Source organism: Mytilus galloprovincialis, chromosome 2 (assembly GCF_965363235.1).
Source record: "Mytilus galloprovincialis chromosome 2, xbMytGall1.hap1.1, whole genome shotgun sequence".
NCBI classification, from domain to species: domain Eukaryota; kingdom Metazoa; phylum Mollusca; class Bivalvia; order Mytilida; family Mytilidae; genus Mytilus; species Mytilus galloprovincialis.
In genome coordinates, this window is record NC_134839.1 from 97,402,887 (window position 1) to 97,547,065 (window position 144,179).

Below are 144,179 nucleotides of genomic sequence, written 5' to 3' on the forward strand. Positions count from 1 at the left end.
TTGTTATAATCTATGGTAGAATGTCTTTTTTTTTTTCATGTAAACAGTTATCTGTTTATTTGAATCTAAAGCTATAACAATGCTAAATGCAGAAATTTCTGATTAGGTAACTTGCGAGTGTCATACAATTGAAAGGTTTAGCTAGCTATAAAACCAGGTTTAATCCACCATTTTTTACTTACGAAATTTACTGTACCAAGTCAGGAATATGACAGTTGTTATCGTTTGAGCGTTTGATTTTGCCATTTGTTTATAGACTTTCCGTTTTGATATTCCTCGGTGTTTAGTATTTTTTTGTGATTTTACTTTTAAGTACTAACAATGTGATATCAATCACAAAGTATCATTCATAATATTACTGCTTTCGAATTTACTGCAATGCAAAAATCACGACAAACTAGTATATGCTGATTACCTTTGTCTTCGACATTTATTCTGTCTTAAGTGAGTTTACTACATTGTAAGGTTTCAACTCCCTCAGACAATGTTCACCTTAGATGGATTGTGCTATGATTCTTATCTCCTTTTTTGTCATATAGCTCTTCAATTTCTTCGGTTCTTATACATCCTTGGCTTTTAAATATAAGCCTATAAGTGTCAAAGCATACCAAGGAAAGAGTTTCGAACCCATGAAGTTTATGAAGTGTAGTTTTAATTTTTTACGATACTCGGTCGATGACACAGCTGTAGACTATCGTCCCCAGGGTATCATCAGCTCAGTAGTAAATACTTGTTTTCAATTTGTTTTTCTGAAGTGTAATAAATTAAGTCTAAGTTAAACCAGAGACGTATACTACCATCATACGCGTTTTTGTGTGCTAATTTGTCTCCATTGACAATTATGACTTTTTAATCTGTATATTACAGTACCGCACAATCTTATCAAAGAGAAACGTATGTTTTTGTTAATGATTCTCTTGATATATCTATTGAAGTTGTTACAATTTCTATATTTTTTGTCAGTAATAAAATTTGAAATATACACACTTATTTGAAATGCAAAGAAATGATTGAAAGAATTATATTTGTTTGTTTTAGAAATTAAAGCATGCCACATTTGATTAGTTTTCCGATGGTTATTTCAAATATGTGCCTTCTTATTTGTTGTCTCATTGGCACTCATACCACACCTTCTTATTCAGATTTAATATCAAGTCAGAGCCTGTAATCCGTCAATCGTAATTTTTTGCTGTCTGCTATAAAAATTGTTTTGTTTTTGTACAAATCAAGTAATCACTTTCCCTATTTTAAGTGTTTTTTTCAGTTTTGTCATCTATAGGTTCTTTATAGCTTATTTTACGATAAGGGGGTTTCTCATTAATGATGACCACATTGCAACATATCCATGTTTCTAGTACATATTGTAAATAGTTGAACTCTAGTAACATTTATCGTAACGAATCTTACTTTTGTGTCATCTCTCTAATTTTTTATCTGACTTACTAGATATCTCCTGGTATATATTGGTTTATGGTAAACAATGCAGGTTTAGTTTCAACTGATGGACGAATGTTATAACTTTGATTAATTAATAAATGGTTGAAACACTATGCTTGAGAACGTGTATTAATCATTTGTACATTTGTATGGAATGACAAAATACCATGGAGTCTTTGGAGTTTTGACATTTGAACAAGTATTTTAAATACCATTTACACATGCATGTAGATTCAGTAAGTAGTAATAAATACTTTTATTATTTAAAAAATAAATACATTCAACTATACAAATGTAGTTGTATATGATTAACGTAACAGTATGCTTGTATGGACTCCTTTTTTGTTGTTTTGTTAAGTTGAAAACAATTGCTCTTAACAATCTATGCAATTTGAATATTTCTGTGGCAGTGGTTATTGAAGTAGTAATTGATATTGCAATTCATTACAGTTAAATCCATTCAAGTTGTTATCATTTTAAATTCAGCATGTAAAACATTGGGTTTATATGAGTTAAGCACTATCGACAGCAGGAACTATGCACAGGTACTACTATCAAACTTCGTTAGGATCGCATAAATATATTTTTACCTGAAAATAAAAAAAATATGATTTTACCAAACATGATAAGTATGCATAAAAAAGAAGATGTGATATGATTGACAACGAGACAACTCTTCACAAGAACCCAAATGACACACAATTAACAGCTATAGGTCACCGTACGGCCTTCAACAATGAGCAAAGCCCCCAATAGGTTTATATTTATCTACATAAAGTGATACAATCTGTGTGTTTTTTTGCGACCTTGATGCTAAATTTACATTATAAGGTATTTTACTAAATGTTCTACAAATTCTTAACACGTAATAAAAAGAGACTTGTGTATTGGTAAAAAACGAAATCGAAAATCTTTACACGAATCAGTGGATGACATTTTAGTAGGTATTACCCACTCATGCAGATCATTCGATGCTTAATACTTGAAAAGACAGTAGTTTAAGTTTAAATCAACAATTCAAATAAAAAAAAAATACTTTGATTGTTAATCAATAATTTAAAAATCAATGACAATAGAAAATTTAGTATAAAAATAAATATTCAGATCTAAAAAGGGGTTAAAATAAGTTCGTAAAGCACGGGATAACAAGATGTTCTATCACTCAACAACGTTTTATTTATATAACTTGTATAGATTCATTTAAAAGGGATATATGCTAATCTGGTATGTTTCGTGTTACACTGACAGCAGTTTGTAGTTTTCATGATTTACTGTATTCAATTAATTACATCATTTGTTTCATAACTTTTTTTTTTAACTTGATTTCAATTTGAAATATGAATAATTATAATTATTGCGAGATATGTCTTAATGTGTACACTGATTTGGAAAGTACTGCTTTGGTCATGATTTTAATGAATACGTTGTTCTGGCAATTTTTAAATATAAAAAAAAAATCAAATATGAGGGAATTTTTTTAGTGATTAATACTTTTATAGTATTTTCAAAGGTTTGGGTGGTTAATGTCATCTATTACGCTATATGTTTAGAAATTGTGAGTGAAAATTTATTTTTATTTTTATTTAATTTCCAACATACCTCATCAATATAGCCAACAAAACCGTCATTCATGTTACAATTGCCAACCATCACTGGCTCAACACTTGGTTTTATTCTTCCTATAAAATATCAATAAAGAATATGTTACCTTAAATAAATGCATTTTCTTTGATGTATAGGTTACCAAATGTATGAAGTGTACAATTTAAAGTGTCTATTCGTCACAATTGGGAGTTGAACAGGAAAATGCATTATTACAATGCCAGCATTCATCATTTCGAGAGCTAAATTCGTCTACCCGGTAATCAATGAAATTGCATTGCTATTATAATGCGTGTTTCATCATAACCAAGCATTACACAGAAATTGAACTAACAAAATGCGATCAACATAATCTACTGATTATCCAGAGAGATGCACTATTATAACAATTACATCAGAATGCAGCGATAATCTAGGGAAAAACATGTTTTTATACGTTCGTTTATCAAACGTGAGCATTGTAAGAGACTAAGTGTTTGCAAAAGATTAAAATTATTCATAATACTTAGGATTTTCTTATCCCAGGAATAGATTACCTTAGCCGTATTTGGTAATACTCTTTGGAATTTTGGGTCCCCAATGCTCTTCAACTTTAAACTTGTTTGGATTTTTAACTATTTTGATCTGAGCGTTACTGCTGAGTCTTATGACGATGAAACGCGCGTCTTGCGTAGTAAATTATAAGCCTGGTACCTTTGATACCTATTTGGTATCAATTGAATCAAATTATAAACTTGAATTTTAAAAACTTTGTATTTACATTCCAACATTAAGAAAATTCACCATTTAGTTTTTATAATTAAGAAAAGCAGTATTTTCATTGACATACCCTTTAAATCTTTAACGTCGTTCACCTGTGTCGATGAGCCGTCAGCCTGGAATGTTTGTACGGTAGCATTTAACTGTTGGTTAATGAACTTCATCTCTACCACTGTCCAACGCCCTGGCTGAAATTATAAACAAAAAACTGTTGATATATCGATGTTTAACAAGAAAAGTAAAGACAGTGAAACCTGTTTTAAGAGACCACTTAAGGGAGAACAAACAAGTTGTCTCCTAATACAGGTTCAAACTATATGACATGTACTACATAGGGATCTTCAATTCGTGGTCTTATAATACAGTGTTTTGCTTAATGCAGGTGGCATCTTAATCAGGTTTGACTGTACATCGATTCATGTGTCACTTTTATTTCATAAATTGAATATAATGACTTTAATGTGCAGAACTGTTTTGTTATGAAGCCTTATTTAAGATCAAGAAAGGATTAAAAACTTTTTACGTGTATTTATGACTCAAAAACACATTTGATAAAAATGTGAAATAGAAAAAATAAGGATAAATCTGTCAATACAAACTGGTTTAAAAAAATGAATGTATATATAAGGAGTTATGAACACTGATATATACAGGTTTAAACTTCCTCTGTCTTGTGGAGTTCCTATCATACGTCAAATTGAAAATGGAAATGGGGAATGTGTCTAATGTACAACCAAATGGTACACACATACTACTGTATTACAAAGAGAAATAAAGGCAACAGTAGTATACCGCTGTTCAAAACTCATAATTCTATGAACAAAAATCGGGATAACAAACTAAAACTGAGGGAAACGCATTAAATATAAGAGGAGAACAACGACACAACATTAAAATGTAACACACACAGCAACGGACTAAGCATTAGACAAAATCCGATGAAAATAACAAATATAACATCTACGTATATATATTACCGTGTATGGCAATGAAATTGAAGCAGTTCCACCAGACTTGTCCATGTTTCCTTGTTTTGTCGAAATAAAGAAAATAATTTGATTTTTTGTCTTTGAAAGAAGAATTGCAAACGATGGTGATAGTTCGTTGCTGGATACTGTCTTACAGTTAGAGATCAGTACTTGTGAATCAAATCCTTCTTTGCCATTGTGATAAAATCTCATTCGAACAACCAAGTGTCTCTCGATGTTCTGATTAGACTTGAAGTATGGAACAGAGATCGCTGCTCTTCCGTTGAATCGACCACCTGATCGTTCTGTCAATGTAACGTTGCTTGGTTCGATATAACTGCGACCGCTGATGACTCTTTTACCGTTAAATGATACGTCTGTAGTCGGCACACATCCTGTTAGAATATACAATTGTTATGAGTTAAAATGTAATGTTCATTGCTCTGATATTTTGAAATATTATTAGTTAGCACTAGGTCATTTTTATATAGAATATTAACATACTGGTGTCTATACTCTTCTCTTAAACTTTCATTCTTAGAGAAATGCAAACAACAATCAATTTATGTGGATCAAAATAGGACACAGAAAAGAGACTACAAGTATATTGGTGAAAGTGATAAGTAATAAAACAACTAACTGTGTCAAAGATGTTGATAAAGACCTTTGACGATTTTTGTCATGTAGGTCAATACCCTAACTCATCAACTTATTGTTTTGTTTAATTTTAAGATCTGGTCTTTTTAACATAGTCACCAAGAGATGTAAAATTAGATGTAAAGGTTAGACAATAAAACTGTGTATACATTATATGTGTATAGTTAGTATGACATTATTTGAATACATCATCTATATATTCATTAATGTAAGTCAAAATAGCTTCTCTTGTGATCGATGTTCATTACACAAAAACAAAATGAAAAAAAAACTGTTGGTGTTTCTTATGGCTTCCATACTTACTGATTCTTTTGAAAACAGCTCGAATACATGTGCATTGATCCTCATCAAAGCGTGTTCCAGTCGCACAATTCATTACTGTTCCGTAATATTTCAGGACATATAGTGATTCATCTTTTGGGTGACTTTCAAAGGGACAGCCTAAAATAAAAATGATTTTGTTACATTATTATTCACGTATAGTTTATTACGATTTACAGAAGATATATTGCGATCACTTTCTTTTGGTGGATTGAAAAGACTCTAGAAAGAAAAAATTGGACACACAGCTGCTACAGATTTATCAACCGTAAATAGTTACAACTTCAATATAAGAAAGGAACAAATAAGTCGTTTTAAAAGTATAGTTGATACAATTAGCATTGCAGTTACAAAAAAAATCTTTATTTCATATCTCCACTTAACAATAATTGACTTACTGTTTTTCTTCTTCTTTTCTGGCATATCACCTCTCAATTTGTATGGACATTCAGCGTCATCTATCTTACAGGAATCGCTTGCTTGGCAGACGCCATTTTCATAAGCCTCATTAGCAGGACAACATTCTGCATCTGACCGACCATTAACACAGGTCCAGTAACTTCTGCAGTTCAAACCTGACGGGTAACTCTTGAGTGTTCTATCTCTACATGGATCTAAAAATACAAAACAAAACAACTCAGAGAGATGATTTCGAAGCAGCTGCTTGTTTACTTCAGGTTTAATACCAGATCCCACAAAACAACTGCCGAAGTCTTTCTTTAAATTATGATTGGTGGCATAACAAAACGTACTATTATAGAATGATAAAGAAGAGACAGACTATCACAGAACACAAACTATCAAGACATTTGCATAAAAAACATTTTTTGTACTTTATATACAACTAAACCAGATGTAACTTACCATTTGGACATACTACGTTTGATGCAGTATCACATGTATTTTTCATTCTAGACCAAAAGGTTCCAAAAGCACAATTCATTTCTAGAGCCTCCATGCCAGCACCCTCAGCACTAGCCGTACAACGAATGTATTTCCTACAGTCACCAGGATGTTCAAAATAACAGTCGGTGCTATAACAGTTTTGAATTTCACATATCCCTATTATAAAACAACGAAATATGATAAGAATGGAAAATTATATTTCTGTGACAAATGCTAGATAAAAAAATGCTTTGAAGCACTGATATATTCTACAAACAAGATATTTATGTTTAATTCATTTCAAGATAAGTTAGCTTTAAATAAAGAAAATATAATTATTTTGACAGGAAACGTTTTGTGTATAAAAAGGATCACATACTGTGTAGTTCAGTGGTTGTAATATATTATTTGGGTTTAAAAAAGGGTAAAAAAATGTAGTTAGTTCAGTTGTTGTTGTTGTGTGCTGTTTGACATAATTGCTTTTCATTTTTATGTTTATGTTTTACGTTTACCTTCTTCTAATTGTTTCTCATTTGTTATCATTGGCCTTTTATGGCTTTCATCATAGTACTCGTTTTGTGCATTTTGTATTGATTATATCCTTGTATTTTGATCTTAAATGGATTGTTATACATTGTAAATCATGCAGCATCTCTTTTTTAAATGCATTTTGATATATTAAGATACGTACTTTGATCGGCAAAAAGTTGTCTGAAATATCTAATTGGTTTCTCAGTTGTTGGTACATCAAACTCCATTCCGATTTGTTCATCTCTTCTTAAAGCACCATTAAAATCAATGTCTGACGAAAAAGCTCCATCTTTTCTTAATGCATTTCTTGTATCTGTGTTTGACGTTCTTACCGCTTGTGGGTTTAATTGTACGGAACCACTAGCTTGGGATATCTCGGAAACTACTGTTCTAGTACTGCTTGTTTGTCCTTTAGAGTTCTTTGCAGTATTGCTTTGTGTTCCAGTAATTGACTGTCTTGAGACCTCTTGATTTACTCTATTTTGTTGTCTGTTACTTCTTGTTGTAGTATCGATTACTTTTTTCTGTTTTTTATTCCTTTTTCTTGGTACACGTCGGTTCGAACTACGTGAATTAGATGACGCTGTGTCACTTGCTTTAACGGCGTTCACATCTGTACGTCTGTTTTCTTTTGAAACTGTTGTCCCTGCACTTTGGACATTGTTTGTCTGGCTTGTGCTGGTTCCAGAACTGATTGCGGCGTTTTCAGTTTTTAAATTTTCAGCACCCACAACTGGTTCCTTGTCTAATCCTTGCACATTAGTATCTTTTCTTGTCGAAATATGTCTTGTCGTCGAAGACTTACTTGTCTTGATTGCAGTTTTGTCTGATTTAGTACTTGATTTCATATTACCAAACGGGTCTACGCCTGGGGTTGCAAAAGGATCATTTTTCACATTAAGATTAACTGAAAGGAAGAATTTATACATATATTTATCTTATGAAATCTAAAAAATCATATCATCAGCCATAAAGAAATAATAATAATGAAATGAAATAATAATTTAACAATTACAAAAAATTGGGAAAAAAACATTTTTTGCAAAACTACTAACGAGAAGGCATTAAAATTTTCTCATAATTAATTGTAATCAATAAAATATTGAATCTGAATCTGTGACGCACTGAATTTAAGAAAACAAAGTCATACAATACCAATAAATAAATAAGAAAAATAAACCAAAAAAGGTGAATTTACTAAGAACATTGCATCAAAGAATCTGACAATTTTACAGATTACTTTCAGTTGATTTGATTATTCATTCAAATTAAACAAAAAACAAAACAAAACAAAACAAAACAAAACAAAACAAAACAGATATATCAACCCTTTTATTTCCATGAAAATCGAAACTGTTTTATCGATCAGTGCATGGTTCTGTTCTCATACAAACTTACCTCCAACGTTCTGAACATCTTGTGCGTAAATATATGTGTGGACAAATATGGATAATACAACAATTTTATGGATTTCTGTAAACATCTGAAATGGAAAAAAATGTATACAAGTTTCAAGCAATCTGTATTGATTTTGTTTTTATTTTTCAAAATTCCCCAAACAGGTCAAACATTGATATTTTACTGTTACAAATATATTGATATTGAGTAGCGACAAAGACTAGCTGTTCAAAATGAATTGAGACGAACGCTGTGTATAGGGATGGGATCCGGTCCAATTATCAGTTTCTTCTTGACAGTTCTTATACGCTGTTTTTTTTTTCTTTTATATAATGTATGTTATAAGTGAAACAATGCAAATAAAAGAGTATCTCATATTTTCATTAAATCTTGAATTTGGGCATTTAACTTTAAATTGCCAGGATGTTTCATTCGTTCTTTCGTTTTGTTTTATAATAGTTTCAGTTGATTTTATTTCTTTATCATTTCAATTCTTTTACCAAGTCTTGATAAACCAAGAAAAAAACAACGCAAATTCTGTAAATTTGTAATAGATAGATGATTACAGTCTTTATATAATTAGGTCAGTGATCACCATTTATTATCTGCAATACCTTTGTCTATGTGATGAATTATAATGAGCGATGCATTTTCATGTTACAAACGTTTTTTTCTGAGATCAATGGACCAGCTATATGTATGTATGTCTGTCCAATATGACACATCTAATTATCTTTATACACCAGATACACTTTTTGACCTTATATTTAAATGAACACCAGGATAAATGAGCAAACATGTCATATGATAATCATCTTGTCATGAATACCATCGTAAAGTCATTCAAAAATTGTCACAATAATACTATGTACGTTAACATACATGCATATTTTTATAGAATTATAAATTTATTCATAATTATGCATTATTTACCTCATGTCCTTTGTTTAAAAAGTAAAAAATGGTATTTTCTGGTCATCATAAATTGAAGTCGTGCGGCAAAAAGAATTTATAAAATTAAAATTAACTCATAAAACTGACAGGACAAGGTTGTCAGCTATCCCCTGTTAACTAGATCATGTTGTTTATCGGAATAAGATTGATTTTGTTTATCAACATGTAAACATGTAAATATAAGAATGTTTAAAAATATATTATTGTTTTAAACTAGTTTCAAACCATCATTTTCTACACAAGGAATTGCCTGTTCCAATTCAGAAATATGACAGTTGATGTTTTTGAGCTTTTGATTTTGCCAATTTTTTTTAGGAACTTTTCGTTTTTGAGTTTTCCTTGAAGTTCAGTACTTTTGTTATTTTACTTTTTACAAAGAATATATGTCTATATCAAGAAAGAACTGTTCAGAATTAGCGTAAATGTACACATTTTTTTTCATACACAACTGACTAGATATAAATATTACACATAAATATAGATATACAAGTTATCAATGTTATTTTCAATCCTCAAGTTATTGTTTAATGACTTCCTATTATAACAAAATATAGACTTACCTTGTTCTTGTTAAAATAAATAAGACTGGGACTGTAAGTGATAAATTATATAAATAAAATACAACAATTAACTGGATTGATTACCTTTGTTTCGCAGTTTGTGCATGAGTCCCTATATTTATATATTAGTACACGGAAGACGTAGCCTCGAGCAAAAGTAATTCATTTGTTGTTTGCATCGTGCACGTAAGAGTTTTTTGCATATGTAGGAGAATAACATTTAAAAACACACCCAAAATACGTTTGAATATTTAATGGTAAACCAAAATTTGTTGTTTAACAATTAAAATGACCAATGACAATCAATTGATAAGTTGTTTGAAATATGTCACCTGTTTGTTCCAGTTGTGTATATGTTAATTCACTAATAAGTTTGTATTATGACTCCTATTAAATGGGTGTAATGCGTATAATACTTCAACAAATTAAAAAAAATCAATAACATGCATATCTTAGAAAGACAGTATTGTGATGAAGCAGTTTATGATAATTATGAAATGATAAACAACATGTAACATGTTCGTCCGGAAATAAACATGTTCCAATGAATGTTTACACTGCGTGGGCTTTTATTAGTTCGTTGATGAAACCCAAAATGATAAAGATTTGTATGAAAACTAGAGATTCATTATTAAATTGGTTTATTATAAAGCGTCTTACATCTGTCCGTTAGGAAAAGAGTATAGGTTATGTGTAACCAATTTCTTCTACAGTTTCAAACCTAGAGACCGCTGAAATCAGTTTTTAAAATGTCTGCATATATATCAAAGCAAAGTGTGTTTACTCATTTGGAGACATTGTTATTTTCAGCAGCATTTTAGACCCTTCCAGCGCCTTCAACTGTATAGAATATGTGTGTAAACATTGAAAATGGAAATGGAAATATCAAATGTTTATGTGTTGAAACTTTGCATTGAGCTTTAATTAGCTTTGAGTAACTGCAAAAACTCTTTCAAAAGCATTTTTAAATTGTCTTTAGACGTTATGTTAGTTATCATTATGCATAGAACCGTTCTTGTTAGTCAAGCACTGTCCAATTCATTTTTACAGTTTGTTATAATATTTAATTCAGTGCTACACAAATTGCATGGGGAGGATTGTCATCTCACAAACAAATTAAACCTCGAAAATGCGTTAACATATGTGCCAATGAAAGTCAGACACGTAGTTCAGACGTTATTGGTAATCTGTTATAATTGTTTTTTGTTTAATATATCCTTAATATTAATAGCTTAAATCAGGCTGTTAGTTTTCTTCGTGGAATTGATTCACTTGTTAGTCTCATTTGCTTTTATAGCTTTCTATACGGTGGGGTTAACGATAAACTCATCATAGATACCAGGATTGAGACGCGCGTTTCGTCTACAAAAGACTTATCAGTGACGCTCGAATCCAAAAAAGTTAAAAAGGCCAAACAAAGTACGAAGTTGAAGAGCAGTGAGGACCAAAATTCCTAAAAGTTTTCCAAATACAACTAAGGTGAAGGTGACCTGTATATTTGATAACGTCCTTGTCTTTTGGTGTTATTCTTGATATATGTCGGAATAATACCACATCTCTTTTTTAGATTTATGTTTACAGTAATATTTTCAAGGGTTCCAATAGGTTAAGTGCGAACCTTTTCGATCGGCGAATGTCGTTTTCTATTGCACTTTGACAGGTAAAATAAATCTTATTTGGAACCTGGTTTTGATATAATATAAATCAAACTATAATAGCCTTTACGGCTAACAATAGCATTTAGGCGTAAAGTGCAATTCATTGTCTTTTAACTTTAATTCCTTAAAAATATAAATTTTGCAAGTGATATCAATTTGTCAGACGACTTCTTTTGGGGGGTATTTTCCATAACTAACGATTTTAGCGATATTGTTAAACATTGTCATAAAGCGGCGGGGCGGGTACATGCCATTTAACCAGGTTCAACCTACCGTTTTTTCTTGTATCAAATCAGGAATCAAGTCAGGAATCAAGTCAAGAATGTGGCAGTTATCAAATAGTTCGTTTCTATGTGTGTTGGCGTTTAATTTTGTTGCACTTCGGTATTCCCGTTGTTCCTTTGTTTTCCTCTCATAGTTGATGTGTTTCCTTGGTTTGAGTTTGTTTTGTAACCCGGATTTGTTTTCTCTCAATTGATTTGTGACTTTTGAATACCGGTTTACTACTGTTGCTTTATTTGATCAACTTTAGCATGGTATTTTTTCTTATGTTGAAAAATATTCTATAAAAAGGAAGGAAAATACCGATAACAGAAAAAAATATCAGCCGAACAAGACTTACAAAAAATGCACAATATACTTAACGACTGAAACCATCAATTGACTACACTACTGGTCGACTATCAGTCCCTGGTGGTATCATAAAATGAGTAGTCAATACTCCGTTTTTTGGAAATGATTAAGAAACTAAGGTTTTAAATCCCTCAGGCAAAGTATACCGTAGATGTATTTGGCTATTATTTTATGGTCCTTTCTGGTCATACAGCTCGTCAACTGTTTCGGTTCTTATACACCCTTGGCTTTCACGTGTACGGCTTTGAGCGTTCCCGATGAAGGTAAATAAATAAGAGAAGTTCGGTAGCGTCCCATTATAAAGTGTTATTTGTATTTTTTTTAGCATTGGGTATATGCCGCTGCTTGTGGATTATCCGTCCCCGAGTGTATCATTCAATTAGTTATAGTCCAGCGGATATCAGAATAATTGATCACTTTATGGTAAAAGCATGAAACTTGGCATAGTGAAAGATTAAAGGGTATAGACAAAATTCAGATATGGAGCAACGAAAAAAAAATCCAATATTATCGCCAAATTCAAGATGGCCGACATAAGTATAACATCATTCACTTGATGAAGTCTTCCAATTCTAATGAGTTCCGAAGATGTCAGAAACTTAAGGAAATACAATTGAGATATGATATTTATTATTTTGTTAAACCTTATGGTACAGAAATCATCAAAATGGCGTCCAAATTCAAAATGGCGCGTCAAAATGTCTAAGTTTTACCGTATTCGAATGTATACACCATCATTATGTGATAGAAAGTTACCAAAGCAGTGAAACTGATCATTTGATATTGACAAAGGCTTACAATGTATCATTTATACCTGGGTACAAAGATAATATTTTCAAAATGGCGGCAAAATTCAAAATGGCGCCGTTTAACATGTAAAAAATTGAAGTTTGTTTTTGAATATGGTATAAAATGATTAAAAAATAATGGATCCAAATGCAGGGAAATCAAAATAAACCACAGTCTCAATCGATTTCTCTTTCACAGTCCGGTGAGCATTTGCATAATGCTGTGCATTTTAATGCTGGTTTCAAGCATTTACATGCTCCTCGACATCCTTTCTTACATCCACAGTGGATGAGCTCTTGGAATGACATTGAAGCTTCAGCAAGCACAGACCAGAATGGTACCCAAGTACCATCAAGTTTTTGCCAACCAAATAAATCTGGTGATGGCATACCTGGATTTGCAACTAAACAATTTCCCAAAATAACACCACCTTGGTAAACTGCACGTTTCGTATGTTGAAGAAGTGCATCTCTTGTTGGAGGAATATTGTCAATTGTTCTTGTCTTCTGTGTGAATAACTGTTTTCTTAACTCATTCACCGTATTAGCTGTACTGGACCGATCAACATACCTTTCTATTACTTTAAACACTTTTAAAATTTCCACTTCATTTGGGTTCTCAATAATTTGCAAAATTTGCTTCTGACAACTCCTCATATACGGACCATGTGTCCCAAGCTGATGTCTTACCTTTCCCAGAAAAAGCTGAGACTGTGTCACAACCGGTAAAGGCATGGAACAGTGGAAAGACTTTCGATTTCAATGGTCCTAGAGCAAGGCACAATCCATGAACTGAAATATATCGGAAGTTCTTTCCAGTGCCAAAACCTATCCACAGCTGTTCAATTTGCAGTCTGTTGAAACAAGAGACAGACAAGACAACAACATCTGTGTCAACTGTTCTGATCAGTATTCTGCTGTGGCCTTTCTGGAAAGCATCTAAGGCATGCAACAACATTCTAGTATCAGCTTCCTCGTGTGAACATGGGCTTAACAATTCATAGCTGTGTTCTGCAGTATTTCCAAGGGCGTTGATCTTGTCAGTTACTACGATCTCATTGTCGATACCAGCACTGGTTATTTTATCAGCGAGAAAATGAAACAACTCAATTTTATTTTCGTCTAGGCGCAAAAATTCCTGCCAATTTCCTGGTACATTTGTTTCATCTTGAACTCGTCTTCAAATACCTTTCCCACGTTTTCCTCGAGTAGATGCTTTTGTCAATGTATGTGTCAAATACAATGTCAATTCTTTGTTCATCTTTTCCAATATTCTGAATATACGGTATAAACACTTTTGAAGCGTATTCATTAAATGATTTGATATTGACAGGCTTAAGCATATTAACAATTGCAGATCCATCAAGAATAACAGAAGACACTACAGGTTGAACATCTGTTGGAGGGGTTAACCTCTCCAGACATTTTGAAAGAAGGTCAGCTTTTGTTCCTAGACGTATAGTACCATTTTGACTAAGCGATGGAGGGAAAGCATGATTTTCATGTCTGAAGAAATCGTCAAGGTTTCCATATCTTGATTGACAAGCAATATACAATCTTGAAAATAAAGAACAATTACTCTTCAAAGCCATTAGCTTGTGATCTGTCGTAGACGTTTTCTTTGCAGGAGGTGGTGTTTGAAAAGTGGTAACTTATTCCTGTTGATGGTATCAAAGACAGACGTTGTTCGATCAACAAGGCGTTCTTTCATATACTTTTCAAACTGTTCTTGTCCCAATGATTATATTATGTTAACAGTTTTAACAACTGATATGTCAACAATGTTCTACGAATCTAATACTAGCAAATCCTTACTTGTCTCTAAAAACGGATTTCCAAGATCATCAATTACATCATACAAAGACACAATGTCATTTCGGAAAGATTCTTGAAAGGATAATGTTTGTTCATGATGAAGTTTATTAGATGCGTTAGTGTTCACAAACATTCAGTGACATTTTCAAATTCATTTACCAACCTAGCCATTTCAGGCCCTGCAACCATCCATCTACGACATGGATTTTCTATCAACCCAACAGCACCACCATCTGCTTTAACACAAGCATTATTTTGTTCGTGGGCTTGATCAATAGCCATACAGGAAAATTTCTTCTCGGTCTTGTTGACAACAAAGTTGCCGTCAAGGAATGCTCTGTGGGTTTCTGAGTTCGTTTTTGGCAACTGAACCATATCACGCAGATGAATTGGCAGCCATCGTGAATAGTTAGTGTGATCCAAGGCAAAAAAACCAAGGAATGATCTTTGAGAGAGCTTCAATATATAATAAAAAGTTAGCCTCACGTATAGACCTTATAAATATTAATACTGTCAATTCAAATCGGAGAGTTGTATACCAAAATTTAAAATGAGGAGATTCTTTAGATCGTTCCAAACACCAGTCTTCAAATTCTAAGGTAACCTCATCAACCCTCAAAACATCTTTGTATTGACAGTAAGAATTTGACAATAGACGGTAAAGTGTGCACGCTGTAACTTGGTGTGCTCTACGTGTTTTTGTAACATGAGAAGCCTTTAGGAATGAATCAGCTGTACCTGGTGATGTAACCTGTGCATTTACTAACACACTAGTCCATCCACTATCTTCAAGCCAACTACCAAGTGCTTTGAACGCAGCCATTTCTATGTGTAGGCCACCGAACATCATAACAAAGTGATCCTCACCATATATCTGAGGCCAGTTCCACTGTATTAGTTTTGCTACAGTGAAAAGGGGTTGGTCAAAAGCAACAACTGGAGTGTGGCCTGGATTTAGCTTTCGTACAGCGCTACGAATAATGTTCAATGAGTGTCGTATCATTGCAACAGATTTTACTTGCTCATGAAACAGAGCTAAAATGGCAGACACTGCTGGTAATTTATTCCCATCTGGCAGGACTGCAGCATGATAGGCGGACCATGAAATATTTGTACCCACTGTAGCCCTAACACTTGAATTTTCTGCAACATGTTTCAGCCATTTGAATTCCCCTTTTAATGCAGCTGGGAATGAGGACATATCAATTGAAAGTTCTCCTTCAACTAATGGGATATCTGGTTTGTACAGCTGGGGGAAGATTTGAATAACTTTCTGGTAAAAGAGAAACTCTCTTTGACTGACATTTCAACATAGTTTCAGATTGGTCAAATGCTTGAACAACGCCTCGAGCATCCTCTGAAATATGCTGAAATAAAGATATACCTGTACCATGGAATGAATCTTTTGACGATATACTGCTTGGATTGTGATCAATGTTGTCTACAGCAGATGAAGTGAATACATTTTGCAATAGATTAGTAGGGCAAACAATACCTTCTTGAACATAACGACGACAAGCATCATTGGCCATTGAAGTAGACATTTCTAACACTCGATCGTAGGAGACAGACAGTCCAAGTTTGAAGAAAGTATCTACTAGATCACGTTTTCTAGTCTTACAGTGGATCCTGACTCCCAAATAAGCACAAACTGGAGGTTCATGATCTTTCATGTGACGGTTGGATTGTTTCTTTGTACAACTATACATCAGAAGCTGTGCTATTGTTAATGTCGACTGAGAATAGGAACGGTCCTTAATGTTGGGCCCAAACTGAATCATACTGATTAAAGAAAGCAAGGACTGGGGTACAGAAGCTTCCTGACATCCCTTTTTGGGAAGGTTCCTTTGAATTCTGAATTTGATGCGAAAATATCTTTACGAACAAACGTAGCTGCTTTTGATATGTTGACAAACTCATTATCAAAGTCTTCTAAGCAGACTCTCTTCAATGCAGGACCAATGTCATCTTAAAAAAACAAAAAGAATGTTTTCACGGCCTTGTTTGTAAGCATCTAAGTCTGGGAAGTTAGATACAATTCTGTCTTTAAGTCGTGAACTATTAACTCTAGATGAAACATCTGCACCTAGACATGTTATTCTTTCTGTATAAAGTTTACATAGATCTGACAATTTGTAAACACTTATGATCTCATCGCATGACCTTGTTTCATTTATATAAGAGATTAGTTCTGAAAATGCAATGCCATGGATTTGCCTTTCTTTCTTAGATTCGACATGATCATTTTTCATTTCAATTCGAGATGCACGATTATATAGGGAAACTAAACATTTAGAGTGGTACTTTGCCTCCTGTGCAATTAGATCACCAGCACTTAACTTTGCAAGCAACAATGTGTCATTTAATTTTACTGCACACTCTCTCACACGTGTATCTTGTCCAAATGTTGAGGACTCGTGAAGGGCTTCTTGGCCATTTTCATTACAGAAAAAGCACACAGACGGGTTACTGATGGACTGAACGGAAAAGCTATGTCTAGTTTTTTTTTTTTTTGATGTGGTGGCTTCATCTATACTCTCACGTGATGTTCGTTTTTCTGCTCTATTTAACTTTGTCCTGTTCAGTTTTAAGTTGCAAGATTTGTGCCAACATGCCTTGTGGTCAATGAAAGACTGTGCTATTCCAGATCCCTCATCTAAGTTTTCAATGCACACATTAATGCCTTCAGGCATCAATCGCAATGCATGAACCTTCTTAATATTGTCAGCTAAAGATTGATAACCAGCCCCAACATTGAGACGTTTAGAATCAAATGGGCATATCAGTTTTTCATCTATAATTTCTTGTCATAGGATGCAATTTGCCCAACCAATATTATTTGATTTAGTTGGTTTGTCATATTCAACACTTGATACCCTGAATGTCTTTTCAGTAGCCATGTTGTAAAAACTATGATCGTAAATTTGTTTATATATTCCTTGTGGATAACTTCTGTATGTCAGACGCGTGTTTCGTCTTCAAATGACGTATCAGTGACGCTTGAATCGCAAAAGTCAAAAAGACAAACAAATTGTATGTAATTCAAGATGATGACATGAAATCTTGAAATTTTTGCAAAACACAACTATTTGTTGATTGTTAATGGCTTTCTAGATATACACGATATAATGTTTGAAAATAAGACTTTGGGCGGCCATTTTGAATTTGTCGGCCATTATCGAATTGTTTGTAATTGTTCCATATTAAGAAAAGATAAATTAGCATCATATTTAGCAATATACAAAGTTTTGTGCTTTTATTTTCAAATGTTCAATTGAACCAATTTTTGTTACTCTACCTAATGACTGTTGGCCGCCATTTTGAATTTGTCGGCCATTTTTAGATTATTTTTGGTTGTTCCATATTCGTTAAAGATTAATAAGCATCATTACTAGCAATATGCAAAGTGGTGTGCTATTATTTTCAATTGATAAATTGTACCTTATTTTTGGCCATTTTGAAATTGGCGGCCATTATAGAATTATTTTTTTTTATTTTTCCATATTCAGAAAAGATATATTACCATCATAACCAGTAATATGCGAAGTTTTGTGCTTTAATTTTCTTATGATAAATAATACTATATTTTTGGACTCAGCTTCATGACTGTTGGCAGCCATTTTGAAATTGACGGCCATTGTGGATTTTTTTTTTGATGGCTCCATATCCAAAAATGTTTATAAGCATCATAACTAACACTGTGCAAAGTTTCATGCTTTTACCATTAAGTGATCAATTGTCCCAAAATATTGGACTTAGCTGCTGGACTATTAGTTCTCTTCAATACTGGCACCATGGAAATAAAGTTGTCCATGTATAAACTTTTAATAAAAAGTATTAAGAAACGAAGGTTTCAACTCCATCAGGCAATGTTGGCGTTAAATATAAGATAGATTCGGCTATTATTGTTCGGTGTTTGTTATTTTTCCGACTTTTTCGAGAGGAACTGCGAAACCGTCCGGGTTTTTAATTAAAAGCAAATGGTTCGGATTTTTAAAATTTTTGATAATAAAAAAGGTATTCTTGACTTTAAAAAAAGGTATTTCTAGTTTATTATAGGATTAAACACATTTTTTCTAGAGGTTATTGAAGTGTAAACCGGGGCGATTAACCCTTTCGGCGCCAAAACGACATTTTTGTCGTTTACCGCTAGCACGCCAAAACGACATTTTTGTCGGTTTTCAGTAGAACATACGAAGCATTAAAAACGTATATAAAAAACTTCATTTGACTGCCGAAACCATATTAGGTTTAAAGAAAAATAATTGACTTTGTTCTGTTATTCAAGAATAAACATAAAAGTCTCAAATTATTTATTGAATTTTGGGGTTGAAAACTATTTTTGTCTGAGATAATGTGCAACTTTTTACACAAGCTATACACTGTAAAAATAGTGCTTAGAATTTAAACATGTTGCAAGACTTATGTGATTAGGAAAGTGTTTAATTTCTAAGCATTAAAAACTAAACATGTTTTGGCTCTCAGCACTTCGCACTAAACATGTTTTGGCTCTCAGCACTTTGCAATAAACATGTTGTTGTGCTAAACATGTTTAGCTACATCGTCAAGTATATGAAGCTAAACGTGTTTAAATTCTAAGCACTTTCAATATTTAGACACTTTCCTAAACACGTTTAGAATTACAACACATTTAGGCAGAAGACGGCATGCATACCACGTGCTAATTTTTGAGCGGGAAGAAGAAACAAAGAACCCGAAGTCAAAGGCCACGCTGTTTACTTCTGACCATAACTGACCGTAACTTAACTGTTTCAGAAAGGTAAGGAGTTATAATTATACTGATTTTTATTTTGTACTGCCAATTTTAAATGATTATTGACAGTTATAAGTATTATGTACAAGTACACTACCGTATAGTCAATGCAGGAGAAGAAAAAGGGGGAACCATCCCACGAAACAAGTGCTTGTAAGAGATTTTAGTGTTCAAACTATCTTGTGTAAAGATAAGAGTTGTTTAATGTTCTATCATGCAAGCTAGCACTTATTATTATTATTATTATATATATATATTATATATATATATATATATATATATGTTCTTGGACAGGAGTTCGTGAGGACAATTTTCATTTGGTACTCCTCGGCAGATTATAATGGAACATGAAGGGAAGCGGAATCTGCCGAGTGCATCATTCGCAAAACCAGTGTCATATCGAGTTCATTGTTTTAGTAAACACTTCCTAAATGCACAATCAACATTTGCTCAAAATAAATAAAAAGATGCTTGTTTTTCTTCAATAGTTATAAGCCGTTGTGCTTTCTTATATTTTTATTGATATGTATTGTTTTATTCTAGATGAGAGAAGTGCAGAGGAAATCATTTGTCTTGACATGCTAAAAGAGGAGATAATGCACAGAAGCAACTATATTGCTAGGTAAGAATCCGAAGTGAATTTGATTTTCAAAATGTCAATATATATTTGATGAAATGAATGATATTAAGCATGAAAAGAAGTTTTATATTAAAAATATCAATTTACTCATCAGTACATTTATGCTTTTATACCACGGTTCTAATGTTGTTATCTTGATTTTAAATCATGCATTTACTATTTGGTGTTGTAGTTCGTATACTTATATTTTTAGATTAATTCTACTTAGTTGCTTATCAATATTTTTCTATTTTTATAGGCCAGTGACCAGCAGTTGGGTACTAAGAAAGGAGAAGCTCTTATTGACTTGTAAAATGAAAACAGGACATTTTCAAATTGTTTTGATTGTCAATATTATGTATATGTACGTTGCTATGAATTTATGATTTTATGAGTTTATATTTGATTGTGTTCAATGATTAACTGGAAATAAACAATTACATAAATTCCTTTGTTTCATATCTTGTAATTTTGTTTTTAATCCTAGAATTAGTATAATAATAATTTCATTTCAAAAGTTCTAGACTGTTTAATGAATATTTTAAATGAAGAAAAAATGCAATAGTCGAATGTTGACAATTGAATTAAAGAAAATACTCATTCAGATTGAAAAGGTATTAGTCACAATCAATTTGAATTGGAAATTCAAGTTTCTTAGTTTGATGCGTTTGGCTCCTTTTGTGATGGTATGAACACATGTAGTATTGAAAGCTATCATACGTTTTACAGTCTAGTCTTCCGGAATATTAGTTTATTTGGGGTCTAATGAAGTAACGGCTTATCGCACTAAAACGATAAACATGTTTCTTCACGACCCTTTATGGTCTAAACATGTTTACATTCAAAACACTTCACAGCTAAACGTGTTTCCTGACAAAACACTTCAGAACTTAACATGTTTCCAGATACAACACTTTACAACTAAACATGTTTACAGTCTAAGCACATTTTAGCAAAACATGTTTCTAGTCTAAACACTTTACATCTAAACATGTTTACAGTCTAAGCACTTTATAGCTTGACACGTTTAGGCTGTTAGCACATTAAATATTAAACATGTTTAGATTTAAAACATGTCAAAAATCGGTTTCACAAATGTGTTTAGGAAAGTGTTTAGGCTCTAAACACAATTTTTAGAGTGTACTCCAATTATAAAATGCCTTTATTTATTAAATAAACTGAATGAAATTAGCTCACATGGTTGACTGTAAAAAAAAAAAAGTTGTTTTTATTTTTAAATTGTAACGTTTATCTGAATGACGTCATCAAAACTGATGCTGTGTGTGACGTTTATGCGTATAAAAGTGGCAGGTACTTGATATTACTGGAAACGTTTTGCAGTAAAACCATTGAGTTTTTACCGATTTTTACAATGTGAAGTGTTACAGATCGAAAGTCATTCGATAATTTGTTTAATAGTTTGTCAATATCATGGCAAAAAAATAATACTGACCAAAAGACAAGTTAAAGGTACACAGGCAGAAAAGAATACTAAAGACTGAGCAACATCAACCCAACCAAAAACTGGGGGAGGTCATATATACATAACTATTGTATAAGGCAGTACGACGACCCGTAGTTTATAGCCTTGTCCAGATGACTTTGGTGGCTATAAGTGACTCATTTGTTTCCATACGTACAGCTATCATGACTTATTATAACGAACTCTTTCAAAAATAATAGTGGTGCCAAAAGAAAATTCTGAATTGTTCATTTTAACAACCATTATTGTTAAAAAAACAGCTAAAGAATAAAACAATATATAAACACGGACGGCAGTGCATAATTCTCTATATATAAATTACCTACAAGCTAGTACTAGTACTGACAATTCAAACCCAACACACGCAATTGATATACGAACTTGTTTATATACAGAAGTTAGCATGCAGATCAATCCATCTGATCCATTAAAATTATTACATTATTGTCGTAATTTTGAATCGTTTTTTTTTTTTTCGTTACTAAGAAAGACTAAACAAGACTGCAATCTAGCTACTTCGTATGACTAAATATGAAAAAGATTAAGATATAATCAAATAGAGCTAAGGAAAAAGATGAAAATATAATAACATATAATGAGGCATCTCTTGTAATTCCAGTGTTTTTAAATGTTTCCGTTTGGTTTAAAAATCAAATTTTCAACTTGAAAATAAAGGGTCGTCTAAATTTGCGTATTATTCACACAAGTCCAATCTTCTATCTAACTATGGATAGGATATGAATGACTACATTTTAACCCGGGACCATTTATCTGTGTCAGTCAACAGCGATGTTTTCCACTCATGTCTGAGAGTTGTTTTATTGTCCCAGTCCAGTCGTTGTTTTCGATAGTATTTGAGTTGGTTTTGTTTTTATGGTCTAAGCGGTTGTGTTCGTTAATATCAGACTTCTAAATTTTAATTTAGGAAGTGATTGGTATAACAAATATGTGTAGCCTCCAATAATTTATTCGCAGTCAATTTATACTTTTGCTTTTAGAGTTTGAAATATCGTATAATGCATATTTCCGACTATCTTTTTTTTAGACTGTAAGTTGACCTGTATATATCTTTGTAAATTTGTTTGTGTACTGCAGTTAAAGTCTCATTTTCACTGAGTCTGGCATGCATGGATCTCTTTTTAAAATTTAGAGAAGGGCTTTTAATGTAAGTCGACCAGTTTGTGATTATATTTGTGCATTTATTAAAATCAAATTCATTACTTGAAGAATTAATCTCAGTAAAAAGGAAAGTACGTTGTCCGTTATTATGATTGGAGTAAACTATTGGTACCAACATTTACCTCTTTTATTTCAAACTTCAAACTAACTGTGTACATGTACTAGCAATTAGACACTATACATCTAATGTAGGAATCAATGAAGGAAAATAGTTCAAGCATTTAGGGCTATATCGATTTTAACGAAATTCCTAAATAAACCCTTGCCAAAAGAATGTGTATTTACGATTAGATAGTTTCTCCTCATTTTCTGCCGAAATCACACCCATGAAAAAGGGGTTCATATCAGATTTTCGATGTCAATGATCGCAACAAAAAACATAAAATTATTTGAGCGACAGGCCCCATTTAATGACAAAACTGAGGTTAGGTCAGACATGTATTTAGCACAGCAAAGTATTTCTTAAAACTGTACCTTTAATTGTACACTTTTTAGAAATAGTATCTGGAAAAAAAATCGGCTTACTCTATAAAAAGGCCAAGACAGTTTGAACCACAGGTATTAATACATTAAATTTAGACACCAAGTGCTTCATAAATAAATATTTAGTGAAATTATGAAAATTTGCATGCCGTTGACATGTAAAACATTAATTGACTTGAATTATAGAATACCAAAAAATATCAAAATGAAAGATAAGTCACACAATTGTAATGTTAAAGCAAACTATTTCAGATTATACATCAGAAAAAAGATAAGTTAGTGTTGTGTATTCGTGAAATATTTGCCGCTGAACTATTTATTACTCAATAAGTTGAGACTTATATGATGGTTGAATTATAACAATGCTATATACTGGTATCCCTAATTTTGTGGTGAGATGCAAAGATCTGCAAAGTGTTCAGTCGAACTCTTCATCGATGGTGCTTAAGAAAAAAACAGACCTGCGCCAAGTATGAAGAAACTGAGAACACTGCTCGTTTTTTTTAATCATTCGATGATATGAAATCTTACATTTGATGATGCTTTATAGAGGGCGTAAAGAGAGGGGGTAGGCTTTTATCATAGAGTATAAACATACAATTGATTTTGGTATTTGTAGAACACTGTATACACTTAAGTATCGCATGAAAAAGTTTCACGAAAGTTGTGAGGGGAAAATGCATCAGCTTGAATAGTTCTTATGGTGCGAGTTACACCATGTTCCTCTAACTACACGAAAGAAGGCGAAATAAAATTGCCATTTAACGATGAACGAACAATTAAAACTTTCTTGCACATTTATCTTTTTACCGATTTCACAAATTACGATGAATAACGACAACCTTTTTCACGGCTTTACGTGGAAAAAAATGTCAAAACATGTTGCACGAAAATAACCCTTTACATGTACCACCCTCTTTATATCAAAATACAGAAATTGAGCTATAGTTTCATCAATATATCTTCATTGATAATGATATTCATCATGCTATAAGAATCTTCATTTATTTCCATATTGTCGGGTGTTTCAAATAGTATTCTAGAAAAGAATAAAAAAAAACAACTTCGAATTCTAGCCTGAAAATTAAAAAACAATCACTGGAAATACGCATTCGCTACGTGAACTCAAGTTAATTCAAAGGTGGCCGGAGATATGGGAAATTTCCCCGAATACATGAGATGTCCAATTAATCGATTACGGAGGATAGCGTGCATGTGCTTGTACGGTAATGTGTTGACGTTACGTTACGTATCATTTTAGTAACGTCATTGAAATATGTACAGTAGGACAACCGGAAGCGCCTGAGTAAGGATTTCGGCGCTCACAATCGGAACAACTCGGCCTTTCTGGTTGCACGAAGAAATAACGTAGCGAGAATGGCCGAGTAGTTACGATTGCGGCGCTCAGTGATACGGTTCACTAGACGACGTTGTCAACACGTAATGGCGGCCATTACTTGACGTCGGATTTGGCATTCCTTGTTGAAAGTTGCATTTATGACATTCTTGGATGCTTAAACTTTGTGCCACACAACATAAAAGATAAAGCTTTATTCCAGATATTGCAGGTAATTATTTTCAAAGAAGTTGCATCCCAAGAAATGATTTAAACGACAAAAATAAAGTGTAAAATAATATGAAACATGAATATTGAAATCCAAGTTTTCATCATTTCCTTTTCATGTAATGAATTTACTATTTATCACTTTTATTATTTTATTACATTCGGATTTCGGTCTGGGGTATCCGCCCTTGTCTCCGGAAATATTATACCCACTGTCAACATCCGTTTTCAAACTGGACAGACAAAATTAAAAAAAGTGTTCTTCACGATCTCCCTGGAAATAATTCACGCTATCACTTTGTGAACATTGTAAACATGAAACGGCAAATACGGACCAAAACGAATCAAATTTGAAAGCGTGGATGATAATGTTTCATGCCGACTGTAAGTTCTCTAAAAAAGGGGGTGGGGTGGGTGTTTCCAGTTTTTGGAGAAAAAAATAATTTGTTTTTGATTCTGAGAAAAAAAATTTGTTTGTTTCACCCTCAGCTGCCACTATATGTAATGCTAAAATTGAAAGAAAAAAATTGTTTTCGACTTGTCGCGAAAAAAATAGATTGTTTTTCGCCGCAGTCGAAAAAAAAAATTTGTCCAGAAAAAAAAACAATAGCCCCCCCCAGAAAATCAAATGGTTGCTGCCTAAGACATATTCACTTTAACTCTTGGCTACTTTATACCTGGTCTTATATAAATAAATTCCCATTTTATCTGGGAACAATTAATTTTATCTTCATTATAAACTAACTATCTAACTAATTTTATTCAGGATAAAATCCAGTACAAAAGGATCATCGCTGAAACACATGAACACATATACAAAACAAAACAACAATAAAACATAACATCCAACACTTTTGACACTTATAACAACATGAACAAGCAAGAGACAAAACTCATGATATGTTTATGTGTTAAGAATCAGAATGTATTGTGTATTGTTGTCATTATTGCCTGTCAGGGGCCCTTAATTGGAAAATACGGTCTCACTAATTAGCGACAACAAGAATTTTAGCGACAACAAGCGTCAACAAGCGACAAGAAGCGACAACAAGAATTATTTTAGCGACAACAAGAATTATTTTAGCGACAACAAGCGACAAGAAACTATTTAGCGACAAGAAAACATTTTTTTTTAATTAAAATTAATTATTGCAATAAATGTTAAAAGAATATGCAAAAGAAAATAATTTTAGGTGACAAGAAAGTTAAAATTGATAGAAAAAAATGAAACATTATTTACATAATATTTTATAATCTATTATGAATAACAGCCAGTATTACGTTTAATTATTGTATTATGAGATTACTTTTCCTTGTGTTTTAGAACATATTATTTATCTTATAATTTGTTTTTTAAAACTCTTTTCGTGCAATATATATTAAGCTCGCAAAATGAATTATTTGTGCATCATTGCCCATTATTGCCTTTAACTTTTATGTATTGAGCAAAATGCTTGAGGCATAATTATTTTTAATACTTAGTAAAAACATGTATTTTCTTGGTAATTCATATGGCAAATTTGTATTAATGTGCTGATAATAACAATGCAAAGTTTAATTTTGCTTTGAATAATTTAGTATATAATTTATTTAGTAATTGTATGTACATTTGCTTTATATTTACAGGAAGGAGAAAGATGTTCACTATGAATCAAAAATTCAATACATAGGACTTTTATATATCAACAAAAAACACTTGCACATGTACATGTGTATGTGTGATATATATACATACAACAAGAAAACAGTAATCAAATGGAATGTCAACGACCAGTGTCCAGTAATGTTGAAAGCAAAATGATTTTGATAGAAAACAATAGGACTAGAATATATTAAGGGTAAGTAATCCAAAAGTGTCTGTTTAGGGTAAAAACAGTCAGTTATTTACAGTGTGCTATGATTTCAATCCCACAAATATGAAACAAAAACATAATATACATGGTATGCAGACTGTTTTCATAAGGGAATAGACTGAAAATATCTACATTTAACAGTCAGACATAATTATATACTAAATTATTCTTTTTTATATATATTGCCAATGGAATAAATTGAGGATGGAAATTATAAATAATGAGATATAGGTAAAAGAATCATACACAGACTTTAAGGCCGAATGGTATTCTTTTAATAGTTTAAAGATTTTATTCTGTTATCTATGCTGTATAAATGTCAAGATAGTTACATTTGGATTTAAAACCTAATTTCAAGAATGAAGGGTACCATAATTTAATTTAATTTATGATAAAAAAAACAATATAAGGGAATTAACTCTTACATGATGTGCATCATATCCATGCAAATGAAGCGTTTTAATAAATCTGACCATTTTTATATGACCGCAAAAATTGAAAATTTTTTGGTCATATATTGGTATCACGTTGGCATCGTCGTCGTCGTCTGAATACTTTTAGTTTTCGCACTCTAACTTTAGTAAAAGTGAATAGAAATCTATGAAATTTTAACACAAGGTTTATAACCACAAAAGGAAGGTTGGGATTGATTTTGGAAGTTTTGGTCCCAACATTTTAGGAATTAGGGGCCAAAATGGGCCCAAATAAGCATTTTCTTGGTTTTCGCACTATAACTTAAGTTTAAGTAAATATAAATCTATGAAATTTTGATACAAGGTTTACGACCACAAAAGAAAGGTTGGGATTGATTTTGAGAGTTTTGGTTTCAACAGTTTAGGAATTAAGGGCCAAAAAAGGGCCCAAATAAGCATTATTCTTGGTTTTCACACAATAACTTTAGTATTAGTAAATAGAAATCAATGAAATTTAAACACAAGGTTTATGACCTCAAAAGGAAGGTTGGGATTGATTTTGGGAGTTGAGGTCCGAGCAGTTTAGGAATAAGGGGCCAAAAAGGGGCCCAAATAAGCATTTTTCTTGGTTTTCGCACCATAACTTTAGTATACATGTAAGTCAATAGAAATCTATGAAATTTAAACACAAGGTTTATTACAATAAAAGGAAGGTTGGGAGTGATTTTGGAAGTTTTGGTCCAAACAGTTTAGGAATAAGGGGCCCAAAGGGTCCAAAATTAAACTTTGTTTGATTTCATCAAAAATTGAATAATTGGGGTTCTTCAATATGCCGAATCTAACTGTGTATACACATGTAGATTCTTAAATTTTGGTCCTGTTTTCAAATTGGTCTACATTAAGGTCCAAAGGGTCCAAAATTAAACTTAGTTTATGATGTATTTAAATGAGTAGTTATTGTTGCAAACTCCATTAGAAATTTGAATTGAGATCAGTTTTGGAATAAGGGAAAGGGGGATGTGAAAAAAATTGGGGGGGGGGGGGGTGTAAATTTGTTTCATTTCAGATTTCATAAATAAAAAGAAAATTTCTTCAAACATTTTTTTGAGAGGATTAATATTAACAGCATAGTGAATTGCTCAAAGGAAAAAAAAGTATTTTAAGTTCATTAGACCACATTCATTCTGTGTCAGAAACCTATGCTGTGTCAACTATTTAATCACAATCCAAATTTAGAGCTGAATCCAGCTTGAATGTTGTGTCCATACTTGCCCCAACCGTTCAGGGTTCAACCACTGCGGGCGTATAAAGCTGCGCCCTGCGGAGCATCTGTTTTTTTTAGATAAGAGAATGACTTGAGCAGACTGTATTGAGGTCATAGATGGCAATAACAATGAAATACAATATATTATAATTATCATTGATTCTTCATTACTTTTTGATTGAATTAACAAACTTAATTTAATAACAAAAAATTTCATTTTCAGTAGACAACACATCCTGTCAGAGGAATAATTTTACTGGAGGATAAAAATTTTGATACCTGGAATCAGCGATTTATATGAAATTTGTTATGAGAGATATATTCATGTACAGAATGGTATCCGAGGTGGTTCAAGTGATTATAAGCGGCCATTTTTGTTGAACTAATGCAGGATTTAATAAATGAAAGACTATGGACTCCAAAGTTTAGTAACAAGAGGATTTTTTAAATATGTGAGACTCATCAACATTAAAAAGTGCAGAAGTGAAATGTCACCATATTTATTAAAAAAAATCAGATTATTGACTCAGTTGTTTTCATGAATATTTTGTTTTAAGCAATTTCACTGTTATATACTTAATAAGATTCCACGTTTATTTTATACTTCTGACAACCGAATATTATATCTTCCCTCTGGCCTCAAGTGTTTCCCTTTTATTTTGCATGAGTGTAATTTAAAAAAGCTCGCTTTTAGTTTTGGGCAAATTCAAGTTTTGCCATTCCAGAATTATTCAACTTTTTTCCTGGTAAATTAGACATGTACCCACATGTTGTATTTTGCTTTGGTACTTTTTCAAGAAATTGTGGATCAAGGCTGAATTTTATCAAAAAGCTCATTTTTGGATATTTATCACATATCACATACTTGAATAATCTTTAAAATTGAGAATATAGATGGGCAATGTGTCAAAGAGATAACAACCCAACCAAAGAGCAGAAAACGAGCAGAACCAGTAGTATGCTTATATTGATTTACTTCACTTTTGCCTTGTTGTTGAGATTGAGTGAAAGAATTTTTGTTTTGTTTATTCCTATCAATTAGGGGGGTGGGGACCAGTATTCAACACTGCATAACTAAATGTATATCCCATCACCAAATATGAAGCAGCCAACCATACAAAATAGGCCCCCATCACTAAAGGGAGAAAAGAGATGCACAACATACAAAATATTCCATAAGGCTAGCTACATTGTATCATTTGAAATTATATTTCATTTATTTTTTTTGCATGTGGAATTGTTTTTTGTAAGTAGTTATTTATTCAATTCAAGGTAATAAATACAGTTACCTTTCAGTAATATGAAAATTAGAAAGTTGGGGTATGATCAATGCCAATAAGACAACTCTCCGCCAGATATCAAATGTCTAAAAAGATTAATTTGAACAAAAAGCAGTTAGTGAGCCACATGTATAAAAGACCCTGTTACATGACACAAGACAGGCTGAAAAGGAATATTTTGCATCTGTATGCAAAAGTGAAAATATGTTTAGAAATAAATGCATGTGTAGCAATGGATGCAAATGAATAGTCAATCCAGACAAAATCTCCAACGTTTTGGCGTTAGTGTTTTATGCACAAAATTGTCAACCAAATTTTACATACTTCATTCAAATAATTTACATTAAAGAGGACAACAAAATAAAAAAAAAAGAACAGGGCGAATGGGTATATATATACATAGGCGGATCCAGGGGGCCCCCACTTTCGTGGGAAAAATTTGGTTGATTATATAGGGAATCATTGAAGCATGACTGGAGCCCCCCCCCCCCCCCCCCCCTTTTAGGAAAAGTTCTGGATCCGCCACTGAAGTACTATTGTGAACGGACCAGGATTTCTTTTGAATTCCCACCACCTACTTTGAATAGAATTGGCCATCCCTCCTATGCATAGACATATTGATAGTCAGTATGTCAATGCCCCAAGAAACTGCAAAATGAATTTTTAATAAGTTTTAAAGTCATGATGAGTTTGAACCTCCACTGTAACCAGAGATTGAGAACCCTGAGCCCTAAAATTGACACATGCCTTTGACAAAATAAAAAGAGCATGCCCCTGCCAACGCCCCCTTTTAAAAATAAGAAACCAAACAAAACACACAACGATAATTATATTAACAAAAGGAATATCAACAGCTTTTCTATGACCGAATCAGATTAAATGTTCATTAAAAACTCAGCGGCAGGTAGCAATATTCACGGAATGAATCTTGTTTTTTATAAGTTACTTTGTAAACTTTTAGTTAAAGTACGATCATGATTTCAACAAATCAGTCGGGGTCCCATGATGTGTAAGCCTAACACTCTAGGGTACCAAGTATGGTATAACGTTGGTATGGATTCAACATATTGCATGCCTTCCTTGGCATTAAGATTAACAAAATTGCTACAAAGAAGAAAAGAATCCAACTTTTAATGACATTTTACGTTGGCATTTTCGGCGCCGGAAATTGACAACGTTTATCTATATACTGACACAACTTCGGTTGAGGTCGATTCCGGCAATTCTGCTTAAAAAATCACATCCAGTAAAATTTATTGATGTCTTAACATATATTTGATATGTTTCAACTATTTTTAGTGGATAATTTTTTCGAGAGATGAATTACTATCGTGCTCTTCAGAAACAAGGTAAAGGGAGGAACAGGGCCCCCATAGTGGGGACATACAAAGTAAAGGTGACCATTCTCCATTTCTACTCGATAGAAGTGCCTAATTTTTTCAAAACACATACATTTTGTACCAAAGATTAGCATATGAAAGTTTAAAAAAAATTGAGTCGGAGATTTTTTAGAAACACCTCATAATTTTAGCATATCAATAGACGTAATGGAAAAATAGCCAAAAATGGCGCCTTCTTCAATTTCGAAAAAAATCTATAATTTTACAATTCAGTGACACAAACTGCTATATTTAAAGTGGTTTTATACCTAATGATTCACCTTTTCATGATATTTGAATAAATATTTACTTTAAAAACAGAAACTCTTCCAATTTTCAAATCTACCGACCACGCAAGGAAAAACCTATAAAAGATTGAGACCCCTACTTTAAAATGGGAACAAATTTTTGCCCTGGCTTGGACACCTCTGTTCTTTACGAATTTCGATGCCAAAAACTCGCGAGAATAGGTTGTAAAAATGTTTAGCATATCGAAGGATAGGTATTTTTTTGTTCCCATTTTTGATATAGCCATTTAATCCTATAGTGCAGAAAATCAAAATCCGAAATTCTATGTTCAGATGTAAAAAAATAAGATTTCCTTATGTTTCAATGATCAAAAATGAAAATAATATGTAAACTCATATATTTTTCTCCTGTAGATATGCTTAAAATCGACAGTATTTATCGTCCGCACTTTGCCGCAAACGAATTTAAAAAAAATACAAAAGCGCGCCATTTTTCAGTTGACGTCGGCCGACGCAAAATAGTCCATTTTTCGGCGTAGGACTACTGAGCGCCGCCGAATCACATTTTGGCCGAAAAGGCACATCCGGTTGTCCTACTGGTATGGCAACGTAATCGTGTGAAAAAACAACGTCTCGGCGTTGAAAGGGTTAACTCACAAACTGAATAAAAGTCCGAAGGACTTTTATGTTAAGTTTGTGAGTAAGAGACCCGGTTTACACATCAATAACCTCTAGAAAAAATGTGTTTAATCCTTATAATTCTTCAGCCAAACATACGCGATTATTAATTTACATTATTTATTTGATGGTTGCTATATTTGCCATCAAAAGCACAATGGCATGTCGTAACTAAGGAGTACGCCGCCATCTTAACTTTCTAAAAACCATAAATGTCCGATAAATGCATCAGAATCTAAAATGAAATATAGCACCTACCTCAAAAACTTCATTTGAATTAAATATTATCAGAATTAGAAGCGTACATGTAACGAAATAATCTTTCCCTTGAAAATTTCTAACCGTATGACGTCGTGTTATGCCAAGACGTAAATTCGGCAAATCCTTCATGAAATTTCGCGGAATTTTATTTAAATTTTATTTTTATACATTTTCGAAGCTTTAGTGCATTTATTTTATTTCTTTTTTTTTTTTTTTGGTTATATATGCATTAGAATAGAAACAACTTTTATGCAATTGTTTTATAACCGCAATTTGCTGAAAATCCCAGTATCCCTGCAAGAATGTGTATCGCGCATGAATAGATTACGAAAGTAGTTTCGGAAACATGGTTTATCGAAGTGTAAACCAAGAGAAAAATTCGAATTGACCAATCCAATTCAAGTATTTATAGATATGCAAATGATATAAGAATTATATATACGTAATTTAGTGAATGAAAGTGTCAAATAAATCACCGAAACATATTACTACGTTGATCAAAATGAACCTTTTTCAATTAAATGTCAATTTTCTGTTCTGAAAACTTTCTACCACAACATTCCAGTATTAAATTAGAAATTATTGGATCCTTTATAAAACAAAAAAAAAGTCTTTAGAACATAATGCATGGGACTCATAATCTTTTCAACTTCATTTTATGGTATTTTTGTTGTCGCAGTTAATATTTATGTTTCGTGGTGAACCTTGCAGTTTTTATACAGTAAGAATTATGGTATACTGTTGTCCGTCCGTCGTCAGCATGTCGGAAATTATCTCAAAAACGCTGTAACCAATTTACATGAATTTTAGATTTTATGTTTCAGAGTAATGGGATCGTATTAAACAAACTAAAGGCTCTAAAGAGCCTGTGTCGCTCACCTTCGTCTATGTTAAACAAATGACACTCTTCTACATTAAAGACAAGAATAGAATTCATGACAAAATTCTCTGTTTTGGTGATGGTGAATTGTTTGTAGATCTTACTTTAATAAACATTCTTGCTGTTTACAGTTATCTCTTTCTATAGTGAACTTGGTCCATAAGTTTCAGAGGAAAATTGTTGGTAGCCCTTTGGAAATGCCGTATCGTCTGATCATGCTGGATAACCATATCAAATTAACGCAGATTTTCGTATCACTTTTTCGTATCACACTCCGTGCAGTGTGATATGAGAAATGTTTATTCATGTAAGAAGTAATTAGTAAGCCACAACCATAAGAGAATGAACTTTATATTTTAAAAACAAGACAGGCGTATCATACGCCCATGGTGTTGCTATTTATTAAAAAACGGGAAAGAAACTTCTGGAGAGCAGAGAAGAATCAGAAAATGCATTCATGTTTTTGTTAGATGTATTTATCTTTGTATCCATCCGATGAGTTCTTCAACTGATTTTTATAGTTCGTACTTATTTTGTACTATTAAACCAGTGTCCCAGGTTATGGGGAGGGTTTGGATCCCGCTAACATGTCTTACCCCGCCACATGCTGTATGTATGTGTCTGTCCCAAGTTCAGTGGTTGTCGTTTGTTGATGTGTTACACATTTGTTTTTCGTTTATTTTTTGTACATAAATTCGCCGTTAGTTTCTCGTTTGAATTGTTTTACATTTTCCATTTCGGGGCCTTTGATAGCTGACTATGTGGTATGGACTTTTCTCATTGTTGAAGGCTGTACTGTGACCTATAGTTGTTAATTTTTGTGTCATTTGGTCTTTTGTGGAGAGTTGTTTCATTGGCAATAATACCAAATCTTCTTTTCGTATGTAATAAAAAATATTCTGCTACAAGAGGTCTGCGCCCTGTCCCCTGAAAAAAACTCTTTTTTTAACAACAACAAAAAACCATTCACATAATTTATCCGACCAGTTTTTTTTTTATTCCCAATAAAATCTGAATTAAATTTATATTATATTGTTAACAATACAATGAATAATTCATCAGCCTAATTCACTATGTGTACGTACGTCTCAATCTAAATTGTTTATGCCTTCATTAGATTGTTGACATTATGAATATATACTGTACATGTAATTTATAAAATGTGACAAACAACAAAACATAAAAATGGCTGATACTTTTTTTTATAAAGTGCAAGTGTTAGTACACCTTTATAAAACTGATGAATGCATTTGTTTCCTTTTTCATTTTTTTTAAACGTGAATACACTGACACATAACATTCTAAGCTGTGTGAAATTTGTATAATCACTCGATGAAATAAGGACGCAGTCGAAAAAGTCCGGGCTGCTCTCGAAAAAAAACCCGAACATAGAATTGAATTTAGCCTCAAAATGTCGTTTTCAATGCAACAAGAATTTCTATAAAGTGTCTGTATATTTAAGGATATATGGATTCCATGTATGCATTTCGATCGACATTTGCATTGGTATGTGTATTGTGTATAAAAATGGCTTTATTCTGTGTTTTGGAATAAAAGCAGTGAAAGACTAAATTCAACTTTTTTAACGAAAAATAAAGTCGGACTGATAATATCTTTTTTTTTTTTATCTCAAATACTAACACACCTTTTATATCCTTGTATATTAAACTCAAGCTTCTATATCACGTCTTGTCAGAAAGGAAGTCTGTTTGATTATATTTTTGATCATATTCACTCGAAAAAAAGTGGTCACACTCGACAAAGCCCGATCAAATCACTCGAAAAACCACGATCCTAGCCGGACACTATACCTACCGTGTAAGTACCGAGTCACGTCACATGAATATTACCAAAAATAGAATAAACAAATGTATTCGTTCAGTGTCTGTTCACTTGGTTCTTAATTTTGTTTAATATGTCTTTTGATTGCGTTGAGTCATTTAAATTGATATTCTATAGTGTATCATCAATGTTGTGATGTTACACTATTGTTTCAGGTTGGCGAATATGCATTTGTTTGCACCTGCTCTAAGGCAGGAACCTGATGTTCAGTGGTTGTCCTTAGTTGATGTGCATGGCTCATCTGTGTTTTTCGTTTTTCGTTTTTTTATATAGATTAGACGTTGGTTTTCCTGCTTTGCATTAGTCGCTTTTCAATGCTCTTCAACTTCGTACTCTATTTGGCCTTTTAATTAAACATTTTTTGATTCGAGCGTCACTGATGAGTCTTTTATAGACGAAACGCGTGTCTGGCGAAAATATAAAATTTTAAGGTGGTACCTAACACTACACGGAGATAACTCTGTAAAGTCAGCTAAACGTTTTAATTACGTTGTGTTGTAAAAGGAATATTAAGCTTCTCAATAATCAAAATTCGTGTTTGTCAAACTGCTATATAACCAGTGTATTTTTTTCTGACAAAACGGTTGGTTCAAAATTTTTGAATTTTTTATATTTTTGTTAAAGGGTCAAAGTAAATACTTTGACAACATTTTATGAAAATTAAACGAGCTAAAAGTGTTGGGTATCACCTTAATCCTGGCATCTATGATGAGTTTACATGGGCCCTTTGAAGTTCGCTGTTCGGTATTAGTCAAGGCTCCGTGTTGGAGGCCGTACTTTGACCTATAATGGTTTACTTTTACAAATTTTGACTTGGATGGAGAGTTGTCTCATTGGCACTCACATCACATCTTCTTATATCTAATTAAAGTCCCCTACCCTGAGACAGTTGTTTACCAGTACAAAATAAGAACAAAATATAAATAGTAGTTGAAAAGTTCTGAACGAATCAGATCGAAACAAAGCAGAAAAAAACGGCTAATAAAAGTAAAAACACAGACCGAACTTATAATAAAAAAGACTAAAATATCAATCATTATAGTTCCAGTTTCTGTTAGATTAACACCAAAGTTCTATATATATAGCAGGTTCAAAATACCAATACTGGGTTTCCTATACCTATATTGGATACCAATAGCATGTTCCCAAAACCTATTTCATATAACCTCCTTCTTCTTACACACCATTAGTGCAAATCTTGGTAACAATTTGTTGCACTTTCAAACAAAAACAATAACTTAAATAACATTGTCAGTAAAAAGGAAGTCTATAAGTGTTTAACAAGTGGTTAATTTTTCCTGTGGGAAACTATGTGTACTTCTGCATGAATAGGTATTTGTTTAGACGATGTTATATATAGATCTATTTTTGTTTGTTATTGTATCCTCTAGTTGATGTCTCTTTGCTGAAATCATATGGAAAAAAGGAAAAATGAAAGAATAAAATTCAAACAATAATCAAAATCAAAACACTGCATGGAAACGTGAACAACACAAAACCCTTTAAAATATGCAAGGAAAGGTTTCAGGTCAACAATTTTGCTCCATCGATATTTTGCTCCATCATTGCTCCATCAATAAGTGTTAACGCCCATTTTTTTCTTTTAGATCTGTCAAAACTCGTAGATGAAACATACCAAGTTTTAGACATTACACAGAACTGTACATATATGTCCTAACTACACAATCATTTTGGCCAACTAAATTAGACTCAACTAAAATATCCATTTTGCCGTGCAGACAGACTGGAGCCAGCATTTAATCAAATTTTTAATTCAGAACAATACAATAATCTCATATATACATATGCGAACATCATATATAACACAATAATAGTATCTATACTAAGTAATTTAACAAACAACTTTGTGAACCAAAAAATATACTTCCGGCAAAAATAGTCATATTAATAAATATCTATTAACTTCCAAGAACATTCCAAATGTTAAATATCATAAAACGGACACTCGCCGCCCAGAAAAACCAACTTATATACATGTGGTTTGGAAACCTGCGTCACGGAACAATGCAAGAACCGTTTCTGGGTAATGATGCCGTACTCCATCATCGATGATCATGATTATATATAAAAAAAAAACCACATTTTTTATGCAAAAAAAGAAGTTTTGACTGTACGATGTCTACGGCTAAAATGACCACCAGTAGACAATTTTTTCACGAACCCGCGAAAAAAAAAAAAAATGACACAACAAAACATTAGGTCATCTGACCTATCAAATCATACATCATTGACCCATACGAAATATTATAGAAACTTTATGACAGTATTTTTCCGCTATACTGCGAAACACTGAAATATATATACAATCGATTCGTAAATGTCTCCTCACTAAAGATGACATTAAAAAGATTATAAACCAGTGGTACATGTAAATTATCAAACCCTAACATGTGATTGAGAAGGTGAAGTTTGAAATTAAATCTTTTGGACCAATAACAGACAAGACAGCTTCCGATATCAACAGCATGCACACATATTACTAACTGATGTAGCACAAATACAAAATAACAAAATGAAACAAGTTACATCTGTGCATTTTATAAAACCAGTGGTGAATTTGTTTGTTTGTTTTTTTTTTTTTGGAATGGAAAGCAATTCCAGCTCCACTAGTTGGACCCGTCGTGTTGTTCGTGTTAGGGAAACCCCTTAAAGTGAACTCAGTGAGGGTATCGACGGCGAAAAGTGTTAATTTGAGGCTTTAGTGAACGTTGTCGCATTGGCAACTTATCATATCATCAGGTTCTTATTGTTCTACATCAAAGACCATCTTTGACATAGATGTTCCATAAAGAGCAATTAAATCACGATGGCGTCCGTAAAACTCTCGGAGAGATTATATCATTGTGAACTATAGGCTCAGAAGACCATGTATTCCTCACCTGAGACTAATGTACACAATTGATACAAATGCAACAGGAATAATTGTGTTAAATCGAAGCTGTGTAGATAATATTGTCTCGCTCATCATTTTTGCATATATATATAAAAAATGACTGAATAAATAGTCAACGATCAATCTTACAGGGCGATGGATCATGTAATATGATTCTGTACACTACAAAATATAATATATAACAAGTCAAAAAGGGTACAACATCACCATTAAATAACTATAAAATGAACAAATATTAGATATTTCGGATAACAGATATCCTTCTTCTATAATAGCACGATGTCAAATGAATCATGTCAAAATATTCAAACTGAGAAACTTTTTCTAAATCTCGAAACTTATACAATTTAAGCGAACACCACAGACGCTGTTACAATTTAAAAATTTCCAAACACGTCGCAAAGATTACAAAGATATGCCAAATGAAAATAGTTATTTTCGATGTGAACTAGCACAACTCTAAATTTCCAAAGGTTGTGACAGTTTAGATGTTATAACTGCATTGAGGGCAGTCCTCAAACAAAAAAAAAATCAAAAATGTCCTAACCGATCCAAGTTTGTATAATATTTCAAATTTGACAACGGTAGGGCAATTGCAACAGAAACTACATATTTTAGCCTCCCAAAACGAATAGCAGTCTAATAATGATTAGAAAAATAAGTTTGATCTAATGAGGTAAAATAATTGAACGTGGCTACGTACTTATACATCCATCCCAAATGAATGAAGCCCTGTAATTTAAACTGGTATTTTAAAAAGAATTTCGAACTGTAAAGCCAGTACTAAAGCCGGAGTTACTGGAAACAAGTGATGACAGGAAAATGAGGGGCTCATTCTATGTTTTTTTCATTTATGCCCTCTGGGGAAACTGTCCGTAATTTTCTTATCCAAAATCTTTCCCGAGCGACTCTGTCGACCTTCGACCAACCCTCGTTGTGGTCTATGATTGTGATGGTAAGGTTTTTGAGATCAGCTTGTGTGTGCCCAGGTGATCTCAAATGACGACTTACGGGTAGGTCGGGCTTGCAAGTGTAGTCACTACGATGACCATTCATGCGTTAGTTGAATGGCTGCTCTGTCTCGCCAACATACTGCATGCCACATCGACACTGAAGGAGGTATACAACATTCTGGGTTTTGCAAGTTACATTGCAAAATATAGTGTACACAGACACAGTCGAGTGGCAAGTAAATGTTTGAGTATTTAGTATTTGTTGACAAGTCAGACAACTTGTGGCATGCAGTATGTTGGCGAGACAGAGCAGCCATTCAACAAACGCATGAATGGTTTAATATATAGGACTCTCTGTATTCTGTCAGGGACTTTCTATGTTAGTATAGAAAGTCCCTGACTCTGTCTACTGTTTTCTTTGAAATGTTTACTATAAAAGGGGTCATGCCACTTGCTTAAATAAGTAAAACATGCTCAACTCATCTAAAACTGCCTGTATATGCCCGCGATTTCGCGGGGGTGTTCTAGTACATTATAAAGATTTAAATATGAGTTGATTGACACCTTGGTTTAAATAAATTAATTTGTAGATATTATGTTTCTAATCAATCATGGTATTCAAAGTTTCAGTTTATCTGTAAGATCTTTCAATATATTAGTATGAAAAAACCCAATAATTTGTTAAAAAACGTCTAGTAAGGGCAATAAATAATAGCAGTTGACTGACGATTTCGGTTTACGGATTTACTATATGAAAGTTTATATATGGGCAAAATTCGAAATTCAGGGGCAATAACTCGTTGAGAGTTTCCACTGATCATTTTGCCTTTTCGGACTTATTATTAGATCATTGTTATCAGATCATTTTCATGTTCAATGCATCGCTTAGTCTATTATAGTTTTCAAAGTATAGTAAAAAAAACCACACAAAATGATAAAACTCGTTGGTCAAGGACAATAACTCATACATGACAGTTATTCCTTTAACGGTTTCGGTCAGGTAAAATTGTGTGTATATCTTTCTTTCTGTACCTAAGTTTCTCTTTATTTTATCCAGAATAATAACAACAAAACTACGAAATTTGTTTAAATTTGTTCAAATGAACATTGCAAGGACATTAACTCCAAAAAACATATATTATTATGAAATAAATGATTCTTATACAATCTTTATTCACAATATGTTGAAAAGGATGCTCAAAAACAAGTACCACATGTTATCTTTATCTGTCTCCATGTTGATTTGGATAAATAAAAAAAGATATATAAAAAAAAAAAAAAAAATAGAACACTACAGGCTCTTTTACATAATAAAAATATTGAAAAATTTCATGATGAACTTAAAAAAACATACAACTTTCAAGATGAAATACGAACAGGTATATTGTGTGAATTATTAGTTTGTCAACTTAAAGATTTAAATATGAACCTGTGTGCCATAAGAATTAAACTAAAGCATTCTTCATTTGAAGTCAGATTTAAGATACTTGATACTAATTCAGTACGGTGTACATTGTCGGTAGATGACTAATAAAATAAGAACGTACATGGATGTTTTCAACGTAACCAACACAGTTATTTATTTTTGATAAAAAACTTTATGGTATTTGTAAAATGCTGCACAAGACCACAAAAGAAAACCAGCATCTGTGCAGTAATGGAAGTATTTATTTCACGAAAGCATTCAATAATACATAAATTTTGCAATCTAATTTAAATGCATGTGTATATATTAACGTGCGTGCTCGTACATATAAGACATATAAGAGCATAACAATATCAGAGAACTTAATTTTTAATTAGAATGGCAATTTTGTTAATCCTGTTACTATGGTTAAAGTAACATGATAGACTATTTTAGACTGAAATATCTCCAAAAGTTTATACATAAATCACATTAAGAAATGTTTGATAATGTGAGTTCATGTATGCGATATATACTCATATATTGGTAATATGATAGAGGATAGAACTAAATTTGGTAAACCAGTATATTGTATTTAAAACGTCAATTCTAGTTATCAAAAAGTTAAAAGTAAGGAATGTTCTTGGTTTTCTTGATGTACAGTTTTTTTTTTAAAGTTAGAACTAAAAAAAATGAATCGGAATTAATTGATATCTTTAAACTTACAATTGCTGGTGGTCATGTCCACAACCCAGTGGCGGATGAAGCCCATTTTTGAAGGGTGATCCAAACCAGGAAAAGGGTGGTGGTGTCCAACCATATGTCCCCATCAGGGACTTTCTAGATTTTACAAATCTCTGATCCCCATTCCAAAGCATTGATCGTCAAAAAAAAGGGGGGGGGGGTACCAAACCCAGACCCGCCACTTCAACCTTAAAACTAGACCCGTAGGCATTTTACGTTACATCATAGACAAACAATCTATCACTGTTCCCAGGTTTAAACTAGTATATTTTTTTTCGATTTTGCAAGGAATTGCAATATTATCTACACATTTTTAAATGACCCATTTCAAAAAAAAAAAAAAACTCTTCATCCTAAAATAGAATGTTATAGAATTCTGCTTTTTAAATTTTCAACAATACAGTTTCATTTTACATGTACTTCTAAAGCGATTTAATTGTCGGTCACGGGCCATTGACATTATTACAGTTATTCGATTCGACGAATATTTGATTTTCCACCTTGCAATTTTGATAGTGTCAACATTTAGAACGGCGCCCACACTATTACTGTATAAACAAAACCTTGATGCATTTCTTGCAGTATTTATGCGAACATGGATGATATAGAAAGCTTCTGTGGAGCGTCAGAAATCTGGGTAAGAATTGTGTGAAAACCTGATTAATTTAATAAACATGATCTATTTAAAAATCATTACAAGTCAATGACCTGTTTATATTTTTAATAGGTTGTATATATATGTCACAGGAAAACAAAGCGAGGTATACATTTTATAAACTACTCCGACTATTATTGTTATATGGTATGGATAAGAGCAAATTATACATGATTTGTAAAGTTAGATTTGTATAGTATAGTAAACTATACATAGTAATACGTATAATCCAATAAGTAGTGTGTATGTAGAAAGATATTTTGAAAATTTTACTTTGCCATGGTATTTTGACCCCCTGCCATGGTACCCCTACTATAGACCTTTAATTTCCAAAATTCTAGCAATTCTTACTCAGATTGTTTATAGTTATCATACTCCAATAAGTAGTTTGTATTTATTTACTTTCTTTAAAAGATGTTTTGAAAATATTATTTAGCAATGGTATTTTGACCCCCTGCCATGGTATATTGACCCCCCTTTTACACCTCCAACATCAAAATTCTATCTATAATAACTCCTGTACATAGTACTTATTAATACTCCAATAAGTAGTTTGTATGTATTCAACATGCTTGAAAAGATGTTTTGAAAATTTAACTTTTTGAAACTGAGCCATGTGGTAATTTGACCCCTCCCCCTTTTTTACCATGAAAAATTAAAACTACCCATATATATGAGACAATATCTGAAAAAGTCTAATTTCCATGTCCCGCACTTCACCAGCAATTATTTTTTTATTCAACCATCTTTTTTGAAAATTTTAAGTTTCAGTATAAACTAAATTATGTAATGCACCAACTCCTGCCAATTAAACACTCATTCCTATATTTCTTTCAATAAAATATTGTAATTTAAATGTTCAACCCCCCCTAAAATCATGTTGTCCCCTGTGTTTTTTTGAAGACTAAATTATTCAAATAATATCCAAATTAATTAAACAGGTGTCCGATTCTCACATATATGATATATTATATAATAAACTTGCCCCTAATTTGTCTTTTTATATTATAACTATAGCATGTAATAAGAGAAAAAAAATTTGTCCCCAGGGGTGATTTCCCTCCTGTTACCACTGGGTTTTTTTTTACCTGTGGAAACGTTTACAAGACCAAGAGTTGTTTTCCCATTATGTATTGTGAGGAGCATCATTTCCTAAATGCATTAGTACAAAGAAATAGTTGGAAAGGCGGCCAGGTTTGAAAATTCAAGCCCATCCAAGATAAGAATTTATAGAAAAATACTTATTGGTGTTCTATCCTGTTATAGCCTTTTCTTACACTTTTTGAGAACATTTTTAAGTGTGCACCACAACATTAAGTGTGTTTTTATATCATCTTTTTAAAAGTTATATGTCACAGGAAATACACTTACATTTGATGTGATAAAAAGGACAAAAACTATCGCGTAATTCCTTTCTGTTACGTTCTGTCATGTTACCTGATAAAAAGTAACAGCATAACCATCCTCAGTAACAGGAAGGATGTTCAAGACAATTTCACTGAAGAATCGAAAAGTTAATCTACTATATGCCAACCATTTCATTTAATATAAGTTATCACCACCATATCAAATAAATTTCAAAATAATATACAGTATATTGAATAAAAAATAGGTTTTTTGCTTTTGAGAACAGCAGAGAACATTGTGCAATTCTAGTATAGTAGATAGTAACCGAAAGGAAGTTATTTTAGAATTTTTCATTACCTAGGCAGATTTTTCATTATGCAAATACAGTTTCAAAGGATAAATGACATTGTTTGCTGTTATCTTCCAATTGTGACCAATCTAAAATGATGTATTTTTCTTAAAATTTAAAATAAAGCAGAGAAATCCTTTCTGTTACCAACTCTGTCCTGTTACCATTGTCCTGTTACTCAAGATTCTTTCATGTTACCGACATATCTGACTTTATTTAAGTATATTTCTAAACCTTTTGTATTGCAAATGCTAAAATCAATAATTTGCATTTGACAAACTATTGCAGGATATACTAGTAAACCACAAATAGTGTCTTAAACTTATTCCTTATTCCCAATGTTAGAAACTTTTTTAGAATTGATTCACCTTGGTAGTAGGAAAGAACTGGATTTTGTTTGTACCATTTTTAAAATTGCCATTGTTTCCTTATTTAACAATTGTTTGAATTACAGACAACAGTTCCTAGATCCCCAATGTGTATTCTTCCATTTGTGCTATCAAAATACCGGTTCTAAAGATTTTTTTTTGTTTTTTTCTTATTGCCAAAAATTAGACTTTTTCAGATATTGTCTCATATATATGTTATAATTTCAAATAATTAAAAAGCATTCAATCTGCATGGTCTAGTTATAATGCTTCAATGAGTATTTTTTATGGAATTTTGTTGGTAAAGACTTCAGAGCACTTATATCAAGCAAAGATATTTCTTTTAACCAATCATGGAAAATTGACCTCCCCTTCTTGTATAAATGATTTTTAATCTATGAGAAGCTTTAGAATAATTTATAATGTTCTAATAATCATCTAGAATGAAAAAAAATGGGGTTCAATTTACCATGAGGGTCAATTTTTCATACAAGGGGGTTCAATATACCATGGCAGTGTTCAATTTACCAAAGCAGTATTTTGACCTGGGGTCAATTTACCATGGGGTTCAAAATACCATATGACACTGGTTAAAAATTCATTGTTTTGGAACAAATTCAAACTTGATCTATAAGTTGTCATGTTGTAAACTATATTTATAACAAATATCAAGTCAATATCTTCAATCATGATAAAAAAAGTGTTGAAAACTGATTATATTTGAGTGAATTTTCTAATTCCAAGTACCATACTGTCACTCTGCACAAAATCATCAGACCAAAACAAAATTTGACCTTGATCTGCAACTTGCCATGAAAACCCCCTACTATATACCAATTTTCAAATCAAAATCTTCAAGCATGACAAAAAAAGTGCAGAAAGCTGATTATTTGAGTGAATTTTCTAGGTCAAAGGATCATAACTCTGCACTAAATCATCAGACCAGAAAAAAATTTGAACTTGATCTATAACTCGTCATGATAACACAATACACCAATTACATGTACATTCAACACATATATTCCTTATCATTAACTTAAAAACTATAAAAGAAGATATCCAACTTTTAAGCTCACCTGGCCCAAAGGGCCAAGTGAGCTTTTCTCATCACTTTGCGCCCGGCGTCCAGCGTCTGGCGTCGTCCGTCGTCGTTGTCGTCGTTAACTTTTACAAAAATCTTCTCCTCTGAAACTACTGGGAGAAATTAAACCAAACTTGGCCACAAATCATCATTTAGAGCAAATCTGACATGGGTTAAATTGTTTATGAAGGCAATATTTATCTGCCCTGAAATTTTCAGATGAATTGGACAACAGGTTGTTGGGTTGCTGCCCACAATTAGTAATTTTAAAAGACATTTTGTCGTTTTTGGTTATTATGTTGAATACTATTATAGATAGAGATAAACTGTAAACAGCAATAATGTTCAGCAAAGTAAGATCTACAGATAAGTCAACTTGACCCTTTAAAGAGTTATTGCCCTTTATAGTCAATTTTTAACAATTTTCATAAATTTGGTAAATTTTTGTAAATTTTTACAAAACATTTTCCTCTGTTACTTAAGGGCCAAATTTTTTATAGATAGAGAACATTGTAAGTAGCAGGAATGTTCAGTAAAGTTAGATCTACAAACACATCACCATCATCAAAACACAATTTTGTCATGAATCCATCTGTGTCCTTTGTTTAATACATGTATGCACATAGACCAAGGTGAGCGACACAGGCTCTTAAGAGCCTCTAGTTTTTAATAAGGGTAATACCACTGTCCAAGGTTGGGTGCTGGCAGCAAACATATTTAACCCAGATACAATCTGCAATGTCAAAGTTGGGCAACGGCAACTGAGTGGTTCTACTGTGTGTCTGGTGATGTGGTGGAAGGGTTAAAATTGAGCGTTTATATTTTTTATTTAAATTTTTTAGTAGAAATCCAAAACAACCAACTGTTTGTGCATTTTAATATTTCAAGGCATGTCATTTGAGGTATCAGGTCGATACAATTATTGTTTTCCATGGATATTATACTGAATAATAATAAATGAATGTATACATTTGTATTTCCACAGGATGAAACACTTCTGTCAAACAATACATTCCCAGAGTTTACAGATTGTTTCCAGAACACCATATTAGTATGGATACCATGTGGTTTTCTATGGATTACAGCACCATGTTACCTTTACGCTCTTCTCAGTTACAAGGGTTCTCCAAGACAACATTCATTTTTGAACATTGCAAAAACAGTGAGTATAAACTAAAACATTAACATATATGTTATATTTCTGACAACATTGTTTGCACCTCCCCCTTTTTCTTTAATCAATTGGAGAAAGGAGAACATCCTTTGTCTTGGCTTTTTTTATGTAACTCTTATTGTTTTCAAATGATGTGAATGAATTATACATGATTACTTTAAAAAGTTAATAAACACAGAGACCTGTGTTTCCTTTTTTAATTACAACTGAACAGGAAGGGTATTGAGTATTAATTTAGGACCAAAAATTCCATACACAATCTAGACAAACCTTAAGCAAATACTTTTTCATTGTTGTCTAATAGAATTAATATTTTACAGTTTATAAGTGGTATACTGTTCATCTTAACAATAGTGGATATCTTCAAAGCAATCAGTGACCATAGAGCTAATCCTACACCAATAGCTGTATATCTGGCTGCAGCAATAAAACTCCTCTCTTATGTAAGTATTATAACACAGAACACAACATGCCATAAGTTTGAGATGTCCATCTTCAACGGATTGTACAATTGCAGTACACAATTGGTTTAATTCTTTGTCCAAATCTCCAGATTTTGAGACAGAGTTGCAATCTATTGGTTAGACTGTTTATTTATATAACGAAAAATTAGTGATTTGTTGCATTATTCAAAATTTTCAAACAAATTCTAAAATATTAGTGTTTTTAGAATCAATTTTTCAACTTTGCCATTTAAGGGGAGATAGCTCTTTTAATAAAATAAAATATACTGGACTGGTAGGAAAATTGTAGCAAGAAAACAAGTTTGGTGACACCATTTTTTTCTTTTTATTTTCTTAAAGCATATCATAAAAACCTATCTTATCTCAAGACATATTTTTTTAATGTACAAAATATGTTTCTCAATGAACAATCAAAGCTTTCGGTAATTTTGAATGACTTGTAGTTTGAAAAAATTGCACAGTGACCCATACTATTTATTATATTTTTGAAAAAATCATGGTAAAATCTTCATTTTGGCAAAGTATGATGATCTACCTTAAAATCTTTCTTCATATCTATTGACTTTCCTCAAAATAAGTCAAAATGAAAAAATCTAAATTCAAAGACAAATAAAATGGCAAACCAATTATCCAATTAATATATCAAAAGTTGGTGAAATGGATGTGTTCATTTTGTTATTTTAGAATAGTTTTATGTGTTTACTATAGACCTTTAAACTATTTTTCAGTTTCTAACTATCTGTGAGATACAACTAGAAAGGATAAGAGGATTTGTTACATCAGGAATTCTCTTCATTTTCTGGTTTACCAGTTTAATAGCATCAGTAATACCATTCTATACCCTGATAATTAAAGAGGTGAGTATTGCAGAAAGCAGGAACTATAAGGAATTACAGTGTTTACTTAATTTACATATATTAAGTAACAGTACTAATTATTGATATTTGAAGATTTGAGATAAAATATTTCGTTTCTGTATGAAACTGAATGCATAATCCTTATGATGTGAAGGTTTAAAGATATATACCAAATAAGGGTTTTGATCCAGATTCTGCAGTTCACTGAACATGAATGGGATATTGTGATTTTGCCATGGTGTCCAATTACATGTGTCCAGTAACACATATGATGATAATCTATTTTAGAATATGCCTTGTAGTTTAATGCAATTTTTATGCCTTACTCTGATATTTAAATTCATAAATTCATCTGTTCAGAAATAATATGACATTCCCTATACAATTACATTTTCAGAATTGAAATATTTATTTATTTATTAAAATGTCTTACAGCATACTTATATTGTTAATTTCAGGTTTACAGTGATGACATACTTAGATTCAGTTTGTTCTTCCTGTATTTTATTCTCCTTCTGTCTCAGTTCATACTTCATTGTATTGCTGAGGAGGTGTCGGAGAGTTCTTCTGGCAAATACAATATTGGAGTTGTAAGTATACATGAATTAAGTGACAAATAATGCAGGGTGAAAACACAATAATCATTACTTTTAAAGCATAGTTTCTATATATTAAATGAAGTGCAGCTTGCCAAATTGGTCAATTTACAATGGGATGAAACCCTGAAGTGGAGAAAAAGTAGGTGAAATGGAGTGGTATTACTACATATTGATATGAACAAACTCATAGTTAATGCAATGGATTGTGATGTCATTGTCTGCTTTTTTATATTGACGTTTAGGGCACAGTTCATAATATTTCAGATATTGTTATAAATTGATTTGGATCTGAACAATTTATTTAAATTTCTAAAAGTTAAACTATTTATAATTATATTTCAGAAACCTTGTTTAGAAGTACAGGCTTCATTTTTGTCCAGAATTACATACTGGTGGATGAATGGGTAATATTATTATTAACACTGTTTGAATAAAAATTTTGAAGTAGCAAATAGCTTTTCAATTAGCTTTCAGTAACCTGTGAGCACTTATTCCTACTTTTAAAATTTAATGAACCATTTTTTCTTAGACTATCTTAAATTTTAATCAGTACACATCTAATGGACTTAGTGTAAAGATGTCATAAACATACTTCTGAGAAAAGCATGGCCTTGTGCAATGCCAAAATACATTTATTGTTTATTTCATCTTTTAAAATATTTTTTAAAATAATTTGAATATGTTTCTTTCAGGCTTATTATCACAGGTTATAAAAAGGATTTGGAGGAAACAGATATTGCTGATCTCCATCCTAGAGATAAAAGTGACCAAGTTGTTCCAAATTTTGAAAAAGTATGGAAGAAAGAATTAAAGAAACATGCAGTCAGAGAGTAGGTTCAGAGGTTTTAAATTTCCAATAGAAATATAGATTTTTAAATTATAGGCTTTGAAAGAAAGTTAAATTAAAAATACAATGTTTAAAGTAAATTTTCCTTTTATACCAATAAGTGGTTGATGTATAAATTTACCCTTGTCTGTCATTTTGCCCCTCCCTTATTGTACTTTTCAATCTAAGATACTAGATTTCTATATTGACCTTCTTGGAACGAAGTATTTCTATTCTAATAGTAAATTTTAGAACTTTAATACATGGTCAAAACACATCTATTTGATTTTATGAAGCAAAAACATTATAGAAAATCAATCGTTTCATGATAAAACAAATATACAAATTCTTGTTACCTAACATGGTTTCCGTCATTATTCAAAACACAGCTGACGTTGCAATTTCAATTGTGACTTCAATGTTCAATTAAGTATAGCTCATGTTCTACTTGAATTAAAACATTGCTTTGTTCCAAAGTGAAAGAAGAACATCATATAGGATATCTTAAAAGGTTTAGAAGATAACTTATAAACAATATAAAATATCATATTAAATGACATATCTTATATAAAAAGAAGGACATGTGATTTAATTGCCAGTGAGACAACTATCCACCAAAGTCCAAATAAAGTGGAAGTAAGCAATTATAGTCAACTGTTTGGCCTTCAACACAATTTTCAGTTGGATAAACAACCTTGGAATCTAAATATAATGGAAGTCATTTTTTCAAAAATATGGGTTGGGTAACTTTTGTTAGATGAATGTAACTAGGTAAGTTTTGTTCAGAGATAAGTGCCTGTAGTATCTCTGTGCTAATCAGATCTCTAAGATTGCATAAAATAATCTGGAATATAATTTTTTTCAGTATCAAACCAGCTTCTACAACCCCAGTGCCAAGTGCTTCAACCAGTGCTAAACAACGTAAAATGCAAAGACAGGATAAAATACAAGAGGAAACACCATTTTTGGGAAATGAGAATGAGGCTGAAGTGACAATAAAGGAGGGTGCCAAACCAGAAAAGCCTCAAAACAAGGCTTCCCTCACAAAAACTTTGTTTAAGGTGTATGGCGTAGACCTGTTTAAATCCTGGGGATGTAAATTGGTATATGATTTTTTACAGTTTACGTCCCCTCTTCTTCTTAAGTGAGTGAACTAGATTCCATTTAACAGTTTTCTTAAATATAGAATTTCATCTGGTAGTGATATTTTATTTTGGTGTGATTTTGTTTTTAAATCTCTTATATTTTACATATTTTGTGTATTTTATAGATAACTGCACTTGATCCAATACTTGAAAATAGCAAAATCATGTTTGATATTCTCATAAGAATTTTTAAAACTATGCCTATTATTTCTATGTGAAGTATTTCTCTCTTGGAAGTTTAATTATAACATATGTACCTAATGTTTTGTTGGAATTAGAACAAATTATGGCTATACATGGTTTTGCAAAATTTGTGTATAAAGCAAAAGAAGGGCATCATATTATGATCTGAAATAGTTGCAAGTACTTAATAGTAATGAGGAATTATAAGCTACCTTGATGATCTTTCTTGGTTTGAAATGGGTTCATCTTTGTTTTGTTTTTTAACAGTGCTTTGATTGGCTACACAAACAAAAGATATGCAGGTCATCCTGTAGCAGAATGGCAAGGATATATATTAGCTGCTGGATTTTTTGTTGTTGCTATTTTTCAATCAACATTTTTCCATCAAAATTTCCATATCTCTATGACAACAGGAATGAGAGCAAGGTCAGCACTGATTGCTGCAGTGTTTAAAAAGGTACTGTAATGATTTTTTAAAAGTAAGGTTCAGTGTGGATTCATTGATATTTGTGGAGATACCAATTTTTGTGGATTTGTGGGGACAGTAGAACCATGAATTTAAATATTAATAAATAACAAATTTTCTTAAGGAATGTATGCAGACTTTGCCAACACTAAGAAATTATATATCCACCAATATGCAGGTTTTCCTCAAATTCACCAAAATAGATAAATCTTCAGTAATGTTTTAAAAAGTATTGAAAGTTGCTCCTGTTTCAAAAGATGATATGTCAATGCCACATATTGTAATAGGTGGGTATACCAGGTAGATGTTTAGAAAGAGGCTCAGTACATGTACAACTATAAAGATAGTGCAACTATTGTTTAAGTTTGATCAAAGTTCATCAAATCATTTGGTATCTAATCTGTTTCAATGGCCGATCCAGAAATGTTCATAAGTGGGGGCCCACTGACTGCCTAATAGATTGACTGCTCTGGTCATGCCCTAGTGATTCCCAATATAACCAACCAAATTTTTCCCCCTCTACATCTGCCTCATTTTTCAAAATCGGAATTTTTAAATTTATATACAGCTAATATTTTCCTTGTTTCTTTGACTGAATGTTTGCAGCTTGTCATAATGTCACACATTTTATGTCCATAGATGTGTTTTGTCACTCTTCATATTAAGACATTTGATTTTTACATTTTATGATCATTCAATACATTAATATATATTTCACAAATAAATAATACATACAGCGTTTATGATTTTTCTGATATTCAGATGCTGTGTCATTTATACAAAATATTATACAAGTTGCTTAACTATGTAGATAGAGCATTATAAAATAAGTTTTCAGTTTGCCAGTTTTGACATTAAATCCATGTATTAAAAGTGAGATGCTGGTCTAAAATTGGATTATAATGTTGTCTGATTACAGTAACAACCTCTTTTTAAAATTGCAAGAACTAGATGTAGATTTTATTTTCAGTCACTGACAATGAACAATGAAGCTAAGAAGTCATCAACGGTTGGAGAAATTGTCAACTTGATGTCAGTTGATTGTCAAAGATTTCAGGATGTGGCTGGTCAGTTATGGATGATCTGGTCAGCTCCATTACAGATTATCCTTGCTACAGTGTTGTTATGGCAACAACTTGGTCCATCTGTACTAGCAGGTACATATTTAAAAAAATCAAAAAGTTTTAAATCAGAAAAAATTATAAAGAATTACCTTTCTACTGAAACTGACATTGTGCTTAAGAATAGTCACTTTGTACTTACATAAATGTGAAAGATTTATTAAACTTCTCACTGGAGTGAAGATTAATATTGAAGGACAGCAATGTTTAAACAGATTGGCTACCAATTGCATTCCATATTCAAGGTGCCTTTCCTAGGAACCAGAGAAGTGTGTTATATTAATGTATATATACATGTATATTATTAGTTACATAGTCATAGTGTGCTATGTATAAGGTGATAGGATGTGCCCCTGGAATAGATATCCATTTCAAGCTTGAAAACATGTGAATAGGTCAGGAAAACTATCAGAAATATATGATTAGGTCAATAAAGTTCCCATAACTTCTTCGTCTATCATATTTTTTGGTGTTCCTAACTGTTTTTTTTCAACCAGTTTTTCTCTTTTGGCACTTTGATATACCACTCTTACATTAAAGACCATTACACACCACATGAAACCCAAATAATGTGGGAAAAGGTTACATTTTTACCTACACAATAGGTATACCTTATAAAAATCTAAAGTATATGAAAAGGGTGGTGTAACAGAACCCAAGCGGCACCCCCTATCAATTAAGTATTGAATTAGCATTAATGTGCATAATCAATAGAAAAATATCTACTTGATATACACTGTGCTTAAACGGCTGTGGGTAACTTAAGTTACCCACAGCCCAAGATGGCGGACTCTAAACTCGTTGATATTTAATTCATACAAAATGTACCTTTTGCAACGTTTTTCATGCAGAATGTAAATATTTATAGAATTATTGAATAAAGAAATAACTAACAATTACCATAAAGGACAAGGTACGATAAGCATCAGAGAACGGCCCCTTAATTTCGTTCAAATTAAAAGTGACTTGCTATTAAATATAATACATTATTTTTAAAGTTTAAAACCTATATTTTTGTAAACATCAATAGATTTTTCAACTTCCGTTGATATTATTCATGCTCTGTTGCTGTAAAGACCTCAAGATTCTGGAAAAGGGCAGAAAAATGGCAGTTTCCAAACCTTTTTCTGCAGTTTAAACTGTGAGCGTACCTACGACCCACAATCATATTTATACCAGGCATTCCTTGAACATAAATGTTGATGCAGTTCAAATATTTTAGTGGGTCGTAAGTACGCTCATAGTTAAAAATTCAAAAAAGTGACAAAAAATCGTCGTTGTTTTCATTGAATCATCGAAATTTTTAACCGAACTGCGGACCTGAGATGATTTCCGGTATTTACTAGATCCGACGACGGAAATGTATGCTTGCTATGCTATAATAATGGCTAGTTTCTTTAGGACGAAAAATAAACATATTTGAGACAGAAAAACAGGATATTCCTTTACTCATTATTCTTGAATTTAAAGTGACATTTTAGCAGACTGTCGAATTATGACCCAAAATTAGACGGAACTGTCATAAACTTCAGAGAAATACTGGGAATGTAATTGTGAATGAATATAATAACTGGTTCATACTCAAAAAGTGCATATACGTATTTTGTTTCATAATTGATAAAATAGTCGCCCTGGAATGTTTTAATCTCTGTGACACTTTTGTGAAAAGTGCTTTCTTTCACGTCCGCATTTCTACCAAGTATGGCATGCCAAGTTAACATTTTAGACAATCATTTAATAAAAATACAGATGGCGAAAATAAACTACAGAACTGTGAATAATAACATACATTGTTATTCATATCACATAAGTAGACACCATGTGACAATTTTAATTAGTTAATTGTGTAAGTGTAACAATAATCAAGATTAAACAAAACTATCCAACACTTTTATGATCTAAATTATGTATCTTGAGTTATTTTTTTGGTCATGGTGTTGAATTTATTGGACTTATTATTTGTAATTGTCACCTGCCTTCCCGTTGTTCTATCTTGACGACAACGCGTGCTACTTCATATTTCTTCTAAAATAACAGCACTACATGTATAATGAATTTAAACATATTCAAAAGAATAAAGGTTATTTATTCCTGAATATATTATCCGTAGTTTTTGCAAACAATATACAGCTTTGTTAACAGTTAATTCATAAAAGTTACTATTTCAATAATAATTCATGTTTACACAAAGTGCTAACTTTTGGACATCATGTTGCTGCATGGGTTGTTTGTTTCATTAATTTTTATTGTGCTATGTGCTATACCTTAAAAGGTTACAGTCCGTTGGAAGACATATTACCCTAACTTGACACTCCGATCCAACTAGTTTTTGTTCTTACCCCTTAATGCCAATTGATTAACGGAAATCAGCAAATACCAATTTTTAAGTCTTAAGTTTGACCAGGCCGGTGTCAGAACCCACGATATCAGGCGTTTTAATTCATTTATTATATTTATTAAATTGTACAATGAATTAATAAAAGGGTGCATATGTAAAGCAAAATTATATCCGGGTGAAATTTGATCCGGAGAAAAAAATGTCACAGTAGTTGTTGTTATTTTTTTATCCGGAGGAATCTATTTCCCTGGGATATTTTATCCTTTGCCGTGAAATTCTATCTGGGTAGTTAACTTATTGAATAGTTATTAGAAAAAAAATTATCCTTGAAAAATACAATGAAATAATAATAGTGTATTTGAAATAAAGCGAAATTGTTAAAAAAAAATATATATTATAATTGGAAATAATTTCACAAATTATCCTTGAAAAAATTTCCTGAAATATTCAAGTCAATATCATCCTTTTAAAAAGAAAATTATCATGAAACATAGGGAAGAAAATCAGAAGTAATTTCAAAGATCGTAATTGTGAAAATAATATCATGATTAAATTAGGTTAGTGAAATTCATGTAAAAGTGAGTTGTTTTCAGATCTCAGTACAAATATAAATTTAAAAGTTAGGTAGAAATATAGTTGCATATTGCTACTGTTAACAGTAATAGAAGAATTTGATTATGATGATATTTTAACTATATAAATAGTTTTGTCTGGGGACAGAGATATAGTTGTTGATTATATGGAAATCAGATAAATCATAGCATAACAATATATTGGAACAATAGCATGTTTAACAGCTGGATAGTTTTTACCTGTGAAATGTTATCTATCTTATTAAATCAAGTTGTAAGTCATCTTTTTATATAAATGAATATATAGAAAATAAGATTCAAATACAAATTTCGCTATAAAATAGATTCAGAAATATATTATATTAATGTCTTTAAAATATAAATTGCTCATAATTACCTCCCTTTGATAAATTATGCAAATTTAGTCTACCTTTGTGAAACATTTTATAATTATAGTCAGGTATATATTGATTGTGAGTAACTTACATAGTAGTTAATTGGACTCTATTTCACACGGTTCTGTGAAATATAGTACGGCAAATATACACCGGTAATACTATCCGCATAACACAGATAGATTTTCACTCCTCTGGAAAAAATCAACCTGTGAAATACCATGCCTGGAAAAAAATTACCGGGACAAATTATCCTCAGGATAAAATATCACAGAGGAAGAAATAAACCGTTACACATACTGTAAGAATCCATCTTATATGAATCCGCGCTTAAACATACACATCCACCCAAAAGAAATAACTTTTGCAACATAGAGTGGGAGGCCCATATTCGCCGGGGACACAATTTCGCCATTTTATGATTTTGAGGTATAAACACTTCAAAGGATGGCTGAAATGGAAGAAAATATGCCGATAAATTATAATTTTATAACAAATATGATTATTTTTTAAACTTTAACAAAATTACGGCACTAACTGCAAAAGATCGAAAAACGTACAACAATTTTCGGACAATTTCCTGAATGAAAAACAGGATTTTCAAAGATTTTTTTCTTAGTAATTTTTTGACTGATTGGCTTAAATTTCTGTTTTTTACACCTTTGAAATGTCTGCTGTTCATCTATAATGAAATTTATTTGATAAATATTATAAAAAGCTGCATTTATTTGGTTTTAAATAGATGTGTAAAAACGGCAAATATGTGCCCCCCCCATTGACAAAACTTCAGGAAATTTCAAGCACCCTTTAATCTAACTTTACAGATGATTATTTTCAAACAAACATGTTTTCAAGCTTAGGAATGTTTTGCATTTGAAGTTATCTTGATATAGAAATATCAATATACTTCAAAAACATAACTATTCTTCTTCTTTTTTGGAATTTTATTCTCATACACACTTGTCCCGGTCTACACTTATTTAGTTTTTATACATTGACTTATGATATTTGGCATACAGTGTATAGCCATGACTCAAATATCATAACAGTCTAATTTTGTTTATTTTCTTTGGTTACATCTTCTGACATCAGACTCGGACTTCTCTTGAATTGAATTTTAAATGTACGTATTGTTATGCGTTTACTTTTCTACATTGACTAGAGGTATAGGGGGAGGGTTGATATCTCATAAACATGTTTAACCCCGCCGCATTTTCGCGCCTGTCCCAAGTCAGGAGCCTCTGGTCTTTGTTAGTCTTGTATTATTTTAATTTTAGTTTCTTGTGTACAATTTGGAAATTAGGTATGGCGTTCATCATCACTGAACTAGTATATATTTGTTTAGGGGCCAGCTGAAGGACGACTCCGGGTGCGGGAATTTCTCGTTACATTGAAGACCTGTTGGTGACCTTCTGCTGTTGTTTTTTCTATGGTCGGGTTGTTGTCTCTTTGATACATTCCCCATTTCCATTCTCAATTTTAATATCATTATGACATTTACCGTTGATCTCAAGGTCCAATTAATTGACCTTTAACTTTCATGGTTAAATGATTGTCCAACCCTTAAACCATATATGTTCTTACAGGCTATGCCAGTTTCTTTACTGCACAATAGGCTTAATTTCTTAGGTCAATTAATGCCTCGTTAATAACTCCAAAAATGATTTATACCCCCCCCCCCCCCTTTTTTGCCTTGATAAGTCGTTTCTAATTCACCATAGGTTTTGTACCCATGCAGAGGACACATTCCAACCCCTACATCATATTAAATCGTAATTGCCTGGATTAGACATTTTATTCCACACAATGTCTGTAAGTGGTACAAGTCACGTCTCTGTCGTTCCATTAACTGTTAAGTATCTTTAAAAGCTGTTCAAACTCATCTCAAATTATTAAATCTTATATATTCTCGTTTTCTTGAAAAGACTTTCACATTGAAACAAAGATTTTGTAGTGGTCTACAATTTAAAAAAATGTTTGATGTTGCTTAGCAAGATGTGGGATTCTATACTCGATATAGAATTCGTCTAAAAAATAATGATAATCTAGATGTTTATAGTATAGTGTAACACCGTATTAGGAAGTATATTCTTAAAAAATAACTAAGCTCATACTTCAAAAAATATAAAGAACCTATTATTGCATGGTTGATATGCACTTGTTATGTAACTTAGTTGTTGATCAGCGTGTAGTGACCTACAATTGAACTAAGTTTTCATTTCTAACTAAACATGTTCACAAACAGACAATCTGCATTGCATTCAATTTAATTTGTTCAATAAAATGACTTATTGATTTGTAGTTGGCTTTAATTCAAACATGTTTTGCTGTTGCTAAACAACACTTGTGTTGCTATGCTCAATACAGAATTTGTAAAGAATAAAAAAAGATGTATATGAAAAAATATTGGAATGAAACACCAAATGGAAAGAAAAATCTTCAAACAACAGCTTAATTCATACTTAAGAGGCAAGCACCAATTTTTTAACCGTTGCTAGGCAACATTTCTGTTGCCAAGGTTGTTTTTAAGCATATAATAAACAAAATCAAAGGGTGTTTTCATTTGTGACTTCAAGTTCTTCTTGGACAAACAATATCATGTGCAAATATTTAAATTTTTACTGATAAAGCAATTAATATGTGATAATTTTCATTCTTAATAAAAACCGTTGCGAGGCAACCTTCCTTTCACCGGAACACAATGAAATCATTATTTTTTCAAGTGTCTACACTAAGACCATCATTGATATCAATTTAAACTTATTTGAAGAGGGGGCCAAAAATAGCCCTTATCATACCTTGTCCTTTGTTAATATAGAGTTCACTAAAGCACAAGGCCAACTTTAAAAAATGCATAAGACATCCGTAACTTTTTGATCGAGACTAAGCAGACTGTCCGTAACTTTATTTTCAGATGTGGGTAACTTTTGATTTAAAATTTTAAAGAATTATAATTTCAACAATTAGAAGACAATTAACATCATATTTGTAACCTTCACGGCCGTTTATACTACTCATTCACCACCAAATGTGATTTTATTAACGCACCATACTTACACCACAGAGGTTTTATGTGGGGCTTGTGGTACTCGATCCTGGTTATGGTTAGAACTTTTATTAACTGATGTGCGTCTTATCGACGTTTTCGATTCGCACCATGGCTTTGTCATACTCTTTAATTTTTTAGTTTAATTTTCTGTTTGCGGTTTATTTTCACCTCTGTTTCTTTTTATGTGTATTTTGATGAATACTCTTTGACGCGGCTCGGTATTTATACATCCCACCAGAAGTTATAGTGTTATGTTTTTTAAATACGTTTCCTAGTATGTTTTTTTTTTATTTCTCTTTGTATGTTATCAGGGATTGTTAAACTATTTTAAATTACCCTGTTGTCTTAGTTATTTATATTTTCATATACTATTTCTAATTGTTACACTATGTTGATTGCTCTATTCCTTTTATGTCACTGAATTTTAACTATTGTGTCTTAGTTTAGTTCAGTTTAATGAAATTTAATGCAACTTGCATACAAGTGAAATATGCAACTAGCTGTAAAACTAGGTTTTATACATTTTTACAAAATGTCCTTTCTTCAAGTTTTCTCATTTACTGCAAATCTATAAAGTTCGAGCATCGAATGCAACAGGCCACTATAAATTCTAATCGAATCGTAATGTCATTGGACTTAGAATTAATTGATTTTTTATTAAATCGTGGAAATAAATATCTTTTGAATATAATCGTTTTTGGCTGAACCTTTGTTAATTGTCATGTGATTTGGGCAATTTTGGTCCCCCCCCATCAAAAAAAAAAAAAAATTAATCCCGGATTTACGCATGATCTACTCTTGTCATTGCTGGCAGAAAATCAGTTAGTGCATACACGCCACATGCATGTGTAAAAAATACTTGTGTAGTCTACTTGTTCAAAAATAAAAATCAACAATGTTGTTTCATCAGATTATCTGCAATGGTAGGAAACCACCCTCCGAACTGGGCGATTTGGATATCCCGACGTTATAAAAAATCAGACCCAAGTTTAACGGATTTATCGTTATTTTATTCATATTTTTCCCAATTTTGTCTTCCATTCTAATTCAAATGAATTATATCATACTAGAGATCTACTTCATTTCTGATTCTGTATTCGATCCAATCTCTATTATAAGTAAAACATTACATCCACGTATGTCGATTCTCAGAAAGTTACGGACATTCCTATTGGTATAATGAAAAAAGTTACGGACAAGTTGTTTTTAAGTTACAGACAGCCTAAGCGTTTTTTCAAATCGTGCTGTGATCGTTTATTTTGTAGAATTTAGTCTTCTGTTAAGTTTAGGGGTTTCCCTAAACGATCAATACATCTTTTTAATTCAGTGGTTTAATTGATGCATCCATGGTATTGTTATTCTATAGAAGAGAAGTCCCTAACCGACGCAAGGCGGCTCCATCTTGGGCTGTGGGTAACTTAAGTTACCCACAGCCGTTTAAGCACAGTGATATATGTCTTTTTATTGTATTAATTTTAGGAGTGGGAGTCATGTTATTACTAATCCCAGTAAATATCGTCATATCAACCAAACAAAGGAAACTACAGGCCGACCTGATGAGATATAAAGATAACAGAATTAAAATGATGAATGAAATACTAAGTGGTATGAAGGTAGGTTGAAGGTGAATTACAATTACTAAGTGGTATGAAGGTAGGTTGAAGGTGAATTACAATTACTAAGTGGTATGAAGGTAGGTTGAAGGTGAATTACAATTACTAAGTGGTATGAAGGTAGGTTGAAGGTGAATTACAAATACTAAGTGGTATGAAGGTAGGTTGAAGGTGAATTACAATTACTAAGTGGTATGAAGGTAGGTTGAAGGTGAATTACAAATACTAAGTGGTATGAAGGTAGGTTGAAGGTGAATTACAATTACTAAGTGGTATGAAGGTAGGTTGAAGGTGAATTACAATTACTAAGTGGTATGAAGGTAGGTTGAAGGTGAATTACAATTACTAAGTGGTATGAAGGTAGGTTGAAGGTGAATTACAATTACTAAGTGGTATGAAGGTAGGTTGAAGGTGAATTACAATTACTAAGTGGTATGAAGGTAGGTTGAAGGTGAATTACAATTACTAAGTGGTATGAAGGTAGGTTAAAGGTGAATTACAATTACTAAGACCATATGATGATAAATACTAAGTGGTATGAAGGTAGGTTGAAGGTGAATTACAATTACTAAGACCATATGATGATAAATACTAAGTGGTATGAAGGTAGGTTGAAGGTGAATTACAATTACTAAGTGGTATGAAGGTAGGTTAAAGGTGAATTACAATTACTAAGACCATATGATGATAAATACTAAGTGGTATGAAGGTAGGTTGAAGGTGAATTACAATTACTAAGTGGTATGAAGGTAGGTTAAAGGTGAATTACAATTACTAAGACCATATGATGATAAATACTAAGTGGTATGAAGGTAGGTTGAAGGTGAATTACAATTACTAAGTGGTATGAAGGTAGGTTGAAGGTGAATTACAATTACTAAGACCATATGATGATAAATACTAAGTGGTATGAAGGTAGGTTGAAGGTGAATTACAATTACTAAGTGGTATGAAGGTAGGTTGAAGGTGAATTACTAAGACCATATGAAGAGATGATTGCAGGTTTGAGGGTATTATGGGACCTTGATATATTAGGGTAGGAATGCCCTGTATAATCAAGCCTCAAACATCCCTCTTTAGCTACTGTAAGCGTCAATTGAGCCTTAATTTTTTATCCCATCATTCATCAAATCTCATTATGTACCTTTAGCGTCAATGCAATAAAATATTTATCATTCTTATTTTAACAAATATTTTACCGTCATTCGTTAAGTGGGTTACCCCGCTCTCACCATCATATATATACTGAGTGTTATGTTAAAAATTGGGATGAAATTTCATCTCTGGTATATATATTCACACTAAATATGACTTAAAAATGTATGATAAGATATTTATTATAAGTTTTATATTTCAAAGGTAATAATGATAAGCAATCAAAGCCATAAAAAATCTGTTACATACATGAGCCATTTAATGGATTTTTATAAAATTTTGCATCTAACAAGAGCATCAGCAATCACATTTGAAGATAAAAAAATATGTTTAAACTATGTCCTTTTAGAGATATAGGAAATTAAATATCCAGCAAGTAGATGTAAAAATGTAAAGAATACCTGTTGATATCCTTTAAAAGTTCATCAGTTTTTACTTAAAATTATTATATCGCAAAATTATGTCCTATACAATTTAAAAAAAATATTATAATTTTTTCAATTGCAATATTCATTTTATTGAATGTTTTGATATTTTGTAGGTATTGAAGCTGTATGCTTGGGAATCCTCTTTTCAAGACAAAGTTACAGAAATTAGAAAGAAGGAAGTAGATGTTTTAAGAAAATATGCCTACCTCAATGCATTCAGTTCATTCTCCTTCACTTGTGCTCCATTTCTTGTAAGTACCTTCAATAAGGTTTTCTTGTTCATTACATCATTGCAAACTTCAAATACACCCAGCTTGTTGATACTCCTCTTAAAATAGCACCTGGTCATATTTGAAAACATAAGGAGGTATGCAAATATGGCAACTATCCATACAGACCAAAGGACAAAGATATGGAAATATACATATCACAGTACACAATTACATGCCTTTAGTATTGAGCCTTCATTATGTGTCTTTATATAAATAACACATAGCTGAGAGGGTGATAGGGCAGATTTTTACCCAGAGAAAACATTGACCACCGCGGCGAAGCCAAAGTTGACAATGCTTTTTTGAGGGGTACCAATCTGCTCTATCACCCTTTCAGCTATGTGTTATTTAATTTATTAAACTGAATGTTCTATCATTATTGTTTTTTACAGATTAATTTTATTTTAAAAGTACTTTCTACGACGTCACATACATAACAACGTTACGGGTAAAAAAAAACAACACCAAGATGTTTTATTTTTTTTTATTTTGACAATCAAATAATCAAATCTGAGCCAAAACGTAGAACTTAAGCATTGTATTTAACTACTTGATGTAAATTCAATTCATTGTCCTTTAAATTAACAATTTTTGATTGGTCTAGACAAGAGGGTAACATTAAAAAAAATTGTCACCCCCTCAGCCATGTGATAGAGTAAATTAACACCCTCGTATTAGCCAATCAAAATATGGCATTTTAACGTGAAGTATAATAATATGTTTTATTTTGCAGGTAACATTAGCCACGTTTGCCACATACATTATGTCATCAACAGAGAACTATCTTGATGCACAGAAAGCATTCGTATCCCTGTCATTATTTAATATTCTCAGATTCCCCATCAATCTACTGCCAATGATGATTTCATTCCTTATACAGGTAAAATATTACTATAGTATTAATGTATGGATTTTTTCATATTGGCCCTGTAACATGCCCGCGGTATTAATAATGGCCAAGGATGGTTGTAATGGCCCTGAGGCAACCCCGAGGGCCATTACAACTGTCCGAGACCATTATTAATACCAAGGGCATTTTACAGGGCCAATATGAAAAAGTCCATATATTGATACTTTTATTAACCAACTATAAGGCAACTTCAATCAAGTCCATTCAAGAACAGTCTTCGAGTCTTGATCCAAATACAGCTATTAAACCATGGATTTATAACAGGACCAATACAGAAACTGCCAGTTCATAACACTTTTAGTAAAAGGTTTTAATTCTTCGATTAAACAAAGAGTAAGAATCTTACCGTAAAGAAGATACATCATACAGGAATTCATAGCTGAACTTGTCTTTTCGCATTCACGATGGATTCATGGTCAACATTGTCAGAAGTAATTTCTGATTTCTCATCCAAGTACTCAATTCTATGCTATTACAATTCATATCATCTAGCAAATATTAAGTAGCTGGGAAGAATAAATCAGACAGTTTAACTATTCTTACTCTTTCTGCGACCTAGTCTGCGTTCGATTGATCAACGGAAATGAAACAGTGATAATAATCGAAAGTCGTACTGGAAAAGGCTGTGAAATATTTCCGTTTCAAGCCGTTACTAAATTAAACTTTTTTTTTAAATTAAGTTAAAATAAAACATTATAAAAAGTTGTCACTTATTTAAAGAAATAAACAACATTTAATCGATATCCTGTTTCATCTGTTCATAATGCATGGCTGTGATTTCGTAATGCACGGGTATGATTTCGTAATGCATGACTGAGATTTCGTAATGACTGGCTGAAGCAATTTCTCCGTTCATAATGACCAGTTGTCAAAATTTTCCTTTTATAAAGCATGGGCATTTCTATACATATTGTAGTAAGTTGGTTAATAAATTATTGTAAAGATCTCATTCCTTATACAGGTAAAATATTACATTGTTATAAAGATTTCATTCATTATACAGGTAAAATATTACATTGTTATAAAGATTTCATTCATTATACAGGTAAAATATTACATTGTTATAAAGTTCACATTCATTATACAGGTATTGTCAAAAATTGCATTATCAGACCTGTAGCCAGGAATTTACAGGAGCGGGGGGTTTCAATACAAGTATACTTAACTTTAACAGTTACAATTCAAACAGAACTTCAACTTTAACAGTGCTTATTTGTTTTCAAGGGATGGTTTATACAAACCCTCACACCGGTGTGCTTTATTGTACCGAGTAATTGGTTTTCAATTTTGTCATTTTTGAATTGTACATGTGGAAAGAAAAAAACCCAGGGTCTGGAATTATTTTCATTTGATTTTGTTCTCTTTCTGAGGACAAGAAAAGCTAGACCCATTAATTTCAAACTGTTAAATTCACGCTGGACGTCATGGCATAGTACCTCTATCAACAATTTTGCTGTATAATATAACTGCATGAAATTTCATACCTGTTTTTAAAAAATTGTATAAAAATAAAAAAGAAGCAACCTTTAAACAAGCTATAAAATAAATCCATTATAGGCTTGAACATATGCTCTTCAACAATAGACTTGTTTATATAAATAAGTGTTAAAAATTGAATAGCTTTAAGTTTTTGCAAGTTTTACATTTATAAAACAATTTACAGAAAAATGGCTATTGCATTTGGCAGCTTTGAATTGTGTAATCCTAAAACAACATTTTAACATATTTAGTATGAAAGAAATGATTTATTTTTCAGACAAATGTTTCAATCAAGAGATTATCAGCCTTTCTTAAGAGTGGTGATTTAAACTTAGATAATGTACAACATGAACAAATATCCGGTATGTTTTATAAGTGGATTAAATGATATTTGTAGCTCATATAATTATACATGCATAAGATAAGAGGGATCAGTGAAAAATCAGTTGACATTAACCTGACATTCATACTCAGTTTTATAATTAACATAACTTCTGAGGGTCAGCAGTTCCAATAGCAACCAAAAAAAAAAAAAATAGATAACCATGCATGGATATCAAGAAACATGGTCATTGAACAATTAATACAGCATTGGGGAGAAAACAGTCCTTATTTTGTTTATTTTGAATTTTTAATGAACAGTCAGGTGATTATAAGGTATAGATCCCACATAAGTTTGTGTTGTTGATGATTATTACACAATTTTACATTTCTGTTTAAAAATATACATCTTACACTAAAATGTTACATCTAATGTAGATTTATAAAAAAATGTAAGTTAATTTCTTATTGAAGTTATAACTTGTTCTTGTCTGATATAATTTATTATACCATCACTCTAAAGGAAGGTTTATATTGTTTTACCCCTATCTGTCTGTCCATCTTTCAGACAAAAAATTTTGTCTCTTTTTTTCACTAGAGGCTCCCTCAAATTTGTTATCAAGCTTTACTAATGTTATAATAACATATTTGCTGTTCAAGAAGATATATACTCAGATTCAGATTATGTTCACATTATCATTGCAGGAAAAGTGATTAAAGTAGAGAATGGAACTTTCACCTGGGACAGTGAATCACCTCCTGCACTGAAAAAGTAAGATTTGTATTAGAAATATAGTTAGATTAAGATGAAAAGGGGAAGAGTTTAATAAAAGATCTTAAAAATCTGTATCAGACACCAAAAATGAAATTCAGAGCTCACCATCTTCAGTGATAAAGAGCATAGGCAGATTCAGGGAATCACTAAAGCATGGCTGAAATGCCCCCTCCCCTTTTCGGATAGTCAGCCCCTCCAACCCCTTATAAAAAGTTCTGGATCTGCCACTGAGAAGGTTTGCATATCATGCAGTAGGCTGTAAATTACACAAAGAAATTGGCATTTGATTTAGTCATTTATGAAATAGTTATTATGATTTTAAGATATGATTATTGCCAAGATCAAGTACTCCATCTTTGAATGAAAAAGTTGTAAATTTCCACATCAGTAGGTCCAAAATATAGTCATAGTCCTTTGATTTTTATTGACTGAAGTAAGGACATTGTTTTACTTGCAAAACGATTTTTGGTACACTTTCCTAATTTATTTCTCCATATATTTTACATGAAATAGGAAGAAGGGAACTAAATTACATATGATTTTGTTCAATTTTATTTCCAGCATTGATTTAGAGGTAGCTGAGGGAGAATTAATTGCTGTAGTAGGAACTGTTGGATCTGGAAAGTCATCATTGATATCTGCATTTCTAGGAGAAATGGACAAGTTACAAGGAAAGGTCAATGTTAAGGTCAGTTTGATGTTTTAGTTTTCTGATCCCCTATGCTGCTTTTTTATATAAATAGAAAGTAGCCCTGCCTATATTTTGTTTATTCAGTCATTATGGTTAAAAAAAAAATGACTGTTAATTTGTTTAGAGAGATATAAGTCATAGATTAATGCACAATTTTGATTTAATGTTTATTAATGGCCACCTGTTCCCTTGTGTAAGCCTTTCTTCCATGTCATTAATGTTACATATGTTGTATATGATATTTTTCCTCTACACAAGAAATAAAACCTGACATCAGAATCTGTCACCAGATAATATAAAATAAAAAAGTTACATTAATGCAGCCAATCATTACTCCTACATAATGGAAAAGATAAATCTACAGTTCATTATTTAAAAAAAAGTACATTATCTGAATTATCTCCCATTAATAAGAACTTGTTGACTTTTTGGAGAATCTAAAACATTTATTACCAAATTTCATGTCAGTAAAAATCTAGACTGATCAATTGAACTCCTTTGCAAACCAACCAAGATGACAGAATACTGCCATACTACCTTAATATAGGCAATTCTAGATTCTTCTAAATATCTTAACCAATTTGTATTTTATAGGGAAAGATAGCATATGTACCACAACAGGCATGGATACAGAATGCCACTGTTAAAGACAACATTTTGTTTGGAAGAGAGATGAACCTGGCAAAATATGAACAAGTGATTGAATCTTGTTCATTAAAAAGAGATTTTGAAATTCTAACTGGAGGTGACATGACCGAGATTGGTGAGAAGGTATGTCTAGCAGACTTTTATTTTTTTAATCTTTAAAGTATAAGATTGTTTACAACCATCTCTGTTATTATCAACATCATGGCAGTCAATTCTGTCAACTTAATACCAATACATATTTACAAACATCCAGGTACTGTGAATTTTTAGGGGTGGAATTCTCTGAATTTTACCTCAACTGTATTGGGAATTCAAAATTTTAAGTCAAATTGACAATACAATGGTTAAAGATATCACAAAGACATTTTATACCATGTCTAATATATAACCTGGAGAGTTTTAATTGGATTTCAAACAAAATCCACAAAAATTGGTATCCAACAAATAATAATGAATACACAGTATATATTTAGTTTAAGACCTATAATGGTTTACTTTTATAAATTGTGACTTGGATGGAGAGTTGTCTCAATGGCACTCATACCACATCTTCTTATATCTATAGAAGACATTTTACAGTTGTTGTTATAGATGAAAGATTAATTATTGATTTTTGAAATTCAGGGAATAAATTTAAGTGGTGGGCAGAAACAGAGAATCAGTTTAGCTCGAGCTGTTTATAACAATGCTGATATCTACTTGTTAGATGATCCACTGAGTGCTGTTGATTCACATGTTGGTAAACACATGTTTAAAAATGTCTTTGGCAAGAAAGGACTCTTAAAGAATAAGGTAATATTTCACTAGACCATATGCCAAGAGAAAATTTAAGCTAGATACATGTTGAATTTATGTTGTACAACAGGAAGGTGATGGGTAACGCCCTTTGCCATGAAGAAAATGTTTCATTGCAGAACCATTGGCATCAAATGAACCAAAAATTCTTATAGTTATATATGATTGAGACCCATTTCACCTTGTCTGTCTGAATAATTATCTATCCTTTTCTGTCACTATATTCCTATGTTCTACTTAAGGGCATACAATACAGTTTTTATCCCGTATTTACATTTTGATAAAAATTTCCATATAGACTATTTTTTACCTGATTAAATCAAATATGTAATAAAAAATATACCTTCATGTGCTACTTTTTGAGTAAAATGAAGTAGAAATTTGTATATATGCTCAAAATTCAGATTTGTGGCCGTATTTTCTCTTTCGAAAGAAAGACATAACTTTTTTGTTTTAAAAGATAAACACGAATTGTTTTTTGTTAAATAATTTATAATGTCTGTATTTTATAAGTATCCTAAAAAATTATACATTTTTTATTCAGAAATAACTCGTATTTATCAAATGTTCATAAATGTAGAAAAAAACATAATTTTTTGCGGTATATTTATCAAATTTTTAAAAATATGCACTATTTACGTTTTCATGAAAATAAGCACACATAATCTTCTTACGTAATAGGGGTCCATGAACTCGTTTTCAAGTTAAATAAGTTTGAATGACAACAATCAGGCGAAAACTGAATCTTTTCTCGATAAGTTATAGTTTGACGTCACGAAAATAACAATTTAAGTTAGCAACGTCATTACCTCTCCTGTAACTGTATCACTTCATATTTGGTCAATGCTGAACAATGATGACTTGTTATGTGTCCGATCTGTCAGACATGTATCTCCTGTTTTCCATTACTTTGAATTACAAGCTAGTAACATGTGCATTCTTGCTTTATTTGTTACTTTTAAGACCATTGAATTTTTTTTTAACTTCTATACTTTATATATACATCTAAAATGCTATTTTTGCCTACTTAAGGATGTACTTAGGTGATCTAAGGTAACATTAAAAAAAATTAAGAAGTCAAAATTGATACTTTAAGCTTGAAGAGTATTAGTTAAGGTTTGAAATAGGCCAAAAATATTGATAGGTCACGAAGCTCCTTTTCAAGATTTATAAAATATGTCAAGAAAAGGCTGACTAGGACTTTTACCTTATAATTGCATTGGTATATTTGGGTCTCAAATCAAAAGAAAGAAAATCAAGAATCTGCTGAAATTTTGTCAAATGACCTTTTATGAGCTATGAAGTCTTATGAAAGATAAATAGGTGTTATGGGGCAAAATATTTTACCTTGTTTAGTATGGAAAAACACAAAGGAGTCTGAACATTTGACACTTATTCCAAAACATCACCTAAGTCTATCTTTAACAGAGGTACTTCTTTCAACTCATTTGTGGTTTTTTTTTTCAGACAAGAATTTTAGTAACACATGGTATCCAATGGTTACCAATGGTTGACAGGGTAATAGTATTGGTGGATGGACAGATTTCAGAAATGGGAACATATGAGGAGTTATTAAGCCATGAAGGAGCATTTGCACAGTTTCTGAATGCTTATTTCACTGAGGTTAAAGAGGAGGATGAGGAGGTTGACCTTGACAACGATCCTGAAGGTGAGACTTTAAGCATGAAAACAAGATATCATATATTATATAAAGATAAATCTAAATCTAAGATGTTATGAAGTTATACAACTCATGTATAATCTGTTTGTCATATAGAACATTGAAATACATTAAAAAACTATATAACATTTCACTAACTACATATATCATTCCGACCATGGTGGCTTAAATTTTATGCTTCAATGGCTTAAAGTAAATAATGAAAGTCACGCCATATTTTTTTCTGTATCTCCTTTGGGTATGGAAATCTTTTTATTCAGTACAAAACTATTTCTGTAGTATAATGATCAATAGTGTCCTTCCTTACCCTATATACTTAATGGACCAGTCCAGGACTTAATAGGCAGATTCATTTTATTGAAGTGAAGAGTTTGATTTGCAAATAAATGTTTCTTTTTATCTTATAGTAAATTATTGTTGTTTGTGTTACTATTTATCTATAGAACAATTATAAGTCTTATAAAATCAAAATCCAATGTTTTTTTTAAATGTTTTTTTTAAATTTATTTTGTAGTGATTGAAGAAAAGTGCCGTATCCTTGAACAATTTCAGACTGTGACACATGAAAAATGCTGGTTTGACAAGGGAAAGCAAACTGAAAGGTACAGATTTATAATAAGAATTTCTAACTAGAATAATTTTATGTCCATTTATAGTTTCACTGAAATTTTCTATTTATTCTTTTTTTTTTACATTTGTGATAATGCTTTTTACAAAGATGCATGCAATTATTGAATAAAAGTTCTATATATCTGTGTTTTATAATTTAATGAAAAAAGGAAACTGATAGATTCTCATTCATTTTTAAAATACCAGAGAAAGCTGATAGTTTTTTCATTGGAAATTGAAATTTAATTGTTTGGAACATTTCATTTTGTAAACAGGAGGGCAGATAAGTTAAAAAAGAAGGCTAAGTTAATAAGAACAATCTCTATGATAGACCAGAGTGCCTTACCTTCTACAGAGAATAAAGTGAAACAACCCGAGAAAAAAGTGGAAAAATTAATTGAGAAGGAGAAAGAAGGACAGGGAAAGGTAAATGAAAATGCATTGTTGTAGTAGCTAGACGATGGGTAATAGTCTGTGTGTTATTCTTTATAGTGAACCCTTTTAACTTTGCTGTTGTTAGAAAATTAAAACAAATACTTTCATGTTGTTAAAATAAAAAGGTTAAGGGCATACGATACAGTTACAGCAAAGGTCATGAGGTTGCTACCGTAAAATGTTATTTTCGCAACGTCAAACTCTGACATATCGGGAAAAGATGCATTTTTCGACTGATTTTTATCATTCAAACTGATTTAATTTGAAAACGAGTGCATGGACCCCTATTTTTTAAAACACCAATTTGTTTCATTTTGCAAGGAGATTATGTGACCCAAATTTTATAAAACTGTAAATAGCGCATTTTTTTAAATTTTGATAAACATGCAGCAAAAAATGACGTTTTTTCCTCTATTCATGAACGTTTGATAAATATAGAATTATTTCGGAATAAAAATTGCATAATTTTTAATGATACTTATAAAATACAGAAATTATCGATTATTTAACAAAAACCATTTTGTGTTTATCTTTTAAAACAAAAAAGTTATGTCTTTCTTTCGAAAAAGAAAATATGGACACAAATCTGAGTTTTGAGCAAATATACAAAATTTTGAACTCATTTTACTCAAAAAGTAGCACATGAAGGTATATTTTTTATTACATATTTGATTTAATGAGGTAAAAAATAGCCTATATGCAAATTTTCATCAACTTGTAAATACAGGTTCAAAACTGTATCGTATGCCCTTAACACTTTTTGAAATAGTGCAAAAAAATAATAAAATAGGTAAACACATTGCTGTTGTTAAAAAGGCATCATGTGTACAATTTGTTTTTTTTACAAATATTTCAAGAGAGTTGTCATCTACTTATTTATTGAATCAAACTTATCACTTTCCCAACACTTCAATTCTGTGCAGATTCTTTTTATGGTAACATAGTTTTACATTATCTATTTATAGATTGAATGGAAGGTTTTTATGTCATACTTTAGAGCAGTAGGGATTCCTGCTATGGTTGTTATCTTCCTGTTATTTTCGGTATACCAAGGAACCAGTATATTTGCTAATATTTGGCTCAGCTGGTGGAGTGACGATGATTTATTAGCTAATAGAACTTTATCCAATACAACTTTGTATTCTGATAAAAATACAATGTATTTAGGAGTGTATGGTGGTCTGGGAGTAGTGCAAGGTATGATACTATAATATTTAAGGGAATATCTCTCAAAAATATTAAATTTGCCAGGTACAACTTATACAAGTAGTCTAATATATCAAAATACATTGATTTTGTAAAGTTTATTAAGAAATTGGAATAGTTCATATAATGTCTTAATGATTGAAAACAAAATCTAACTAATCTTTTTCAAAATTTGAGCTCCAGGCCTGTAGAATTAAAAGTTCATCTGATACAAATGATTTTCTTTACAGCTGTTATCATATTGATATATTCACTGCTTGGTACTCTGTCCTATCTGATACAAATGATTTTATTTACAGCTGTTATCATATTGATATATTCACTGCTTGGTACTCTGTCCTATCTGAAAGCTGCAGCTAAACTTCATCACAACATGCTTGTCAGCATCATGAGAGCTCCAATGTCATTTTTTGACACCACACCATCTGGAAGGATTGTGAATCGTTTCTCTGGAGATGTACAGACAATTGATGTGACCTTGCCAATGACCTTTAGAATGTGGATCATGATTGCCTTCCAGACATTGAGCACAGTGCTTGTCATATCCATCAGTACACCTATATTTTTAAGTGTCATTGTCCCACTTGGGATATTTTACTATTTCATTCAGGTAATAGTCAAATGTTTACCTCCCAGAGGGGATGATATCACAACAGCACACTTATTTTATCCATTTGAAGCTCTACATATTGAAACTAAATGATTTTGACCGATATGGAGTAAATACCATTAAAACCCAAATGTTCATAGCAATAGCCTTTACTTTTATAAACAAAATCCTAAAGACAGACTTTTGAGAAATCACAATTAAAAGTTCAAAATAAAAAATGCAATATTTCAGTTTCTTTTTGTATACCTCCTTTATGTTTACTCTTCGTTCTCATAACTTTTTTAATTGATTATACCTCTGGATATGTAAATGCTACGTTTTTCTGTAATTAGGTTTTGCTTAACCAGTTCTAAATGTATACAAAAATCAATTAGAATAAAATAAAACAACCTTATTACATTTACTTGCTGTTAAAGAGCCATTAAATTATCAACTGTAAATACAGAATACCTAGTAAATAGACATTAATAAAAGATTTCATTAGGCTTACATGGACAAGAAAACTAAATGGTTATATTGCTTTTTGATCAATTAAACTTTAAAGAGTAAGTGTTCAAATGTAAAATCTTGAAATATTTTCAATTACACAGACAGAATATTTATGAAATTTGAAAGTATCTTATATGTTATGTTTAGAATTGCCAGAGTTTATTTTATTTTGTTGGTAGCATCCCTAGTAAACAACCTCTAGTGAATACCATTGAGGTAATTTCTTATTGTTTTCTCTTGTACAGCCTCTAATGAATTGTATTGAGATTATTTTGTTTATGTTTTCTAGAGATTTTATATTCCATCATCAAGACAGTTGCAGAGACTAGAATCCACATCAAAATCTCCAATTTACAACCACTTTAGTGAAACATTGAGTGGAGCTACAAGTCTAAGAGCATATAAAGCACAAGACAGATTCATCCAGGAATCACTATACAGAGTGGACAAAAATATTAGTTTCTATTTTACTAAAATAGCTTCACAAAGGTATGATCAGTTTTATTATAATTACTGTTGAGTGGGGGGGAAATATCAGTTTTTATATCATTGAACAAATTCATCGCTGTGCAAATTAAGCTAAGAATAACCAATTTTCTGTTTGGTTTTGGTAGTAAACTTATGATAAAATCATTAAAAGAAATTTTGCTGATTTTTGTTTAGCACAATTTTTAATTCATAAATAGTTCCACTGTGAACACTCCAGCCATTTTTTTTTAAAGTTATGGTAAGTAGTGAGATAAGTTACAAACATTTACTTACACCACTTAGCTACAGAAGCTACTGCAATGTCATCCATAACATCAAACAATCAATGTCATTGTCCTATCACTGTGGAATTATAACAAAAAAATATTTATAAAGACACAACTGATTGTTTGTAATATATTTTGTTATTATATCTTCTTGAATTTTTATTATCAATAATATTTTAAGTAATGAAGTAATGGGATAAAAAACCTCACTCTACCTATTGTTGTATTGAGAATCCTATTTGCTAACATATATGTCTTTTCCCTTTGATGAAAGAAGCTCCCACAGATGTTGTGCTATAGCATTTTGAATTTAATGTTAGTGTATATATTGTAGATGGCTTGGTTGGAGATTAGAGTTGATAGGCAATCTGATTGTATTTGCAGCAGCATTATTTGCAGTGTTGACACCCAATGTAGAAGGGGGTGTTGTAGGCTTGTCTATCTCTTATGCTCTACAGGTAGGTGTCACTTTCTCATTGTAAAGAACAAAGATTATTTGGTTTTTCTTGATCTATTTTTAGTCTTTTATGTAATTAGTTTAATTTTGTGGGTATCAATTTTCGTGGATTGAGGAAAACTTGGATTTTCTTGGGTATTTGATTTCTTAATTGGTTTTGTCAAAATCTGCATGCATTCCTATAGAAAATTAGCAAGTTGGACATTTAAATTTGTGGGTCCCCTGAGCCTACAAAATTCATGAAAATAGGTATCTAGCGAATATCCACAGTAGTAAAGACTTTAGGGCTATAGATTTACAAATGAAATATTACATTTTGTTAAAACATAGGGTAACTTTTAATTACATAAAAAAATTGTTTATGAAATTACAAGAAACTACAGTTATATTACCGGGATTTTTCTAAATTAAATGGAAAAAAATAGGTATCTGTGCAAATTTTATATTTGTATAAAATTATATGAGAAATTTTCACATTTACTTTAGGTGTTAAGTAGAAAACTTTTTCATCATCATATTCTTAAGTTAATTTCCAGGTCCATCAGAACCATACACTTGAGATAGACGTTATCATCTAAAAAGTAACTGTCAAGACAAAGAGGTACAATGAAATGACTGTTGCTTTGATTAAAGGTTATTTCTGAGTTTGTAGTTTTAGGTATATCATCCAAATGTCCTTTCCAACAGTTGCAGACATGTTTCTAGTCATTTTTTGTACTGATGTATTATTTCAACTCACAATTTATTATGTTTTAGATAACTGGTGCTCTGAATATGTTTGTCAGGACTTCTAGTGACCTTGAATCTAATGTAGTATCTGTTGAAAGAACTAAAGAATATGCTGAAGTGGAAAGGGAGGTAATTTCAAACTTTTTAACTACATTGTTCACTTATTTTATGTATCCAAGATTTTGGTTATAATATTTTTTACCCTATCTGTGGTATCTTTGATTTTAAATTGAATAGAAACTATGCAATCAACTTTGTCAACAAATGAATTATTGATTGAGAGAAGATCATTTATATATTGGAATGTGAAGTTCAACAATAATACAATTTTAATTCACACTGAGATGCCCATATATAATTCATGCCTCATAAAAAGAAAGGAACAAATCAGGGAGTAGAGGAGACTGTTGTTTACCATATGAAAGACATCAAGTTGTTTAATTGATGAAATGGATGCAAACAAAAATGGAAAAAAGTATCATTTATTAATAGTCGTGTCCATTACCAATCCCAGCAAAACATATTACTAGTACATTTGTACATGTGATACCTTTGTCAATAAGTGAATTATATATTGCTTCCTGTACAGACTTTTAAAAAAAATTATATTGCATATACTATACATCTATTTTGTAGTTATTTTTATCGTAGCCTGATTTGACCTTTCTTATGTAAAATAATTACTGTTTAAGAAAGGTGTGTGTCTGTGATAAGATTATAATGATGTGTGGTAATCAACTAGAAGTCTTCGATTTTCAATGATGGAAAAATGATTAAGCTGCACCTGGTGTTTCGGCTATCATTTAGGTCATTTTTGACCAAGGCCGTAAATCCTCATCAGGTACCCTAGCCTTGTATAATTACAATTACTATGTAATTACAATTTGATTAGTTCTTGCTGTGGTAACATATCAAATGTAGTGGTACTTTTAGGGCACTGAGATTTGCTGGTTTTTCACCTTTTTCAGTGTTAGATTCTTTTAATTGTTGTAATTATACTCATAGACTGTATTACATTGATATTATTGTTTTCTTTTGATGACAGGCTGAATGGATAAATCCTAACAAGAGGCCCCCATCAGACTGGCCTGCTTCAGGAGAGTGTAAATTTGAGAATTACCAAACGAGATATAGAGCTGGATTAGATTTAGTGATACGAGGAATCACATGTGATATTGCTGGAGGACAAAAGGTCTGTTTGGAAAATTGATTATGAATTTGTCTTAATCTATTAAAAAATATATAGTTATATTCCTTTATAACTCATAGTCAATACTTTAAGAACCTAGTTTAAAATAAGCTGGTTGGCGTTCATACCTTAACCTTGGTTTGGATATATTCAACAATGTAACATGTTAGAGTTTTGAAGTTTCAATAATAATTCAGAGGTCTATTTTGGTTTTTGTCGAACCTGCAACTTTTGTTGCAGAAAGCTCGACATAGGGATAGTGATCCGGCGGCGGCGGCGGCGGCGGCGTTAGCTAACTTCTTAAAGGGTTTATATTTTAGAAGGTGAAAGACCTGGATGCTTCATACTTTATATATAGATGCCTCATGTTACGAAGTTTCCGTCAGTCACATGTCCAATGTCCTTGACCTCAATTTCATGGTTCAGTGACCACTTGAAAAAAAAGTTCAAAATTTTTGTAATGTTGAATTCTCTCTTATTATAAGTAATAGGATAACTATATTTGGTATGTGCGTACCTTGCAAGGTCCTCATGCCCGTCAGACAGTTTTCACTTGACCTTACCTCATTTCATGGATCAGTGAACAAGGTTAAGTTTTAGTGGTCAAGTTCATATCTCAGATACTATAAGTAATAGGGCTAGTATATTTGGAAGGACTGGAAGGTGTACATGTCCAACTGGCAGGTGTCTTCTGACCTTGACCTCATTTTCATGGTTCAGTGGTTATAGTTAAGTTTTTGTGTTTTGGTCTGTTTTTCTCATACTTTATGCAATAGGTCTACTATATATGTTGTATGAAATGGTTGTAAGGTGTACATGTCTAGCGGGCAGATGTCATCTGACCTTGACCTCATTTTCATGGTTCAATGGTCAAAGTTAAGTTTTTAAGTTTTGGTCTTTTTATCTAATATTATATGCCAAAGGTCAACTATATTTGGTGTATGGAAATATATTATGATCTTTATCTCAGTCCCGCAGGTTTTATTTGACCATGACCTCAATTGCACGGTTCATTGCACAGTGTTAAGTTTTTGTGTTTTGGTCTATTTTTCTTAAACTAAAAGTAATAGGTCAACTATATTTGTTTTATGGAAGCTTTGTTAGCTGTACATGTCTGCCTGGCATGGTTCATCTGACCTTGACCTCATTTTCATGGTTCATTGGTCTTTGTTTAACTATCTTGGTTAATGTTAAGTTTATGTGACAGTTGTAATCAAGCTTTTTACTAAGGACTATCAACATAATATCAATGATTAGTAAAGAAGGCGAGACATTTCAGTGTGTGCACTCTTGTTTTCTAAGTAATGGACTTTTAGTCACCTTTGTTTAGTCTGGCCCTTAACTTCATTAAGCAAATGAAGAATAGTCATTTTAGATAAATAAAAAATAATAATTTAGATATGAACAGAAGAACTCTCTTATAAACTGTATATGATACATAAATGGCAGGTAAATTGTGTGACTGTATTTACATTGCTTTATAGGTTGGAATTGTGGGTAGAACTGGTGCTGGCAAGTCCTCATTGGCGATGGCATTGTTCCGTCTGATTGAGTCTGCAGAGGGTAAAATCATTATTGACGGAGAATGTATTGCTGACATGGGATTACATGATCTTCGTCAAAAACTAACAATTCTTCCTCAGGTAACCTTTTATATTTATTAAGATAGAAGGCGTTTCCCATGTGTTTTAGAGTATAAATTGGGATATTTTGGCTTAAGTTATAGGTTTATTTTGTGCATATTTGAAAACAATGAGAGCACCAAAATCATACATACTAAAACAAAAAATTCATCCAAATGATAAAAGCAAGGCTATCCTTCATTATGAGGGAATATTATGAGCAATGATAATACACAAACAATGAAATAAGCCTATACAAGATATATGGAGAGAAAAAAAACCAGTATGCCTTTTATTCAAAAGGTCAACTCATCAAATATTTCAACAGTTTTCATCATCTCCTTTACTTGATAACAGGAATAAACAAACCAGTGTGACAGCATTAATCAAATGTAACTTAAATTTCAGTACCAGGATTGACCAAAACATAAAAATTTAAATGCTATTTTTTTTGGTGAAATCCAACAAAATATACCTACACCAAAATATTCTGATTTACAATTTAGTGTATTATTCAAGGAAGAAACAAATGACTGTTTGACTTGATGCTTGTTCCAAATTAAACCATATATGATTATAGTTATTTCAAATGAGGCCTAAGACTAAAGTTTTTTTTAGGCTTTTCAATTTTTCTGAAATGAAATGAAATTTACTGAAATTTAAAAGTAAGATGTAGATTTTGTCACAGCAGAAATAAGTATATGGTATTATTTTTTTTATTTTCTTTCCAGGACCCTGTTTTGTTTTCTGGATCTCTCAGAATGAACCTTGACCCTATTGAACAATACAGTGATGAACAGTTATGGAAATCATTGGAGCATGCCCACTTAAAAAGTTATGTTGAAGGTCTAGCTGATAAATTAGACTATGAATGTGGTGAAGGAGGGCAAAATCTCAGGTAAACAGGCTTATATAAATAAATGTAAAAGACGTAACAATCTGGTAATGAAGCAGACTTAAACTTAAGTACACATATCAATTTAAAATCAGTCTGGTAGAATTGTCACTCTATCCTATTCAGCTTTGTTTCTTCAGCATAATTGTTCCTGACAGCCATATAGCGAAGGTATAAAAAAGCTTTTTGAAAACTTCTCAGAGACTTTGCTGACTTTTATTATGTGAAGGGCTTGTTTTATGAGTATACTGTTTTTTATACTCAGTCTGGTAGTTATTTCAATCCATGTAATGTAAAATAAAGACAGAAAAAAAAAGATTTTAATTAAGGAATGACTGTAATATTTTTTCTGTCTATGAAGAAATAACATAAAAAATTTGGTGCACACTGAATAACGCGTGTAGCGGGCTATTTAACAGTGTGCACCACATTTTTTATGTTATTTTGAATAGAGAGAAAAAATATTACAGTCATTTCTTATAATTTAATTCTAAATTCCATTTTAAACCGTAGAAAACCTTGAAAACATGACTAAATTATGTCTATGGTCTGATAACAAAATAACGTCGGTCAATCAGAAGACACGTTACATCCAAAACTTAATTATTTGAAAATAATCTTTCCAACAGCTTTAATTTTTATAGCCTTTGTAGTTGATAACCACTTATTCAATCTTTGACACAAATGTAAATGATTTTATTTTTCAGTGTTGGTCAAAGACAGTTGGTCTGCTTGGGTCGTTCCTTACTTCACAAAACTAAGATATTGATTCTAGATGAAGCAACAGCTGCTGTTGACATGGAAACAGATGAGTTAATTCAGAAAACTATTCGTTCTGAGTTTAAAGATTGTACTATACTTACCATTGCTCACAGACTTAACACAATTTTGGATTATGATAAGTGAGTTATTATTGAAATTCTTTGTAATTATAAAAACAAGATGTAGTATGATTGCCAAAGAGACAACTCTTTACAAGAGACCAAATGACACAGAAATTAACAGCTATATGTCACTGTACGGCCTTCAACAATATTTGAGGTAATGGCTTATTTTTGTACAAATTGTGACTTGGATGGGAGGTTGACACTCATACCACATCTTCTTATATCTATTATATAAATGACACTTAAAATGTAGGTCAACCTAACCTACTTTTTTTTGGAAGTATGTTAAGCTCCCCTTGTCATATGTTTACAAATTATATTGCGATTAGTCTACTTGGTATAAAAAGTGACTCAGGAACTGAAATGTTCAACTTTGGCCAGGATTTTTTAATTTGTTGGTTTATGGATCCGCTGACCCGATTTTGCCGATTTCCATAATAAAAATAAAATTGACTTTTCATGCTTTTTTTATTCCCGCCGACCCTAACAAATGCATTATCCCTGAAAAATAATTAAATTATTCTTTTTTTATGAAATGAAATGCATTACTCACTAACAAAATTGATAACACTTTCTGTTGTGAAAAAATAAAACTTCCAGTTCACGTTTCTAAAAAAGACAAATCAATTATAACTGACCTGGAAATGTCGTTTGTGCAAATAATTTTGCAGAACAAAACCTGTGTTTAAAACAGATTACACAATAAGTTCGTTTCCCTTATTTGTCATCAGTTTGTAAGATGCATCATCTCATAGAAATAGAATTGTCCAAATGTGGACAGGTGGAAGACATCAAGTTAAAGTAGACTGTACTGAATATTAACAAACCATTTCGAATTTTCTTGTTTCATAGATAATAAAAATATATATGGTCCATTTGGATAAAAAACGGGAATGCATGATAACAGATTAACCTAATATTCTCGTTTTTCCAGTGGATGAGTCTATTACGTTTTTGACAAGTGTGTTGAAACTTATTTTCGTACGATGTTTTTACATTTTTTTTTCTATATCAGTTTTCGTGCTTGAAGATCATTATTCACCAAGTTTTCTGGAATTGATTAAGAGCTACGCCAATCTTTTTTTCTTGTTTGTGAAATAACGATTTAATTTCGTCTTTGTCCGTGGACACACATCCCCTTTTTCTTACTGGAAATTATTAGACAATGTCATGCGATGTTTATGACAGATGAGTTATAATATTTCATTTAACTAAAATTTAAGAAATGATGACAAAATAGCATAACAAAAATATTGTTAGAAAGGTGAAATATATATTTATTTTGCATATTTTTCTGTCTTGAAAGATATCTTTTTTTTCTTTTTTTTCCCGACCGACCAGACTTTTTCATGGGGAAAATCTGTTAACCAACAAATTAAAAAACACTGGCCTTATATTGAAGAAGTATAAATTTTTAGTTGGAATGACCTTGCTTTTTGAAATGATTCTTCTACACCTCAATCCATCTGAACTCTTGATGGCTGTAATTTACTCAGAGTATCTGAGATATAAATTGGACAAATCTATGATGATTCTGAGACATTTTAAAAAATGTAGGTCACAATGACTCATAAAATCAGCACTAATTAAGTACAATGGAATGGTATTGGAAACGAAATTAACCATAAAACATTAATCTGCCAAATATAAGATGACATTCAAAATAAAAATGCAATTCTTTATCTATGAAATAAATGATAGATGGAGATTACCCAATTAAGGTTTTGAAGTTGACAGCTATGATCTTAAACACCATATTCTTTCCAAGTTTTATTCAAATTGCAAAAAAAGTTCTAGACTTGGGCCAGATGAGTTTAAAGGAATGCTTATAATTTATTTCATCTATTTTGTTTTACAGGGTAATGGTTTTAGATCAGGGAAAAATTGCAGAGTTTGATGGACCAAATGCATTATTAGAGGACAAGAATTCAATATTCCATGGAATGGCTAAGGCAGCTAATATTGTATCTTAGATAGTTTTTTAAAAGTAATAAGACGCAAGGATATTTTGTCAGAACAAATTAATTTCCTTGGTATGTTTTTACTTTTGTGCCATATAACTGTATCATGTTTATTTCGCAATTTGAAAAGATATGAAATATTTATGCATTGCATGTTATTTAATATGGTTTAAAGGCCAGTCTGAAAATCAAAAGTAAACTTAGCAGTATTGGCTAACTACTCCACCATTGATGTCATTGTTGTGTTATATCATTGTTACAGGATATTTATTTTGAATTGTAGGCAGCTTTATGTCGGTTAATTTTATTGTATGTAGTTATATAATATATAAAATATTGAGCAACTTAACTTAAATTTAAATCATTAAGAAACTTTATTATCAGTAACCTTGGGATTAATTTCAAATATAAGGTTAGTTACCTCAGTGAGAAACTTTGGGAAACAACATATATTCAGTCAGTTAATGTCAAGGTTCCCTTTAGTTTTAGGGAATAGGAGGAGTTGTTTTATTATTTTCTAGGGTAAATTTGACAAGGTAATAGGATGTGCCGCATGAATAGGTCGCCTTTTCAAGTTTAAAGATATGTGAATTGGTTAGGAAAACTATCATAAATGTACGTTAAGGTCACTGATGTTTCTATTTCTTCTTCTATCATCTTTCTTGGTGTTCCTTGCTGTGTTTTTATCCACCAATTTTACTCATTTGACACTTTTGTATTTCACTCTTGCATTAGACACCATATGAAATCAAAAAATTATGGGAAAAGGTTACATTTTTACCTATGCAATATATGAAAAGGTATCCATTTTTTAAATCTTTATTATAAAAAAAGGGTTGGGTAACAGAAACTTTAGGGGAACCCCCTATGAATTAAGTAATGAAGTAGACCCCATGAGGCTGTTACAAAGTTTGAAGGTTGCATATCTTAAAATTTAAAACAATTTCTAACCGCAAAGGTTATATATTCTTCAAAAATCACTTTCCAGAGTTTATGTTAGACACACTTATGTTTAAAACTGCTTGGTGTATTTACTTTACTTGAGACAATCCACTAAGCTTCAATCGCTCTTTTTTAAAAGCTTATTTGTATTCGTTATGACTTGATCAATCTTTATACATTGTATATACTATGTGTTGTTTTTTGGTGTAAATGATATTTTTATGTCAGTTTTTTAGTAGCGTGCATGTATTTTAATATTAGAACAAATAACAAGCTATTATTTGAACTTGGAATTATTTTTAATTATGGAATTTACATAATTTCTTGTGTTTTTGAAATTTTTGATAAATTCCATGTTTATTCAGTATCATAATGTTTTGAGCAGTGCATAACACTTTCCACACAATGTATTTTGTATAGATAGTGTTGTGCGCGGCACAGTGCATTCTATCGAAAATATACTATCTTATTTGTTATAGAAAGTGTTGTGCGCGGCACAGAACATTATTATACAGAATAAACATGGAATTCATTAAAAATTTCAAGCTCAAGTAATTATGCAAATTCCATAATTAATAATAATTCCAAGTTCAAATAATAGCGTGTCAAATATTTTTATAATTTTTTGTGTATATATATATATATATATATATATATATATATATACTAGTTTATTATATATCTAATGTTTTTTCTATCTTTTTTAAATGGCAGCTTTTAAAAATGGGTACTTTTTAAGAATCTTTTATATTTTCATAGTGCAATTTTTGACATGTATGAACTTATAGTGTTTGATAGTATACTGTTTGAAATATGTATACTTTTGATATAAATTTTAATCTTGTTAATTATATCCCCCTTCTCAATTGGAGGTTGGGATGCGATAAAGAATTAGGCCTTTTTGTGGATTTTGTGAGTAGTGGGAGTATACATTATTTCTAATCAACCTAAAAAGATGTGTGCTAAATCTAGAGTGATTTTATATACAAGTTAGAAGAATATATTGTTAGATTATAGTTATATGTTTTAGGTAATAAAATGAAGAATATATTAAAAGTTTCTTTTTATTTTAACTGTCCATACATGTATTTCTTTTTCTTATTTATAAATTGTAAAACTACCTCATCATGTTAACATGAAAGTTGTAAAGTTGGGAAATGAACCAGTATATTTGAAGAGTTGGCAGCATTGATGTTCAGAATGTCAAAATCTACCTACTGTCTGTTTACACAATAACTGAGACTAGTCCTTATAGGTACCAGTCTTGTATTACAACTCCAGTTTCTGGTGCATGTCAAAACATGGAGGGAAATAAAATAGTGCATTTTTTTTTAGAAAAATTTCTGAACTCAATTTTTTCTGTTTGATTATAGGTTTATGCTGAATTGAAACATATATATAGACTTTAAAAAAATCTTGCATCTTTTGGGGATATCAATCCAGGAAAATGGAAGGATATCATGTTTACTGGAAGTGGTGCGGCCTAGTAAAAACAGCAAACAGAAAGTAGAAAAAAAATGTTTTGACTTCAGGTTTACGTAACTTTTTATTCTTCGTGGCATGACCCACTTTTTTTCCGATTAAATCACAATTTCACAATAGTACATACATGATATGAACATGAAATTTTTCTATGTAGCATTTTTAACCGGATTTTTGTGTCAAAAATGTCGGTTATTGATTTGGGGATGTACGGCGGGCGGGCGGCAACCAAATGTTGGCCATGCATTACTCATGAAGCGTTCAACCAAACCTTTTAAAATTTTAATATGTTGTTACTGACAACAAAATGGAGGTCAAGTTCAATAATGACGATTTTGACTTTTACCGTTCAGGAGTTACGGTTCTTGAAAGTTTAAAAAATGTTGTGTCCGTGCATTTACTCATGAACCGTTCAACCAAACCTTTTAAAATTTTAATATGTTGTTAGTGACAACATAACGGAGGTCAAGTTCAATAATGACGATTTTTACTTTTGCCGTTCAGGAGTTTCGGTTCTTGAAAGTTTAAAAAAAGTCGTGTCCGTGCATTTACTCATGAACCAGTCAACCAAACCTTTTAAAATTTTAATATGTTGTTACTGACAACAAAGTGGAGGTCAAGTTCAATAATGACGATTTTGACTTTTACCGTTCAGGAGTTACGGTTCTTGAAAGTTTAAAAATGTTGTGTCTGTGCATTTACTCATGAACCGTTCAACCAAACCTTTTAAAATTTCCTATTAGGAGTTTTGGTCCTTGTAATATTGATAAATGCCAGAACACAAATAAATGTTAAAGAATCCGGTTTACTGTCATTTTGACAGCTCTTGTTTATTTTTATTTTCAAAGATCAGCTGTTTTTCATGTAAGCCTATGGAGCAGTCAATTACAAGACTGCAACCTATAGGAGGTATTGCCATTTAAAGATGATTTTTACCAAATATAAGTTGACCTATTGCATAGTATAAGAGTATCAAGCCTAGCCACATAATCTTCACTTTAACCATTAAATCATAAAAATGTGGTCAAGGTCAGATAAATCCTGCTAGAGTGACATGTACATCCTACAATAATTCCAAACACCACATATAATTAGTTGGCCTATTGCTTATAGTATCTTGTAAATGTACTTATCTTGAAAACTGAACATGCACTAACCAAATGCTATACACCTTTCAATCATTTGATACACCTAATAAAATTTATCTTTTACTTGCACTTTCTGAGATGATAACTTGATCACAAAATCCATGAAACAAGATCAAAGTCAAAAACCAGGTTTTCCTGGTCTGAAAGACATGTTAAGCTTGAGGTAATTTTGTATACTAAATATAACTGTTCTATCACTCATATTCAGGAAGAAAATCAAGTGATAACTAATCTTTTCAAGCATTAGCTAAACTCAAGAACAATTGAAATATGCCAGAAAGAACTTCATAACATAAAGCATATGTATACAAGATATGGAGAACTTTGGTCTTCTACTTTCTGAAATGTAAAGATTTGTACAAATAGTTTGAGCTATCACTGAATTAGTATCTCTTTGTGTGGCATTCTGTGTCTTTTGTTGTAGGCAAAGACACAAAATATATGTTGCTAGTTTACTTAGTCCTCTTGGTCTTTGTTGTTGGTAAATGACAAACAAGTATCAAAGGAGTAGGGGCATTAAGACCTGGTTTTGGCCCAAGAAAATGAAAGGTTTGATAGCTATTTTAAGTTGGCATATAATGTTTAGAAATGCATAGGGTCAAGAAATATACATGAAAAACATAAAGATTTGTATCTGATAACATCACAATTACGTCATTATATGTACTATTTTCACAAAAACGATGAAAAATACAGAATTTATGCAGTTTTCTATCTATATTTCCATTGTGGAAACATTGTGCGCAGCCAAGAAACAACAAAATAATTTAACAGAAGCTTTATTATAACTATTGACATAATCTTACTAAATATAAAGTTGTTTCTTGGGTGGGCACATACTTTTTCAATCGAAAATATGCTTAAAATTTGATGTAAAACAAGGAAAATCATTAAATTTTTCAAAATATGCAAATTAAGTCATGATTTGTTGCCATGGTAACTTGTTCAATGTCAAATTTGTTTTGATTTTCTGAATACTTTGTTCCGTAGTCAAGTAATAAGTAATTTAAGAATATGTATGATAACTTTTAAATTTACAGTAATTTTTGGGCCAAAAAAGGGCCTTATTGCCCGCCCCTACTCCTTTTTCAAAGGAAATATAAGACTAATTCTCATTATTTCATGTTTTATTAACAAAACTGTGCAAACTGCATGTAAATAAATATATTAATACACAGTACATGTATTTCATTAACAATATGCTTCCTTTTCTTGGCCCAAAATACTATAAGATCTTATTGACTGACAATGGTCTAGTTGTCAGTTAAATTGCTTCAGTTTTAAGAAGGTATAAGTTTTTCAAGTGTCACTATATCAGATGTAGTGTAATCAGATAATACAATAATCTGATTTTTTTTATATCTCAGTTTAAATTATATTTTGAAAATATTTTTTCATACAAATAAGCTTTGAAAATGAATGTGCTTACAAATCTCTTGACATCATTTTAAGAGAAATATTCAGATCACCTTTATAATTAAGCTTTAAACATATTTTAATTACTGTTACTGATCTGACCAACAATAAGAACTTCCCAGTCAATAAACAGTGGTGTTGATCTATGAAATATTTAATAAACTGTAGAGCAATGTTGGACTAAAAAGCCATGCATGAAGACCAGTTCTATCTTCAAGTTTAATTTCATCACCTACTAAAAATATAAACAAAATATACTGAATTGCTTGTATTTTTGTTTTTATGACAAGTCTTTAAAAAATAACAAAAAAACTTTATCCACACCACTAGTTGATCACACAGAAGTTTTATATCTAATATTTGTGAATATAATAAGTATACTCAGTAATAATTCGTTTACAAAAGGTAGAATATTAAGTATACACCAAGTGTTTCTTTGAAATCAGTGCATACTCTTAAATGTATTTTTATTTATAATTTGATTATCCCATCATAATTTGGGGTGTTCATATTTCATTGAGATTGAGGTCGAAGTTTAATCTTGGTGTGATTCATTAATTTGTATAAAGATAACTGCTTGAATAAAAGATGAACATTTGTATACAGCAAACATTCATTCAGACACGTTTATATGAACATTAGAAATGTTGATTGCAGTATAATATATATCGAGTTTTTTCAAAACCACACCAAATGACAGAAATTATGAACAAAAGCTTTTACACAGGGAATAACTTTGTTAAGATTGAAACTTGCTCACTATAAATATTTTTCAGTATTATGTAGATTAATTCCATGTTAACAAATTTTATTGAAAATACAAAAAAAATGCTTCAAATTTAATACAGTATTTCAAATATGAAGGAATTTAGAAGATTTAAAAAGACATCCTTAAATTTCACACAAAAAGTAAAGGATACCAGTAAACAGACAATAAACAGACAAAAATATTAACTGTAGATAAGCCAAACGTTGTAAACATTCATAACGGAAGTAATAACTGCAAGGGGAGACAAATGATGTTAACACTTTGTTGTTTAATAGCACTGAATTAAAACAGACAAAAACACAATTTTATTCTTCAAAATGTAGTAATTGTGTTTTGTATTGTTGTGAGATTTCAGTATTTAGCTGTTTCTGCCTCTGTTGCAGCCTGTACACATTTGGCCATTGTTTGTGACGCACGACTTATTGAGTCTGTCATATAAAAATCTTTTAATTGAACTTGATTGACTGTTAAAGGTTTGGAATCTAAAGATGCCTTTAACAACTGAAAAATAAAATGTATTTTCACATTAATACCACTTGTTTGTGTGCATTCTTGAAATAAATATTTTCAGGGTTATACAGTCCAGTGAACAAGATACAAAGCTTCAAAAGTTTATCAGATATCATATGTTTTAGTCTTAAAAAAAAAAGAGGATTCAAGATGATAGCAAAATCGGTTTTTTGTGTGTATATTCTCAGTGTCATTGTAAAAGCAATCAAGGGCCATAACTCCTAAATCAAATTAAATTGTGATGTTTTCTCATTCAAACTGTCAGATGCATTTTTTTTTAAATACAAAATAAATATAAATAAATTCTAAAGATATGAGCATCATTATCGACGCACAAATTATGAGTTAAACACTTATAGCTCTAAATGCTACAAAAAGCTGAACTGTAAAAAGAGTTTTTGACAAGTATAATAAGTTCAATTGTAAAAAAGCAATTCATTTATTGGTTCAGAAGGAATTTATTCTGTGAATTTGACTTTTAGACAAATTAATGAACCCTTTTTGTCCTTAATCTAGAAAATCAGCTTTTTATCTTTTCTTTACATAGTTTATGATGCAATTTATGTGAATGAAAGATTCTAAATCTTGAAATTCTTAATAAATGTAACTGACAAATATGATTATGGAAAATAACGGCCAAATTTTTTTCAGTACCAACTGCTTAATTATTAACTTACATTTGCAAGTTGTTGTGATTGGTTGAAATAATTAGCCTCCTCAACCTTCTCATATTGTGTTAGATTGGGTGAGACCTCTGTTAGTCTCGATCTAATTTCTTCTAATTTATCATAAGGAAGTGTTACTCCAATAACCTGAAAATAAAATTCCACTTCATTATAAAACAACCAATAACAAAATGCATTGCACAGGCAGGGGTCAAGTGCTTTACCCCACATAAGGACAGAGGGAGGAGGTGGGGATATAAAAAATCCTATAGTTTTGTGTCAGCATAAAGTTCATTGATTTTTCAATTTCATATTAATTTGCTTTTCTTAAAATTGTCAAATTTTCAAAACAAAACGGCTTTTTACCTAAAGGCATAGATGGCCAAAACTAGATAGTGCAGACTTTTAGAATTTTGGTATCTAATACTCTAGAACTTTGTAATTCGTTTTGGCCTCCCAACATAATACTGATGTCTCTTTTGTAGACAAAATGCACATCTGACATACTAAATTACAAGCCTGGAATCTTTGAGTTAAAACAAAGCAGTATTTTGTATACAGGATAAAAATTTGTAATTCTTATAATTAATAATGAAATATATTTTAAATTGATATTTACCTCTGATAAAGCTCTAATGATTTTCCAGTCTGACCTTGCTAGACCTGGGGGAGAAACAGCAAGCCTTGCCTCTTGTGCTCTACCCTCAGTATTAACATATGTTCCCTCCTTTTCTGTATATGCTGCACCAGGTAGTATAACATCAGCCATTGCTGCTCCCTTGTCTCCATGGTGACCTAAAAAATAGACTTTCTGATTGTAAAATTTAATTACTTTTAATGTGCTGAAAGGTAAACAAAAATATTAGATACTGGCATCGTTTATCAGTATATTTTTATGACAGACCAAAATGGTTTACATAATATTATGATGCCAAATTGAGATATCTTAAAAATCATCTAACCTCAACATAATTGTTCAATTAACATAGCGATATGTAATGATTAATGTCCATTTAGAAGAAAATTTGAATGCTACAATGACTTAAAAATGTCGAACTCTTTCATAAACAATTTTTGCTTCATCATCGTATTTTGTTTCCTTTTTCCTTTTCTTTCCTTCATAAAAATACACTTTTCTCTTTTCCAGTAATTTCAATCAATTAAAAAGCAGAAGTGGTATGTTTTTAATTCATCAAGGTGTAACAAATAAAAATTGCTAATTTTTTTTATTAAACATCTATTGGCAGGAAGTTAAAGGCAAGCCCTGTAAACCAATTTATATAAGTTGAGATAAAACGGGAAATATTTACCTTGGTATATAACAAAGCAGTCTTTAGGAATATCCTCTCTGGTTATGGTTCCATTATCAGCACCTAGCAAGTACAAGACTTTAGGAGGATTCTGTTTAATACAATCTACACCTGCCTTGTATCCTATATCTAATGCTGCCACCTGACTGGCCACCTACAAGTGTACAAATGTGATGATATAGTAACCAGATCAAATCAAATTATCAAAGAATGTTAACACGTCCTTATATATGAGTTTTGTGGTAATAACAATTGTGTCTAAGTTTCATAACATTTGGGTGACTTAACTTAAAAAATGGGGAAAAAAATCATCATTTTTTTTCAATTTGTAAAGGGGCAACTCTAGAACAAGAAAAGTGATACCCCAAAATTAAGCTTGATCTGTATTTTGTGGTAATAAGTATTGTGTATAAGTTTCATAGCATTTGGTTGCAGCAAACTTTGCAGTAAACCAACTTTGGGAGGTACAGAGGGAAATACTTACGTATGGGTGTATAGACTGACAAGGGTAAAACTTAATGCCCCCTGTCCTATGGTGAGGAAATAAAAAACAGTTTTTATCAGAATTATGTTTTCATGGAAGGGGTACACACAATAGTCTAGTATCACATGTGAATTAACAAATCATATTGTGTGATATAATATTTTTGTAAATATTTACCATTTGTTATTCCTTACCCTATGTAATACATTTAAGACTTTCCATCCCTCACCACACCCACTCTGTTTACGAGCATTCTGTGCAACTTCTACAATGGCACTGTGGATGGCACTGCCGTCCTCTCTCTGTAGTATAGAGCTACCAACAACTACCATTGGATTCTTAGCACTGTTCAGTTTCTAAAATTGATGTTCTAAATAATGAACTTTAGGGTAAAGCATATAAACAGAAAATAAAAATTCAAAATTAAGATTGTATTCATATACCATCAACATATCTTTTGTGTTCTCTGGTCCAGCTATTTGGAATAAGCTTCCAGAAGCATCAGACATATGTTAGAAATAAATACTTTCAAATCAAATTGTTTAAGTTTTACTTGATGATCCAGAAATTATCAAATAAATGTACCTAATAATAATAACATCTTAAGAATGAGTGACTCAAGGGAGAACTTTTAGGCACTTATTCAACTGAATAAACAGAAATACTGATGTGCATCAAAGTTTTACACCCATGTTTTATTACTAATAATAAGAGTGCCTATTTATGTTCTTTCCTTCACATTATTTCATCACTTTACCTTACTGAATGGATGAGTACCATTGGCTATTTCCTGTAATACTTGAGTACTGTCACCAAGATTCTGAAATGGTATAAAAGTCACTTCTTGGTTAAGTAAGATCACTTGCTTTAAAAATTTTAGATGTAAGAAATATCAATGACATCAAAATAATCAAATGAAACGGTTATTTTTACTGACAAATTCTTTCCAAGAACTTCTCCATAATTATATATCGGATTGTAAATGAAACATCATATACACCTTTTGACTGAAATCATATGTTTACTTGCTCAATAATGTAGATTCATGATTAACGATTGAATGTATACCTATTAAATATTTTAATAGTTTAAGAATCACTCAATTGATTTTTTAAAATCTGATCTTGATAGTCAAGTTACAGTGTATCCTTATAAACAACAAGACACAAACCTCATGGTCAAAAGTAAGGTCAACCTGGGGTCCAACCATGGCCACTTCTAAGTCATTATGAATCCAACTGTAAAAAATACATACAACATTTAACTATATTTATCATTTACATTTTAATCTTGAAACTTTTGAAATTAAAATATCCTTTACTCAAAATGTTTTTCTTTCAAAAATAGATTGAATTTGCTGAATCAAAAACTTAATTTTTCCATACCTTTTACATAACTTTGTTATCAAGATTTCAGATCTTTGTAGCTCAAAAACCGATGAACTTTTCAAAAGATTCATGTATACAAATAAACAGCAAAAACATTAAATACAATAATTTGGGCTGAACAACAGGGTTGTGTGATGAAATTCTTCAATATGTGTTTGAGGCTAAAAAGTTTGAAAATGTAATCATAACATCCATTAAGGACTGAATAATACCCTTTTTATAACCTTTTTTTTATACTTCATAGCCTCTTAATTTACCAAATTAATGTTCCAGGCAGATACACAAAACAAAGGGATTTTTAGACTTTTTCTTTGCTTTTGATCCTCACACCTTTCTACAGAAAGACCTTTTGATGTTTTTTAAATCTTCTGACAGTTTTTATCATACTTGAAGGATCATTTTTTGTAATATTATATTTTGGCGTATATGGCTTATGTAATATCTATTCCATATGCTCTGACATTGAACACAAACTAACCTTTTTCTCATTCTAGCATTAAACAATGGAGCTTCAAATCTGGGATTAGTACCAACCAGCAAAATCAAATCAGCTTCTTCCACACCAGATATTGTTGTATTCAGCAAATAATTAGATCTTAAATCAGTTCTAAAATTTAAAAAAAAATATATATTTCTAACTTTGGTACAAATAAAATTTATTTTGCAAAATATCACTTTACAATTTTTATGTTTTTTTCATATCTGTTAATTTCAAAATTGCACAAGTGGAAGGTTTTGTTTGGTTTTAAAAAAAGATAACAAATATTCTTAGATCTATCTAGTAAATATTTATTAACCTATAGATAGATATTAAAGCATATCAAACTAAATGTTGTCCTGTACAACCATGTATCTACTGTGTCAATTTATATGGATGTTGTCCTGTACGACCATGTATCTACTGTGTCAATTTATATGGATGTTGTCCTGTACAACCATGTATCTACTGTTTATATGGATGTTGTCCTGTACAACCATGTATCTACTGTGTCAATTTATATGGATGTTGTCCTGTACAACCATGTATCTACTGTGTCAATTTATATGGATGTTGTCCTATACAACCATGTTTCTACTGTGTCAATTAATATGGATGTTGTCCTGTACAACCATGTATCTACTGTTTATATGGATGTTGTCCTGTACAACCATGTATCTACTGTGTCAATTTATATGGATGTTGTCCTATACAACCATGTTTCTACTGTGTCAATTAATATGGATGTTGTCCTGTACAACCATGTATCTACTGTTTATATGGATGTTGTCCTGTACAACCATGTATCTACTGTTTATATGGATGTTGTCCTGTACAACCATGTATCTACTGTGTCAATTTATATGGATGTTGTCCTATACAACCATGTTTCTACTGTGTCAATTAATATGGATGTTGTCCTGTACAACCATGTATCTACTGTTTATATGGATGTTGTCCTGTACAACCATGTATCTACTGTTTATATGGATGAACTTCTGATTATGTGTAGGTAGACCATCAATACTTAACTGACTGAGATCTGTAATAGATAAATGACAGAGTACTTACCCTGCCCCATCCATAGGGAACATTTCTTCTGTGCATAGTCCTTCACTTCCTAGCTTGTTCAGGAAATCTTTGAGGCAGACTAAAGATTCAGCATCTACAAATCCACCAACTACAGCTGCAATCTCATCACCTTTCGTTGTTCCTAACTGAAAAATTATACAAAACTATTTATTTAAGATCAATGGCCAAGGTTGAACTGGATGAAAACAATACAATTAGTTTAAACATATTTATTTAAAGTGGATTGGGAAACAAGTTTTGCAACTTATATTGATCCTTTCTACTTTGAGGGTGCGGAAGAGGAATGGAACCAGGAACCTTTGTTAGTAGTCCGATGCACTAACCACTACACCACGGCTCTCAACAATTAAATACAATTGTATTTAGAAGTATGAAAATGATATAAATATAATCATACTGAATGGATAGATCTATTTATGGTGTTTATATTTCAACTAATATAACCTGATGCAAGTCTGCTGTAACAGGGGGACAACTTGCATTTTTGGATAACATGTGATGTTTAATTTAATGGAACAGTAGTCCAGTCAAAATAACATCTGGTCATTGGTTCTACTTAAAGTTTGATGGTCTAATATAAACTTTAAAAATAAATAAGAAGTTTTTATCTAATGTAAACATGACCCCTAGATTGTTCAACATATAACCTTTTCAGCAGCTGCTACAAAAGCTGTTTCCCAGTCTGATTGTTTTAGGACACCAGTACTATCTCTGACAAAAGGTGTAGTTAGTCTTTGTCTCTTTAAACCATCATATGCAAATCTGGTTTTATCTGATATCCATTCTTCATTGATATCCTATATAATAAAGAACACTTTTTCAAAATTCATACCGTTTTGTTTATAATCTCCCAAAACTATTCTGGGTACAAATTATCTCATTAAATTATTTTTGAGGAAAACAAAATTCTTTTCTGCATGACAAAGTAATTAAACAACATTTGCTTACATTTTATTCTTCTTTAATTCTAACATAATAAAACTTCCTAAAACTATCCCATTAAAAGACAATACTATATGACTATTTCAATTTGCAGAATACTACATGGCTATTTTTATGTTTGTTTAAATACAAGACATGAAATCTACATTACAAGGTTAATAACAGTATATATACCTCGTTCATTCTTGGTAGAATTCTCATGACTTCATTTGTTCTTGTACTGACTACAATGTTACTACCTATAGCATCCATAACATCTATACTTTCTGTTTTCCTATTAATTACAAAGTTAGAATTGTATACAGTTTAATGGTTCACAAATAGAAGAATGCCTTTTAAAATTCTAAAACTGACTATGTTATTTGTGAGATTCTGTTTATACCATGGGGAATAAATCAAGTAAAAACTGTTCACTGCTGATGTTTGTAAATTATGATTCTCTATTTTGAAAAATGTATGAAAAGTGATCAAAAGACTTCCATAAATATATTGTTTGAACTCACACAACTAATCACTTTTGGATTTTGAAATCGCTACCAAAAGTGAAAAAAAATTTATGAAAGCTTTTGTCTGGTAGTCATTGGTGTTCTGTTTTTATCACAGTCACATTGTTATCTTTTTTAGTTAGTCCTTGATTCATCATTATATTCTAACATACAAGTGAAGTAGGGACATATTTCCTTTCAAAGCAGTTTGTTTAGGATTCATTTTACTCAATGTTAAGCTTTGTTTGAGTAGATTGTTATTTGTCCTGTCTTTTTTAACATTGGATCATGGTCTTGTCTCTCTTTTTTATTTGTGATATCTGATTGCCCAAATGGATGAATGGTAACACATAACAACTATCCTATCAAAACATTGAAAATACTTCTATAATATATAAAAGAAATGAAAGATAAAAGTATTTATTAATATCTATTTTGAATGTGTCCTGCATACATAAATGAAGTTACAGCAATTAATTAATTAAGACGATTGCCTTGTACAGAATATGTCTCACAGATGTCCAAGAATATGTTCCATTTGACAAAGTACACTCCTGGTCTGTTATCAATGATATTTTGGTGGGCTTTGTGTTGTTTATTTTAAGTTTTGTGTTAAATGTTATGTGGAGTGTTATTGTTTTCTACAGAGTAAGACAAAAACAGAAATAGAGAAAAATTCTAATACACTCTAAAATAAGACTTTTAAATCACCTGGTCTCCCAAGGTCTTGCTGTAAATGCATATGGCTTTGATGTTAAAGCTCCTACTGGACACAGATCAATAACGTTTCCTGATAATTCTGACTTAATCATTTTCTCTACATATGTACCAACTTGCATATCTCCTCCTCTTCCTGTAGTACCTAAATCTTCTACACCAGCAACTTCACTAGCAAATCTGGAGATAGGAAGAATCAGTATACACATTTTAAATAGATTCTATGTATATATGAAGACATTTATTCACATATTTTCAATCATTTAATTTAAATGATTTCTACAATTAATGGAGTGACATCAAGATTTTTTTTTACCTGAATCAGAACAAGCACATATCATATTAATGTGAACAAGATCGCTTACTTTTTCTGACACATATTGATTTTAACTGTGATTACAAGTGGTTTAAAGCCCCTATGCAGACATGTTTTATGAGTTTCTTTCAAAATAGAATCAAGTTTTCACTTTTAAATGCTCAGGTGGTAATCAATTAATAATTTTAAAGTATCAGTGATGGTCTAATAATAAAAAGTATTTATAGTCACATCCTAATTATACATCCTGAATATTGAATAATTGCTATTCATATTATTCCATCTACTGATAAAATATATAAACGGATGAAAAAGCAGTTTTTTTATTTTCCACATAGCTGGATCTAAACTGAAGACTTCCCTGTTTTCAATATGAGGATGCATTTTTATAGTTAATGAGGTAGTGAAGTATTGAAAAAACAGACCATAAATAATGACAAATATTACACACTAAATCTGTAATAACAAAAAATAACTCAAAAAGATACAATTCTAGGTCATCATTACCTTATACATCTGGTACAGTGTATACATCTTGTCATTATTGTTTTAACTAATGGACCAACATTCTTATCTTCCACTGCCCTGAAAAATAACATCAAATAATCCATGAAAACCAGATAACCTTGTGTTCATCTTTACATCATTTTATTTGTAAAGTTAAATCTACATTCTATACTTTATCCTACTAATGTTTAACATTTGTGCTTTTCCAATAACAAATCATATTTATAAACATGATTAAAAACTGGGCATAATATTTGATAGTAACTGTCCATCATTTTAGGTGTGCTGATCTAGAACCTGCAATTCAGGGACCTAGGGACCAAGGGCCATCAGTTATAGGACAATTCTGTCTTTTTCATATTTCTATAAGGCTGAATGACTTCTACAGGAATGACTTTCAGTCAGATAAAAGAATTTTCATAGTAAATGTACAAGACATAATTGAGTATATACAGAGTTGGTATGTTCTGCATACTGCACAGTTTATACCTTTTGCCACTGAATTCAATGTCTGTAAATCTACTTCTGTCACTTCCAAATGCCATTGACTGATCCTGTCAAATCATAGTTTACAGTAAGATTAACTCATGTTCATGATAGTACTTTTTATCAATATAACTTTTTCCACAATTCCTTAATCTATCATATAAAGTTTTGTTTGTCAATTTCCTTTAAACAGTTTTCTAAGTAGGCTTGTGAGTCTGGTCTCTCAGATATATATGATTTTATCTCTTCATACTTAATAAAATTTTATAAGAAGCAAACTTCTAAACAAAATATATAATTTACTAATAAGAAAATATAATCATTACTTTGTAACAAAGTAGCTAACAGGACCATACACCACTGTGCTTTCAGCAATGGTGACATTTTTGCCTTTTCAAAAAAAAACTTTGAAACTTTTCATCATAATTTGTAATTAAACTTAAAACTAATAATATAAAGTCATATCAATTCTCCTCTTGTCTCTATGTCTTTTCATGATCTACATTACTTACTGTAACTTTGAAATGAAAATCATCAATAAAAGCACTGTTCTTTTTCATTTTGTTTTAAGTTGTTAAATTGTTTTATTAAGTGCATGTAGAAATTTTGTGCCATGAACTTATACACCATTGCCTTTCTTTCCTATTAATGATAGGAAATAAAAAATATTTTTATCTCCAAGATAACTCTTTTTAAGTCTAAATGCACCGACAATATTGTCATAAGTTACCTGTAGATCACATTCTCCACCCTGATCACAGATGGGACAATCCAGTGGATGATTCATTAGTAAAAACTCCATAACACCTTCCCTGGAAAATAAAAAAAATATATAACTATAGTGTGAATTATAATTAAGAACAATCTTACTATTAAATGTGCTACTACACAACATAATGTATTCTCATACATTAAAACCTGACTATTTTTAGCATAAGCTTCTGATATTTTGTTTTTTGAGAGGGGATGCATTAAAAAAAGAAGTTTCATAAACAAAGAAACAAAAAATATGTTGTTTTCAAAGGCAGTTTGAATAAAAAATCTGACTTGTCAAAAAGATAAAGTAAAATTATATGTTCTTTAATCTTTTCTTTTGTTATTTGAGGGAGTAAATGCACTCTCAGCAAACCCTTAATTAGCATCCCGAAGAAATTTATTTAAACTCAGCTTTTACACAAGCATTTTGTAGCAATCTGCGATCAATTTATATATATTTTTTCTTGAATAAAACCACTTTCAATCATATCTTACTTATTTAAAGTACAAAATGTAATATTTAAAATGAAACTAGCAATTTACAAGAAATATAAATTCACCTGGCCTTTCTTGTAGCAGGAGAATCTGTTTTGACTCTCATTCCTTTCATCACAGGCATAGCACATGAGGCAACAGGCTGTGGAATGAAAAATATATGTGTATACTATTACCATAGGAAAGACCTTATCAATTACAGACCATATTTCCTGCATTCAAAATCTCAGGACATGGTGATATGCAAATATTTAATATTCATTTCTGAAGTTGTACAATATGATGCATTTCTTAAAATTTGAAACCAATGTCATATCAAATACAGCAAATTCAGAAATTATTGTGAGTATTTAGTAATGCGAATAATTTGATACCTCTATACAAAATCAATATTTTCTTTGCTGTCAGTTTCATTTATTAAATAAATAAAAGTGGGGAGTGGTGATTCATTGGACAATTTTATGACATACCAGTAAATCAGTTGCACCTAGACATTCTCCTCAAGGTCTTGGGCGGTTAAAAAACAGTTTTTGTAAAGGTGTTTTGCTATCATCTTGAAAACTACCATAACTCTGACACAACTAGGAAATCAGTGAAAGAAATAGCATTACAGATTCTTGATCGCACAGTTTATATATTAAAGTTAAACTATCACATTTTTTTGGTTTGAATTTCTTTGCTTTTAAATAAATAGGCTCAGGTTCATGTTCCACAAATCGTTAAGTAACAATAAGATCAGACACTCAGCACCAGGTTCATATTGGTGTTGACCACATACAAATGACATAACTCTAAAAAGATAAAACCAATAAAACAAAATATACAGAAAGTTCTTACCTTAGCCGACTTTTCTACTTCAACCAGACACATTCTACAGTTACCAGCTATTGACAATCTGTTATGATAGAGAGTTCTTACCTTAGCCGACTTTTCTACTTCAACCAGACACATTCTACAGTTACCAGCTATTGACAATCTGTTATGATAGAGAGTTCTTACCTTAGCCGACTTTTCTACTTCAACCAGACACATTCTACAGTTACCAGCTATTGACAATCTATCATGATAGAGAGTTCTTACCTTAGCCGACTTTTCTACTTCAACCAGACACATTCTACAGTTACCAGCTATTGACAATCTGTCATGATAGAGAGTTCTTACCTTAGCCGACTTTTCCAATTCAACCATACACATTCTACAGTTACTAGCTATTGACAATTTGTTATGATAGAGAGTTCTTACCTTAGCCGACTTTTCTACTTCAACCAGACACATTCTACAGTTACCAGCTATTGACAATCTGTCATGATAGAGAGTTCTTACCTTAGCCGACTTTTCTACTTCAACCAGACACATTCTACAGTTACCAGCTATTGACAATCTGTCATGATAGAGAGTTCTTACCTTAGCCGACTTTTCTACTTCAACCAGACACATTCTACAGTTACCAGCTATTGACAATCTGTTATGATAGAGAGTTCTTACCTTAGCCGACTTTTCTACTTCGACCAGACACATTCTACAGTTACCAGCTATTGACAATCTGTCATGATAGAGAGTTCTTACCTTAGCCGACTTTTCTACTTCAACCAGACACATTCTACAGTTACCAGCTATTGACAATCTGTCATGATAGAGAGTTCTTACCTTAGCCGACTTTTCTACTTCGACCAGACACAGTCTACAGTTACCAGCTATTGACAATCTGTTATGATAGAGAGTTCTTACCTTAGCCGACTTTTCTACTTCAACCAGACACATTCTACAGTTACCAGCTATTGACAATCTGTTATGATAGAGAGTTCTTACCTTAGCCGACTTTTCTACTTCGACCAGACACATTCTACAGTTACCAGCTATTGACAATCTGTTATGATAGAGAGTTCTTACCTTAGCCGACTTTTCTACTTCAACCAGACACATTCTACAGTTACCAGCTATTGACAATCTGTTATGATAGAGAGTTCTTACCTTAGCCGACTTTTCTACTTCAACCAGACACATTCTACAGTTACCAGCTATTGACAATCTGTCATGATAGAGAGTTCTTACCTTAGCCGACTTTTCTACTTCGACCAGACACATTCGACAGTTACCAGCTATTGACAATCTGTCATGATAGAGAGTTCTTACCTTAGCCGACTTTTCTACTTCAACCAGACACATTCTACAGTTACCAGCTATTGACAATCTTTCATGATAGAGAGTTCTTACCTTAGCCGACTTTTCTACTTCAACCAGACACATTCTACAGTTACCAGCTATTGACAATCTGTTATGATAGAGAGTTCTTACCTTAGCCGACTTTTCTACTTCCACCAGACACATTCTACAGTTACCAGCTATTGACAATCTGTCACGATAGAGAGTTCTTACCTTAGCCGACTTTTCTACTTCAACCAGACACATTCTACAGTTACCAGCTATTGACAATTTGTCATGATAGAGAGTTCTTACCTTAACCGACTTTTCTACTTCAACCAGACACATTCTACAGTTACCAGCTATTGACAATCTGTCATGATAGAGAGTTCATACCTTAGCCGACTTTTCTACTTCAACCAGACACATTCTACAGTTACCAGCTATTGACAATCTGTCATGATAGCAAAATCTAGGAATCTCTACTCCTGCTTCTGCACAAGCCTGTATTACAAAAGTTCAGAGAATTCATGAGGAAATAAATCTGTATCAACTATACATACAGATATTTTCAAAAGCCAGAATTCAAAGTTAAAATATTTTCAACTATGTAGAAAGTCAGTTTAGAAGAAGATGACATCAAATCAGATGTTATTTTAAATACCAACTTAGTTGTAAATATTTTGGAGAAATGCCAATTCATTAATTTTGTACAACAAAAAAACCTCAAACATTTGAGTGATAGTTAGATAGATACATAATGCAATTATATATTGAAAACTCATTATAATCACCACTATCCAACCTTTTTGTACACATCAAAAGGGAATCAAATTTAATAAAAAGAATATTTTTATGTAAAATATATGAGTCATTTGTATACTATTGAAGATAACACAAATTATGGGAAAAGTTGTCCTTTGCGATCTTCGAAAGTCATCATTGACCTAACTAATGGTCAATTGAAATATAACTATTCCTTAACATATTGCAAAATCAATTTAATTCAGCACATTTTTCACATAGATTGCCTATTCATATCACACGCCATTCAGTGTGACACTAAAAAAACATCTTCATGTGAGAAACAAATAACAGGCCACAATTATAAGAGAATACAACTTCCTACAAGCAATTGCAATCAACGTTAACCATGTTAAATATTGTATTTGAATACACAAAAAAAATCAAAATTAGAAATATACATAAATGTTACCATTAAAACGTTTAATCCCGCTGCAAATGTTTGCACCTGTCCTAAGTCAGGAATCTGATGTACAGTAGTTGTCGTTTGTTTATGTAATTTATACGTGTTTCTCGTTTTTTATATAGATTAGACCGTTGGTTTTCCCGTTTGAATGGTTTTACACTAGTAATTTTGGGGCCCTTTATAGCTTGTTGTTCGGTGTGAGCCAAGGCTCCGTGTTGAAGGCCGTACATTGACCTATAATGGTTTACTTTTATAAATTGTTATTTGGATGGAGAGTTGTCTCATTGGCACTTACACCACATCTTCCTATATCTATAAATGGTAATATTATAACAATACACAAACCTGCAATACTGTAGTTCCTGGAGCCACGAATACTTGTTTATCATCAACAAACACTTCTACTTTATCTTGAGCTGTTGTGTTAGTACGTGCTGAAATGAAAAGTAATTAACATGAATAATGTGTCCTAAAAAAAAATAACAATAAAAGAAAAATATTGAAAAGTAAAATCACAAAAATACTGAACTCAGAGGAAAATCAATTCGGAAAGTCCATAATCACATGGCAAAATCAAATAACAAAACGCATCAAAAACGAATGGACAAGAACTGTCATATTCCTGACTTGGTACAGGCATTTTCAAATGTAGAAAATGGTGGATTGAACCTGGTTTTATAGCTAGCTAAACCTCTCACTTATATGACAGTCGCATCAAATTCCATTATATAGTCACCGATGCGTGAACAAAACAAACAGACATAATAGGTAAAAATGTCAAAAATAGGGGTACAGCAGTCAACATTGTGTTATCATCCTAATCACTATAAAAACAACAAATGTAACGAAGAAGCACAAAAAGGCATACATCAAATGAACATCCTCATTTTGATTATATTATACGATTATATTTGTCTATGTAAAATGCACCCATCAAGGAAGGAGGGTATGGGTACTGGTGTAAAATTGCGCGTTTGAAATTCGCACAGGTAGACATGAAATAATTTGAACATTTTGTGTTTTTTTTTTAGATTTTGGTTGCTTTCACCTTGATGTATACCCATAAAATGAAAAAAGCTTTAAGGCTCATATTCTTTAATACAGAAGTTTTTTAATCACTCTTTCTTCTTGCCTATTCTCTTTTTGGGATATATAAGACAAATAGTTTTTTCTGAGAATGGTATACACATTTAACTTTTTTAAACAAGACATGCATACACAGTATGCAATTGATAATAGTCCTAACTACATGTATAGTCAAATGTTAATAAAAAATTGTGCACCAGGCTTACACATGAATATGATATCAAGCCTATTTCTTCTTATTCTTTCAAAACATGAAATACATACCAAAAATGGCCCCAGATGTTCTTGTCACCAAGACCCTACTAAGGGGCCAGAGCTTCAACATGTTTACCTGCAAAAAAACAAAACAAAAACATAATTCATTATCAATGAAGAGAACATTTAGAAAACCAAAAAAGCATGTACTGTTGACTTAAAAATGTAGCTGCACTATTTACTTATCAAAACAAACCTTCAAAGTTTTCACTTTCTTTTTAATTGATACAGTGCTACAATATTAAGGTCAATTGAAGTAGAAACAAAGCAAGTTTAAGCAATTGTATACATGTTTATTAAAATCTAATTTAATTCCATGATTAATCTTACAGCCTTGACAGTCATTTGGAAACATACGGAAGGCCATTTGTTCAAATGACAAAACCAGGAGGTAAAACCCAGAACTTGAAAATTTGTATTTGCTGTTTTTCTGAGAACTCCACATGAAGGAGCAAAAGCAGACTGGATGACTCTTGGTCACCACATAAAGGAATAAGAGCAGACTGGATGACTCATAGTTAGAATAGTTGGAATCCAGGACTGTTCACCATGATACCTTTTCACCCAGGGTCCATTCGCCTTGATTTTTTTTTTAAGGTCTTTCCTCTCCATGAGGAAAGACCTTATTGTTTTTCTAATGTTTTTTTTTAAAAGTTATCTCCCTTTTATTGATTTTTTTGAACATGGCCCCCCTTTAATGTTTTAAAAGATATCATGACCTTATATGGACAATAGGTAGATATCATCATGATGTATTACCATATGAGGCTGCATAGGATTTCATCATCCCCTTTGAGAGTTATATCCCCTTATAGCAATTTTTTATATTTGCATTTTTCTCAAAAAGTATTAGAGATAGAATGTAATTGAAAATGACAGTATGTACAAGAACAGATGGCAATGTTTATAAACATAAACAATTAATTTGTTACTTACCCTTATAAGGAGTTATTTCCCTTTAAAAATTATAAATAATTTTTGAAAAATTCTATTTTCAGAACCGGAAGTCATAGAGACCTTGAACCTTCACCAATTATCTTCAATTCATTTGACCTTCAATATGCACCAAGGTCAAAGGTCACCGAGTGCAAAAAAAATTTACGCTGCAAATTCAAGCTTACATATTAGAAAAACGATAAGACTTTGCTGCATACATACAGCATGTAAATTGTTCCTCTAGTTTTTCTTATTGTTGTTATTGTTACGAACCCACAGTGAAAATGTAATTTGGAAAAACAGACCCAATACTGAACACACCTTATCGCTATTCCGACTGACCCAGCCGCTTGAACTTTTGATCATACAACAATCACTTTTTCATTGTGGTGTCAGAAATTTTATTTTATGACGTCAAATTTTATGGGAACCTGTGTAATATCCAGTAATGGCGGACATATAGCGATAAGATGTATAGAAGTCAGTACATTCTTTAATAAAGATTAGATTTGCAAAAATTATTGATAAAACGCAGGTCTCTGACGTTTGACCTGAGAATCTGCGCCCCTTGAACATTTTATCATCATGTCATATAACAATAACTTTTCTATAATGATGTCTATTATGAGATTCCAGTGATGGTGGACAAATAGCGATAAGGTGTGTTCACTAATACGAGTATTGGTAATTATTGACTGGAAGTGGTACGATTACTCGCTTCTAAAATTTTGCAAACCTCAGGGGGACAAGTGAAGCCGGTGACATCCCCCCTTGATCCATCTCCTCTGATCATGCAAACAAATGTTGGCATTAGTTTAAAGATTCAAAATTATTTTATGTTTATATAAATTTAAGAATAAAAATATGTAATGTTATTTTAAACAGCTACAAATATGGGTACCGCCCTCTTTCACAGGTAGCACCTGCCTCAAAAGAAAGCAATCAAGCAAATAAAATATATTGTTATGCACTCGATTTGATGCATTTTAGCTTTGTTTTGGAAATTAAAACAAGCAGAATTCACCTTGGACAAGTTTACAGGAAATTCAAATTGCTAGGGATCCTGGGTAAACTTTCAATGATATTCAGTACAAATTTTGATAAACATGGTTTTGAGTAACATAAAAATTTAAAACTACCTTAATCTTAACGAAAAAATAATCTTAAACCCTTTACAATGTCATTTTATATTTAAATTGTTGCTAATTACTTTATTTAATTTAATTTTTTTGAAGTGCATGAACATTTGGATATTTCCGGTCTTTTCGGCAAGACAAACCGGCGACCACGTTGTGAAAAATATTCGTGGAAAAAAAGACATGGGTTTTGGAGATTTGAAGGCCAAAGCCGGCCAACAGGCTTTAAACGCTTATTTAGCAGACAAAAGTTACATTGAAGGGTTAGTGTATATCAAGTAAATAAAGCGTTTTCTATGTGGAGAAAACAAACAATGCAACTGTCAGATTCAGTGAGTCGAGAGAGACAGCAACCCAATAGACTGGTTGCTGAACAAGTAATACGGATTATTGAGCCATTGTTTTAGGGCAAAACAAAATCCTGAATAATTGTATTTTGTGCTCTTTTGAAAATAAAATATTGTTTAAACTAACGAAGATAAGCCATTTCATGTGACTGATTTTTCTATCAATACAATAATTTGGGTTTCATCAGGCAGAGGCTATAATTTGACATATTTAACCATGCGAACATAGTATTGGAAAAGTTTTGAAACACATTTCTTAATGACAATATTAACAGGGATTTTTCCATGACATCCTATACACCGATTTGCCTAGGGTTAACTGTAGTCCAAATAATTATGACGTCTTGAAAGGCTATTATAATTTTTTCTTTGACTTCGAAGTAAGGCGTCAAAGAAAAAATTATAATAGCCTTTCAAGACGTCATAATTATTTGGACTAGGGTTAACTGTAATTCAGTCTTAAAAAAGGTCTTGAGTTTAGTGTAAAATTTTGTTTTGCTGGAAAAAAAGTTATAACAGCTTAGTATTCAGTAATATAATCCATTTGTCAGTTCAGTTGTACCATAGTTAAATTCTTGCACAGGTTGGGGTTTATGAACTTTATCTCTCAAATGAGTTATAATATTGATACATGTATTCCACTTCCGTTATATAGTATAATAACCCAAACGGAATATATTTTATTGTGCAAAATACTTTTTTGGGGATTTGAGGGAAAATAAGCAAGGTGCAAAAGATTTCTCAAAAGGCAGCCCCTTTGGTTAGCAATTTTTCTGAACACAGTATTGTTTGAAATTGAAGATGCTGCAATATCAATAATTCTCCTAGATACTATCTTTTGATTGTAAGAAGCTTCTGTCCAAGTTTGTGGTAAAAGTACAGGTTGGTTTACAAATCTAATGAATGTTTTGAAAACTATAAATGCAGACTGTTTGTAATGTTAACTGGAAGAAAAACTTAAGTCCATTTTTAAAAACTACGATATACAGAAAAACAGGAAATACGTTTTTACAAAATTTCCTTCTAGATACTAGCTTTTGATCATACACTAACGTCTGTCCAAGTTTGGTACAAATCCAGGAAATACATTTGTATTTAGTATAAGAAAGTTATAATTAAAATGAAAAAAAAGTTCAATTATAAGTAAAAAAGGATAAACAGGATTTTTTTTAAATTAAATTTCCAGGTACTATCTTCTGTCCAAATTTGGAAGAAATCCAGGATATCTAATTAAGAAAGTTATCAAAATTTCATAAACTTTACACACAGAGTTAATACTTATGGACAGGGACGATGGAATGTAGGTCACTATGTCTTGGCCTCTGAGACAAACTCGCAGGCTTGACAAAAATTCGTGCAATAATCCCCAAACTAAATTATGGCCTTTGAAAATTCAATTTCTTCTTCAATATAGGAGTTAAAAGAAGCATGTTTACAATAACTTTTTGATAGCGGAGGTATAATTCTGATGATAATAGGACTCAAGACATTAACTTCAAACACAAATGTTCAAGTAACAGTGCTTCCAGATAGAAAAACATGTGTCAAGGAGGCACATATGCCCTTAAGTACCCTGAGATACAATTTTGCAATTATAAACATAAATTCAACATTTGTTTATTTAGCAAATATACATTTACAAATTCATCAAAAGCTTATTTGATTATATACAATGTGCATGCATTTTAAGTCTAGGTGACTTTCCCTATACAACATGTATTGAACAAAATATGTCATGAGAAAGAAATCAATGTCAGCTTACCCAGTTGTATATTTATATTTTTAGCTACCAGGCATCACAAGCTGATGCTGTTGTCTTTGCCGGTCTTACAGGAGCTCCATCAAAAGATCTTGTGAATGCTCTTAGATGGTACAACCAAATCAACTCCTACAATAACCAAGAAAGAACAAGGTAAAGTATTCATTGAAATTAACTTACAAGTTTGACATACATACAGTGTCTGTCACTTAAAACTCTTAAAAGGCAGATTAGCTTAAAAAAGAGTTTTGAAGAGTACAATATCTCATTTTTTTTGTGTCTTTATTTAGTTTTTAAAATGCATACTTCTATTGACCTTTCTTATATAGTTATCATTTTTTTTTTGATTGCAGAGCCATCAGGCCCATGGACATGTATTTCTTCAGTGCTACATTTGTACTAATATCACAAAACAGTGAACTTTTCTTAATTACAGCAATAGTATGATCTAGAGAAAATAAATGATAACACATGTCAGATCTATTACAATCTATAGTTCTATAATAATATTGACATTTTATTTATGATGATATGTTTGAGAAAGAACTGTTCTTCCCTTCAACAGACACCTGACAGATTCATAAAGTTTTTGATCATGGCAATTTTCAAAACTTTTACCAGGACATTTTTCTCTCTAGAATACAGTAGAATATAAAATTCCATGGGTAAATGTAGTTATCACAAATACAGTGTAGTTATCACAAATACATTCTATGCCAAACGTCATTGGTTTAAGGGTCTCGATACAATATTGATGTCAGACCACCAAAATGGCAAATCATTTGTTTTTACTTGGTCAAATTGTCTAGTGACATTTGACTAAGCTTTCATGCAAACATAGTTTATACCAGAAAGTCTTATGTAGAATGAATCAGTATTAGTTATTGCTTATTTCATTAAAAGACTTTCTAAGATAAAAGAAAGGAATTCTGGGATATTGGTTGAGGTTTAGCTAATATCTTCGTTCCTCCTTAAACAAATCATCTTGTTTTGAGTCTAGATGTAGGTAGTACAATATTAGCAAATTAAAAAGTCGGTTTCAAATGTAAGAATGTTTTGAATAATATTTAGGAACTTAAAGAGGAAGGGGTTGGAGGAGTCCTGATCCCGAAATCCTGGGCTTTCAAACATGAAATCCTGAGGTCCCAAATTAATCCTGAAATTTCAAAAAAAGATTTCCCGGATCACAAAAGGATCAATCCCAAAATCCAGAGCTTAAAAAAACACCTGATCCTGATGTCCGAAAAAAGGTCCTGTCCCCCTCTTAAAGTGTTGGAATAGAGATAAATATACAATTGAATGAGTTGTAGGTTCTGATCTGTCACATTCCTACTTCCTGTGTACCCATACTTTGAATAATGAATGGGGTATATGTACATGCATTGTTATAAATTTGTTAGAGTATTACTCAAGAGTTCTCAAAATTTGTTTTTCCTGGTGGTCTTTGAAATAAATATTCTGATGATCACTTTGCAAAATAACAAAATTGTGTCTATCCTTTCAAAAATGTTCCAGAGCTCAGAATAATAACTGTAATGAATAGAATGTGACACTAACTCTCTTGAAATAGTAGGACATGCCACTGGTACAATGAAATGTAAACATTTATGTGGTTAGGTTTGACTACATTAGAATTCTCTTTGCTTTAGTTTTCCTGGTACAAAGAAAGACATAAATTCCTATGGCTCTGCAGCCCCAGCTGCCTCTAATGGAGATGCTGATGAGGATGATTTTGATCTGTTTGGATCAGATGATGAAGAAGAAGTAGAAAAAGAAAAACAGAAAAGACTACAACAATACGCAGAAAAGAAAGCTAAAAGTAGGAATATATATTGACTTGTCAAATGTAGCTGGTTTTAATCAGTAGTGACGCAAACTGCTGTTCAGATAGTATTTTCCAACTTTACAAATACTCTAAATTCATATTTTGACAAATCTTGCACAATAATAAATGCTCCAAATATTTCTGATTTTACAGAATAAACAGTAGTTAACTTCTATCAATTCCTTGATGTATTTTTCCGTCCATTACACATTTCTACTATTTCTAGTTATCTTTGCAACATATCAGTGTGAAATTGCTTACAACCTCTTACACTCAAGAAGTGTGTGTCATTAGAAATAAGTTATGATGCTTCACATGCTTTTTATCAATGTTGTCATGTTTTTATTGACATTTTAAAAAAGTAATTTTATGCTGTAAGATATTTTTCTTGAAAGTTTAATTATCTGATTTCTCTTTTAAGAAAATTAAGATATTAAATAGGACTTTTTTGCAATTGAAACCTAAATGAATCATAATTTTGCCAAACATGCTACATTGCACATATATAATGTAAATTTTAAAACTAGTTTTATTCTTTTCCTCCCATTTGAATTTGTATAAGTATGCATTGACAGATTTTATCTTGGTGTAAGGTAGTCCAGAAGACATGAACTTTGAGATTGAGAAGGCAACTTAAAGTAGGGGGGGGGGGGATGAAAAAAGTAAAAAGGGAGGATAAGGAAACTTGAATAAGGGACCCCCTCATAGTAAATGATTGATTGCAACAAAGCTTTTGTGTTTGGTCTCAGCTTTTATAAGTCTATCTATTCTGTTTTCATTCAATATCTTTAACAATGACATATTGTATTTCTTAACTAATATGTGGTGATATTTCTTAGAACCTGCCCTTATAGCCAAAAGTAGTATTGTACTAGATGTGAAACCATGGGATGATGAAACAGATATGGAAGCAATGGAAAAATTAGTGCGGACTGTTGAAACAGATGGTCTTATATGGGGTAAAGGTAAGTAAACATTTTACTCAGGTGTTAAGTAAACATACAAGAAGGTCTTATGAAGAATGAATCAGTAACTGTATAAGTTATTGCTTATTTCCATTAAAAGACTTTCTAAGATAAAGAAAGGAATTCTGTGATATTGGTTGAGATATAGCTAATATCTTCGTTCCTCCTTTAACAAATAGTATATCTAAAGAACCTGAAGAATTACTCACATATGACATCTAAATATTGATGCAAGACTTATTAGTCCTTTCTTAGTCAAATTTAAGTGTTTGACACATACACAACATCTTTTTCTATTTATATCTATTTTATCTTTAAAACAGAATTCAGTACAAATAGTTAGATTTTAAGAACAAATCTGCTGTTTATCGAGCAACTTTGTTCTCATTGAGATGGTTTGAAAACTTGAAAAATCCTTTACATAAGAATTGGATGTATTTTATTTATCTGAAATATGTTGGAACATTAAACAGATATAAAACCTTTTTTTTTTTAGGAAAGATTTTAGTATAGATAATTTTGGGAAAGATTTAAGTATAGATAATTTTGTGAAGGTAAAATTCCATACATTATTGTGTAAAAACTGTAATTATTCAGTAGGCTTTGGGGTATAGCAATAGCAGTAAACAGTTCGTTGTGTTTCAGATCAAAGACACAGCTGTTGTGTCTTTTGACATTAGAGAAATTATCTTCCCATTTATGTAATAATATTGGATGATGTTTTTTTCTGTTTCAGGTAAACTGGTACCTGTAGGATATGGAATAAAAAAATTACAGATAGGATGTGTTGTTGAAGATGACAAAGTAAGTCCCTGTAACTAAATCAAACTCTTGAAAACTATTATTTTTATCTCATGCTACCAAGTTGTGAAGATATAATTTATGTGACCTTGTCAGTTTGAATGCATATGTGAAAGTCTATGAATCTACTGTTGTTATGGCCCACTTATCCTGTAGAAACTTGAAATATAAAAATAAGAAGATATGATATGATATAATTGCCAATGAGACAATTAACTTCAACCTCTGAATTACAGACTTAAACGCTGCTCTGCAAGAATAAAAGTTTGATTTATTTTGAAGGTATTAGTTCAAATTTGAAAACAGGAAATTCTATTTGAAGAGGAATACATCAACACATCTAGCATGTCTAGGAAATATAATAATGGATAATTTTTAAAGAATGTTTATGTTGTTAATTTTTATTTCACACATTTGAAACTTCTCAAACTTATATATATAATAATTCAAAACAGTTTGAAATGAAAAGCATCGAAACAGTTGGCATATCAACACTAACTATGCAATGTTTGGAAACGAGATATTGTAGAGCTATTGTTTTCTTATTAGGCCCTGCCAAATGGTGGTCACCCTATAGGGATCAGTCTTTCTGTCCGTAACAGATTGTGTACCGGTACTCTATATCTAGAGAACAGTTATGATATCAAAAATTATACTTGACATGTATATAAACCCAACACCAAAGGGTGTGTCATAATTTATCTACAATTTCCTAGGTCAAAGGTCAAGGTAAAAAACTTTGGTGTCAGTTGACAACCCGAAGTCCCATGGTAAAGATACAAATTCTTTAATGTTCATTATTCACAGCAGGGCCCACAGAGATGGCTCCCATCTCAATGATATCTAGTTGTTTTAAAAGACACCAGTTTGACTGTTTTTATTATTGTATCAAAAGAAGCCAGTTTAGCTATTTCATGTATGTGTTAAAAGACAGAGTCTCTGTAATAGTAAATGTTTATTTTACAGGTTGGTACAGATTTCCTTGAAGAAGCAATAACAGCTTTTGAAGACTATGTACAATCTGTTGACATTGCTGCATTTAATAAGATTTAAACTTAAAAGTGAAAAGGGAAATAACTTTATAAATTATTACCACCAGTCAGTGCTAGATCAATGTGAGGAGTGAGAAATTAAAAAAATCGGAAACACCAAAATGTTTCTATGTTTATTTTATTATTGCAAGTGTGATTTATTGTTACAACAAAGCATGTGTGATTTTTGTACACCATAATGTCTCTTGTTATATCTCTTCAGTCAGTTTTAGTTTAAACATATTTATGACACAACCATAGCAGAGAGTGCATTAAGTCCAACCCTTGTCTGTTTCAATGTACAGATGTCTGAATGTACATCGGTACATTCCAAATTGGTTTCTGTTCTCAAAACTTATGTTTGCCTCAACCAAATATTATGAATCTTATGCACAATGCTGATTACCACAAAGCACATATCAAATTTGAATATGGTTGGCTGCACTTTTACTTTTCTAGAGTTATGCCCTTTTACAAATTGAAAAATTGCTGATTTTTTCTTTTCCCTTAGCTTACTTATATTTGCCTCAACCAAACGTTATGAAACAGAATGCTAATTACCACCAAACTTAGATCAAATGTGAATTTGGGTAGCTTCACTTTTATCGTTCTTGTTCTCATCTTTGCCCCATGGACATGATGGACACATCCCCAATTATTTATTGTTCAAAACAGACAAACAGATAAGTATCAAACGGACTACCTGGCTTGTGATATCTTTTGAAGTTTTCAAGTGAACCACCAGTCAGTCTCTTTAAAGCATTCATTCGAACTTTGTCCTTCATTTGAAATCCTGTTGGAAATGATAATAATGCAATATATAAATGTTATTTGATAAAGAAAAGCTATTGAAATACTAGTAAACATTTGAAAATTTTGTGCTATCTATACTTAACACTAACATGTCTACACTTAGATTGTGAAGTTTGAAAGAGATTTGGAGAGGTTCAAATAGACCAGTTGTTTCGTCTCAAGATTGGGATTACTTTTTCTGCGACTGGTGGTATCAACAATTGTTAACTGCTCAAGTTAAGTTTAATAGGAACTTCTTGTGATAGATCATTGATATTTTATATAAAGTTGCATTACTATCAGTTCATATCACTTTTTGACAACAATTTCAAGGCCCTTCCCACTAGGTCATGGTCCAGCAACTTTAAATTAACTAGCAAAAAGAAAACTGAGGAAAATTTTCAATGTAAATTTTTCTGCTTAAGTTAGTTTGATAGAAACTACTTGAGATAAATAACTGATATTTAATATGAAGTTGTATGACTAATAGTACATACCAGTTTGAAGACTCCATTTTGAGGCATTGTCTCCTAGGTCATGATCCTGTGAATTTGTTAATAAGCTATTTTCAATGTTATGTTTTCTGTTTAAGTCATTATAACGACCAATTAGATTCGATAAACTTCCAGTCATATAGGCATTTTGTAGAACTTGTATTTCTAGGAGCGTCGTGCAAAGACGGATGGTTCCCGGATAATAACTTTAGTATAAGTGGACAGAAATCAATAAAATTTTAACACAATGTTTATAACCACAAAAGGAAGCTTGGGATTGATTATGGGGTTAAGGTCCCTAAGGTTTAGGAATTTCGGGCCAAAAGGGCCCAAAAATAGCATTTATCTAGTGTCAACAATAAGTTGTGTATAAGTATTTCAATTGTTCTGAAATTGTACCACAATGTTTAATACCATAAGTAGAAGGTTGAGATATATTTTAAGGGTTATGGGGCAAACAGTCTCGGAAATAAGGTACCAAAAATGAGCGTTTTTGTAGTTTCAAGTCAATAAATTGGAGTTATCTTTCTTTGTCCAGAATGGTTGTAGAATCGCCTAAAACCAATGCTTTATATAATAATCTTTGAAAATTGGAGTTATCTTTCTTTGTTCAGAATATAAGTTGAATCAACTTAAATCAATGCTATATACAATGTAATATTCCCTTTACTACCAACTGATGAATTAAAACAATCTTTACCATTCAGTGATTACAAGCACCTTGATAACCATTCTAGGGTTATGCCCCTTTACAAGTGGAAAAATTGAAGAATTTTTTGGTTTCTGTTCTCTTAACTCAAGTTTGTCTCAACTAAATTTGATGAAATGTGTATATAATGCTTATTACCTCTAAACTCAGTTTAAGTCCAATAATTGGCAGCTTTACTTTTACAGTATTTTATAACGTTATATTCTAGTGGGGGCATCATCTGTGTCCTTTTGGACACATTCCCCATTTATTTTTTTAGGAGTTACTATTAATTAATATTGATTTTAACCATGACTGTATGACCATTTTATATTTTAATATTTTATGATGTCTTTAAATGAGTAGTTATTGTTGCAAACTCCATTAGAAATTTGAAATTATATCATTTTTGGAATACGGGAAAGGGGGAAGTGAGAAAAAAAATTGGGGTGGGGGGCAATTTTTTTTCTCATTTCAGATTTCAGAATTTAAAAAGAAAATTTCTTCAAACATTTTTTCTTTGAGAGGATTAATATTCAACAGCATAGTTAATTGCTCAAAAGCAAAAAAAATATTTTAAGATCATTAGACCACATTCATTCTGGGTCAGAAACCTATACTGTGTCAAATATTTAATCACAATACAAATTCAGAGCTGTATCCAGCTTGAAAGTTGTGTTCATACTTGCCTCAACCAGTCAGGGCTCGACCTCTGCAGTCGTATAAAGCTGCACCCTGCAGAGCATCTGGTTGTTAGTTGTTTTTTGCTTTGCACTAGATTTCAGTAACAGCAAATTCACTTGAAAATGTGTTCTGTATTTTTTTTTCTTTTTCTCATTTACATGGCCTATAGTTGCCAAAACATCTGCCTCATTTGGTCTCTGGTGGAGAGATGAAAAATATCTGATTGAAGGAATTGTCTGATAATTTATGTACAATTAGACTGTATGTAGAACCTTACATTTTTAACCGGATTTTTGTGACAAAAATGTCGGTTATTGATTTGGGGATGTACGGCGGGCGGCCGGTGGGGCAGTCGGTCGGGCGGGCGGCAATCAAATGTTGTCCGTGCATTAACTCATGAACCGTTCAACCAAAGCTTTTAAAATTTTAATATGTTGTTACTGTCAACTAAATGAAGGTCAAGTTCAATAATGGCGATTTTGACTTTTACCGTTCAGGAGTTATGGTTCTTGAAAGATTGAAAAATAGTTTCCAGTCGTGTCCGTGCATTTACATATGAACTGTTCTACCAAAGCTTCCCAAATTTTAATATGTTGTTACTGATGACAAAATGGAGGTCAAGTTCAATAATGACGATTTTGACTTTTACCGTTCAGGAGTTATGGTTCTTGAAAGATTAAAAAATGGTGTTTCCAGTCGTGTCCGTGCATTTTCTCATGAACCATTCAACCAAAGCTTTTGAAATTTTAATATGTTGTTACTGATGACAAAATGGAGGTCAAGTTCAATAATGACGATTTTGACTTTTACCGTTCAGGAGTTCTGGTTCTTGAAAGATTGAAAAATGGTGTTTCCAGTCGTGTCCGTGCATTTTCTCATGAACCATTTAACCAAAGCTTTTGAAATTTTTATATGTTGTTACAGATGACAAAATAGAGGTCAAGTTCAATAATGACGATTTTGACTTTTACCGTTCAGGAGTTATGGTTTTTGAAAGATTGAAAAATGGAGTTTCCAGTTGTGTCCGTGCATTTACGCATGAACTGTTCTACCAAAGCTTCCCAAATTTTAATATGTTGTTACAGATGATAAAATAGAGATCAAGTTCAATAATGACGATTTTGACTTTTACCGTTCAGGAGTTATGGTTCTTGAAAGATCGTAAAATGGCGTTTCCATTCACGTTGTTGCATTTACTCATGAACCATTCAATCTAAGCTTTTCAAATTTTAATATGTTGATACTGATAACAAAATGGAGGTCAAATTTGATATTGACGATTTTCACTTTCACTATTCATCAGTAATGGTTCTTGTGATATTGCCAGGACACAAATAAATGTTAATAAATCCGGTTTGCTGTCGTTGTGACAGCCTCTTGTTTTTAATCAATCCGATTTTCCATTTACCTTTATGGTCTATTCTAATAGACCGTTTTAAGCCATGATGTCCATTTAAATTGACTGACAAAAAAAACTAACTATAAAATAAAACAAATATTAATCTTTATATTATCCCAAGATTCAAAGATGTGATTTTTAATAGTAACGGAGAAGACTGAAGATATAATTGTCTCCTGGAAAACAGAGATACACCCATTTATTTTTCAACTGCTACTCAAGATTTTAAAGCTTCACCAGTGACTGAGCACAAAGTTGGTGATCTCGCCCCCTTTCTAAAAAAGTTCATTTGAAGATACCAAGACCTTGTGGATAAATATTCCATATCAATTCACAGATAATACATGATGGTCTTGAAGTAAAGGTTCTTGGTACTGACTTTATTTATCATCTTAATTACATTTTAACGTTTTGTCCTTGCATAATTTAACCTTTACCAGTGACGGATCCAGAAATTTTCATTAGTGGGGGCCCGCTCCAGTCACGCTTCAGTGATTCCCTATATAAGCAACCAAATTTTTTTCCCAAAAAAGGGGGGGGGGCGGGCCCCCTGCCCCCCCTAAATCCGCCTCTGTTTACTGATTAGTTTTGTTATTATAAAGCACCCACGCAACACGCGAAATAGATAATATTACTAATGCTTTATCAATTGACCGTACTGATTTATTACTACAAAACAAATCAAAACAAAAACAAAATATTCAGTTAGTTTTAATAACTAAATGTAACCCATATATACGCAAGATGAAGAAGCGTATTACGAAACACTGGCATTTATTAATTAAAATTTGACGAAGATTGTGCACAATTATTCAATGCAGCACCAATCATTCGTATAGCAAACAGAAAAGTATTGGAGATATGCTTAGTTATCAAAGGTACCAGGCATATAATTTGCTACGCCAGACGGGCATCTACAGGACTCATCAGTGATGCTCAGATCATGGCTTAGATCAGAAAATCCTTAATATTTCTATTAATTATACTTTTGTAAACAGTTAATTGATAAAAAAAAAAAATAACCTTATAATTGATATTCATAACACCGAAGTTCTGACTACTGGGTTGGTGATACCCTCTAGGACGAAACGTCCACCAGCAGAGTCGTTGACCCAGTGATGTAAATAGTTATCAAGGGTACTAGGCTTATACTTTGATACGCCAAACGCACGTTTCGTCTACGCCAGACTCATCAGGGACGCTCAGAACAAAATAGTAAGAAAGCCAAACAAGTATAAAGTTGAAGAGCATTGAGGACCCAAAATTCCAAAAAAATTGTGCCAAATTTGGCTGTGCTAATTTATGCCTGGGATAAGAAAATCCTTAGTATTTCGAATAATTCATATTTCTGTAAACAGTTAATTGATAAAAATTACCATATAATTGATATTTATGTCAACACAGAGGTTCTGACTAATTTAAGATAATTTAAGTTTAATTCACCACTTTCTACATAAGGGCCTTTACCAAGGAATATGACAGTTGTTTCCCATTCGTTAGATGTGCTTGAGCTTTTGATTTTGTCATTTTATAAAGGTCTTTCTGTTTTATTTTCTTTGCATTTTTTTTCTGTTATTCTAATTTTCATCACTGTGCCCTGGTCTCGTGTTTGTTCATAGCGAATATGGACGATTTTTTTAAACACATATGCAATTGGAATTAAAAACTGGTTAACGCATACTTTTAAGATGTAATACACAATAACCACTCTCCAAAGTTCTAAAGTTCTCTCCATACACATCCAAAAGCGATTGCTTCCCAAATTATCTTCGTCTTTTTGGGTTCATGTGGTCGTGCTCTAAACCATACGATAAAACAATATACAGTAGTTAATTTATTATTTAATTTACCCTTCCGGAGCACCTGAGATCACCCCTAGATTTTTGGTGGGGTTCGTATTGTTTATTCTTTAGTTCACTTCAATATTTCCACTTACCTGCCTCCTTAACTGATTGCAATTTCCCTCTACTTCCCCATACGTTCGTCATGTTTTTTAATATAAATACGGTAACACCTCCAGTTATCTCCCTTGCGTAACTCTTCAGTTTCTCTCGGCGGCAGCCATTAAAGCACATGCGTTGCTTTCCCTGTACGTTTATTTGGATTATAAGAAGTTGTATCGTAAGATGGAGAAACAGGAAGATAAGTTTAAGAAGTGTGTAAGGTGTCCGGACAGGATGAATACTCTGGATGAGCACGATGAATGTTACAAACATCGTATTTGTAACGAGTCATTCCCATGCAAAATTTGCAAAAATTGGTCAAAGGAGCATCGGAATTTGATCATGAAAATGATTGAAAAAAGTGTTCAGAAGACAATTAAATTGAATAAACTGTCTCAAACCGTCTGTGTAGATGGGTTGACAGATTTCAAAGACATAAGTCCACCTGTGGAGGCGGCAGTCGGAGCTTCAAATGACGACACTGTCACTGAAAATACACCTGACAACAGCACTTGTATGGTCGATATTTCGGCCATTGTACAAGAACAGATACAATTACAAATACAAAACTTATTCAAAAAGAAATGGATTGAAATCAATTCTAATGTTCTTGAAGTTCAACCTCCTGAAAAGCCTAGTTCTGTAACTTTGCAAAACCAACGGCCACATTTTGACAAATTCAAATGCTATGACGATCAGATGTCTTTAATGACAAATGATGATCAAGATCAAGTTTCTTATCTTGATCCAGAAGAAAAGATTGATGGGTCTGCATCGCCACGATCTAGTCAAATGTATACATGCAGCCCAGTGGAAGTACCACAAGGGGCACCTGGTGCTTCTGATCCAATTGAGTGGGTTTCTTTTATTAATAAAATGGCAATAGTTCTAAATATAGAGCCTGAAGCTTCAGAGACTCATCAGGAACGTCCTTCTTTTGTTTCGGCAAGACTAAAACCTGACAAGAATGATAAAAAATCAGCAATTAAATTACCTTTGGAAGGAACAATTATTGACATGGTAAAATCTGTAGAAAAGGAAGCTATCTCTGGTCATTTGAAAAACAGAGCTGTTCGTGACAGGGATGATAAGGCTTTCATGGTTAAGAAAGATGATTTTAATGCTTTCTGTAGTCCTCCTAAGTTAGATGACAATATTGAGGAAGGGCTACCTTGGTCATAAAGGCAATTATTTTTAATCTGGAGTTAATATTCCACCTTTTCACAGAGAATTAGATAATGATTTTCGTCGTATGGACAATTCTGCCAGGACATGTTTTAGAGCAGTTTCATATGGTACTATGATTTCTGCCTTTTTGGATGAGGCAACTTGTGAAGATGATAGAATTGAAGGACGTAAAGCATTAATTAATTGCTTTAGAAGTATGGCTGATTTATCAGGCAGAATCATGGCAAATTCAGTATTAAGTAGAAGAAAACTTTTTCTGAAAAATGTTTAACTTTATTAGTAAGTTGACAGAAAAGAAGATGTTAAAGTTGCCCGTTTTTGGCAGTCAACTTTTTAATGGAAAATACTTTGACACACTGCATACATCAGCAGAAAATTTACGGGATGCTAGAGAAACCCAAAATGTTTATAATAATACTGGTAGTTATAGCAAGAACTTTAACAAGTCTAGAGATGATCGCACTCCGGTAAATGTCTTTAACAGAAAGAGGAAAGGTGACTATTCTGAAAATTCTGAAAGTGGAGCTAAAGTTGCCAGAACTAACACTTACTCCAACAAAGATAATTTTCGTCCAGGAAATTTTTCAAGGAAAGGAAATTTTTTTTCGGAAAGCAGCTGGGAGCCCAAAGGGTTTCCCAGCTCCAAGTAAATAAGTTCAAAGAACCTTGTACAAACTGTAAATATAAGTCCCCAGGTAGGGGCACGTTTGCTAATGTTTCACAGGAAGTGGACAAAGATCACAGGAGATCAATATGTTTTAGAAACTTTACTGGAAGGACTAAAACTGGAGTTTATGAGTCATCCATGTTTAAACATAAAAGAGACAAGTGTTCCAAGATATGGTATTCACGAGTCGGTAATTTTAACAGAAATAAGTGTTTTATTAGAAAAAAATGTTATAGAACATGTTCCTGTTGGGCAAGAAAACTTGGGTTATTACAGCACAGTTTTCGTAGTTCCAAAACGACAAGGTCTGCGACCGATTCTCAATCTGAAACCTCTAAACCAAATAGTAGTGCCTCATCATTTCAAGATGGAAACACTCCGTTCAATTATGAAAGCTTTAGAAAAGGGAGACTATGCAGTAACTTTGGATTTACTAGCAGATGCATATTTTCATATCCCAATTCACAAAGATTACAAACAATTCCTGAGATTCCGATTTCTAGGTCAGAGCTACCAATTTCGAGCAATGCCATTCGGGCTCAAATCTGCCCCAAGAGTGTTTACAAAGATCATGGCTGTATTAGCAGCATACCTACGAAAGTTAATGATTCAGATTTTCATGTATCTAGACGATTGGCTGATCAGCAATTCAGACAGAACAGCTCTTGTAAAGCAAATGCATTTTGTACTCCGTCTAGTTCAAGATTTGGGACTTATAGTAAATCAGAAAAAGTCAAACTTAATACCAACCCAACATATAGAATACTTGGGAGCCCTTTTCAATCTAGAGAAAATGATAGTTACACCAACAGAGACAAGATTTCAAAGTATTTTGGAAATAATACATGCATTACTAAACAGTCAACAGATTCAAGCAGTAGTAATTTTAAAATTACTAGGTCTGATGGCTTCATGCATTTACCTAATACCCATGGGAAGATTACATATGAGGCCAATCCAACTTTATTTGTTAACACTATGGAGGCCAAACATCCAACCATTGAATCAGTTTATTCCTGTACGAATGAGCTTGACAGTACATTTAAGATGGTGGACAAATCGGACAAATATTTTCAAAGGAATGCCTTTACAGGAGCCGACAATTCAGTTGACATTGATCACAGATGCCTCAGAACTAGGATGGGGAGCTCATCTAGGAACTTGGCAGACATCAGGAATATGGCCAAAGTCTTATCAACTAAAACATATAAATTGGTTGGATTTGAAGGCTGTACAGTTAGCTCTTCAAGAAGCTGTACAGATCGTGAAAGACATGAATATTTTGATAAGGTCGGACAATACAACAGTGATAAGTTATATCAACAAGCAGGGCGGAACCCATTCGCCAGAACTGTGTTACCTAACTTGGGACCTTTACCAATGGTGTATTCAGAACAAAGTAACTATCCGTGCAGTTCACATTCCGGGAAAGATAAATCTACTAGCAGATGCTCTTTCGAGGGGGGAAAATCTTTTCAAGATGACAGAGTGGACACTCAACAATATGATAGTAAATATGATATTTCAGAGACTGGGAACTCCAAGTATAGATCTGTTTGCAACAGCTCAGAACAAAAAGTTAGCAGTTTATTGCTCTCCGATGCCAGACATAGCAGCATTTCAAGTAGATGCTCTAACTGTAAATTGGAGCGGCATGTATGCATATGCATTTTCTCCTCCAATCCTTGTTCCTCGGATATTACAAAAGATTCGAGAAGAAAAGACAGTTGTTCTTCTAATACCACCAATGTGGCCAAGACAATCTTGGTATCCTCAGATGTTAGATCTACTGATAGATATTCCAATAAAACTACCACTTCTGCCAGATCTGCTTTCACAAATTCACAATCGAATACAAATATTTCATCAGAGTCCAGAAACATTGAATCTTGTGGCATGGAAATTATCAAATTGCGCCATAAGTCAAAAGGATTTTCTAAAAAAACTGCAGAAATTATGGCAAATGCCAGAAAAGCATCTACTCAAACAGTGTATGATGCAAGACTCAGAATATATGACAGTTGGTGTAAAGAACAAAATATCAATTCCACTTCTTCAACTATACCAGAAGTAGCAGATTTTTTGTTATATCTTTCTACTGTAAGAAAATGCAAACCACAGACTATTACAGGTTACAAGTCAGCCATAGCATTGATTCATAATAATGGATTAGAAATTTCAAACAGTTCTGAGTTATCATCATTGATTAAAGGATTATTTAATATGAATCCACCAATTCGTCAATTGACCCCAAATTGGAATTTACCTTTAGTTTTATTGATGCTAACAAAACATCCTTTTGAACCTTTAGATTCAATTGAATTAAAGTTTTTAACATTCAAAACAGCTTTTCTAGTAGCTATTGCATCAGCCAGTAGAGTTAGTGAAATTCATAGCTTATCATTAGATGATGGACATTTTAGATTTGAAAAAAATGGAATTAAACTATTACCAAATATGCAGTTTCTTGCAAAAACACAGACTTTGAATAGGCCTTGGGATCCATTATTCATTCCTTCATTTAATTCTTATGCAACTGATTCTGAGGATTTGAAACTATGCCCTTGCCGTGCATTAAGGATTTACATAAATAGAACAAAATCTATAAGGAAATCAAACAGACTGTTTGTTACTTATCAAAAAACCATCATAAAGAAGCTTCAAAGGATTCTATTGCAAGATGGATTTTTAATACAGTGCGATATGCATATGAAAAAACAGATAAAGACACTTTAAAAACAGTAAGAGCACATTATACAAGAAGACTCTCTACTTCATGGGCTTTATTTTGTGGTGTATCAGCTGAAGAAATTTTAAAAGCAGCTCACTGGACAGGGGCGGATGCAGGAATTTTCGAAAGGGGGGGGGGGGTGCTAACCCAGGGCACCCAGGGCAAAGGGGGGGGGGTGCAAAACATATGTCCCGATACAAATGCATTGATCGGCAAAAATAAAGGGGGGGTACGCACCCCCGGAACCCCCCCTGGATCCGCCACTGCTGGACATCTGAAACTACTTTCACTTCATTCTATTTGAAGGATGTTCCAGACCACCAGTCCATTTTTGCCAAGTCAGCAATTTTGGATTCTTTCAAGAGAGGAAGACAGAAATAGGTGAATATTATTTTTTAATTCCTTATTTAATTCCTTTCCCACCTCCTTTAGTAGGGCTGCAAATTCTTTTGCAATTAGTTAAGGAGGCAGGTAAGTGGAAATATTGAAGTGAACTAGGATTTTTGTGGGTAAAATCCTTGTTCATGAAATATCTACACTTACCTGCCTCACCCGTCCTCCTCCCTTCTCGAGGAATTACTTAATATTGGTCTCGAGAAACTGAAGAGTTACGCAAGGGAGATAACTGGAAGTGTTACCGTATTTATATTAAAAAACTCGACGAACGTATGGGGAAGTAGAGGGAAATTGCAATTAGTTAAGGAGGCAGGTAAGTGTAAATATTTCATGATCAAGGATTTTACCCACAAAAATCCTAGTTTTCTATGTTGTGTCATGTGTGCTGTTGTTTGTTTGTCTTTTTTTCATTTTTAGCCATGGCGTTGTCAGTTTGTTTTAGATTTATGAGTTTGACTGTCCCTTTGGTATCTTTCGTCACTCTTTTATACTGCCCTTCTAATTCAATTTTCAGCGTTGAGGGCAGCATATATTAACTACTTCTATTGCAATATGGTATAGACAGGAACAAGAAAACATTAAATGACTGAATATATGTTTGAAAAAAGTAAAAAAAAAAAAAATTAAAATATCATAAAAAGGGAATAGAAAAGGGTGGTCCATGTCCAAAACGGTCGCTTATAAGCTTTCATACTATTTATATAGGTTATACATTTTATAAATTTAAATATCCTTTTGGTATCTTCTCCCTAGCTCTCCCCACAGAAAGCACATGCTTAAATATATAGAATAAAGCTGTTATTATGTTATCGTTGTAGTTCAACAGCTCCATGTCATTGGCCTGTTGTAGTTATCATTCTTTGACTCTCACTCTATCTCGGCATTCAGGACTTTAACCTGGAATAATATACAAATATTATCTAACACTTTATAGTCTGACATCGTGACATATCTGTAAAAGAACTAATCCTTTTCAGCTTATTACCACAACAGTACTAGTTATAAAGTGGCGTAAGGTAAGTATTTTATTTTCAATCAATTAAATTTGAGTTCAGTTCAGTTTTGTTTTTAAATAAATTATTTCTTTGAACATACACATATACATACACATATGTATCGCATGTATATACATTAACCATATTGCTAGACTCATTGAATTAGGCAACACGCATTGAAAACTTCAACAAAAAAACTATCTCCTGAAAATACAGAACACCAATTCAAAACATTCAAAACATATATAGATATTCAACCAAATTTTTCAACTTTCACCACATCTTTCTAAATAAAGGCAACAGTAGTATACCGCTGTTCGAAACTCATAAATTGATAGAAAAAAAACTAAATCCAGGTTACAAACTAAAACTGAGGGAAATATTGACCCTTATTTTAACTTCACAGAAATCAGGTATATCTTGAACCGACTTGTACATGTGTCATCTTATATATACCAATTTACGACCAATGTTAAAAGTCTTGTAATGAAACACGACCGTTCGACAGTCATGGCCGACATAACTAAAAACGAATATAAATTTGAATTGTTTTACATTGTCTTATCGGGCCTTTTATAGCTGACTATGCGGTATGGGCTTTGCTCATTGTTGAAGGCCGTACGGTGACCTATAGTTGTTAATGTCTGTGTCATTTTGGTCTCTTGTGGACAGTTGTCTCATTGGGAATCATGATCTTCTTTTTGATATTTATCTCATTGGATTGCTTGTATAGCAGTTATCTCTTTCTTTTTTTGGTTGTTTTATTGTCGTATAATTTGGAACACCTCTTATCTGACTTAGGTCACGGGTGTCATTCGGTTTATCGAGAGAAATGATCGTGAAAGAATATCCAACGACGGTCAAGTATTGAGAGACGACCGTGAAAGTTCTAGTAACGGATCGTGAAAGACATTTAATCGAGAAGACATATGAAAGGTCAGTAAATATTCTAATTTAATTAATTACACAGACACATTTACGACAAAATAAAACTGTCTGTCAAAATGGTTCAACATTATGATCAGTATGTGAGAATATCCAGTTTCAAAAGTACATAGTTATTACAAAACGACAAAAGGCAGATTGCTTCTCGACATTTAATTGACATAAAAAATGTAAACAAACACGATTTTTGTCGAGCCTGCGACTTTTGTCGCAGAAAGCTCGACATAGGGATAGTGATCCGGCGGCGGCGGCGGTGTTAGCTCACTTCTTAAAAGCTTTATATTTTAGAAGGTGGGAGACCTGGATGCTTCATACTTTGTGTATGGATGCCTCATGTTACAAAGTTTCCGTCAGTCACATGTCCAATGTCCTTGACCTCATTTTCATGGTTCAGTGACTACTTGAAAAAAAAGTTAAGATTTTTTGTAATGTTAAATACTCTCTTATTATAAGTAATAGGATAACTATATTTGCCTGGATAACTGCCTGGCATGGTTCATCTGACCTTGACCTCATTTTCATGGTTCAAAGGTCAATGTTTAGTTTTCTTGGTTTATGTTAAGTTTATGTGACAGTTGTAATAAAGCTTTATTATTAGGACTATCAATATCAATGATTAGTAAAGGCGAGACATTCCAGTGTGTGCACTCTTGTTTCACAAATACGACTAGATAAACTACTTTTATCAGAATAAGGGTATTATATTTAAATTAATTAAACGGTTCTCATAGTTATTTTGTATAAATATAATCTGAAACTTGGTAAATAAAGAACTATTTACACAAAATTGATTTTTTGGATCGTGAAAGATCACGTACCGCATTTTGAAGATCGTGAAAAGGATCGTGAAAGATCTGATGCTACGAAGACGTTCAAATTATTCTTCCATTATATGGCAATTGATATTTGTTATTGGTATTGAGAAAGGCTAGATAGGTCAACATCCTCAATAGGTTTAAGCATTTCAAATATTAATATTTTTAGAAAATGAAAAGAAAAAGAAATAACAACTACGGCAATAAGAAAAGATAATGGGTGACAAAACGCCGAAAAAAAAAACAATCCAGTGAAGTTGAGCAAATGGAAGAGGTTGAAGATGCAGATAACGTTACCGAAGCAACACACGAATATTGTGAAGATGATGGAGAAATTAATGAGATAGTTAAGTTATTACCAATTGTTATTAAAGAAATAGCAAGGTTTAGATTCCTACAGTATCTTTTAATGTTGTTCAATCTAATAGCAAATAAGAAATTCGACTTTTCAAATATTTGCTTTTTATTGTTTGTGACATTTTAAGGTTTTGGAGTACACCCACAACAATATTAATGCGGTATCCGTTAAAAGAAACCAAGCAGTTCTGATACATTGGTAAAATTCTACGAAACGTCCACCAGCAAAGTCATCGAACCAGTGGTGTAAATAGTTATCAAATGTACTAGGATTATAATTTAGTACGCCAGACGCGCAAATACATTAAAATTATTATTTGGGCATTTGTGAACATGTTGTTTGTAAAATAGATGGATGATTGTAGGATGAAGCTTTATATTGTCATGTGAAGTACTCACTTATCACGAGTTATAGGATACCCACATTTTGTATATTGGATCCTATAAACTACATGTCCGTCAGACAGGATTCACCTGACCCTGAATTTGCCTCATTTCATGGATGAAGATTCATTTTAGTGGTCAAGTCCGTATCGAGGATTCGTTAAGCTTTAGGATAACTGTCTGTTGTTATGATTGTAAGGTGTACATTTTCGACTTGTGCAAGGTTTCAACTAACATTGAACTCATTATCATGCATCATTCGGCAATGTTTGTTTTATGTTGTTTGGCCTTTTGAATATATACCTGTTACTAAAGCGACAAGGTGTTTCGTGTATGGTGTACATGTCTGTCTGCATGTTTCCATGACCATGATGACTTCAATTGTGTTTGATTTATTGAATGATAGTAAGATGTCTATGTCTGGCTGTCGGTCAGGGTTCATATACTTTGACCTTTTGTTCCGAATTAATTGGCTTGAGCATAACTTATACATGTGTCAGTTTCTAAGGTACTGTAAGGATCGGAACAAATTTATTTGGTGTACGGGATATTTGTAGAGATCTGTATGGCATGGTTTATCTGACCTTGACCTTTTTTATGAAACATTGACAATCTTAAGCGCCTTTGACACTTCTAGTAAAACCCTTGATATTATAGACGTTCAACAAATATACTATCATAAGTAAAGCAAACAAGACATTACAAAATGTTGGTTATCGTTCAATTCCAAATTACACATAAAATCTGCTGTTTTTGCTATGATTTTTTTGTTTGACGGATAACATTTTGGTTTAAACGTTGCATATCCATATTATTAGCTTACTAGAGTCGGTCTGCCTGAAGTGCACTAGACTGATTCACAGAGCTGAATCTTGCTCACTTATTTAAACACGTTATTAGTTGTTGTTTTTTTTTAAACTTTCGAGGTAAAGTGTTTAATAGAAAAAAGATAATAGCTGTAATGTTCATCCTTATCAAAATAGTAACAGGCTTCAACCACTTGCAGATTTATCAAATGGTAAAAAAATACTGATTTCTGATTACTAGTATTAAGTCTGGTCACGCATTTTCTTTCACGATCGAAATAATACGTTGCCTAATGTTTCACGATCAAGTTTGGTGGAAATTCAACAAATTCAAGGTTTTCATAAACAAATTACCGCTTTTAATGAAAGAACTTACTATAATTTTACTGTACTATCAGATACACCAAAGATTAAATTTCAAATATATCATGATATTCTGAAATATGACCATTATAGGTACAAAAAGCGTGTTATTTGTAATTAATTTCATAGACACGCATTGCGCCTTTTGTGTTTTTTCAAAAAGTACTTCATATTTTTTTTTATCTTCTTTCACAGTTATGTCGAGGAAGTTAAACCATTTTGACAGACATATTTTTTTGTTCGGATTTGTTCCGCGTTTTGGAAATGAAGCGATTTTTTCAAAGATTTTGAACTAGAATATACATTAAATGTCTTTCACGATCCGTTACCAGAACTTTCGCGATCGTCTCTCAATACTTGACCGCCGTTGGATATTCTTTCACGATCATTTCTCTCGATAAACCGAATGACACCCGTGTAGGTGGCTTTGCGGGATAATAGTCACATGTGTAGTTAACCGAATTTAACATGATGACCTTCATATATTTCGTTTTGTTTTACATATTTATGATTCATCATTGTTTAAAATTAAATTTAAAAAAAACATGATTACATAATTGAACAACAAATTGAGTCATAAATGTCATTTCTACATGACAATTGTTCTTTTTTCTATTTACAAGTATCATGCATTTACTTTCAATCTTGTCGGAGTCTACTTTTATTTGCAGATTTTGATACAGTTATTTTGTCTATACTTCTTTACAATTTATAAAGAATAATAATCAAAATCAGACAATTGCTTGTATTGACTAATTTCTGAAATATTTTTCGAAAATTTACATGCTTTGGAAATTATGTATTTCTGTACAGCTTGTTTATATTTATTTTCGAATTCTCTAAGATGTTACATTTGAAAAGAAATGTTTAACAAAGAAAAAAAAAATGATAGGATTCTTCACTGAACGGTAGCATTTGTAGAAATTATTCTCCCTGCCGAATTTGACAAATAATATCCAAATTAATGTACACCATGCGATCTTTTATTAGGCGATTGAATTATACTTTGGAGTTTAAGAATTGCCAATTAACGTCAACTTATAAACAAACAAAAAAGTAAACACTAATCATCCTTGTTTTTTCAGCAGCAAGTTATACTAGTTTACGTAAGACGTGCTGATTTTACGAAATTATTGAAAATTAACGAAATTCAATCTACTAATGTGTTCTTTAGCTTTCGATGTTTTTGTTACAGGTTATCCACTGTGAAAATGATACTCGTATTAGTCGTTATCCTGGGAATGGTTCAAAGGGCTTCCACGTTTTTAATGCAGTCTAATACCAAAACTTCTCCACCATCATCAGTTAAAGATTTCACTAAGGTTATTGGTTCCATAGACAGTAACGGAACAGTTGTGACGCATTTTAAATGAAGTATATACGGCAGATTGGACAAAGGGACGCTACAGATGTTGTTTTTATTTGAGGGATATAACATAAACAGAAAGGTACCATTACCAGACGGAAGTTATCAGTCATTGTCGCGTAAATTTGTAGTATATCGTGATATTCATACCAGAAAAATAAAAACAGTGTTCGAAAACCCATTCAATAACCTTACAAATGAGGTTTTTCCTGTCGCTAATGATCCCGTTAATGCAAAATTGACTAGAAATGGCGATTACTCATCTTTTTTTTTCATTTCAAATGAATTAGCAGTGTATGACAATAATTACATCTTAAAGTATCCAAATGTACTGGATCCTAACATATACCCAGTATATTCAGCCGGAAAGATATATGATGCCGCAAAGCTGTTTACATATTTCGTTAACATGACCGATATCACCAATGCTTCAAAACTAAATGTTCCAAACACTGTAACATGGTCACGTCATTGTCAATTTCTGCCGTGGATGGAAATGGGCCCAACAAAAGGATCTTTATTTTATAGCGCATTATCATAGAAATGTCTGAATGTACTTTCCTGTGTGCCAAAAGACATAATTGATATTGTTTCTACAAAGTACAAAACTGTTTTTAAAGGCTCCAAAAAACGTTTGAGGTCCCTAACGAGACGTCGTGGTCCGCTTTTAAAAAGATAATTGATAATCGTCGACATAACAAATTACCTGATAAAATTATACCACAAGTAAACGTTTCGGTCAATGTCTCAATTGTTGAACCATATGTAGATAACAAAATTTTAAGATGCCTATATCGCTCTACCTTTCGCGTAGATTTTAATGCGTCTGTTTTAACACAAATAAATGGACAACAATCAATACATCTAGACTACTAACACAAAGGTTCCTGGTTCGATTCCCGTCTGGGATGAAAATTTCAGGGACTGAATTTTCGGCTCTCCCTTGACACCATTTGCGAGTATGGTCTTGAGGAAACGATGATAGTCCGTCGGAAGGGGACGATAAATGGCTGACCCGTGTTAAGAGAGAGCCATATCTCTTGCACGTTAAAGACACCCTTGTAGATTTCGAAAAAGAGCAGGCTAATGCCGCTACAAGGCAGCACTTGCACCGGCAAAGTCAGGCAAATACTACTACCAGAAGTGCATCATCCAGCGGAGAAGCACAAATACAGATTTTCACCAACGGAATATTCCTTGACAGCAAAACCAAAATGCCAATTAGTTAATGGTACAATCCTTTAATAAACAAAACTGTCGATGTTCCAATCTTAAATATGACGGAAACCTGGAACTTAACAAAGGATACATCATACAGTATCAATATGAAAGACATCGACTCTATTGGACTTTCAGTAGTGTTTGAACAATATGGAAACGACAAAACTAACCAAAATTGGTGTGTCTCAGTGACAAATTTTGTATTTCGAGAAGCGGAATTACAGAAAACAAAGTCTAAAGTATTTGGATCATTTCACCGTTATTCTAATTGGTTTGAGTGGGTGGGAATGGGTAAACAAGATGGTACACTTGTTGTCAAGGCCATTTTTTCAACAGAGTGACTATAATAGTCAAATCTATCACTTAAATATAATGGAATGCTTCATTTTGTATATTTGAAATAAAAGTCATAATGCATGCGTTTTCGTGATTGAAGTTATCAATGTATTTTAGTCAGTACAAAGTAAACTTTCAATGTAAGACTGACTGACTCGGCCTATTTATATAGATTTGTATCGAAAAAAAAAATAAGCAACCGGAAGTGCAACACCAAGTTCAGTACCCTATAGCTATTTCATGATCATCAGGCTATAAATATCAAGTTTTTTCAATTTTATGTTTTACTGTGAAAAGAGCTGTTCCAAATCTGCTGATTTTAAACTGACCGACAAAATAATTTAAGGGGTGTAAGGATTAATGTGAAGACATGGTAAAATCATTGTTTACTGATTAAACAATTATCTAAAGAAAATCGAAAATTAATTTCAACAATTTGAAAATACCTGTGAATAAGAAGTAAACAGATACACAGAATTACAACCAAAACTATAAAGCTACGAAGGCGTCATCAAAATCGGTAATTTAGAAAACAAAGGATTAAACAAAACGAACCCAACCAAAAACTGGTGTTGAACGTACGGTGCTCGAAAAAGGTTCGCATTTCCTGTTTAATAAATCAACTTATTTCGTTTGCTAAGTATAAAATCGATCAAACAGAATTTTAAAAAATTTATATGAACTGTAGTGTAGAATATAACATATCATGCCTCAAAATAAGCGCAAAAAATAATCGAACGCGACGAATGAAATAGAAGGTACAAAATAACATTATATCATTAAAATTCTTTGAAAGAGTTAAACAATGCTGTCAAGTGGTACATGTTTTATCGAGGAAACAAATTTAAGGAAGTACAGTCGAACGAATATCTCATGTCAACTACTTTTACAGGAACCTCTTCAAACCAAAAAACTTTAACCTGATACAGAATGGACAAACGGACAGATACACAGACCAGAAAGCATTATGTCCTTCCTACCGTAAGCGGAGCATGCCACTTTTAATCTTTTAGATCATCTTTTATTTCATCGAATTTGCAAAAAATCGATTTAATTTTATATTCAGTGTCAAAATATTACATGCATCTTCAGGACGAAAACAAATAAACACTAATTAGTGTATAGCTTAGCGCTGCAAAGTGAGCCACCTGGCGAAAAGTTAAAAAATTGAACTTATATTTAAAACAGATGTAAGAAAAGGACAAAATCTTTGATTTGCATATTGTTACTAACAGACTCTCTCAGAGTTGATGTAATAGTTCTTTCCCGACATGAGGGACCCCATTCCTCTGTATCACATATTTTACAGCCGGAAGACATATTTCTATACCTTAGTCAATCCTTGATTTTATACCAGATATACATTACTGAATATTTCAAACCAAAACGATTGCATTTTGAATAACATTGAATAACAATAAGAGTGCATCATAAGTCATTCTAGTATATTCAATTCCATGTTTCGCAATACTTTGAACAACTGAGGAGTACTTTGAATAACATTTAAATCGACATATTTCAATGATTGAAATTAATTAGTCTCGTGATTTCTCGACTTCACTGCTTTTTTATTTCACAGGAACTAATGTATTGGAAGTATGTCAAAGAATCTCCTATTTTAATACCCTCAGTCATGTAAATTTCGACAGAACTGCGTTTTATTATCACCAGTCGTAAGAATGATTGCAGACGAAATTATGGTTTTCTCAATCTATTTTATTTGTATTCATAAAAAGCATTGGTTAGGAAAATGACGTGTACAGCAATAGATATAAAATAATCCAAACTGTAATGCCTAAACCTGCGATATAGCATAAATAAGCCTGTGCAGCGATGGGATAATTTGCCTACGAACTTCACGTTCATTTAATTTTGTCACCTCATATGTCAGTTTGATGTCACAGTATATCACCAGAGATCTTAAAATCTTGTATCCAAACAATGATGTATGCTACGTTTCAGATTTATATACGAGACGTACAGTTACAAGTTACCATGAATGATGGGATGGAATCATACAGTCCGTTTTTGTTTAAACAGTGACTTATTTACACTTAAAGTTCAGAAAGTTCTCATCACTCTATGAACAGGCAATTATATTGTATATGCATAGACATTTTATCATTTAAACCTTAATGATGACTTTTTCCTGACTACATTTGTTGTTGTTGTTCTTTTGACATAATAAGTAAAAAATGTCAATAATAGGGGTGCAGCAGTCAATAATGTGTTACTATCTTAATTATTCTAAAACAAACCAATATATTAACATCAACTATGGCAAACTAACACAATGACGGGATGTATAAGTACAGAGCCACTTCATATGTTAGAAAGAAACACAAAACGGCATATAGACAAAGCATATTAGCAAAAATGAAAGACAAGAATACAGAATTTATAATAGACCAATAAAACAATGGCGGGATGTTTAAGTACAGAGCTACGTCATATATAAAAAAGAAACACAAAAAACATACAGACAAAGCATATTAGCAAAAATGAAAGACAAGAATACAAAAATTATTATAGAACAATAATACAATACCGGGATGTATAAGTACCGAACCACGTCAAATGGATACCGGCAAAAAAAAAAACCTAAACAGTAAAAGTACTATTTTAAAGACAAATAAAAGAATACTATAACAAGTTATTAAGATGATAAACAACGTCAGTACCTAGTATCTATAATTCAAGACCAAGACTTTGTATAATTTGTGAAGTGGATACCGAATATTTATCAACAAGTTCTTGGTACCTTCCGATGAACTTTTTTAGAACAAGGATTAGACGTTCTTTGACATACTCCTGGTTCATCAACATTCTGTTCAGACACTTGTGACGTTTTACAAAGTCTGAGTAGTTGCTGAATGCTCTAAAATACCGAATAAGTTGGGAAATGTATATCCTATATGCAGGCAAAGTTGATATATTGACACCAAGCAATTGATCTTTGACTTTACTTTATGCAAAACTGTTACTACTTTTCTTTTTGACGACATATAGATATTCCGTACTATATAAGTTTTTATGGTTAAGATAGAAAGCTAGTACTCAATGCAGTTTTTAAAAACAATTTTCAAGCTTCTTTTTTTTAAATTATCGATCGGTATCAGATTTTAGAGAAAACTTTACAATATTTATACGTATCTCCTTCTCCGGCTTAGGCATAAAGTACAAGTCACCACGGCCAACAATTCATTATTGCCTTAGAGTTTTTCAAATCAACATTTTCATTTATATTAATTGTGCTTTGATCATTTCTTGAAATCATTATGAAACCATCAATCAAGTGTCTTATCACAAATCAGAATTATGACATCGAAATCACTAAAGTCTAAGCTCAAGTACAATCAGCCAACAATTATCACGGGAAGATGTAAAAATGAATTTCAGTAATCACTTTACACGGAAGTCTATATACATAAGTCATTTTGCAAAACAAATGTTAAATTATTTAATCGAGTTTGCCTATTTGTTTAATATTTTACTCTTGCAATTTAACTGGAACTGAATGTCATTAAAAAGAACTTCTGATTTATAATTATGTCACACCGAAAACGCGAAAGATTATGAATTTAAAGAGACATGGTATACACTTCAATGCAACAATTATAAACCAATATAGCTGACTATGCGGTATGGGCTTTGCTCATTGTTTAAGGCCGTACGGTAACCTATAGTTGTTAATTTTTGTGTCATTTCGGTCTCTTGTGGAGAGTTATCTCATTGACAATCATACCACATCTTCTTTTTTTATATAAACAACACTAATATTAACCATATCTGAAGATAAACAAATGTTCAATAAAGGTAAGAAACATATCAATGAACAACTTTTATCCTACATCCTGATACTTATATATTTTTGCGTTGCAAAAACCCATGCTTTTTCAAACGTCTTATATTTTCATAAAAACCATTGCACTAGTGCAGTTTAAAATTTAATTCGTCTGAGACATGTGATTTTTATATTGGATGGAATTGGTTATGTACTTGCGTTCAGTAACTGACCTTGCACTTAAACAGGTACTATGTCTTTTTGTGTATTTTGTCAGAGTGTTTTGAGTGTATAGTGCTTATCTGACTATTCATGCCTTTCCAACTGATTGTTATACTGTTACACCACTGTCCCAGGTTAGGGAGAGTAGTTCGCGACCCCATACATACTAAATCCCACCTTATTATTTGTGTGCATTGCCAAGTGCAGGAGCCCGTAATTCATAGGTTTTCATTTGTTGCTTTCTGTCTTATTTGTTTTTTCGTTTGTTGTGAATCCGTATTCATGTGAACTTTAATTTAACCCCTTAGCTTGAGATGGATAGCACGTGAATTGTATGTGTAAAGTTATTCAAAGGAAGAGAAAGTCAACATTGAAAGTGAAACAAAGGTAAATCATTTGATTGACTGATTCGATCCACAAATAAACATTCTAGTACAGGTAAAAACGACAATAAACATTTATTTTTTATCTGTAATATGAACCTAGAATAATTCAACAGCACGTGTTTGCTTAATTTATTTATATCTATATTTATGTTTATATCGCTTATATGGTCATCGGATAACTAAAAAGGTCAACTCGAAAAATAATTAGATGGCGTCTAGACTCAAATACACTCGAAACGAAGCTACGTATTTTCATGCCTGTGCCTTGTTTATTGTTTTATTTAGACGTTTAATAGTATGGATAAATGTTTTACATTGTTATAAATCTAATATGAGAATTTGATTAGAATCGGTGAACATGAATTTGACAGCTAGTGCCCCTTTAAGTCTCAAAAGGGGTAGGTCGGTGGGAAACAAAACTGTACTGTCGGATAGGCGAACCTCGAATTACAATTATAGACTATAATACTATAATTCTAGCGCTAAAATTCTAGCATGAATTTATCTTGATTGATATAACTTAAATATAATTAATTATATATTATATATTAACTGATATTATCAAGATGCTTGATTTCTTGATTGATAACATATTTGTTACGTTCGGAGGACGTGTTTTTCAACAGACTGTCGGCATTCCAATTGGAACAAACTGTGCCCCTCTACTTGCCGACTTGTTTCTTTATTATTATGAGGCTGACTTCATGCAGGAACTTCTTAGGAAGAAAGATAAGAAGTTAGAAATATCCTTTAACTCTACTTTTCGCTATATAGATGATGTTCTTTCACTATATAATTCAAAATTTGGTAACTATGTGGAACGCTTCTATCCAATCGAGCTAGAGATAAAGGATGCTACAGATACAGTTAAGTCGGCCTCATATCTTGACTTACATCTAGAAATTGACAATGAGGGTCGGTTGAAAACAAAACTTTACGACAAAGGAGATGATTTCAGCTTTCCAATTGTGAACTTTCCATTTCGAAGTAGCAACATTCCAGAAGCACCTGCATGGGTATATATCTCCCAATTGATACGATATTCCCGTGCTTGCATTTCCTATCATGATTTTCTTGATAGAGGGTTGCTGCTCACAAGGAAGCTATTAAACCAAGAGTTTCAAATGGTGAAGTTGAAATCATCCCTTCGTAAATTTTACGGACGCCATCACGAGTTGGTTGACCGTTATGGAATAACCGTTTCACAAATTATATCGGATATGTTCCTTACGTCGTAACTACAATCCCCTTCCCTTTCATGAATGTGACCTACCGAATTAGACTATTTACCGGACTTGTTATCACATAAGCAACACGACGGGTGCCGCATGTGGAGCAGGATCTGCTTACCCTTCCGGAGCACCTGAGATCACCCCTAGTTTTTTGGTTGGGTTCGTGTTGTTTATTCTTTAGTTTTCTATGTTGTGTCGTGTGTGCTGTTGTTTGTTTGTCTTTTTCATTTTTAGCCATGGCGTTGTCAGTTTGTTTTAGATTTATGAGTTTGACTGTCCCTTATGTATCTTTCGTCCCTCTTTTTTAAACCGGTAATAACTTACTGATTGTCCAATCAAATTAAACATAAACATTTTTCACTTTTTTTACTGTTGTAATTGTTTTGCTGTCGTAATAATTCGTTCTTCCTAGCAGACTAAATGCAGATTACGACTTATGGTTCTTTTATTTACACTATATTTTTTTTGATCGGTATCAGAAAAACAAGACAGAGTCTTGTGGGAGCCCTTTTTATTGGTTCAAATGTATAATTGAACATACATGTATTTCTAAAGTTAAACCAATCAGAATTAGAAAGGGTAATATTTAGGCACAGAGGAGACATTGTAAAGAGTATATCTGTCTTGTTAGTTTGGCCATTGGTTCATTGATTTTTTTCATTTTACTTTATTACTTCTGGAACAAAATGCGATATCCCATGTTATCAATTCAAATTCGACTTTTGCTGGCTGTATTATTTTATCGGTATCAAAGAAACAAAACGTATTCTTGTGGTAGCCTTTCACAGGAACAATTATATCAAATTCGGTTTTAATTGAGTCAGATTTTATTGATAAGTTTTCCTAATATAAGCAATTAGAATTGCTAAGAATATTCGAATAGTCGGTGGATACCTTGTAAATCATGTTGTTGTTTTTCTTTTTTTTATTGTTTACCTATTTTGTTATGCCAGTGCATTTGATAACTTACGGTATGGGATTTACTAATCGTCGAAGGTCGTCCAATGCCCTACAGCTCTTTATACTATCGTTCTATCGCCACTGGTAGATAGACGTCTCATTTGCATCATACCAGATCTCCTTATATATAGAGAGAATGTCCTGATATAAATATTTCGATCCTTATAGAATTTTTTTTTTTACTTCGAAATGGAAAAGTTAAAAATATAATTTTTTTAAGCAAGTGTTCATTTGGCATTTATACCTGGGATATTATAAACACATAAGTGTAGTTATTATGGTTAGAAAAATAATTAAATACACTTTTTTCATTCAGTTTTCAATCTTAACTCGATCAATCAAAGTAACAACGATACCAGTTGTATCAATATAACTAGTTATGTGCATGAATTTGATGTAAATTTACAGGAAATAATATATACATTTATACGGAAATTAGTTTAGATTACTCATAATTACATAAGGTTAAAATAACTGACTATCGGAAAATATAAATGATGAATGTTTGTCTTGGAAATAACTCCATGTATCTTTATTAATATACATTACGATGATGAAATTGACACCTTACATCGGATTTACATAGAACTTCAATGAATTGACATTTTATGATTTTTATGATGTATTTTGTCATCTTTTTAATTTCACACGAAAAAGACTAATAAATGTTAACATATACCTAGTTTACAGTAAGATAAAGGCAGATACGAGAGTAAATACGCTATGTTGATAATTTTGTTCCCTTTATCGAGCGGCATAGTTCTATTGAAGTTAATACCTCCAAGATAAAGTTCACAGCTACTGACGATAACGGAACTTAACTTGGAACTGAAAACCAGTATCAGAAATATTGAGGAGAAATTCAACCCAACAGAGGTATGTGGTAATTTCTTGAAGATCATGGACTTAGTTGCTAAAACTGGTGAATATTGTGTGCAACAAAATTACAAACAAATGGATTTAGTATATTTTTAAAGTATACCGCTGTAAATTGAACAGCGGTATATTACTGTTGCCTTTATTAAACGTATTGAGACAGCTATACTATTGTATTTTTCATCGTAAACTGAGACTACTGTTACTATAAACGTGTAAAAGTAGTTTCAGTCAGAAGTTTTTAGATGCAGAATTTTACAAGATAAACGTTTAATGTTCTTATTCAAAACTTTAAACGAACATGAGCATTTATAAAGTAAAACTCAACACCGTTATTTGGTTATCAGCTCGCCCCGACAGCACAGAAAGCTTATTTTATTAGAAACAATAATCAAATGTCCAATTTGCTGTCATCGATCGCTGCCATCACATATAAACACAATCTACAATAGAAAAAATTTCTATAAGTTGAAGAAAAAAATCTTTACAGTAATACATATATGTATCATATAAACTATTTACTTTAATAGACTCATCATAGATACCAGGACTAAATTTAGTATATACTCCAGACTAAAGGGGCACTAGCTACGAGAAATATGAAAAACCTAATATATTATTTTTTTGGCTCAATCAGTAATTGAATACAAATAGTGAAATAATAATTCATTTTTAGTAGCCAATAAGGTTCAATTTTGTCAAAATAAGCAAAATAAAACAACATTGATTATGAATGAATTATTCACTTGCAAGTGATGGATAGCACGTGAATTGTATGTGTAAAGTTATTTAAAGGAAGAGAAAGTCAACATTGAAAGTGAAACAAAGGTAAATCATTTGATTGACTGATTCGATCCACAAATAAACATTCTAGTACAGGTAAAAACGACAATAAACATTTATTTTTTATCTGTAATATGAGCCTAGAATAATTCAACAGCACGTGTTTGCTTAATTTATTTATATCTATATTTATGTTTACATCGCTTATATTTCATCGGATAACTAAAAAGGTCAACTCGAAAAATAATTAGATGGCGTCTAGACTCAAATACACACGAAACGAAGCTTCGTATTTTCATGCCTGTGCCTTGTTTATTGTTTTATTTAGACGTTTAATAGTATGGATAAATGTTTTACATTGTTATAAATCTAATATGAGAATTTGATTAGAATCGGTGAACATGAATTTGACAGCTAGTGCCCCTTTAAGTCTTAAAAGGGGTAGGTCGGTGGGAAACAAAACTGTACTGTCGGATAGGCGAACCTCGAATTACAATTATAGACTATAATACTATAATTCTAGCGCTAAAATTCTAGCATGAAGTTATCTTGATTGATATAACTTAAATATAATTAATTATATATTATATATTAACTGATATTATCAAGATGCTTGATTTCTTGATTGACAACATATTTGTTACGTTCGGAGGACGTGTTTTTCAACAGACTGTCGGCATTCCAATTGGAACAAACTGTGCCCCTCTACTTGCCGACTTGTTTCTTTATTATTATGAGGCTGACTTCATGCAGGAACTTCCTAGGAAGAAAGATAAGAAGTTAGAAATATCCTTTAACTCTACTTTTCGCTATATAGATGATGTTCTTTTACTATATAATTCAAAATTTGGTGACTATGTGGAACGCATCTATCCAATCGAGCTAGAGATAAAGGATACTACAGATACAGTTAAGTCGGCCTCATATCTTGACTTACATCTAGAAATTGACAATGAGGGTCGGTTGAAAACAAAACTTTACGACAAAAGAGATGATTTCAGCTTTCCAATTGTGAACTTTCCATTTCGAAGTAGCAACATTCCAGAAGCACCTGCATACGGGGTATATATCTCCCAATTGATACGATATTCCCGTGCTTGCATTTCCTATCATGATTTTCTTGATAGAGGATTGCTGCTCACAAGGAAGCTATTAAACCAAGAGTTCCAAATGGTGAAGTTGAAATCATCCCTTCGTAAATTTCACGGACGCCATCACGAGTTGGTTGACCGTTATGGAATAACCGTTTCACAAATGATATCGGATATGTTCCTTACGTCGTAACTACAATCCCCTTCCCTTTCATGAATGTGACCTACCGAATTAGACTATTTACCGGACTTGTTATCACATAAGCAACACGACGGGTGCCGCATGTGGAGCAGGATCTGCTTACCCTTCCGGAGCATCTGAGATCACCCCTAGTTTTTTGGTTGGGTTCGTGTTGTTTATTCTTTAGTTTTCTATGTTGTGTCGTGTGTGCTGTTGTTTGTTTGTCTTTTTCATTTTTAGCCATGGCGTTGTCAGTTTGTTTTAGATTTATGAGTTTGACTGTCCCTTTTGTAGCTTTCGTCCCTCTTTTTTAAACCGGTAATAACTTACTGGTTGTCCAATCAAATTAAACATAAACATTTTTCACTTTTTTTACTGTTGTAATTGTTTTGCTGTCGTAATAATTCGTTCTTCCTAGCAGACTAAATGCGGACTACGACATATGGTTCTTTTATTTACACTATATTATTTTGATCGGTATCAGAAAAACAAGACGGAGTCTTGTGGGAGCCCTTTTTATTGGTTCAAATGTATAATTGAACATACATGTATTTCTAAAGTTAAACCAATCAGAATTAGAAAGGATAATATTTAGGCACAGAGGAGACATTGTAAAGAGTATATCTGTCTCGTTAGTTTGGCCATTGGTTCATTGATTTTCTTCATTTTACTTTATTACATCTGGAACAAAATGCGATATCCCATGTTATCAATTCAAATTCGACTTTTGCTGGCTGTATTATTTTATCGGTATCAAAGAAACAAAACGTATTCTTGTGGTAGCCTTTCACAGGAACAATTATATCAAATTCGGTTTTAATTGAGTCAGATTTTATTGATAAGTTTTCCTAATTTAAGCAATTAGAATTGCTAAGAATATTCGAATAATCGGTGGTTACCTTGTAAAGAACATCTTTGTCATCTTTGGTTTCATTCTATTCAGTAGTAATCAAGCAGATCAAAGTATGAACAAATAACTAACAGACGACGGACACCAACTGATAAAAAAGCTCATTCGTCCTGGGCTTGGGATAGGCAAAGAAACACAGAGGACCTACTGTGAGGAAGGGTCCTCTACTCGACGGCACTGAACAGCTACCTGTTGATCATCAAAATCAACGGCATACAAAAACCTTCCACTTTTGTAACAGTCAGTTTATATTCTATTACATGATTTCCTTTAAACTTACACGTGTTCCTCACTGTTTATTCTATGTTCATGTATGTCAATGTAACATTAGAAAGATACATAGAAGGTAGCGTTAATGTCCTTTCAATATAAATTTCGTCAATTATAGTTTTATATTAATATCATTCCATAAAAAGATAATAAGTTCTCAATCCATTACCTTTTGGAAGATAATTATTTAATCACCAATGTCAACGATTGTATAATAATGATATAATTACAAAGAATAAATCGCCCACATTCGTGTGTAAACCTCTCAATGCTTAAGATTGAAAGTATTTTGATGAAACTTTAACGTATAATTACTAAAAGAAGGTAAGCAGATAACCTACTTCCATATATCAACCTGTATGCATGTTCAATTTCTTTCTTTAATCCTTTAGTAGAAAATAGCTGTATCTTCTGCATGCTAAACATTGTTAGTTAAATTGGTTTCATTACGTGTTAATGATAATAAGTTCCTTTTACATAAAAATCAGAATGAACGAAATGCTTTCGAACTTATCAAAGGTTAAGGATGTTATTATATGTTATGGAGTCATATGTTTTGCAACAGTTTCATTGAATCATCATATGTTCTGCTGAAACCCGCAAATTTATGCATTCATTCATCTTTTGGGGGCAAAGCATCATGTTCGTTTATTTTTTATGAGTAATATTTAGAGGTATTTTTTGTCAATACCATATATTATAAATGATTTTGAATATGTGTATGAATACATCTAACAGTAATATATATGGACATAAATTCAAAAAGCAGCAATAGGTCAACATAGATTGTTAATTTTGTGTTTTAATGACCTTTCAAGCTCCAAATAGCCCCAAATATAAGAAATTTTGGAATATATTTAATGGAGACTGTCAGTCCACGAGGGTGTCATCAGCTCAGTAGTCGGTACATCATTTATAACAAACCTTTCTAAACATGTCTGTTTGAAAAAATTGAAATTATAAAGAAACTAAAGTTTTTACTGTTTTTGTTCTTACACATCGGTTGCTTTCAAATATTTGGCTATGAGAGTTCCCGATGAAGGAAAATCCAGAAAGCGCTCGAATTAATCAATCGTGTTTTTTTTTTCTTTATCTATCATTAATATCAAATTTTAAAAGGCAAAATCATTGCGATAAAGATAACCGGTGACGAAGTTCTTACTTGTATTATAGACATCAATGATAAATTAGAACGTTGGTTTTCCTATTTGAATGGTTTTACACTTTTCATTTTTTATACCTTGCTGTTCGATTTTAGCAAGGCCCCATTTTGAGCTATAATGATTTACTTTTTACAAATTGTGACTTTAATGGAGAGTTGTCTCATTGGCACTCATAACATATTTTTTTATATCAATCATTGATAAGCGGGCTAAACTTGTTTTTAAACTTAAACTCCCTTTCAGCACTTTTGCCCGATCAGTGGACTAAAGTTACAACAACAAAAACGTAATTACAATCAGTACAGAATAAACACTTTGCACTATATCACAGCTGTAATATACTACTAAACACAAAAGCGAACAAAGTAGAAAACATATACTACAGCAGCACAAACACTTGGAAGTATTTACTCCGCTGATACCAAACGGACGAGGAAGATACCAATGGAATATTTTATAGGATCCTCAATGCTCCTCAACTTCGTACTTGTTTGGCTTGATAAATATTTTAATATGAGCGTCACTGATAAGTCTTATGTAGAAGAAACGCGCGTCTGGCGTACTTAATTATAATCCTGGTACCTTTGATAACTATTAACTACATAGAAAACTAAAGACTGAGCAACAAGAACCCTACCAAATAATGATATTAGGTTCTCAGGAAGGTTATAGATCCTGCTCCACATGGTGCAGTTATAGATCCTGGTCCACATGGTGGTGCAGTGTATTGCTTATCAAGTAGACATTCGATGATAAGTTGATTTGATCCTTATTTGTTAGTAAATAAAATTTACTCTGAAAACACTGATAATTGAACCTAATTTTAACGTGACGCATCCTTAGGGTTTCTTTTCCATACATATGTTTTTATCTTGCATCTATCTAACATAATTATCATTACTGTTAATAGATCACAACTAACACCCAAGAATAGGAAAAACTTGCAATAAAAAAAACATTTTTGACTGGAATACTGCAGAATAGTTTCTCATGAATATAAGGTCCATGTTTCCAGTGAGTTCAACTGTCTATACATGTATCATCACCTTACACTGTAATGTCGCCGGTTTTACTTCGGTTTAGATTTCAACCGTAGTCGTACGATATCAAAGTTTATATAAGAACAACGGTCAATATTTACGTTGGATAAAGTTTGTATCAGTTGAAATTACTAAAATCTGTATGTTTAGGTATGTATGGACTGTTTACAGAGAATTATGTAATGTTTCGAATATTTCTAATGTTTGATGTTTGTTGGTAATTTTTGCCATAATTGTCAACAATAACTTGATTTATTTACCAAGCATTTAATACAATGTGATTTACAAACAAAATCAATGTTTTTAAGGTCTCTGTCTGCGGTGAAAGCAACATATTTGTAATGGATGTAAGACAAGTGTTTCACACCAAATGAGCAATAGAGGTTTCATTTTTGACTACGCCCAATGTATTTACAATATCGTTAAAAATGGAAAGAATAATGTATTGAGTACAATTCTGTACGGCCCCTGTGTCTTGAATAAACTACCCCACAACGTTCTAAAACAAAGTATTACTGAAAAATTATTCCACCAGGGTTTTCGATATCACAAACTAGTCAAAACATTTACTAAATTTTATCATCGGTATAAGGACATCATTCGTAAATATAGCTCAACATGCAGACTTCTTATACGTTCAGGTATTTCACATCCAATTTTTATGTAAATATTCTTTATAAAGCACAAAGGTGTCAGTATTCACCTCAAAAACTAACAAAACCTTTGAATAGACTTATTAAGAAAGGATATAGTTACGATACTGTTGTCAGGTCATTAAATATTGCATATTTTGGCGTTAATATTGATTCACTTATAGGGTCTTTGCATCGGAACTAAACACATTTATTCAAAAACCAGTTGTTGGCATGACACGGGTTATGTTCTTCTCATATATGTTATGATGGTATGATACTAAACCCCTAACGGGAAGGATTGTGCCTGATGTTCATATGATGAAATCATAATCTTTCAGTCAGTTTAATTGAAGTCTGGAGCTGGCATGTCAGTTAACTGCTAGTAGTCTGTTGTTATTTATGTATTATTGTCATTTTGTTTATTTTCTTTGGTTACATCTTCTGACATCAGACTCGGACTTCTCTTGAACTGAATTTTAATGTGCGTATTGTTATGCGTTTACTTTTCTGCATTGGCTAGAGCTATAGGGGGAGGATTGAGATCTCACAAACATGTTTAACCCCGCCGCATTTTTGCGCCTGTCCCAAGTCAGGAGCCTCTGGCCTTTGTTGGTCTTGTGTTGTTTTAATTTTAGTTTCTTGTGTACAATTTGGAAATTAGTATGGCGTTCATTATCACTGAACTAGTATATATTTGTTTGGGGACCAGTTGAAGGACGCCTCCGGGTGCGGGAATTTCTCGCTGCATTGAAGACCTGTTGGTGACCTTCTGCTGTTGTTTTTTTCTATGGTCGGGTTGTTGTCTCTTTGGCACATTCCCCATTTCCATTCTCAATTTTAAATAAAATTAACAAAACAAAAATAATACCAGAAGGCCCAAATAGATCAGCTTAATTATTTTGAGCCAAATTTACCTTGAAAAGTTATATCTTACTTTCAAGTCACTTGATTCAAATCGGAATAGTGGGAGTTGGTGTCATAATTAGAATATAATTAAGTTTGATGCTGCATATATGATTATTTCCTAAGATAGAATTAATTTATTGATTACAATTTTCAGATTCGCCTCCCTTTTGATAAATAGTCTTACGTCTAAAAATCTTAAAGGTTTTACTAAAGATTCATAGAACGAACATATTAATTGCACATTCTAACAAGAACAAGGTTGCCGCACAGCAGATCACTCATGATTTGAAAAATAGGTGAATTTGATCCCTGATCGTCTTAAACTTGATATATCGTTGTAAACAGGGTTTAATTATTTATATAATGTTAATAATACATGTATGCGTTCATCAACAAGGAGTGTTTTGATGTTAAAAGTATTTAATCAACACGTGCTATTGACAAAGCCCTGAAAATTGGCAGGAATCGTTATAGATACATGCAGGCGTTGAGCTATGCAATTGAGC

General features: G+C 32.0%; 4 protein-coding genes, 1 long non-coding RNA gene and 1 pseudogene across 10 annotated transcripts; 4 read left to right on the forward strand and 2 right to left on the reverse strand.

Moving 5' to 3' along the window:
• Positions 1-1,678: 1,678 nt before the first annotated feature.
• Positions 1,679-10,244, reverse strand: LOC143065025 (uncharacterized). 2 transcript variants are annotated; one of them, XM_076238306.1, is made up of 10 exons: positions 10,157-10,244; positions 8,559-8,643; positions 7,321-8,067; positions 6,609-6,806; positions 6,143-6,358; positions 5,727-5,864; positions 4,776-5,161; positions 3,869-3,986; positions 3,037-3,116; positions 1,679-2,027 (listed from the first exon to the last, which is right to left on the reverse strand). In XM_076238306.1, exons 2-10 carry the CDS (start codon positions 8,641-8,643, stop codon positions 1,992-1,994), a joined length of 2,004 nt encoding a protein of 667 aa, XP_076094421.1. In that variant the 5' UTR covers positions 10,157-10,244; the 3' UTR covers positions 1,679-1,991. The 2 variants fall into 2 exon arrangements, with proteins under 2 accessions (XP_076094421.1, XP_076094420.1); XM_076238305.1 differs by having other exon boundaries at positions 10,073-10,167.
• A 14,874-nt stretch (positions 10,245-25,118) lies between these two features.
• On the forward strand, positions 25,119-29,123 carry LOC143065026 (uncharacterized). The gene is made up of 3 exons (XR_012975384.1): positions 25,119-25,452; positions 26,695-26,906; positions 28,822-29,123. It is a non-coding gene; the product is annotated as an uncharacterized LOC143065026 (long non-coding RNA).
• Positions 29,124-41,665: 12,542 nt separating this feature from the next.
• LOC143065027 (multidrug resistance-associated protein 1-like) lies at positions 41,666-82,781 on the forward strand. The gene is made up of 31 exons (XM_076238307.1): positions 41,666-41,819; positions 45,968-46,144; positions 46,477-46,599; positions 47,349-47,477; positions 47,936-48,067; positions 48,419-48,480; positions 48,769-48,906; positions 49,768-50,046; positions 50,498-50,687; positions 51,667-51,853; positions 59,651-59,784; positions 61,481-61,618; positions 62,373-62,519; positions 64,306-64,390; positions 65,055-65,121; positions 65,686-65,812; positions 66,410-66,586; positions 67,088-67,255; positions 68,726-68,927; positions 69,454-69,541; positions 69,824-69,974; positions 70,949-71,180; positions 71,489-71,799; positions 72,578-72,777; positions 73,378-73,501; positions 74,257-74,358; positions 75,275-75,421; positions 76,903-77,061; positions 77,772-77,938; positions 78,643-78,837; positions 80,681-82,781. Exons 1-31 carry the CDS (start codon positions 41,778-41,780, stop codon positions 80,793-80,795), a joined length of 4,695 nt encoding a protein of 1,564 aa, XP_076094422.1. The 5' UTR covers positions 41,666-41,777; the 3' UTR covers positions 80,796-82,781.
• A 2,683-nt stretch (positions 82,782-85,464) lies between these two features.
• Positions 85,465-103,868, reverse strand: LOC143065028 (NADH-ubiquinone oxidoreductase 75 kDa subunit, mitochondrial-like). 5 transcript variants are annotated; one of them, XM_076238309.1, is made up of 20 exons: positions 103,825-103,868; positions 101,874-101,940; positions 100,869-100,957; positions 99,710-99,817; positions 97,237-97,313; positions 96,651-96,732; positions 95,924-95,988; positions 95,435-95,512; positions 94,606-94,791; positions 93,584-93,683; positions 93,115-93,264; positions 92,447-92,592; positions 91,376-91,504; positions 90,681-90,747; positions 90,267-90,329; positions 89,704-89,865; positions 89,026-89,179; positions 88,335-88,510; positions 87,728-87,862; positions 85,465-87,041 (listed from the first exon to the last, which is right to left on the reverse strand). In XM_076238309.1, exons 2-20 carry the CDS (start codon positions 101,932-101,934, stop codon positions 86,892-86,894), a joined length of 2,178 nt encoding a protein of 725 aa, XP_076094424.1. In that variant the 5' UTR covers positions 101,935-101,940; positions 103,825-103,868; the 3' UTR covers positions 85,465-86,891. The 5 variants fall into 5 exon arrangements, with proteins under 5 accessions (XP_076094424.1, XP_076094423.1, XP_076094426.1 ...); XM_076238308.1 differs by lacking the exon at positions 103,825-103,868 and adding an exon at positions 103,537-103,626; XM_076238311.1 differs by lacking the exons at positions 99,710-99,817; positions 100,869-100,957; positions 101,874-101,940; positions 103,825-103,868 and adding an exon at positions 99,467-99,514.
• A 170-nt stretch (positions 103,869-104,038) lies between these two features.
• On the forward strand, positions 104,039-110,787 carry LOC143065030 (elongation factor 1-beta-like). Its single transcript, XM_076238313.1, has 6 exons — positions 104,039-104,199; positions 106,070-106,195; positions 107,692-107,861; positions 108,707-108,832; positions 109,569-109,636; positions 110,600-110,787. Exons 1-6 carry the CDS (start codon positions 104,039-104,041, stop codon positions 110,684-110,686), a joined length of 738 nt encoding a protein of 245 aa, XP_076094428.1. The 3' UTR covers positions 110,687-110,787.
• An 11,257-nt stretch (positions 110,788-122,044) lies between these two features.
• LOC143065031 (uncharacterized) lies at positions 122,045-128,954 on the forward strand (annotated as a pseudogene).
• Positions 128,955-144,179: the final 15,225 nt, after the last annotated feature.

Excerpts from the sequence above, each read along its gene's own strand:
- LOC143065027 (XM_076238307.1), top strand. The coding sequence starts at position 41,778 with ATGGATGATATAGAAAGCTTCTGTGGAGCGTCAGAAATCTGG. Across the intron at positions 46,145-46,476 it reads TTTTGAACATTGCAAAAACA|TTTATAAGTGGTATACTGTT; the intron begins GTGAGTATAAAC and ends AATATTTTACAG. Across the intron at positions 62,520-64,305 it reads TGATTTCATTCCTTATACAG|ACAAATGTTTCAATCAAGAG; the intron begins GTAAAATATTAC and ends TTTATTTTTCAG.
- LOC143065025 (XM_076238306.1), bottom strand. The coding sequence starts at position 8,643 with ATGTTTACAGAAATCCATAAAATTGTTGTATTATCCATATTTGTCCAC. Across the intron at positions 6,359-6,608 it reads AAACGTAGTATGTCCAAATG|ATCCATGTAGAGATAGAACA; the intron begins GTAAGTTACATC and ends TTGTATTTTTAG. Across the intron at positions 5,162-5,726 it reads AGCTGTTTTCAAAAGAATCA|GATGTGTGCCGACTACAGAC; the intron begins GTAAGTATGGAA and ends ATATTCTAACAG.
- LOC143065028 (XM_076238308.1), bottom strand. The coding sequence starts at position 103,611 with ATGCCAACATTTGTTTGCATGATCAGAGGAGATGGATCAAGGGGGGAT. Across the intron at positions 97,314-99,709 it reads AAGTAGAAAAGTCGGCTAAG|CCTGTTGCCTCATGTGCTAT; the intron begins GTATGAACTCTC and ends TTCATTCCACAG. Across the intron at positions 95,989-96,650 it reads GTGGAGAATGTGATCTACAG|GATCAGTCAATGGCATTTGG; the intron begins GTAACTTATGAC and ends ATGATTTGACAG.
- LOC143065030 (XM_076238313.1), top strand. The coding sequence starts at position 104,039 with ATGAACATTTGGATATTTCCGGTCTTTTCGGCAAGACAAACCGGCGAC. Across the intron at positions 104,200-106,069 it reads GACAAAAGTTACATTGAAGG|CTACCAGGCATCACAAGCTG; the intron begins GTTAGTGTATAT and ends TTATATTTTTAG. Across the intron at positions 109,637-110,599 it reads GTGTTGTTGAAGATGACAAA|GTTGGTACAGATTTCCTTGA; the intron begins GTAAGTCCCTGT and ends TTTATTTTACAG.